This window comes from Schistocerca nitens, chromosome 2 (genome assembly GCF_023898315.1).
Source record: "Schistocerca nitens isolate TAMUIC-IGC-003100 chromosome 2, iqSchNite1.1, whole genome shotgun sequence".
Classification (NCBI taxonomy): domain Eukaryota; kingdom Metazoa; phylum Arthropoda; class Insecta; order Orthoptera; family Acrididae; genus Schistocerca; species Schistocerca nitens.
Window position 1 is genome coordinate 747,321,881 of NC_064615.1, and position 144,179 is coordinate 747,466,059.

Sequence of the window (144,179 nt, forward strand, 5' to 3'; positions counted from 1 at the left end):
TCACTATTTCGTCTCTCAAAACTGCCCATTATTCTTCTACTGTATTTCTTTCCCCCATTCTTGTGAATCGTTCCCTAATGCTCTCCGTGAAGCTCTCTACAAACTCTGGTTCTTTCAGTTTATCTAGATCCCATCTCCTCAAATTCCCACCTTTTTGCAGTTTCTTCAGTTTTAATCTACATTTCATTACCAATAGATTATGGTCAGAGTCCACATCTGCTCCTGGAAATGTCTTACAATTTAAAACCTGGTTCCTAAATCTCTGCCTTACCATTATATAATCTATCTGAGACCTTCCAATATCTCCAGGCTTCTTCCATGTATACAGCCTTCTTTTGTGATTCTTGAACCAAGTGTTCGCTATGATTAAGTTATGCTCTGTGCAAAATTCTACCAGGCTGCTCCCTTTTTCAATCCTTACTACCATTCCATATTCACCTACCACGTTTTCTTCTCTTCCTTTTCCTACTATCGTGTTCCAGTCACCCATGACTATTAAATTTTCGTCTCCCTTCACTATCTGAATAATTTCTTTTATCTCATCATACATTTTATCAATCTCTTTGTCGGAACTAGTTGGCATATAAACTTGTACTACTGTAGTAGGCGTGGGCTTCGTATCTACCTTGGCCACAATAATGAGTCCTGTACTTACTGTTATTAATTACTTAACAGATAGATTTCTGTTTGTCACTTTCTTGTTTGAAAATTATGTTACTTGCTAGCTTTTTTGTTTTTTTCTGTTACTTACTAGATTACTCACTAGATTATAGCACTATGTTTTGTTTCCATATTCAACTTTCTAAGTTCGCTATAAATGCACATAACTTTACATAACTTTTATTTTTAGTAAAATTTTCTCGCTCTTCCAATCGGCCCCAATCGCTTCCCAAGAGCTTTCGACAGAGTTCTCGTCAGACATTGTCAAGTGGTCAATGACTGCTGTATCGCCGTGGCTAGCTGTAGCTTTGACACACTGTATTCGAATGACCAGCGTCAACTATTTCCGAAAACTATAATAATGCATTTTATTAGCAAAGGTCCAAGCGATACCCTTTATTAGCTTTACATTAAGGAAACTGCTAAAAACAAAAGTAAATGATGCGAGCAGTATACAGTTATTGCAGACAACTTCGTATTTTATCCTTCATTCTCCTAATAGGAGAGAATTAGCATTTCACTCCAAAGATAAATAATGGACAAAGACATACATTTATGTATGTCTGTGATCTATGTACAAAGTCAAAAGTCAAAGAGTACATATAAAGTTCGTGATGCAGCCGAAGTTGTGTATGTTCTTTGATAATTTGAAGTTTTAAGCGGGTACTAGTTCTAGTGTTTAACTAGATGTTAGATATCAATTGTTCCTCATTGGGGGTGAACTGATTACAGTCGCGTAAACGAATTAACACCGCTTGAAACCGTTTTCAAGCTAAACAAAGTTGCGTCATGGTATCTATGAAAAATTTTCCGAATCCTGCACCTGCTGGCCATGTGACAGTTTGTGAGGTCGATGGAAAATTACAAACTATGACAATTGAAAATGCAAATTTTTCGATATTTAGCAACACCGTAAGTTGAAAATGTAAATTTGCAAATATTACACTTGTCCTGCTGAAAATGCATTGCAGTAAAACAATTTTTTTTTTTGTTACCGAAAAATCTATATTGTGAAGTAAGTCGCTGTCGTGCTTAATCATAACGAGTTTTGAAGGCTGAAATAACGTTGCACTCGTATTGACCGAACATAAACTCGTAGTTTAACTAAGATCTGTTCTGATAAGGACATATAAAAAAATTCGGCGTTGTGTATGCAACAAGTATTTTAGGAAAAGTACGGCGTCGACGATTCACTACTTTGGCATTCATAATTCATTTATGAAAAACTGCCGACATCATATGGTTTAGAAGAAAATTTACACTGGTAACAGAGAAACATTGGTAATTCATGTCCATGCAAATTTGAAAGAAACACGTCTTATCATGTGTATGTACTGATTGTCCTTAGAACGTTGTGGGAATTACGTTAATAAAAGGATTGAAATCGTGGTAATGGAACTTTTGCCGTGGTTAATTCTCAAATCTGAGTAGTTGTTTCTCACTGATATTAAACCCTGAACTTCCTTGTATGACTGTCATTGCCTACAAGATGATTCATGCTTGAAATGACATGACATGGATTTCCAGATAACGACCTTACACCGTATATGAATTGAAAGTAAATAGCGCCACAAAATTAAACTTTGGTAAACTGGAGAGGTGATCTCCCATGACAACGTAGTGCGTTGTAGTTAATTTTAACTGTACTAGTAGTTAAATTTCGGTACAAAATTTTATATAATGCAAATTTAGTAGTTATGTCATGGATGCATCAACGAATATGAAATGTGAAGCAGATTTGGTCAGAATTCTACCACAAACGTTATTAATTTTTTACTTGTTTTCGTTGTGAATACTAATAAAAAATAGTAAAAGCAACTGGTCTTCCTTAAACTGTTTTTGTTGTGTGCCTATATTGTATTAATCATTCAGGTTATGTTCCATTTTAACACACTACAGTATGTATTTGCTTTGTTGCATGATTTGCAATCACACAATAGCAGCAAAATTGTTCAGACTATAAATTAAATTGACAGTAAGTATTTCCATGTTCTTTTTTCCCTTACTAGCAGCCATGTACATCTCCTGTCATGGTTGCAAGAAATGTGACAGTTCATGGAATGCTTTGAATAACTTCTTATTCGCTTATAAAATTTTTGTGTGATACAGTGACAAACAGGAATTTAATGAAAAAAATTGTAATGGCAACGTGTAGTTTAATTTTTCTCCTAAAGTCAAAATTCTATTTTGTTCAGTTTTTCTCTCACAGTGTTTGTAGCTATGATAGTTCACCATCATATACATCTCATGTTGCGTGATAAATAGGCCTAATGATGGCAGAGCCATGATATGAAGTCTAGTAAAAGATTATGTTCATATAATGAGCCCTTTGTTCCATGTTGTGTCTTATCCACAGTTTCTTTTGTAATATATACACTTTGGTTGCTTTCTTCAGTGCCCCTCTTAATTTATTGCCCTGTGCTATACTGCCATATGAATCAGGGCATAATAAATGGCTAAGCACAAGAATATTAACACAGATTTACAGTATAATTTGACTATAGGCCTACGCACTGTTACTAATATTGTGCGCGCTTTCCAAAAGAAGGCTTCTGCTGAGAGCTAAATGTGCAACAGTGTTTTCATTGTGCCTGTCTGCAACTCAGTGTGTCATTTTTACAATGAGTAGCACTCTATCCTTTTTCTAATATTGTAGACTGCATTCATAATTCAATTATTTTTCTGGTTCAAGCTTCAACTTATAACTAAATCAAAAAGTGACTGCTGTCACTGATTTTCTTACTCTTCTTAAACATTTTTGTGTTTATTTTTGTCACCCATAAGCTGGATTATTTCTTCAGTTATCCACAGTTCTTGTAGTTACAGTAGTTGCTCCAGTATAAATTATATTGCCCATTGTTACATTTAACTCTTTTTTTTTTTCCAACTTCTTACTTTGATTTTGCTTTTTCTCTTTGCTCTTATGGACTGGTGCTTACTTTTCACTGTAATGTGATTATGATGTGAGCATATGTCTGTATTTGTATATGCTTTACAAATCAGTATACAATTCCTCAACCATTCAGCCAGTCAAGTGTTTATTATCCCATGACCCTTAAAAATAAGTCGTATCCTTCGTCCCATTTTACTCCAGTAGTCTCTAATGCTGTCCCTAACACTGTTTCAGTTTCTTCAGAATTTTCAGTTCCTAATTTTATGCTTTGATTCGTAGAGCATTAAGTCTTCTGTTCCATTCTGATAATTCTCTCTCCCTTCATTAGGAAACCTGAGTGGAGGATTAATAACACTTTTTCTACATTATACTAACACTGATCTTGAATATCTGAGTGCCTGGTCTCCAACTAGTGTGTCCTGGTCTTTGTAAGGCATGTTTGAATCCCAGCACAAATTGGGCAGCTCCATCCAAGTAATTTCTACCATATTGGTGTTTGCTATACCAGTCTGCCAGTCTGATTCAAATTTTACTTAACTCTCGATATGTGGACCACTTAGGCCTGGCCTAGAAATAAATAACCCAATTAAAAGAGAAGTGTTTCAGTTGAAGAGCAGTTTGATATTTCAAGAACAACAGAGCAGAAACTACAAATTTTTGTGCTTTCAGGACATGACGGTATACAAAAAAATTAAAAGATATATATTTTCAGGTTATTTACAAAACCTTATCCCTTTCGGAATACTCTCCATTACAAATAATACAATTGTCCCACCAGTGTTTCCACTGGTCGAATCATTTTATGTAGTCATCTTTAGAAATGGCTGGCAGATCCTCGGTCTCCTTTCTTTGCTTCTTCAGGGTTGTCAAATTGGTGTCCTTTCACACCTCCTTTTCGTGCAAGGAAAGAAAATTCGAGAAAAAAAGTCACACACCAAGTTAGACAAGTTAAGGGGGGTAGGGCACTGGAAACATGCCATTTTTAGCCAAAAACTACCTAACAGAGATAGGTGTGTGTGTGTGTGTGTGTGTGTGTGTGTGTGTGTGTGTGTGTGTGTGTGTGAATTTTTTCAATATTTTCGTTGATTCGGGCAGTTGATGGACATCCAGAATGAGGTTTGTCATCAGTCAACATGTTGCCATTTTTAAATCGAACAAACCGCACTACACTTGAGGTTTTCCCATACTGTTTTCTTGGTAAGCTTTTACGACATTAAAACAGATTCAGCATCACTTTTACAAACTAGAACATAAAATTCCACAGCTGCACATTGTTCACTTAAACTTGCCATCATAGAAAACAAAACAGTGCTAGCAAAATCAATCACTGCAGATGAACAGAACAAGCCAGGCCAACAACACAGGTAGCATTGAACTGGCAATAAGTTGTGCTACACGGGCCTAGCACGAGAAATGTGAACTACAAAAGTTCTGCCCACTGCAATGTTATTCTCTTTGTTTTGGTACCCCCTTGTATTTTGCCAAATAACTGCCTATTTTAGTATCAGTTGGACTAGCTTTGGTGGGGAAATTTGTGGCAGTTGTCTGAAAGTCAAAATTGCCTTGGATAATTTCCTAGAGTCTAAAAAGACAAACTTACACAAAAATGAAAATAATGGTGGTATCTCATTGACAGAGACATTGAACGGTACCCATTTTATACAGTGAAAGTTCCTTTGCAGTGACTTACAGTTTTTCGGAGTTTCTGTATCAAATCTTTCATTTTATGTGCTACAAGCTATTGTTCAAGTATAGAAATTTTCACGTCCCTTGCCACTGTTACGCAAAGACAGTTTGATTTACTCCTATACAAGGACAGTGTCATATTTTTGTGTGTGTCAGTACTGTGCTTTGTGTACAGCTAGTGATGAGTGAAATTGAAAAGATACACCACAAACTCATATTTCACCAGTATGGACTTTAACTTGTCTAATTTCTTCTGTATGTTGTGCCATAATATTAACAATTCTTTTCTCATTTTAAAATGTATTTCTTTATAGGTTGCATCATATCCAACAATAGTAGTGAACAGGGACTTGCTCCGCCCTTCTGTAACTTCTCATGAAGATATAAATGCTGTCTTTCTGCCTGTTCGTGAAGGTTTAGTGAAGAGAATATTAAATGTGTGGTATGTATTTCTGCATTGAAATTTTTTACACACACACACACACACACACACACACACACACACACACACACACACACACACACACACACACACACACTTGCTTCATTGTGACAACTAGCTAGGAAGTGCAACTTGGCTAGGGTGAGAGATAGTACCAGGTGAGGTTGGCAAGGGGAGAAACGAGGCAGAGAGCAGGATAGAGGGTTGAAGGGAGGGTGGCTGATGACTCCGAGGGAGAGATAGCAGGTGCACGGGTTAGGAATATGGCACAGACACCCCACCAGGTGAGCTCGTACAGTGCACAGTGATGTAGAGTAATGGGTTGTGGGAGGGAGACTGTGGGGAAGAGGGTGTGGCATTGGATGGTGCCAGTGATAGAGGAACTGCTGCTGGGTCTGGCACCAGAGAGGCAAGACGTTGCAGTGGCTCAGACTCATGGCTTGGTGCTGGTTCTGGAAGATGTTGGGGTCTGATATCAGTTCAGACTGGGGGTGTGGGCATCCTGTGTATCATCCAGATCCTTATCCATAGGGGGGGGGGGGGATGGATGATGGAGAACCAGGAATGCCAGGTTCTCACAGCATGGGATGTGATCTTGGAGCCCAACTGAACATCTGTTGTTGTTGGTCACCAGGACCAGTTGGAGTCCTTGATGAACTGTGATGAATCCATGTATACAGCGAGGAGTACATCCAAATGTGCACACCCAGATAGGGATGGCCACCTTAAAATGTGTGGCTGCCTCTTCTTCGTGTACCAATGGAGGCTGCAATAGATCTAACAAGGCATGATGAGGGAAGGCATGCAAAAGTTCTGCCCAGCTTCAATCACAGATCAGTGTAAGCAGTATGTGGATAAAAAGGAAAGCAGTGCATAATCGATAGATGGGGATGCAGGGTCATTCCATTACCACAGTGCATGATACGGTGACCATATCAGAATTTAGTCATTTTTGGTAAATGGATACGTATATGTCGTGATAATAAAACTGTCAAATAGCGCAGTTCTAACTTTAACCATTTTTAATAAATTGGGGGTTAAAGGCTCAAGGGCATGTACCCGGTATTAGCCAGGCACCAATTCCCCTATTTTCAGAGATCTACTACTTAGTAATGAGTTAACATACAGACCTTAATTTTTAATGCATCTAGTATGTAGGCCTCTAAGTTGAAGTAGTGTATAAAAAGTAGGATACATCATATAGAATTTTTTTATGAAAATGTTGAAAAACACACTTTTCCATACTGTACTTTAAATTTGTGATTCTCTTAAAAAATCATAACTTCGTACAGGAAAATAGTACACACAGTGCACAGTAACATTTTAGGTCTAGTATTAACTGTAAATAATAATGAAATGTGTTCAGCATTACAATTAATGGTTCTTACTTTCACTTAAAGATGACTCCATTGGAAAAAAAAGTCAAATTTGACAAACTCCGAAGTCCTGTGGGGGTTATGTAGACAACTGAATCTCATCTCGATTTTTTGCTAAAATGTTTACATACCTGGTATCAATCTTAGATACACAAAAGAATATCCTAAGTCACTTTATTTATGGGCAAAGAATAAAATGAAAATGCCACTTAGGTGTACCACCCACATTCAACACTACAGGGAACTGTTAAATAAAAACCATGTGTATTCCTTGAAAAGCTGTTTTTAAAATATTGTGGTGGACTTGAAAGTCAGAACTGTAAACAGGTGAGAGCTGAAAACAGTTACCAACCCGTTTTCTTAATGTACAAGGTGTACAACTTTGCTTCTGCTGTTTTTTCCTCAACATTTGAGGCTTTAATGAAACAAATTGTTTACACATGTATCATTCAAAGTATTTTCCATCGCTGGACACTACTTTCTCCCATCTTCCAGGCAGTGTATGAATCCTGTGCCGAAAAAATTGTTCATCTTTTGAAGCGATTCACGAATCGATCCAATTCGTGACTTCTTCATGAGATCGGAAGTGTTGGTCAGCCAGGCCATGTGCCATTGATCTAAATAGTTGATAGTCAGAGGGAGCAATGTCTGGAGAATATGGCGGGTGGTGTAGGACTTCCCATTTTGGTGTTTCCAAGTATGTTTTGACCTCTTTTGCAATGTGGGGTCGAGCACTGTCGTGCTGCAAAATCACTTCGTCGTGCCTCTTGCTGTAGTGCGGCCGTTTGTCTTTTAATGCTCTGCTCAGACGCATTAATTGCGTTTGATAACGACCACCTGTGATTGTTTCACTTGGTTTTAAAATCTCATAGTGCACGATGCTGAGCTGGTCCCATCAAATGCAGAGCATGATCTTAGAGCCTTGAAAATTCGGTTTGGCCGTCGACATGGAAGCATGGCCGGGATATACCCATGATTTTTTGTGTTAAGGGTTATCGTAATGAACCCATTTTTCGTCCCCAGTCACAGTGTGATGCAGAAATCCCTTCCCTTTTTGCCTATGAAGCAACTGTTCACAAAAAGACAAATACCGTTCAATGTCTCTTGGTTTCAGCTCACACGGGACCCAAGTTCCTTCTTTCTGAATCGTGCCCATAACCTTGAGACATTTTGAAGTGGCTTGCTGTGTCACTCCCATTAATCTTGCCAATTCTTGAGTTTGACGCTAAGTCTTCATTCAGCAATGTCTCCAATTCTGCATCTTCGAAAACATTCTCTCTTCTACCACTATGCCAGTCTACGATATTAAAATCACTGTTCTTGAAGTGTTGGAACCACTCGCAACACGTTCTTTCACTAATAATGTCCTTACTATATGTACTTGAGAGCATTCGATTAGACACAGTTGCTGTTTCTTTCATATTGAAACGAAACAGTAACACCTCCCGCAAATGACGAGAATTAGGCTTGTAAACTGACATTTTCAATCAAGAACAACTTTATGGTGCAGAAAGAAATTGACTGATGTTTGGATGAGGTTATGGTGACCGAAGTCTGGGATCTGTTTCTTTCGACTGCTACTACCATTGTCACCACCTATCGGCAAATGGCGGAAGCAAAGTTGTACACCTTGTATATGTTCCATTTCACTCTTCAGTGTCTTTTCAGTGTAAAGCATTACGTGAGATAGCTTGGATGAACAAATGTGCTGACATATCCTTACTCCAATACTGTAAATTAAAAAGACAAATTCAGTGAAATAAACAAAAAGGGGCAAGGCAATAATGAGACACACAAATAATTTTTTATACGTACTTACTGATGCACATAGCCATAAAAACTCTGCAAGGAACAGTCTCATAAACAAATTCAAATATGAAGGAGAAAATTGCATTTTTAAATCTCTTCCACCTTACCATATAACGTTGTATTCCTTGAGATATTGATCCAAAAACTGAGTAGGTTCTCTCAGATGTGAGAGATACAATCTTTCATGCCACTTATTGTCAAGTTTATATAACCGTGCACTGTGACTTTGTAATGATGGAACATTCATCTTACATATAACACTGAAGAAGGGGACCCAAACATCATCCTTCCCACTGTACCATGGAAGGGATTGTGATTCAGCAGGAGACATGTAATTAATTTAATGATCTTTAAATTCATGTGCCAACTGGGAAATGTGTCATATGTACCAGATTTTGCCGTATTTGAAATTCTTATACTTCCTCCTTTCGTATCTATCCCAACAAAGCATTTTCACAAACAGCTATAGCAGCAGTAGTCCCATTTGCTTTTGTTGAAAGTCTGTTCATTAGAAAGGTGTTAACAGTTGTGATTATAAGTACATGGTGAGATCATGTTCTGCACTATTCCTGTGTTCCAAGAGACATTCATATGACTTGATCCCCTGCAAAGAAACAAAGAACATATAACAACCTGTATTTCGTAGGGTGACAACGTGAGCAGTGTAACTGAGAGTGGCGGCGCAGTGGCTAGCACACTGGACTTGCATTCAGGAGGACGATGGCTCTATCCTGCATCCGGCCATCCTGATTTAGGTTTTCTGTGATTTCCCAAAATTGGTCCAGTCAAATGTCGGGATGGTTCCTTTGAAAGGGGACGGCCAACTTCCTTCCCCGTCCTTCGCTAATCCGATGAGATGGAGACCTCGCTGTCTGGTCTCCTCCCCCAAACAATTCAATCCTGAGCAGTGTAAAACATTTCTCTGGTGTAATGGAGCTCCTCACAGTGTGAAAGTTCAACTCACAGTGAACAGATTCATGTTTTAATATTTGCTCCACCTTCATGGAAGTCAGAGTAGCAGCTACATTTGGTGTCACAGAACACATGGTATGTGTAGCAAAAAAGTTAAAGCCCTTAGTGGTCTAATTGTTTCTCCAGAATGCAGGAGTGGTCAAAAGATATTACCCGGGAGCTATGAAACAAGACGTAGAGGTGTTTTATGAAAATGACAGTTTCTCAAGACTTTGTGCATGAAGGAAAGATTGTTTCCACCATGATACATGACAAGGATGATGACACCAGGAAAGACTTATTTTATTTCATCTTAAAGAATTGTTCTCAAAATACTGTACATTAATAAGTTCTTTGTTTCTTTGTAGGGGATCAAATCATATGAAGGTTTCTTGGAACCGAAGACATGAGCACACCATGCATTCTAGTCACTGCTATTAACCCTTTCTAATGCAGACACTGTTGCTGTGGCAAGTTGTGAAAAATGCTTTGCTGCAACAGCTGCAAGTTGGGCAATATGTGGCTTTCAAATGCAACGAAAACTGATACACAGTACAATTTTTGCAGTTATGGTTCAAATAGCTCTGAGCACTATGGGACTTAACTTCTGAGGTCATCAGTCCCCTAGAACTTAGAACTACTTAAACCTAACTAACCTAAGGACACCACACACATCCATGCCTGAGGCAGGATTCGAACCTGCAACCGTAGCGGTCGCGCGGTTACAGACTGTAGCGCCTAGAACTGCTCGGTCACACCGGCCGGCTTTTGCAGTTATCACATAAATTTAAAGATGATGTTAATATTTGCATTAACTGTATATCTTCTGCTGAATGACTCTTTCTTCTATGGCACAGTAGGAAATGTACTGTTTAGGTCCCCTTCCCCAATTTCATATGTAAGGTGGTTGCCCCATCATTACAAAGCCACAGTGCATGATTGTATAAACTTGCCAACAAGTAGCTTGAAAAGGTTGTATCTCTTACATATGAATGAATGTATTTTGTTTTTGGATCAAGATGTCAAAAAATTTTATTTTTATTTATTTTTAACCAATAGTGTTGAATGTGGACAGTATGTGTAAGTGGCATTTTCATTTTATTCTTTGCCAATGAATAAAGTGAGTTAGGATATTCTTCTTTGCACATAAGATTGCTACCAGATATGTCACCGTTTTTTTCCGATTGAGTCATCTTAAAATAAGGTAAGAACTACTAAGTGCAATGCCAAATGCTTTTTATTATTATTTATACTTAATACTAGGACTAAAGAGCTGCAGTGCACAATCTGATGTTTATAGGTCAAGTCTTTACTAAATAGCTAATCTGTGAATATAGGGAAATTGATGCCTGATTAATGACGAGGTATGCACCCTTGAGCCTTCAAGCCCAAATTCAACAAGAACGATATTAGGTACAACAATGCTGTTTGGAAATTTTACTGTTAAGACATGTAGGTATCCATGTACCAAATATGAAAAAATTCTGAGATGGTAACTTAGGGTCCACCAAAATATCGGATAGTTCACATGGTATTTGTTTTTCCAAGTGTGTTTTAAGTTTGTCCATGCCATTAGAGGCAGGCTGAAATGGAGGTGCAGTAATATGCTTGAACCTGTTGTGGTGCAAAACTGTTGAAAACTGGGAGATGAAAACTTGTGCATTATCAGTGACAAGATCTTGCAGGGCTCCTTCAGTAGGTGCGGGGAGGGAGGGGAGGGGGAAGTGGCCAGAGCCTTAATGGTATTCTCCAACATAGACATTAGTGTTTTGATGACATTATGGAAAATGACAACACACACCTATAAAAAATCAGCCACATGGCCCCATGGAATGGACCCGCAAAACACATGCACCTTACCCATCGCTGACTAGATGTAGGGCTCAGGTGATAGGCTGAGAGCAATGGTGGCTGATGCATCTAATAAGCTTAACAGTGTTGAGCCACACACAAAATGTGCTCATCAACCAGTGGCCAGTACACACGTCATTGGGCCAGATTCCTTATTCTGTGAATGCCCCGGTGGGACTGATGCAGGAGTCACAATACACTGACATGAAGAACATTTGGAATTCCCTTTTGACACTAAATATTAAACTTGATTCAATAACAGGGCACCTTTGAAAAGCTGAAGGTCTCTCAAAGGAAGGGTCTTGGCCAGCCGGTTCATATGAACTGGCAAACCAGTCTCGAGAGTGGATCCTCACATGTGACTACTGCAGCACCTCTGGAATGTTTGGGAACCATCCCACCAACTTTTCCTGATGGGAACCGAAAGGGAAACGTTTCAACACGTTTGCATTTGTATTCTGGGCCAATGTACAATAGTTAATGGAATACTGATATTTTGATAAGGAAAGAGTCCAGTGTTGTAACCTTCCAGGTGTCCATTTAGGCAGCTTTGACTTAGTGCCAAATATGGGCAACAACAACTTATGATCTGTGGTCAGGTGAAGTTGGTTGCCAACCAAAGATAATTGCCAATGCCTCCTTGTCAAGCGGGGAATAATTTCCTTGTACCATTGTGAGTGTCTTAGATGTAAGTGCAACAGGCTGTTCCGAACCACTGAGGTACCTGTGTGATAGAATGGTCCTGCCACTGTATGGTGACACACCCGTAATTAACACGAGGGGTAAGAAATGCTTGGTGACAGTCATGCCGACCACTGAAACTGGACCCCCTTGAGTCAGTGAATGGGGTATCAATGCAATTTGGGGGATAGATCATGTATAGTATGTAATCTTGTCCATAAAAACCATCACATTCCTTAGTTTTTTGTGTAGGAATGTGGAAATCAGGTGCCGCATTCCCTGATGTCAGTTTAATGTCATCCCAGCTAAAGATACATCCTATGTACTTAATGGAAGTCTGAAAGAAGTATTTCAACAATTTAGATTTTAACCTGGGTTGCAAAAGGATAAAAAATACTAAGCAGAGATTTGACCTCTATAACCACTACATCATCCACATAATTGACACATTGTGGAATATTGGCAATAGCTTGTTCTAAAAATTTCTGAAAGATAGGTGTTGCACTAGCAATCTGAAAGGTAATCTGCTGTATTGCTAGAGGCCATAAGGAATATTTAATATCAGAATGACTTTGGAACCTTATCCAAAGGAAATTTAAACTAACCTTCCAGAAGATCAGTTTTGAAAATAATTCGTCTGGATGCTGAAAGGGATATGAGTCCACAATTGAGTGAGCATATGCCATATTTTGGACATCTCCACAATGACTAAAAGTGATTTTTATCTGCTATAAGGGATTTGGGACAGCACTTATAACTCCTCTTTGCAATACATTTCTACATTAACCTCATCCCACAAGTTTAAAGGTGACGTAATGCTGGTAAAAAAATAAAATAAAATAAAAAAAAGACAATTGGATGTCATTTCCAGTCCTGAAGAAAAAAAGGGGACATATTGGAGACACAATTGATCTGTTTCTGTACATGGAACGATGTTCTGAATTACGTATACAAAGTTTTGGATGGAAAATGCATCAAGGCCAAAAATAGTTTCTGCTGAGGGGTCAGCTACTACAAAGAAAGGAAGGATTCTGTTTACTTGGTTATACGTTAATTCCAGAACTATCTGTCATTGTCTTGGAATTTCATGATGAGGGTGAGTCCACAGCTAAGATGCTACTGATCATAAATGAGACCACCTTAATTGGACTTATGTGGCTGATTAAAATTGAGACTAAGGCCCTTGTATTGAGAAGGAATAAAGTGGGGAATACAGTGAACTATTGCTGACAGCGTAAGACACTGCGCTGCTCTCTTTGGCTGTGTTGTTTATTTACATCAGTGCACTCTGCTGCTGACTGATCGGCTGGCTCTGACAGATGTTGTTATACGAGGTGTGGCTAGAAAAAAACCGGACTAGTACTGGTGAAACAATAAAACGAATGCAATAAGGCTGAAAGTCACGTGGCCTGTCACGTGACTCTCGCTTCGCCTACTGCTCGAGTTTCATCTGCCTCCTGCACTCAGTCTGCCCGTGGCGTCTGTTTTAAGTAGTTGATGTTTTGTCTGTGCGTCGGAAAATGTTGAGTGTACAGAAAGAACAGCGTGTTAACATCAAATTTTGTTTCAAACTAGGAAAATTTGCAAGTGAAACGTTTGTAATGTTACAACAAGTGTACGGCGATGATTGTTTATCGCGAACACAAGTGTTTGAGTGGTTTAAACGATTTAAAGATGGCCGCGAAGACACCAGTGATGACACTCGCACTGGCAGACCATTGTCAGCAAATACTGATGCAAACATTGAAAAAATCGGTAAACTTGTTCGACAAGATCGCCGTTTAACAATCAGAGCAGTGTCTGAGTTAACAGGAGTTTCCAGGATGTCAGAACAAATCATTATTCGGCGTTCCTTCTGTTCAGTTGTGAGACACTTTGGAACAATTTTTGAACACACTTGTTCATGTTGAAACTTTCATGAAGAATCTGCCTAACACTTTCCTTGTCAACTCCTGTTAACTCAGACACTGCTCTGATTGTTAAACGGCGATCTTGTCGAACAAGTTTACCGATTTTTTCAATGTTTGCATCAGTTTTTGCTGACAATGGTCTGCCAGTGCGAGTGTCATCACTGGTGTCTTCGCGGCCATCTTTAAATCGTTTAAACCACTCAAACACTTGTGTTCGCGATAAACAATCATCGCCGTACACTTGTTGTAACATTACAAACGTTTCACTTGCAGATTTTCCTAGTTTGAAACAAAATTTGATGTTAACACGCTGTTCTTTCTGTACACTCAACATTTTCCGACGCACAGACAAAACGTCAACTACTTAAAACAGACGCCACGGGCAGACTGAGTGCAGGAGGCAGATGAAACTCGAGCAGTAGGCGGAGCGAGAGTCACATGACAGGCCACGCGACTTTCAGCCTTATTGCATTCGTTTTATTGTTTCACCAGTACTAGTCCGGTTTTTTTCTAGCCACACATCGTAGTGTGGGCAGGAATGTTAAGCAGGTGCAGAGCAACAGTCAGAACAACTGGGAAAGCTGTGAAAATTTTGCTATAGCCAGTTGGAAAAACTGATATGTTACTGGAATATCACCAAATAAGGAAAAGATAGGTTTCTACTCGCTGTATAGATGACATGCTATAATTACTAGTTTTCAGTTACACAGAACTGGGATGGAGTAACAACTGGTCATGGCTGTTTTTCTGCATGTTGTGGTGTGTGCCAGGCACACTTGATCAGATTCGCACAAATGATCTAGTTTAACAGTACTGTTCGCTGATAAACCTGAAATGACAAAGGGCTATCAGTAATTATATTATCCAATAATTTTCTGAAAAATGCACTACGCTGTTGAAAAATTTCTTTGTTGTTGGGAAGACTTACATTTAGTTCAATGTGGAATCCAAATTAAATCAACAGTGTTTTTGTCCGGGCGTTATGTCCAGGCCAAAAGTCCAACAAAAGCAATGAATTATTTTCTGCACCTGGTAAGAAGACATTTCAGATGTAGTATTGAAAAGTGTTTTTCTTCATTTTTCAATGTTTTGCTACATTGATTACAAGATTTTTGTAACTGAACAGTCTTTTTTTAAGTTTTGGCTCTAATTTGTCTTGAGTTTCCTTAAGACAGACTCAAAGCTTAAGAAAAAACTGATACTTAACACTGGCATTGTTTTATACGAATGTGTCATATCATTCATTGACTGCACAAGTGAGTCTGCCCTTTTTTGCACTTGAAATGAATGATAATCTGCAGTTTGCACTTGGTTCTTGCATGAAATCTGACTGACTGGTTTTATACTCAGCATTTTGGGGGATAGCAAGAAACAATGAATTTGTCTGTAGTAGTACCTGTTAATGACATCTCATCTACACATAAGTAAACTCCATAATTTTGCCACTTCCTTTTCTTTATAATTCTTTGAATCTGTTTGACCAAGTTGAAGAAGCATGGAAGTCAGTAATGTTCATCTCACTTGCAATTCAGATGGCCTAGTCTAGTAGATCTCCCTCGGTAACTGTGCATAGACTGTCATAAGCGATTCTAAATCTTTCGAATAGTTTTTCCTTCACACTTTTGCAAGTTTCATTTTGGACCATATTTCGTACTGCATGTAAATCTTTCTCTCATTTATACACTTCATGTTCAGAGCTTACAGAATGAAACTGGCTTTGCTGACAACTTAATTTTAAACTTCTTTCCCTCCTTCATTTAACGAAAAAATTTACAGCCTTCCTTTGTCACTGAAAACTATAACTCTCCATGTTTTCTTTGGGATAGGAAGGTACTCCTCTGTCAGCGTCCCTGCACTCTCACTGAATGGAGCAGTTTGTACAGACTCCGACGAAATTGCCAACAGCTTGGCAGAGCATTTTGCTCTTAGTTCCGCTTCTTCCAATTACCCACTAGCCTTCCGCTCCATTAAAGAGCGGATGAAACGTCGGAACCTTTCGTTTCGCACCCTCCACCGAGAATCTTACAATGCTACATTCAGTGAGTGGGAATTTCGCAGTGCCCTAGCCGCTTGCCCTGATACCACTCCTGGGCCAGATGGCATCCACTGGCATCCACTGTCAGCTGCTGAAACACCTTTCAGTGGACTGCCAGCGACGGCTCCTCGACCTTTACAACCGCATTTGGGTCGAGGGTGAGTTTCCGTCGCAATGGCGGGAAAGTATTGTTATCCCCATTCTGAAACCTGGGAAGAACCCTTTGGAGGTGGACAGCTACCGTCCCATTAGCCTCACCAACGTTCTTTGCAAGTTGCTTGAACGGATGGTGAGCCGGCGGTTGAACTGGGTACTGGAGTCACGGGGCCTTCTGGCTCCATCTCAGTGTGGGTTCCATAAAGGCCGCTCCGCCGCCGACAATCTGGTGAGCTTGGAGTCGGCCATCCGTACTGCCTTTGCCCGCCGTCAGCACCTGGTCGCTGTCTTTTTCGAAATGCGGAAGGCGTACGATACGACATGGCGCCATCACATCCTTTCTACGCTTCATGGATGGGGTCTTCGGGGCCCTCTGCCGATCTTTATCCGCAATTTTCTGTCGTATCGTACCTTCCGCGTGCAAGTCGCAGCCTCATATAGTTCCTCCCACGTCCAGGAGAACGGTGTGCCACAGGGTTCTGTCCTCAGTGTCTGCCTGTTTTTAATCGCCATAAACGGGCTCGCTGCAGTGGTGGGAAATTCTGTCTCCGCTTCCCTGTATGCTGACGACTTCTGCCTTTACTACAGCTCTACTGGCATTGCCACTGTTGAACGTCAGCTACAGGGCGCTATCCTCAAGGCGCAGTCTTGGGCTGTAGCGCATGGTTTTCAGTTTTCGGCTGCCAAGACCTGCGTCATGCATTTCTGCCGGCGCCGACCAGTCCATCCTGAGCCGCGGCTTTATCTTGCCGACGAACTCCTTGCTGTGGTGGAGACCCACAGGTTTTTGGGTGTAGTTTTCGATGCCCGGCTGACTTGGCTGCCTCATATTCGGCAGCTTAAACAGGCGTGTTGGCGGCATCTAAATGCTCTAAGATGCTCGAGCCACACCCGCTGGGGCGCCGACCGATCTACCCTGTTACGGCTCTACCAGGCGTTAATCCAGTCCCGTCTGGATTATGGGGGCCTGGCTTATGGCTCCGCATCCCCATCTGCGTTGCGGGTGCTGGACCCAATTCTCCACAGCGGGATACGCGTTGCTACTGGTGCTTTCCGCACCAGCCCTGTGGACAGCATACTAGTGGAGGCAGGTGTCACTCCACTGCGGTTACGACGCCAACAATTACTGGCTGCTTATGCTGCCCATGTTTTTAGCTCGCCCGGGCATCCAAATTACCGTGTCCTGTTCTCGCAGTCAGCCGTCCATCTGCCAGAACATCGGCCCCGGTCGGGTTGTCCGATCGCCGTACGCGTCAAAGAACTTCTCTCCGGGCTTGGGTTTTTCCCTGTTCCACCTCCTTTCCGGGCACCTCTGCATACACCCCCGTGGTGTGTGCCTCACACTTGCCTTCGGCTCGACTTGGCACAGGGCCCGAAGGACTCAGTCCCTCCAGAGGCCTTCCGCCGCCGCTTTTATTCCATCCTGGCCACGTATCAGGGCTCTGGCATTGTTTACACTGACGGCTCGATGGTTGCTGGTTGAGTCGCTTATGCGCTAACTCTAGGGGACCATTCCGAACAACGTTCCTTGCCGGCTGGCTGCAGCGTTTACACTGCTGAACTGGTCGCCGTCTTTCGAGCCCTAGAGTATATCCGCTCCTACTCAGGTGGGTCCTTCGTTATCTGTAGCGGTTCCCTGAGCAGTTTACGAGCTCTCGACCAGTGTTTCCCTCGTTCTCGTCTGGTGATGGCTATCCAAGAGTCCCTGCATACTCTTGCCTGTTGCGGCCGCTCTGTGGTCTTTGTGTGGACCCCCGGTCATGTCGGTATCCCGGGCAATGAACATGTTGACCGCCTTGCGAAAGAGGCCACGAGTAAACCATCTCTGGATGTTGTCCTCCCAGAGACTGATTTGCGGGCAGTCCTCCGCCGAAAAGTTTTTGCACTTTGGGATGCTGAATGGTGCGATCGGATCACGCCCAATAAACTCCGTGTCATTAAGGAGTCGACGACTGTGTGGCGGTCATCCATGCGAGCCAATCGCAGGGACTCAGTCGTCCTTTGTCGGCTCCGCATTGGCCACTCCCGGCTGACACACAGTTATTTACTGCGCCGGGAGGACCCTCCTCTGTGTCACTGCGGGGCGGCTTTGACAGTGGCCCACATTTCGTTGGCCTGCCCCCTTTTAGCTGTAGTCAGGCAGACATTTGCGCTGCCTGATACGCTCCCTGCCCTTTTATCTGATGACCCTGTTATGGTTGGCTTAGTTTTACGTTTTCTTCGGGCAGGGGTTTTTTATCGTTTACTCTGAGTGTTTGTTATGTTCTTTTGTGTTGATTCTGGCCATTGGCCTACGATTTTAATCTGAGTTTTTAATGCATTTCTCGGTGGTTGGCTTTTCCTTTTTTGTTTCTATGGTCGGCCAGCCACTGTCACACTCTGTGTGATTTTAGTTTGTCTTGTCTGGTCTTTGTCTCAGTCTCTCTTGTTCTGTGTTGTCTGTGATCTATTCTATCACTCGTTTTTATTCTCTGTGGGTGTTTTTAGTATTTGGAAAAAGGGACCGATGACCATCGCAGTCTGGTCCCTTTAATCCCACAAACCAACCAAACCTAGGAAGGTACTGTGTTTTTTCCATGGATTTTTAGTAGTACAACAATCATCATTGGAACCACAATTTATGAAATCATTAGAGATGTCCTCTTTCTTCTTATGTTTGCACAATTCCTAATGAAATGTCGACATCATTCGAACTAATGTCCAAGAAATTAACTAACAACTCATATGTAAGTCTGCAGGAGAAGTAGATGATTTCAGTTGCAAACCACATTCTTCTTATTCTAACTTCATGGGGTTGAAAACTGTAATTGGATATCATGGTATTGTGAAACTCTGAAACCGGCACAAAGATAGATGTTATTAGGAAGCATATACGAATAAATTAATTCAGTTTTACCTCCATTTTTAACACTTAACGATACTGCAAAGACAACTACTAATTATTATGAATGATAAATGAGTTGCAGATATAAGCAAAAAGTAACTGTGAATAACTGTGTCTGTGAAACTATCAATGAAAACTGAATTCTCTTGAGAAATTGCTATTGTGAGCTGTGTTATTTGCTTACTGTGTTGCACATGTGCTGTCTGCTACAGTTAAAGTGAGGGGTATACATTTCTCCATCCACATGGTGACTTATTATTTTGGCAGCTTTCAACACTTTTTAAAAAGTTTATCTTAGCAGCTAAAATTTTGATATAGTGTTTCTTTTTATGTATTCTTCATGTATAAAAAGCTTCAGAAGAGGCTTTTACTAGTCATATTGGCTCATTCCCTTGTTAATACATACAACATACTAGTCAAAGATTGCTTGTCACTGCAGATGTGTCATCCATGGGTGCACAGACATGTTTAACTACACCTCTATGAATAAGAGAGTAAGAGATATATCAGTAACCAGCAGTCAATTTTACACATTATTAGGTTGGGGATTTTCTCTGCCCGGGGACTGGGTGTTTGTGTTGTCCTCATCATTTCATCGTCGTCGTCATCATTCATGACAGTGACTAGATTGGACTGTGTAAAAATTGGGAATTTGTATGGCCGCTGATGACCGCGTAGTTGAGTGCATCCCCAAAACTGATCATCATCATCATCATTTAGACATTATTAAGGTACTGGTGAGAATCCTATATGCAAGATCAGTTGCATAACACTCCCAAAATAGAATTTCCAGTTTATCGCAGTTTGAATTTTGACTAACAAACCGCAAAATGCAATCAGTGCATGGAAAGATACACAAAACAGTTTTGGTATTTTTTACAAACTAGTCTAAAGCACTGACATGCGGTTTTCATAGTATAGTTTTAGAAATACTCAATTATTATGGTCGTAGGAATGTGGTACGGAATGGTTTTATAAGCAGTTCTGGAGGAGTGTATACTCAGAGTGAGAAGAAGTTGCTGTTGGTCAGCCAAGCTCATTTTCATTATTGTTACCAAGGAGAAGTAAGTGACACATTGTAGAAAATTGGGAGTTGATTCTGTGTTCTTTCTGAAGCTAGCAAAATATGTTTTGTTTAATTTGGTATCACAAAAGATGTGGACTTCCTTTAAAAGTAATATGTGAGGAAATATGGATAAATAAAATCCACTTGATAAATTATTTGTGTGAGCGTATTGAAAAGTACTTAAAGTAAAAATTAGATACAGACCTTAAATTCTAACGTGGTGAGGTCAGAAATTTGCTTAATTTTCTGTTGTTATCCGTTAATGTCTTAATTATGGCATCATAATTTGAAACAACTCATTATAAAGAATGTAATTTATTCCAGAATGAATTTTTCACTCTGCAACAGTGTGTGCACCATTATGAAACTACCTGGCAGATGAAAACTGTGTGTCGGACTGAGACTTTTGTGAAGTTTGGAAGGTAGGAGATGAGGTACTGGTGGAAATAAAGTTTCAAGGATCAGTTGTGAGTCGTGCTTTGGGTAGCTCAGTTGCAAGAGCCCTTGCCCATGAAAGACAGAGGTCCCGAGTTTGAGTCTTGGTGTGGCACACAATTTTAATCTTGCCAGGTAGCTTTGTGCAATTTATTAATTGCTTAGTCTCATCGAATAAGGGTTTTATATTGTGTCTAGCCTCTAACATCTTGTAAGCAGGAATTTTTAAACAGCTGCTCATAGCAACAACAGCTCTACGGTAAATTTACTCACTTATGAGATTTAATGTGACCAGTCAGTCAAACTGTCAACATCTCTATCACTAGAAAGAGTAACAACCTACTCTGTATCTCAGTCAGTGTTAACATGAAACAAATAAAAGTGAACTGTGTAGATATAAAAATCATTTACAACTTAGCCACTGATCTAAAGGATCTTAGGTAGTAAAAAAATTTAAAAAATTGAATAATATCTTTAGTTTCTTCTGTTCCTTAAAAGAATGTTCTATAGGTAATCCTTTAGTGCAAAAAGTTTCAAAACTGGATGAATAAAAAAATAAAGAAAATTTAAGATGGTAGTTTTAATGCTTCAGATATGCTACATAGTCTCCCCCTGCTTGAGTACAATGCACAGAACATTCATACAAGCATATGAAATGGTCAGAAAAGTTTGTCTTTGGGATGTTGTTCTATTTGCTTCTCACATTGGCTTGAATATAAGTTTCGTTGTCAGATGACCATCCTGTGAATATCTCCATTTTGTCACTTTGTGGAAGGTTCATATTGATAATCATCTGTAATCATTTTCTTCAGAAAAGAATTGTCCGTGTTTTGCATTTCAATTAAGTTTTGGCAGATATCAACACATTATTGTTTTTCGTTCAGGTGTCAAAGTGTGTAGGACATGCTTTGCATGTAGTATTCTATTCTTAAAAACATTATGGAGAATATTTTTAACACTTGATTTAGAGATGTTGCTCCATTGCAATTTGTGTCACAACAACTGCCACACTAAAACCACATGTCCACTGCTTAACACTCCCTGCTCGCAACTGACTGATCAAATGCACATCTGTTGTTTACAGTTATTAGTTCTAGCTGCTACCATGGTTACTGCCCTGACGTCACTTATAAGCCAGGAATAAACCAGTCTAAACTCTTTGGATGGACAGTGTATACACTGATCAGATAAAATATTGTGACCACCTGCTTGATAGTGTTTTTCTACCTTTCAATGCAATACAGCAACAATTCTACATGGCATGAGTGTGACAAATCCTTGCCATGTTTCTGGAGATATGTGGCACCAGATGTCTAAGCACAGTTGTTGCAACTCGTATAAATTAGAAGCTGGTGATTTTTTTGACACTGAGCTGGTGCCCAATGGCACCTCCAGATCCAGATGTGTTCCATTGGGTTCAGATCAGGCAAATTTGGTGGCCAAGACATAAACATGTGTTCAGTATCGTGCTCCTCAAACTACTGCATCACAATCCTGGCCTTGAGATACATATGTTTATCGTGCTGGAAGTAGTAAATAGAATGGAGGAAATGCGCTGTCTTGACACATGTTAACACTGTTAATATAGGGCAGGTGGCTGTCCTGTAAACTTCAAACAACTCTCTCGACAGAGACTCATGTTGGATGATTTTATTTAATTGGGTAAGTCTGTTGAAATTCTCAGTGGTGTTTTTGTTTACAGTGTTGTATATGAACACTGAATATACAAATCTTGTGGTAATAAAGTAACTTAGATCTTCTAGTTACATTTAAAAGAGAAGAATAAAAAAAAAAAAAAACACATTTCATTCCAACCTGCAGATGGAATTACAGAGAAAGTAAAGTGTCAGATCCCAAATAGAATTTTTGAAATGGCTGAGAGAAATTCTGTAAAAGGCAGATATCTAACTCAATTGTTTTGTGTAAAATTCTCATTTCACAGAGGAACCTGTAAAGAAAGCAGACTTGTTTATCATCAACGGTAAGCAGGTTGAAATTCCAAGAGAAAAATTGTTTCTAAAAGCAGGAGCTCTTTCTCATTTATATCTCAGTTTTCCAAGAAAGCCTACTGAAAATATTACAGAAAGAAAATCTCCAGCAAAGTGTAAAAGAGATCATGTCACAGAGTATGTGATACACAGAAGCTGCGATGTCTGCCAGTATTTCTTCTGCCCAAGAAAGTGTACAAGTTGAACTTGTACTGGATGCAGTAATAATTAAAAAGCATCATTGAGATGTAACAAATTAAAAGTTTTGTGGTTACAAAATAAACAGAGAATAGCCTGTTCCAAAATAACTTACAGTAAAAGTAGCTCTTAGAAGGAAAGTGTAAAATTCTTCAGAGAATTAAAAACTATAAGACTCTACCACACACACACACACACACACACACACACACACACACACACACACACACAGACAGACAGACAGACAGACAGACAGACACACACACAGAGAGAGAGAGAGAGAGAGAGAGAGAGAGAGAGAGAGAGAGAGAGAGAGAGAGACGAGGCGAGGCGGGTTTCTACATCCAGGTGTATTCTGTTCCCAAACGCAAAGTAGGTTAGGTGAGCCGAGACACTGCTGCGTGTGGTTTTTATTTTCCTACCAATGTGACATGACCTTCCGGTAGGGAGGAGAAGCATATGTGGGCATGTTTAATTGGGAGTGTATGAGATAGCACGCTTGGCTGCCTCGCGGTTAGGCACTTGATGGAATCATTCATAAGGGATTATTAATATTCTTGTGTCAGAAACATACATGAAAATTGGGCGTACCCTGGGCTTCAAAAAATAATGGCTAATCCTGTCACATGAGAAACATACATATTCTTAGGGGATGTGAATGGTTTAGTGTAGACACCTTACTCTTTTTTCCTAAAGCACATTGTACAAAAATGCAGACACCCACAGAACAGTAATGAAATTTATAGTCATCCTGCCAATAAAATGAACACCTTTGTTTTAGAGAGAACTTAGAGTAATTATTAAAAGTAGTTTATATACCTAAATAACTGTAGAAAAAGAATTCAGCTGTTTTCTGATGAGAAAATTTAATCAGGCTTCACTTGCCTGTAATTTCACATTATGTGATCTCTGATCACCCATTGCGTCAGTTTGTACATGTTCCTGTAATTTTTGTTGATATCATATGTAAGCCACATGTTGACGTTAGTAAGACTGTTTTAGCAAAAGAACTGAGAGTTTTGGAACTGGAAAATAGAATTAAGAAAATGCTGCGTGTTCCGCGTATTGCCACAGAAACTCAAACCAATACACAACTGTCACTGAAGATTTTTGAAAGCAACTCAGCAAAGGAATGTTTGGTTTTCCATCTGGCATGTTATGTGGTTCATCAAGAGAAGAATTGCAACATGCCCTTTTAAAGTGAGAATTCATCTGATATGTCACTCTTAACTATGTCTATCAGAGATCATGGCTCGACTGCAGGAAATATATTACTCATGTAATCACTGAAAAGCATGTCCGATAATCTTATGCAGAAGAAAATGTCATATTAAAACGTGTATCAACAGTTCATAAAAGTCTAAACAATTTGGAACACATTAATGTTGAAAATTTCGCCATAGTATGTTGTGAAGATCATGTGATGGGCATTGTTACTTAGCTGATTTTCATTATATTAAATGCCGTCATTCTGCCTTTGATTACTTCTGCAGGTCCCATGGAAGCCCAAGCAAAATTTATTTATTTATTTTACTATTTTATTTATCCGCCCACAGACAATAAATATGTTATGGATGTTGCTCCCAATAGCATAATACTGCCCGACCGGGCTGCGTCCATGGCATAGTTTGTGTTCAGAGCAATAATTTGCCTGGATGGTGGCATATCTGTATGTGACCATTGACTTGGTGCATTAAGGAATGTGATTCTTCCTACCAGGCAACGCGTTTCCATTGATCCCTCGTCCATATTGATCATCCCATGGCCATTTCAGTCACAATTCATGGTCTAACTGGGTCAGCATGGGAACACTCATGGGTTGTCTCCAGAGAGGCCCCATGTTCATTAATGTGCACTGAACAGTGTGCTCCAAAACACTTGTGCCTCCACCAGAGCATTGTACTTAGTCTTCAGATTGGTCATAGATTGCTACCTATCCTGCTTTACAGAGTAGACAAGCCAGCAAGCTTCACATTCTGTGATGAGATGTGGATGTCCAACACCTTGTTACCTACTTGTTATTTCACCATCCTTCCGCCCCTTGCTATTAGATACACTCAACAGTAGCACATGAACAACAGGCCAGCATCACTATTTTTGAGATGCTTGTTCCCAGGTGCCAGACCAACAGAATAAGCAGGACTAGAAATCGCCTTAAAAAAAAAAAAGCACAAATTATTTATGTAGTACAGACATTTATGTATGTGGAAGTAAAAAGAAGGGAAAAAAACAGAGCTGTCAGAGTAAGTTTACAAGATGGACCCCACATTTCACTCAAGAGATGTTTATAATAGAAAATCAATCAATATAAATACAAATATTCATAACTAAAAGACAGCAATATGGCCAAAATGCACGTATGACTAAGAAATATTAAATATAAAATCAGTAAAAAAAATAAGGTATCACGAAAATGGAAAGAAAAGTATTAGATGAACGCCGAGAAAAATTGAAAGGCAGGCGTAACTGCACATTTAAGCAATAGTTGAAGACAAGACAAAATACTGAAAGAAAATTAAGAAGGAAAAGAGAAAGAAACTGAATTGGTGATAGTCTTGCAGGAACTGTAAAGGTAACTGACAAGGGAACATCATCAAATGGGCCTCATATTTTAAGGAGGAAAAAAAAAGCACACTTGCAAGACATCAGTTCCAGCAATTGATCTCTCACAAAAATGTAGACCATATTTCTGATAGTACCCACTAATTACTTGAAAATACAACTTGTAAATTGCTGTGTGCAACAGTTGTTAATGCTCGAATGCGAAGTACTGTACACTGGAGTGACAACCAGAGCTCTCCTATTTGTGAGAAGAGAAGGGGTAGCAGTGGTCATGTCAGCCCATTGTGTTTTGAAATCCTGGTCAAAAACACATTTTTATGCAAAAAATAGTAAGTAAAATGAGTATGTAATATGACAACCTGACCCACATATATGTTCAATTTTATTTTAACAATGTTCTCGTACTGATATTCTGTAATTATATATGTACCTAAAATCAAAATGAATAAACCTAAGCAATTGAAGGATTATTATGAAATGAAGTTAATGGTTTTTTGATTTACAATTTAATCTTGGCAGTTACATTGAAGAACAGCCCATCTTCTACAAATGCACTTCGCTTTAACAGCACTAGTTTGAAAATTCAAAGAAAATAATCCACAAAGGGATATTAATAATTAAATGTCACAATGCCACTGTTTTTATGACATGTTCATTTACACTGCATTTGTGTATTTATTGCAACATAAAAATGATCAAAGCAAGGAGATCTTTGGCACCAACTAAAGGTTAGAAGCTGTGCACTTGGGCATAATGAACAAAGCATGCTACGAATCTCAAAACGGTATTTCATAAACTTCTTATTCGCTCCACTGCACAGTACTTCACATTCAGGCATTAAGCAGCTGCAGTGGGACAGAGCGAGTGACAATTAGTGTATGTGTGTGTTTAAATGCTGTACATGCAGAATATCATAACTGCATTTAACCAGAATCATGGCCCAAATTTTCACATTGGATTAATTATTTAGGCTGACATTTTGAAGTGTTTCTTCTCTTAAAATATGAGGACAAATTTGTGAAGTTTCCTCATGAGAGATCCAGATTTGGTCTTAAATGGTGTATAATGAAAGGTGGTGCTATATTGTATTTTTGTATTTTTAGAGCAAAAATATGGCAAATATTTCTAAGAATAAATTTGAAAATTACTCACGCATAGTTGCATATCTTTTTATGCAGTAAATGATATATTGGCATCATAACAAATTAACACATTATCACATTATTATATATTATTAGTAGTACAGGCTATTGAATGTTTCCTGAACTAAACTTAACTAAGCAAAGACTTCATCTCTTTGTTTATTATTTGACCATCTCTCCTACATTATTGTTTACACATTTACCTCAGACTTAACAGTCTGGAGGAACATCATTTGTCATAATTTCCATTCCTTATGTTACGATATCTCTGTGTGGAGTGTCTTTGTTGACCATAGGTTCTCTCTCTTATTTGCTACGTATTCCCTCCCTCCTTCCAACTGTTTCCTCACTCCTCCATTCTAACTAAGTTTCTACTGGACTACTACTTTTTCCCTACTGCGAACTGATAAAGGAAATAAACTGTGGATTTGAGATCCCTGGTTAATGAAAATCATAGGCAGCCATATGCTGATTATTTTTGTCTAGTGTTTATTGTGGTCCCATAAATAGGGAAGTGCATCCTTGATGAAAAGGGAAACAGAATTAAACAAGAGGGAGAAAGACAAGAAAATCAAATGATACAATTTTTTAATGTTAATCATTTCGGAATCAGAATGATATTGAGTGCTTACAGTATTCATGCACTGCAATTAATCTGTTCCATATTCGTTACAGGTATGAACATGGACTATTGGAGGCATTAAATTTGATGGCAGACCAAAATGATCCAAACATACACCCCACGGTTCGGTATGCAGCATCAAGTATGCTGAAACTTTCTGATATTATAATTCGCCTCAGAAATCGTTTTCACCCACGGCTGACTGTGAGTTTACCTGAATAGTGTGGTCCTTTTATTAACTTCAGCACAGGCGTGTAATGTTGTTATAAATGTTAAGAAAACTGACTGGAGTTTAAAATGTAGAATTCATTTTTTGTTAAGTCACAACAAAAGGTTTGTTCTGGATTACTGTAGGCAATGCTATTATGTAATTCTTTTCAGACATTAACTTCATAACTTGTATTTGAGCCATTGTTGATCTGTTTTGGTTATGTTATTACAAAAAACTGCACTTAATCACAGTAATGTTAAAAAATGTGGCAGACTTATTGAATCTCATTTGAATGAAGAAGAATAAGAAAGAAAAGGATCTTGGTGTGTAATTAATACATGATTATCTGATTTGTTTATTAATAGCGTAGTATTTAGTTTGTTAGTCACTTTTGTTCTTTTTCTGTCTTTAATGTGCAGGAGAGTGGAACAAATCTAATTGCTGCTGTTTCTCAGACAAGAGACTGGAGTCGCAGTCCAGTCAGGTGTCTTGCATGGCACCCACACTGCACAAAACTAGCGGTTGCAGTTCGTGATGATTCAGTACATATTTACACTGCAGGTTCAAAGCATAAGCCTTTCCTCAAATATAAGAATCAAAAGAATATTTCATCTCTGGCATGGAGGTAATTTTGTGTCCATTGGCTGCTTCTTGTTCTTGTACTTGCTATTAAAACCTCTCTCTTAATTTTTAAAAACTCATGTCATCAAAGTAAAAAAAAAGTTTGTTTAAATGTTCTATATTAACAAATATTTTCTTTTACTATCCAGACTTGCTGAAAGTGTGTTAAGAAAGAGAATATTTGTTTCTACTAGACTTAAACCATTAAAACTCCCAAAAGATGATATGACTAAAATTATTGCCATAAGATGTTTCTAAGGTATTGGTACCAATTGTAATTCAGAAGTGTAGATGTCTTACATTGAGTTGTAAAATATTTTGCACTTGATGTAATATGAACTTTGATTGACTAATTTATTTTTAATTTTGTTTTCGAGCCAAGGCAAAGTTGTAAAATTGTCTAGTGTATATCTACCAGTCATCTTTATTTTTATAGATAGAATTAGTTAGTTCAGTGTGTAAGATGGAAATCAATATAGCTTGGGGAGCTTATAATAATGCCATTTTTCTGTTTCATGTGAGAAATTTTAAAGAAATGTAACTTCATATTACTACTTTACATTCACCGAGCCATACTTTCTGTCTTTGGTCCATGCTCATTTAGGTAGCACTTTGCTTCCGTTGGAGCAGTCCTTGTACTTTTCCTTCTACTTATTGCTTCTTGCTTGCTGCTGCCACAATTTTCACATAGTTTTGTGTTGACAGTCTGGAGTGTCCTGAGACACTATAGAATGTACTCTGAGAGATCTGCTTCCTGCAAGATCTCCACAGACTGAAAAGATGATTGACATTCTGCTCATCTGTTTCAGTGTTTTACATTGAAGTGCCACGGAAACTGGTATAGGCATTCGTCTTCAAATACAGAAATATGTAAATAGGCAGAATACAGTGCTGTGGTCAGCAACACCTATATAAGACAAGTGTCTGGTGCAGGTATTATATTGGTTACTGCTTCTACAATGGCAGGTTATCAAGATTTAAAGGAGTTTTTAATGTGGTGTTATAGTCAGCGCACGAGCGACGGGACGTAGCATCTTCGAGGTAGTGATGAAGTGGGGATTTTCCCACATGAACATTTGAAACATTTCACGAGTCTACCCTGAAAATCAGGAATTTGGTAAAACATCAAATCCGTAACACTGTTGCAGCTGGAGAAAGATCATGCAAGAACAGGACCAACAATGATTGAAGATAATTGTTCAACTTGGCAGAAGTGCAACCCTTCTGCATATTGTTGCAGATTTCAATGGTGGGCCATCAGCAAGTGTCAGCATGTGAATCATTCAATGAAACATTACTGATATGGGCTTTCAGAGCCAAAGGCCCTATCTTGTACCCTTCTTGATCGCATGACACAAAGCTTTATGCCTTGCCTGGTCTGTCGACACCAACATTGGACTGTTGATGACTGGAAACATTTTGCCTGGCCAGGCGAGTCTATTTTCAAATTGTACTGAGTGGATGGACGTGTACGGATATGGAGACAACCGCATGAATCTGTGGACCGTCCATGTCAGCAGGGTACTGTTCAAGCTGGTGGAGGTTCTGTAATGGTGTGGGGCGTGTGCAGTTGGAGTGATATGGGACCCATGACACATCTAGATACGACTCTGACATGTGACATGTACGTAAGCATCTTGTCTGATCACCTGCACCTATTCATGTCTATTGTGCATCCCGACGGACTTGTGGGCAATACCAGCACGACAATGCGACAGCCTACATGTCCAGAGTTGCTACAGAGTGGCTCCAGGAACACTCTTCTGAGTTTAAACACCTCCAGCACTACTTCAGACACTAGGCGAGTCCGTGACATGTTGTATTGTGGCACTTCTGGGTGCTCGCGGAGCCCTACACGATATGAGGCAATTCTGTGTAACTTAAATTCTCCATGTGGTAACTGTTGACCATACAAATCAAATCTCAAATTGTTTTTATTTCAATTTTAATTGAATGTTTCAGCTTAAAAGTACACAAGTTATTTTATTACTGGTTTTACTGATCACCAAGTAATTATCGTATTATCTTTTTCAAAAGATGGTGTTGTAAGATGCTAGCAAACTAATTTGCTTAAATACACAATCGTACATCCAGTGGACACTACTTTTACACTTTTCAGGGGACTTTAAAAAATTATTCATGTTGAAGGAAAATGCAAATTGTGGGAATTATATTTTTTAAGCAAGTGCACAGGTATTACAATTCATTAACACATTGGTAGTTCATACTTTTTAGTGAAAAATCCAAAATTATAGTGTGCTTCAGTTTCCTCTGGTGTCTTTTTTTTTATTTTTATTTTTGTCTAGTTTCCTAGTTGACACTTGTATTCAAAAGTTTTGATGTGCAAATGAAAAATTTAATCAGATGTGCAAAAGTGATTGCAAGGCCTGGACCTAAATTATGTTATGTGCTTGTATACGGCTTCAAACTGTATTGGCCTGCTGTAAGTACACTCCTGGAAATGGAAAAAAGAACACATTGACACCGGTGTGTCAGACCCACCATACTTGCTCCGGACACTGCGAGAGGGCTGTACAAGCAATGATCACACGCATGGCACAGCGGACACACCAGGAACCGCGGTGTTGGCCGTCGAATGGCGCTAGCTGCGCAGCATTTGTGCACCGCTGCCGTCAGTGTCAGCCAGTTTGCCGTGGCATATGGAGCTCCATCGCAGTCTTTAACACTGGTAGCATGCCGCGACAGCGTGGACGTGAACCGTATGTGCAGTTGACGGACTTTGAGCGAGGGCGTATAGTGGGCATGCGGGAAGCCGGGTGGACGTACCGCCGAATTGCTCAACACGTGGGGCGTGAGGTCTCCACAGTACATCGATGTTGTCGCCAATGGTCGGTGGAAGGTGCACGTGCCCGTCGACCTGGGACCGGACCGCAGCGACGCACGGATGCACGCAAAGACCGTAGGATCCTACGCAGTGCCGTAGGGGACCGCACCGCCACTTCCCAGCAAATTAGGGACACTGTTGCTCCTGGGGTATCGGCGAGGACCATTCGCAACCGTCTCCATGAAGCTGGGCTACGGTCCCGCACACCGTTAGGCCGTCTTCCGCTCACGCCCCAACATCGTGCAGCCCGCCTCCAGTGGTGTCGCGACAGGCGTGAATGGAGGGACGAATGGAGACGTGTCGTCTTCAGCGATGAGAGTCGCTTCTGCCTTGGTGCCAATGATGGTCGTATGCGTGTTTGGCGCCGTACAGGTGAGCGCCACAGTCAGGACTGCATACGACCGAGGCACACAGGGCCAACACCCGGCATCATGGTGTGGGGAGCGATCTCCTACACTGGCCGTACACCACTGGTGATCGTCGAGGGGACACTGAATAGTGCATGGTACATCCAAACCGTCATCGAACCCATCGTTATACCATTCCTAGACCGGCAAGGGAACTTGCTGTTCCAACAGGACAATGCACGTCCGCATGTATCCCGTGCCACCCAACGTGCTCTAGAAGGTGTAAGTCAACTACCCTGGCCAGCAAGATCTCCGGATCTGTCCCCCATTGAGCATGTTTGGGACTGGATGAAGCGTCGTCTCACGCGGTCTGCACGTCCAGCACGAACGCTGGTCCAACTGAGGCGCCAGGTGGAAATGGCATGGCAAGCCGTTCCACAGGACTACATCCAGCATCTCTACGATCGTCTCCATGGGAGAATAGCAGCCTGCATTGCTGCGAAAGGTGGATATACACTGTAGTAGTGCCGACATTGTGCATGCTCTGTTGCCTGTGTCTATGTGCCTGTGGTTCTGTCAGTGTGATCATGTGATGTATCTGACCCCAGGAATGTGTCAATAAAGTTTCCCCTTCCTGGGACAATGAATTCACGGTGTTCTTATATCAATTTCCAGGAGTGTATATCTGTTGTTGTTGTCTTCAGTCCTGAGACTGGTTTGATGCAGCTCTCCATGCTATTCTATCCTGTGCAAGCTTCTTCATCTCCCAGTACCTACTGCAACCTACATCCTTCTGAATCTGCTTAGTGTATTCATCTCTTGGTCTCCCTCTAGGATTTTTACCCTCCACGGTGCCCTCCAATGCTAAATTTGTGATCCCTCGATGCCTCAAAACATGTCCTACCAACCGATCCCTTTTTCTAGTCAAGTTGTGCCACAAACTTCTCTTCTCCCCAATCCTATTCAATACCTCCTCATTAGTTACGTGATCTACCCACCTTATCTTCAGCATTCTTCTGTAGCTCCACATTTTGAAAGCTTCTATTCTCTTCTTGTCCAAACTAGTTATCGTCCATGTTTCACTTCCATACATGGCTACACTCCATACAAATACTTTCAGAAACGACTTCCTGACACTTAAATCTATGACAAATCATAAAACTTGATTTATCAATGGCAAAAAATGGGTTTTTAAGAAAACTGTGAAGTACTGGAGAGCAGTCAACGATGGTTGGTGTTGATGATTATATGAGATGGCAGACCCAGTGACAGAATTACATTCTCTAAATGTCATAATGAAGTTAAATGTATGTGGATGTGTGGCAATATAATGAAATATAATTCTGTAAGACATGATAAGGAGCAGAATGTGCTTTTAAATTTTAGTTGTGTGGTTAGATCCAATCCTAACCAACACATTAGAAATCAGAATGTATCCTGAAGGAAGTGCCAAAAGTGTGTAACAATTGTGACTGTATTTAAGTTGTTTCAGCTTTGCTATTATCTCCCAGCCTAACCACTACTTCGGAAATCGCTATATATTCCCAAAAAACTGTTCTCCATTCATCACTTTGACATCTTCGTGCAAACCAAAGTTTATACAGTTATCTTTTTTTTTTTTTTACGAAATAGTATGCCAACGATTCCATATAGTTCATACTCTTTTTGCTAGAGGCACCGCAGTTGGAGCGCTAACATAGCTCCGATTTTTCAGTGACAACTTTTCTTCTGCTCGAGCTAATACTGAAGTTTTAGCCCCACCCAACGCTTCGTTTGATAATGTGACTATGAACAAGAATACACACAGTATAGTTGTTATTAGGTGTGTAGTGTTAGGAGACAAACCACTAGTGGCACAAGTTGTTCCAACGTTTGGCTTTTGCCAGAGAAGTAGGGAGAACAGAGCAGAACAATTAATTGCAGAATGTTTGTAGAAATTGCTTGAAAGCCAAATTATATCTCAATTACACCCCATCCCTCTCCAGTAAAGTTACTTCATTAAGTGTAAGTGGTGGGAAATTTATGATTATGATAATCATTCTGAGCATAGAGATCGAGGAACCAATAATACGTATTGTAAACAGTCAGAACGCATTAAATCCAGGAATATAATAGCAGGTTTATATTTTTCTTGAATCTATTACATAATAACTTGTCTGCTGAAGAGACACTAAAGTGTAAACATTTCTGATCTCTAGTTGTTGGACCTGAAAGCAACAGTTGATTACAGCAGCCTTCAGTTCCAAGAAGCAGAGCTCAGATATGTTTACAATTTGAGTGCCCATCCATTCTTAACAAACCTTGCCCTTTGATTGCTTTCCCCATTGAGGTTTCAACTGAGAGTGATACATCCATCTTCTGAGTGTAATGTGTCTCTTTTTTTCTGATTTCAACGTATTCAGCTGTCTCGTATACAATCGAATGATCACGTGTTATGTCCCCTCAACATCTGTGAGTGGTTTCTTTCCGCCAGTGCCATGCTATTTGAGAACCAGATTAACAAATTTATTTAGGCTTTCCCCAAGGTGTCATTTGAAGAACTCTGCCTCATTGTACAAATTTAGTTTGAGAATCACCAAACTTTTGATCTTGTGTAGTAGTTGTGAAGTGCACATGAAAGCTATTTAATTTGGAATTGGATGCTGCCCACAAAACAAAGCAATTAGTGGTAATTGACAATGCTGTAGTGCACAGGGAAGCCAGTCTTTGATTGAGGACTATGTATCATAAAATTTCACTGGTATAATTATTAACTTTTAAAATCATTTTTAATTTATTTCTAGAGTGTCAGCGATAAGTTAGTGGAATGTGAGTGAGTTGACATTTTGATTTTTCTTGTGTGATATAATTGAGCTCTGATTTGATTTTATAGACCCTTATCTGCATCGGAACTTGCTGTCGGATGTGAAGCTGGTGTTTATGTCTGGCACATAGACCCTAATTCTGTTGTTACAAGGTTATCTGCAAATTGTGCTACCTTTCTAGAAAGACCAAACCATTCGCCTATTACTAGTGTTGCCTGGAGCCCACAGGTGAGAAAAAGTAATTTGAGAGGTTAACATCATATATCCTTTCCTGTTGTAGTTTGTTCATTTGCCAAAACTGTTTTTGTGCTAACATAACATGTAGTCTCCCCCCTTTCCATGAACCACAGACCTTGCCGAGATGGAATGACTTCCCTGCTTTGGTGATACATTTAGCCATACTGTAGATGCAACCACAATGGAGAGATATCTATGAAAAGGCTAGACAAACCAGGTTTCTGAGGGGGATCCTTCGTAGTAGTTGAAAAGGACAACAGTCTGGATGATTGAGTTATCTGGCCCTGTTATATTGCTGTGCTGGTTCTGCAAACAGTTGAAAGCAAGGGAAAACTACAACCATTATTTTTCCTGAGTACTTGCAAATCTACTGCATGGTTAAATACCACATCTGTGTATAATAGTCCCCCATTCAGATCTCTGGGAGGATGTCATCACCAGAAAAAAAGAACACTGGCATTCTATTGGAGTGTGGAATGTTAGAGAATTTAAAAAGGGAAATGGGTAGGTTGAAGGTAGATATATTGAGAATTAGTGAAGTTCAGTGTCAGGATGAACAGGATTTAGGTGAACACTGTCGCTAAGGAAGTGTTTTAAGAGACCAAAACAGCTAAGATTATCAGTTTCCTATTCACTCACAGTACAGATGCAGCGCACGCTAATATGTCTGCGAATAGAATAAATTCTGTGTGCATGTGTGAAAAAGAGTTCTAAATGTTTGCGTAGCGTGTATCTGAGGCGGAGCATGAGAACAAGTCCAGTATTACCTAGTAGGGTATGGGAAACTGCATGGAAACCAAATCCAGACTGATCGGCACACTGACCCTCTTTGTTAGTCCATTGGGCAGATTTGATCTGGGCCCGTCATATCTCTCCTTCCCAGAAGCAGTCACATTAACATGCTTGGTTACATGGGCATTTGTCAGTTGAGTATGGGTTACTGAATACAAAATCAGATAGGGGTAATGCAGGAATAGGTCTAATAATGAATAAGGAAGTAGGAAAGCATGTAAGCTGCTATGAATAGCATAGTGAATGCATTATCTTAACCAAGATAGATATGAAGCCAATACCTACAATAGTAATATAAGTTTATATGCCGACTACAAGTGTGTGCTGAAAATAATGTCTCGGAACGTTTTTTGTGTGAAAACTCTTATGTTTAAATAAAACAAATATTATTAACGTTCTACATCTTTATTCATCATGTATACATATTTGCAGCCTCTTCTGCTAGAGGGCTCTGATTTGTAGTGCGTAATGTGGCAGCGTGCAACGTAACTAGAAAGGGGACCAAAAAATTCACACAGTCTTTGATAGTTAACATCTTTAGAACAAAATGACATATCATTGCAATTTTACACTGTAGTATAGTCCACAGTGTTCTCAACAGATCTTGGTGTGCACTTTCCAGTAAATAACAGTGCAGCAACAAATGTTGTAAGATTGTCATTTGAGCAGTGTGAGGCCGTACTGGAAGTACGATAACTTGATGGAGATCCACAGCAATGGTGTAATGTGTACAGAACTCAGCCACCAACACATACAACAATTTATCATATCCAGGCCAAATTTGAAGTCAACGATACTGTTCAGGATGTGCGTAAGGAGAGGTCCGGCCAACCAAAAACATCAACAAATCCAGCCTCCAGCACAGCTTTGTTGCAACATTTTATTAGGTCACCTCAAAAATCTGTGAATCAGGGTGCACGTGAAAGTGAGGTGAGCCAATCAAGCTTACGAAAACTGCTTAGTGGAAAGTGTACATTCCAAGATTGGTGGACACTATGAATGAGGACGACCCTGATCAAAGGATGGAGCTAGTGGTTTGAAGGCATGCTCCGCAAGGATAAACAGTTTGCAGACATGGTTATCTGGTCTGACGAAGAGCAGTTCGAGCTGAATGGTACTGTAACCCACCACAACTGCATGTACTGGGCTCCTGAAAATCTTCACATTCTCGTGGATAAACGTGTTAATCTACTGGGTGTTAATGTGTGATGTGGTCTGTCATTGTGCAGTTTGACTGACCCTTTCTTCTCTGAAGGTGCCGTAACTGGTGAGGTGTGTTTTCATTTGCTGCAAACATTGATTTTTCCTGCCATCTGAAAGGTGTTTGAAATTGGAAGATTCTACCTACAACAGGATGACACTCCACCTCAATACTACAAAGATGTCAGAGCCTACTTGAATGAAATTCTACCTGGAGTATGAACAGGTTGAAGAGGAGCTGTTGAGTACCCACCACAGTCTCCAGAACTTACACCTCTTGGCTTCTACCTGTGGGGGACCATGAAAAATGAAGTCTATCACCAGAAGCCAGCTACACTGAACAAGCTACGAGAAACCATCAAGGCATCCTGTGTGGCTATCACACTAGCAACACTGACAACCATAGTTGGTCACTAATACTATGGCATCGACATTGTTTGGCTGCTAATGGGGGTCACTTTGAACACACAAAATAACTTCCCTCCTCCCTGCCCCCCTTGTGAGAATTGTAACATATGCCATTTTGTTGCATTAATATTAACTATCAAGTAGTATCTACATTTTTTCGGACACACCTGTATGTCGATGCGTGAGAACTGGAATCGAGTTTTGAATTCGAAGAGTTTGTCCACACATGGAGTGCCCTGTCCTTCAGTATGAGACTGCAAGACTACATGCAAGTGCTGCGACATCTACAATAATCTGACGTCATGTGCTCTTATGTAAGAAATGAAACACCTATGGCCATCCTTTTGATGTCATTTATTGTATGGCTACCAGTTTCAGTGCTTCAGTGCACCACCTTCTTGCGTTAGGTGATGGAAAGAGGGTTAACACCATCCATATATAAGATATATCAGAGGCCAACATCTACAAATGGTTTTTGCAGGTTACCTGTAACCATAATGTTCTCTCTCTAACCATCAGTCATCAACTCAGAGACAAAATTTTGGTTACAGGTTATCTGTGAAAACCAGTTATAAAGATGCTGCCCTTTGATAAATCATATATACAGATGCTGTTAACCCTCGGCATCAGCTAAGGCCTGGATATGGTGCACTGAAGCACTGAAACTGTTAGCCCCACAATAAATGACATCAAAAGGATGGCTGTTTTTTTGTGTAAGTGAACAGCTGAAGTCCCTCTGATCTTCAATCACAAATATGGACTTACAAATACAGAATGTTTTCTGTGTCATCAGTGATCCTCCATTGAGTCCCAACTTTACCTCATCCAATTTTCATCTGCTTCAAAAACTTAAGAACACATTCGAGGACTTCACTTGATAGTGATGAAATGCTATAAGCTGAGGTGAGGTTGTGGCTCCATCAACAATATCAAACATTCTACTGTGGTAGTACAAAGAAAATGATTTCTTGTAGGACTTGCTGTGTTGAGAAATAAATAAGTAGATAGAGAAAATATAGATGTAGAATGCTAATAATGTTTCCTTTATTTTAAATGCTTTGAGTTTTCACATAAAAAGTTTGGAGGCATTACCTTTCAGCATGCCCACATAGCTCCACAAATGTTGAAAAAAAAAAAAAAAAGATAAAAGAATTTATTCAGATAGTTAAGGAAGATAAAATTTTTTATAGTGATGGGTGACTGGAATTCAATAATAGGGAAAGGAAGGGAAGGAAGAATTGTAGATTAGTGTAGACTGAGAGTAAGGAATGAACAAGGAACCTACCTGACAGAATTTTGCACAGAGCATAAGTTAATCTTTGCTAACACTTAGTGTAAGAGTCATGAAATAAGGTTGTAAACATGGAAGAGACTCTGTAAAGTGACAGATCGGTTATATAATAATGAGGCAGAGATTTAAAAACCACATTTTAATCTGGAAGACTACTCTAGTTATAGATATGGACCCTTACTATAATTTTTTTGTTTTGAACCGCAGATCAAAACTGAAAAAATAGCAAAAAGATAGGAAATTAAGGAGATTTGTCCTGGATAAACTGAAAGAACGAGAGGTTGTTGAAAGTTTCAGAGAAGCATTCGGCAATGTTACACTGAAATAGTGGAAAGGAATGCAGTTGAAGATGATTAAGTAGCTTTGAGAGTTAAAATAGTGAAGGCAGTAGAGAATCAAGTAGGTAAAAAGACAAAGCCTAGTAGGAATCAGCAGATATCACAGAAGATATTGAAGTTAATTGATTAAAGGAGAAAATATAAAAATCCAGCAAATGAAGCAGGCAGAAGAGAATACAGGCATTTCAAGAATAAGATTGACACAATGTGCAGGAATGCCTGCAAGACATGTGAAAGGCTACGGCTTGTACAATAGGGGAAATATAGATGCAGCATTTAGGAAAATTTGAGAGTTTGGGAGAAAAGAGGAACAGCTGTATGTATATCAGGAGCTCAGATGGAAAACCAGTACAAGGTAAAGAAGTATAGTTGAGAGGTGGGAGGAATACATAGAGCAGCTATACAAGGGAAATGAGTGTGAAGGAAATATTATACAAAGAGAAAAAGACGTGGATGAAGATGAGATGGGAGATATTATATGGCGAGAAGAATTTTACAGAGCAATGAAAGGCCTAATTCGAAACAAGGCCCATGGAGTAGATGACATTCCCTCAGAACTATTGATATGCTTGGGAGAGCCAGCCATTGAAAAAATTGTTGTACTTGGTATGAAGATATCTGAGACAGGCAAAATACCTTCAGTCTTCAAGAAGAATGTAGTAAGTACATGTCGAAAGAAAGTAGGTGCTGAGATGTGTGAATATTGCCAGACTATCAGCTGAATGAGTCATGGCTGCAAAAATTATTCACAGAAGAATGGAAAAACTAGTAGAAGTGTACCTCAGGGAAGAGCATTTTGGTTTCTGGGTAAATATACGAACACGCGAGGCAATACGGACCCCATGACTTACCCTACAAAATACGTTAAAGAAAGCAAACCTATATTTATAGCATTTGTAGATTTAGAAAAAGCTGCTTACAGTGTTTGCTAAAACCCTCTCATCAAAATTCTGAAGATGGCTGGGATAAAACACAGGAAAAGAAAGGTTATTTATACCTTGAACTGAAACCAGATGGCAGTTATAAGAGTTGAAGAGCATGAAAGGAAAGTAGCAGTTAAGAAGGAAGTGAGACGGGTTGTATCCTATCACCAGTGTTATTCAGTCTGTATATTGAGCAAGCAATAAATGAAAGCAGAGGGAAAAAATTGAAATAAATCAAAATACAGCAAGAAGAAATATAAACTTTCACATTTGCTAAAAGTAGTTGATGAGTTTTGTTATTTGAGCAGCAAAATACCTCATGAGGTATAATTACGGGAACATGAACGATAAGCAGCTCACACAAAAAGAGAATAGAAGCTTTCGAAATGTGATGCTGCAGAAGAATGCTGAGGATTAGATGGGTAGATTGTATAACTGAAGATGAGGAACTGAATAGAACTGGGAAAAAATGAAATTTGAGGCACAACCTGACCAAGAAAAAATATCAGCTGATAAGAAACAATCTGAGACATCAAGGAATCGCCAGTTTAGTATTGGAGGGAAGTGTATATGTGGTGGGGGAAGTGTAGAGGGAGATCAGGAGATGAATAAAGTAAGCAGGTTCAAATGCATGTAGGTTGAAGTAGTTATTCAGAGATGAGGCGGCTTGCACAAGATAGAACAGTGTGAAGAGCTGTATTATACCAGTCATCATACTGAAGATAACTGCAAAAAAAAGGGGGGGGGGGGGGTGAGAGAGAGAGAGAGAGAGAGAGAGAGAGAGAGAGAGAGAGAGTAGCATCATGTTACTAACCTTCATTTATGAATGCTTTTAAGACACACAAATTTCTGTGAAATAGCGGTATAGGATACCATTTTCAGAATCCACTTTTAGTGCATTTTATGAAAAATTGAGATTGTACTTCTTGCAAATAATTCACATTTTCCTAAAATATTTTTTTAAAAAAAATAGGCTGAGCAAAAACCTATTGTTCACCATTTTGAACCTAGGCAAGTACTTTTTCTTTTATTTGTATTCTTTTTCTGAATCATCATCGTAATGTAATTATTTGTAGTTTGTTCTCTTGTGTTCTGTAGATAACAAATAGCATAAATAACCTATAAGCAAAAATAACATGAATGTTAATGAAAAATAAGTTTATTGTGTGTGAAGAATTACATGAGTTAATGCTATATCATATGTTACTCCGAGGTAAGCAAAATTGAAAACAGTCTTTAACAAGGCCACCTGCATACATACTGAGAAAACCAGTCATTGAAGCAGTCTTGGACTTGAAAATGATTTCAGTCCATTTTATGGACAACCTCACAGTACAGCAACTGGAACTTAGCCTGAAATAAAGATTCAAAATAATTGCCTATTTATGGATAATCAGGAATACACTTTTGCAACAAGGATTGCAACACCCAGGACATTAAAAGCCACCATGTGTGTCCACATCTGTTGCAACAACTCAGTGCAGGCCATTAAACACTGTGGGTGGAGCAGAAAGATGAACATAATGTGGCCGAAACACAATGCTCCGTCATAGTTTCATTTGTGCTGTTGTGCTTTTTGTTCTTCTTCTTCTTCCAATTCACATTTTTTTCTTTTAAATTAATTAAGGATTCCTAATTGTTGAATTGTGACTTCTTATGTGATTGATTGCCAAGATTTCCAGTGCAGAATATGGTGAAAACTGCTGTATAGGTAGATCTTAAGCCCTCTACTTAATACAATTTCTGTATCATTCTTTTACATTGTTAATACTGACAAATCTGAAGGATTTCTGGAAGTTACCATGAAAAACTGAGAATAGGAACATGCATCAGGAACCGATATCTTAATAATGCTATCGAATGTCGAAATTATATCAACTGGTGATGTATCATTGTTCAAACTCAGATTTGCTTCTGAATGAATGTCCTAGTGGTAGGTAATTTTCCCTATAACATGAACAATGTATTATTGTTGGATAATGTTTCCAGACATGGGTTCATATCGTCATTTTGTTCCTTAAGATATTCTCTACAACTACTCAAAATTTATTGGAATTGATTTGTTATATCTTGTATATGTAGCATGATATCAGTTATTAATAAATGGCTTTATGGTTTCATACTCAGATGTTCCTGTACCATCCTGTATGTTTCTGTATAATGCGGTGTACTTAATATTATCGTACAAAATGATCCCAAGATAAGTGAAAATACTACCACTACTCTTGCCCATTGTACTCTTTATCACCACCACCACCGTCACCACTACAACTATGACTACTACTACCACTCTTATCACAATGTAACTCATATCTGGCGAATAAACAGAAAACCATACATCATGTTTGATTTACTTTACGGCTCTTCTTGTTAAATGCAGATATTACCACTCACAATGGTTTGCAGAGTATGCATGTAGATGTTTTAAACCTTGAACTTTTTTTTTTTTTTTTTTTGCCAGGGAGACATTTTGGTGACTGCTTCTGCTGCAGATACTGTGATGTATGCTTGGGATCTTGCTATGGAATCATACTCAGCCATAAGGAAAACACACGGTGGTGGTGTGAGCTTTATAGCATGGTCTCCTGAAAAGGTCTTTTCAGCAACCACTGGTGTCGTTTTCAGGTACTTATTGACAATGTTTCATTTTAGGAACTGTCTTGTTGTACTTGTTTGTTAAAACATTAAGACACATCTTTGTTCTGGATGAAGTCGGAACTTGAGGGATAATTATATCATTAAATAAATGAATGTTCTCACACTACTTACCAGCTCTTCAGATGTGTTGAGATACCCACAAAAATTGTATTGATTGGTGTAGCCTTTCAACCCAACCTAGAGGAATTTGGGGTCCTGCACCATTTTTGTTGTCTGAATTGTATGTACTAGTACAGAGTGAGCAACACAAAGCAGAACCCACAATGAATTATGTTACTAGTGTTTGTTGTTGCTGATAGTCAGATGATTGTGTGTCAGTGCAGTATATGCTTCACTGCAGTGCAGTGCTGTGAGTGGAGTTTAGCATATGTAAAATGCCTTATTCAGTCCAGGAGAGAATAGCTTTATTTGAGGCTTGTATTTATTTCCAGTTGGTTGAAGAAACACATCAGATGTTCATAGAAAAATTTCCAGGTGCTAATATCCTAGTGGAGAGTAGCCTACACAATTTAGTTAAAAAGTGGCATGCGGAATGAAATAAGTACTCCACAGGCTGTTGCCAATATTGAAAAGAGAATTACTGCCAGCCCAAAAATAAAATAAAACTAGTGTTCAAAGAATTTTGTGCACCATTAACTGATGGTGATGAATTCTCATGAGATATCAAGCATCCACTTGAAAATAAGAAAATTGGTGTTTGGTATAGTGGGACCAACATATTTTAACTAGACTGTCAGAATACAGGTTTATGTAACAAGTTTCAGAGAATTTTTTGTGGAATTAACTGATAGTGAAGCAGAATACAGCTTCTTTCAACAATATGGAGCAATGTGTCTCACTTCAAATGTCTCACTGAATCACATTTGTGCAGCTTTTACAAATGAGGCTTGTCAGCAGTGGACGGTGGCATCAACATTCCTCAGACCTGTCTCCTTCCGTTTTTTTCATTTGTGGCTATTGAAAGGAGAGAATTTATACATCTAATCCTCACAGTGTTGACAAACTGAAGAACAACATTCAATGGAAAATGAATGAAATTGGAAACTACGTTTTGCATCAGACAACTCTGTATATTATCAGTCAAACACAAAAACGTGTCGCTGCCCAGGGTGATCATTTTGGACATATTTTGTAACAATAATGTTAAATAAATGCAACATTTATGTTACATTGAATCCATAAAATTTCATACCAATGTAATCTACTGATTTTACAGTGATTTCGTTATAGGTTCAGTTTTATGTTGATCACCAGCCTCAGAGCTTCGACATCAAATTGCTCTATTACTGTTGGGGCCTCAATGCTGAATGATAGAAAGAGTCAACAATGGAGTGGCAAATACAGAAACATTCTTGATGATAGTTACAATAATATGAAATTTTCCTTTTATCTTCCTGAGCAGCAGCTAGATGATCACCCATTTGTGCACATTAGTAGCAGGGCTGTCAGAAAAATAAAAGAAAGACAGATAAGATATCTGTGTAATATTCTCTTTTATGTATGTGTGATGTGTTACTGTTGCACCTTCAGACGTGTTTATCTAGGGCAAAAATTGCTGAAAAACTGACTGTCCCTTGCTTAAATAACAAGATTATTGCTTAAAAGCAAACTGTTTTTGTGCAGTCATTCTTTAAGGAAATCAGTGTATAGTAAAACAGTGTAGTGTATTTCAATGAAAGCATGCAGAAAATGTCTTACTTCCGTGCAAGGCTACCCTCCAGAAAATAGTTCGTAACACTTAAATTTGTATTTGATTATAAAAATTTTTTCTTTTTGAGAAAAACTTTTCTTGCTGTTGCCAGTTTGCATTCTATACTGTCTTTACTATGGCCATTGTCAGTTACTTTACTGCCCAAATAGCTGAACTCATTGCCCACTTTTTGTGTTACATTTTGTAATCTAGTTCTGTCGATATCATCTGCTTTAATTTGACTGCATTCCATTACTCTCATTTTTACTTTTGTTGAAAATACAGCAATCATATCTTTTCAAGACATTATCCATTTCATTCAACTGTTCTTGCAAATCATTTACAGTCTATGACAAAATTACAATGTCATTGGAAAACTGCAGAGTTTTTTCTACCTTTTCTCTGAACTTTCATTCTTCTTCCAAATCTCTCCTTGGTGCACTTTACTGCTTGCTCAATTTACAGATCAAATACTGTCAGTGAGAGGCTACAACCTGTCTCATTCTCTTCTCAACCACTGCTTCCCTTTCATGCCCTTTAACTCCTTTAATTATAGTCTGGTCACTGTCCAAATTATAGAAAACCTTTCACTCCCTGTGTATGTTACTGTTGCTACCTCCAGAATTTCAAAGTGTGTTTCCCAGTCAGTATTGTCAAAAGCCTTCAGTAAATCAACAAATTCTATAAATATAGGTTTGCTTTCTTCAGTGTATCTTGTAAGGTAAGTCGTAGGTCAGAACTGCCTTGTGTTTTTACATTTCTCCAGAACCCAAACTAGTCTTCAATAGGCTCAGCTTATACCACTTTTTCCATTCTCTGTAAATAATTCTAGTCAGTATTTTGGAGTAATGATGTATTAAACTGATGGTTCTGTAATATTCACATCTATTAGCACATGCCCCCCCCCAACTTCCCCCCCCCCCTCCCTCCCATGAACCATCCATGGACCATGGACCGTGCCGTTGGTGGGGAGGCTTGCATGCCTCAGCGATACAGATGGCCGTACCGTAGGTGTAACCACAACAGAGGGGTATCTGTTGAGAGGCCAGACAAACGTGTGGTTCCTGAAGAGGGGCAGCAGCCTTTTGAGTAGTTTCAGGGTCAACAGTCTGGATGATAGACTTATCTGGCCTTGTAACACCAACCAAAACGGCCTTGCTGTGCTGGTACTGCGAACGGCTAGAAGCAAGGGGAAACTACAGCCTTAATTTTTCCCGAGGGCATGCAGCTTTACTGTATGGTTAAATGATGACGACGTCCTCTTGGGTAAAATATTCTGGAGCTAAAATAGTCCCCCATTCGGATCTCCAGGCAGGGACCACTCAAGAGGACATTGTTATCAGGAGAAAGAAAACTGGCGTTCTATGGATCGGAGTGTGGCTGTCAGATCCCTTACTCGGGCAGGTAGGTTAGAAAATTTAAAAAGGGAAATGGCTAAGTTAAAGTTAGATATAGTGAGAATTAGTGAAGTTCGGTGGCAAGAGGAACAAGACTTTTGGCCAGGCGAATACAGGGTTATAAAATCAAAATCAAATACGGGTAATGCAGGAGTAGGTTTAATAAGGAATAAAAAAATAGGGTTGCGGGTAAGCTACTACAAACAGTATAGTGAACGAATTATTGTGGCCATGATAGACATGAAGCCCACGCCTACTGCAGTAGTACAAGTTTATATGCCAACTAACTCTGCAGATGACGAAGAAATTGATGAAATGTATGATAAGATAAAAGAAATTATTCAGGTAATGAAGGGAGACGAAAATTTAACGGTCATGGGTGACTGGAATTCGAGAGTAGGAAAAGGGAGAGAAGGAAACATAGTAGGTGAATATGGATTGGGGCTAAGAAATGAAAGAGGAAGCCAACTGGTAGAATTTTGCACAGAGCACAACTTAATCATAGCTAACACTTGGTTCCAGAACCATAAAGAAAGTTGTATACATGAAAGAAGCCTGGAGATACTGACAAGTTTCAGATAGATTATGTAATGGTATGACAGAGATTTAGGAACCAGGTTTTAAATTGTAAGACTTTTCCAGGGGCAGATGTGGACACTGACCACAATCTGTTGGTTATGAACTGTAGATTAAAACTGAAGAAACCACAAAAAGGTGAGAATTTAAGGAGATGGGAGCTGTATAAACTGACTAAACCAAAGGTTGTGCAGAGTATCAGGGAGAGCATATGGGAACAATTGACAGGAATGGGGGAAAGAAATACAGCAGAAATAGAATGGGTAGCTCTGAGGGATGAAGTAGTGAAGGCAGCAGAGGATCAAGTAGGTAAAAAGATGAGGGCTAGTAGAAATCCTTGGGTAACAGAAGAAATATTGAATTTAATTGATGAAAGAAGAAAATATAAAAATGCATTAAATGAAGCAGGCAAAAAGGAATACAAATGTCTCAAAAATGAGATCGACAGGAAGTGCAAAATGGCTAACCAGGGATGGCTAGAGGACAAATATAAGGCTGTAGAGTTTTATCTCACTGGGGGTAAGATATATACTGCCTACAGGAAAATTACACAGACCTTTGGAGAAAGGGAACCACTTGCATGAATATCAAGAGCTCAGATGGAAACCCAGTTCTAAGCAACGAAGGGAAAGCAGAAAGGTGGAAGGAGTATATAGAGGGTCTATACTAGGGCGATGTACTTGAGGACAATATTATGAAAATAGAAGAGGATGTAGATGAAGGTGAAATGGGAGATATGATACTGTGTGAAGAGTTTGACAGAGCACCTAAAGACCTGAGTCGAAACAAGGCCCCGGGAGTAGACAACATTCCATTAGAAATACTGACAGCTTTGGGAGAGCCAGTCCTGACAAAACTCTACCATCTGGTGAGCAAGATGTATGAGACAGGTGAATTAACCTCAGACTTCAAGAAGAATATAATAATTCCAATCCCAAAGAAACCAGGTGTTGACAGATGTGAAAATTACCGAACTATCAGTTTAATAAGTCGCAGCTGCAAAATACTAACACGAATTCTTTACAGACGAATGGAAAAACTGGTAGAAGCCGACCTTGGAGAAGATCAGTTTGGATTCCGTAGAAATGTTGGGAGCGAAAGGCTATTTACAATTTGTACAGAAACAATATGGCAGTTATAAGAGTTGAGGGGCATGAAAGGGAAGCAGTGGTTGGGAAGGGAGTGAGACAGGGTTGTAGCCTCTCCCCGATGTTATTCAGTCTGTATACTGAGCAAGCAGTAAAGGAAACAAAAGAAAAATTTGGAGTAGGTATTAAAATCCATGGAGTAGAAATAAAAACTTTGAGATTCGCCGATGAAATTGTAATTCTGTCAGAGACAGCAAAGGACTTGGAAGAGCAGTTGAACGGAATGGACAGTGTCTTGAAATGAGGATATAAAATGAACATCAACAAAAGCAAAACGAGAATAATGGAATGTAGTCGAATTAAACCGGGTGATGCTGAGGGAATTAGATTAGGAAATGAGACGCTTATAGTAGTAAATGAGTTTTGCTATTTGGGGAGCAAAATAACTGATGATGGTCGAAGTAGAGAGGATATAAAATGTAGACTGGCGATGGCAAGGAAAGCGTTCCTGAAGAAGAGAGATTTGTTAACATCGAGTATAGATTTAAGTGTCAGGCAGTCGTTTCTGAAAGTATTTGTATGGAGTGTAGCCATCTATGGAAGTGAAACATGGACGATAAATAGTTTGGACAAGAAAAGAATAGAAGCTTTCAAAATGTGGTGCTACAGAAGAATGCTGAAGATTAGATGGGTAGATCACATAACTAATGAGGAGGTATTGAATAGAATTGGGGAAAAGAGGAGTTTGTGGCACAAATTGACAAGAAGATGGTACCGGTTGGTAGGACATGTTCTGAGGCATCAGGGGATCACAAAGTTAGCATTGGAGGCAGCGTGGAGGGTAAAAATCGTAGAGGGTGACCAAGAGATGAATACACTAAGCAGATTCAGAAGGATGTAGGTTGCAGTAAGTACTGGGAGATGAAGAAGCTTGGCACAGTGTAGAGTAGCATGGAAAGCGGCATCAAACCAGTCTCAGGACTGAAGACCACAGCAGCAGCAGCAACAACAACAACAACACCTGCCTACTTTGGAGCTGGAAATATTACATTCTTCTTAAAGTTTAATGGTATTTCGCCTATCTTGCACACCAGTTGGAATAGTTTTGCCATGACTGGCTCTGCCAAAGATGTGAGTAGTTCTGAGGGATTGTTGTCTACTACATGGACCATGTTTTGTCTTAGGTCTGTCAGTCTCCTCCTCCTCCTCGTCCTCCTCTTCTTATTCTTCCATTTCAAGGAGAGGTTGTTGGCCTGTTCCAAAAGCAAAAGGACTTGATAAAACTGTTGTCTCCATCTCTTCATTTGTCATTGCATATTTCATTTTGCAGTGTGGCTGTAATGATTTGCTTGCCATTGCAGGTGTTCAGGTCCCATCTTTTTGATGTGAGTGTACCTTTTTTTCTGCTTTTGTCATTTTGATGTCTAGTTGCTGTCATAAATCTTCACTCCACACTCTGCCTCTTAATGTTAGTTCAAGAAGTGATCTGAAAAACTTAATTTTAGCTGCTGCAATTCTTCTCTTTTATTAGACTCCAGTTTTCACTGCCATTCAGAATAGCAGGCTTAGCCACTACTTTGTGTAGCTTTAATGTTAGGTCTTTTCTCATAGTTCTGCCAAGATACCTCCATAAGAAGTCATTTATAGCATTGTATTTAAGTATTTTTAATCACATTTGAATCAGTTTAATATATTTATTTCTCTGGCTTGAGATATTTAAACAAATTTACATGTTCTATTATTTTTATTGTTACTTTTGCTCTCCTTATGTGTTTCCCTTCCATTGCCATTACTCTTTTTTTTTTGCCGACCTAGCCATTCAATAGGTTTGTGTAAGATGTTGTTCAATTTAAACACATTTTCTTGTAAAGGGCTTTAGAAGAAAATGTGTTTAAATTAAATAACATTTTACACACTTACCAAATGGTTAATCTGTAACTAAAATAAAAGTATTGGCAACGAAAAGGAAACACATAAGAAGAGCAAAATATTGATCAACAGTAACATAACTAAACAGGTAAATTCATTTAAATGTGTCTTTATGCTCTGGCAAATTCTTCTCGCAATATCATACTTCCCATCTCATCACTTTAGGCCCTTACCCTTTCTATAATACTGCAGTCATTCATTTCCTTTGTATAGCCTCTCTGTGTATTTCTTCCACCGTTTCCTTCTTTGCTTCATACTGGTTTTCCATCTGAGCTCTTTATAATCACACAGCTACTTCTCTTTTCTCCAAAGGTATCTTTAATTTTTCTATAGGTGGTATCGATCTTTCCCCAAGTTATTTATTTTTCTTTAGCTTTGCATTTGTTCTCTTGCAGTTTTGCTACCGTCAGTCACTATCTCATCTCTGAAAGCTACCAATTCTTCTTTTACTGTATTGCCTACCCCCGCTTCAGCCAGACATTTAATGATGGCCCCCTTTGAACCTCCTAACAACCTCTGGTTCTTTCAACTTGTCCTGTCTTCATTCTCCTTAACTACCTATCTTTCTGCAATTTCTTAACTTTTGCGTAACTAATGTGTGTTGTACGCTTCATTGTATAAACTACTTTAAAACATAAACCTCTGAACCAATGTTTAGGTTGTAATACAACGGCCTTCCTCATGGCAAGACTGGTTTTACGGGAGGAAAGATAACCCTATTTATCACAAACAATTGGTGTCAATATGTCATATTTGTCGAACTTTATTGAACCTAGTATATAATATCAATATAATAGAGGGAAACATTCCACGTGGGAAAAATATATCTAAAAACAAAGATGATGTGACTTACCGAACGAAAGCGCTGGCAGGTCGATAGACACACAAACACAAACAAACACAAACACACACACAAAATTCAAGCTTTCGCAACAAACTGTTGCCTCATCAGGAAAGAGGGGAAGGAGAGGGAAAGACGAAAGGATGTGGGTTTTAAGGGAGAGGGTAAGGAGTCATTCCAATCCCGGGAGCGGAAAGACTTACCTTAGGGGGAAAAAGGGACGGGTATACACTCGCACACACACACATATCCATCCACACATATACAGACACAAGCCAGGGTTGCAGCCAGAGATGGGAACTTTAAGTGTGAGGCCTTTGGGGGTAATGCCAAATGTCAGACAAGCCTGAGAAAATAGAATATGGGAGCGTATGGGAGCGTGTTTTTTTTCATCTCATGTTACACTTTCCACCTTCTAATACCATGTCACCCTCACAACACCCCCACAACGACCCCATTCAGTTTTATTTACATTCCCTCCGCAAACATGCCTTCGCCCTAGCCAGATTACGCTCCCATATTCTATTTTCTCAGGCTTGTCCGACATTTGGCATTACCCCCAAAGGCCTCACACTTAAAGTTCCCATCTCTGGCTGCAACCCTTGGCTTGTGTCTGTTTATGTGTGGATGGATATGTGTGTGTGTGCGAGTGTATACCCGTCCCTTTTTCCCCCTAAGGTAAGTCTTTCCGGTCCCGGGATTGGAATGACTCCTTACCCTCTCCCTTAAAACCCACATCCTTTCGTCTTTCCCTCTCCTTCCCCTCTTTCCTGATGAGGCAACAGTTTGTTGCGAAAGCTTGAATTTTGTGTGTGTGTTTGTGTTTGTTTGTGTGTCTATCGACCTGCCAGCGCTTTCGTTCGGTAAGTCACATCATCTTTGTTTCTAGTATATAATATGCTAGTCATGGCGAGAGAGACTGGGTAGGAGCTATTTGTGGATGACTGGCAAGAGTCTGTCGGACTGTCTGTCGGACTGTCTGTCGGACTGTCTGTCGGACTGTCTGTCGGACTGTCTGTCGGACTGTCTGTCGGACTGTCTGTCGGACTGTCTGTCGGACTGTCTGTCGGACTGTCTGTCGGACTGTCTGTCGGACTGTCTGTCGGACTGTCTGTCGGACTGTCTGTCGGACTGTCTGTCGGACTGTCTGTCGGACTGTCTGTCGGACTGTCTGTCGGACTGTCTGTCGGACTGTCTGTCGGACTGTCTGTCGGACTGTCTGTCGGACTGTCTGTCGGACTGTCTGTCGGACTGTCTGTCGGACTGTCTGTCGGACTGTCTGTCGGACTGTCTGTCGGACTGTCTGTCGGACTGTCTGTCGGACTGTCTGTCGGACTGTCTGTCGGACTGTCTGTCGGACTGTCTGTCGGACTGTCTGTCGGACTGTCTGTCGGACTGTCTGTCGGACTGTCTGTCGGACTGTCTGTCGGACTGTCTGTCGGACTGTCTGTCGGACTGTCTGTCGGACTGTCTGTCGGACTGTCTGTCGGACTGTCTGTCGGACTGTCTGTCGGACTGTCTGTCGGACTGTCTGTCGGACTGTCTGTCGGACTGTCTGTCGGACTGTCTGTCGGACTGTCTGTCGGACTGTCTGTCGGACTGTCTGTCGGACTGTCTGTCGTAGTGTCTGTCGTAGTGTCTGTCGGACTGTCTGTCGGACTGTCGCCAATTGTCAACAAGCCAGTTAGTTCATGAATAGCCACCTTCCTGTCCTCTCCTGCTTGCCATGACTAGCCTGTTGTATTCTAGGATCAGTGAAGTTTCACAAATCTGACATGTTGACACAGATTGATTGTGATAAATAGGGTTACCTTTCCTCCTGTAAAACCAGTCTTGTCATAAGGAAGGCCATTGTAATACATCTGAAACATATTTTGCACAGTGACACAGAAGAATTTTAATCATTCCTCAGTTTTGATCTGCACTACATAATGAATAAATCATGATCAAACTGCTCATATGCCCCTGAAAATGTTTTGCTATTTAAAATCTGTTTTTGAAAGCCTCCCCGCCCCACTTCGAGACCCATGTTTTGTGGATGGAAGAGCTTACATGGGGTTATCTTTGCTCACTTCATTTGCTTCTATTCCATCCTTTGTTGCTGTCTCAGAGTGCTACATTTATCTCTGTTTCACAGTATGTATCTCTCTTTACTTTTTTCCTTTCATATCCTTCCTTACACATATATGATTTATCACCCACTTGCAACATTCTCAACTATGCTGCATACGTTAGCTACAACACCTTGGTGTAATTTTGTGACTGCATGAATTGCACAGTGTAAGTCTGCCTGTCACAGCAGTTGGTAGATTTCAATGTAATGTGTCTTCATTAAACTTCGCACTCTCATCGTACAACGTTCTCCGATTGGTTCTGACACACTGTTGTGCATCTCATCACTGTAAATACAGGGTGGCACAATGTGAACACATGGATTTGAACTTTATGCTAGAAGTGGAGAGTAGTAGTCAGTTACCTTTGGAGCTGTTATTTTTTCGGTTAGAGCATCCAGTTTCAGTAACAATGGCACAATGGACCGTTTAGCATCGTGTTCTCACTGCTGAACATCATTTCAAAAGTAATGAATCCATTATCACTGTTCAACAGCTTTTCTGTACACATTTCAATGTTGTGCGTAGTTGTTTGATACCTGATCACAATGCTATATTCTGTTGTCCTACTTCTTTTCACACAACTGGATCCATTATGAAGAAAAAGTCGACTGGTCGTCCTAGTACGGCACGAATTCTAGAAAGTGTCAGCAGAATAAGACTGTCTCTTCTTCAAAGTCTTGCTGTACTCAGTGTTTTGGCATATCCCGTCACTTGTTTTAGTGCATCTTGAACTGTGAGTTACAATCCCATCTCTATAATTTATGATTATGCAGGAACTTCACGAACATGATTTTGACTAACAGAGACTGTTTTGTGATTATATCTTTATGTTCTGCTGCTAACAATGTTTTGTTAATGATAAGCAATGAAGCTCACATTCCCTTGAATTGTTTTGTAAACAAGCTGATGGCACAATGGTTAGCAGACTGGACTTGCATTCAGGATGACGATAATTCAAACCTACATTCGGTCATCCTGATCTAGATTTTCCGTGATTTTCCTAAATCACTTCAGGTAAATGCCGGGACACTTCCTTTAAAAGGGCAAGGCCGACTTCCTCCTCTATCCTTCCCTATCCGATGTGACCGATAACCTTACTGTTTGGTACCCTCCCCCAAACCAACCAACCAACCTTTAACAAGCAAAACTATCATCATTGGGCAACAGACAACATGAAAGAATTGCATCATAAGTCACGGTACAATGTGACCATGTGCTGTGAAGTTTCCAAAGTGGGGATCGAGTATCATTAGGCCTTATTTTCTTTATTGATGTATTTATTTATTTATTTTGAAGAAGATGGCACTAGTGTTACAGTAAATCCTGAACTTTTTGTCGCAGTGCTATGCAATTTTTTGTGACCACAACGTGAGCCTTTGGGGATTAACATGTGGTTGCAAGATGGAGTCACAGCTCATACAGCTAATCCATCCATGGCAGTTGTTCGAGAATTTTTTTTTCTCAACACTTGATCCCGAGAATTGTTTTCTCAACACTTGATCCCGAGAATTGTTTTCTCAACACTTGATCTCGAGAATTGTTTTCTCAACACTTGATCTCACATTTCGGCAATCTCCAGTGGCCTGAATGATTATCAGATCCATCAATTTGCCACTTCTTCTTATGGGGTCATTTGAAATGTGAAGTTGATTGCTGCAAACCTCATTCACTCAACAATCTGAAGGTTGCAAAAAATGAAGAAATTGCTGCTGTTTCACAGGATACTTAGAAAACAGATAGGCAGAACTTTAAAGAAAGACTTAATGTGTATGCATGATGGAACACCATCTTTTTCATGTTATCTTTAAAAAATAATTGGAATTCTTAAAATGGGTAACTGACAGGTTGTACTGGTGTAAATACATTTTATATATGATCAAATCATAGTACTTTGAAATTCATGTGTTCTTTTTGTGCCACCCTGTATGTCACATAATTTTCCTGTGTGATCGATCACATCTCATTCTTTGCAAGCTTAGTCTCTGCACATACAAGCTCAAAATATTTTCATAAAAAGAAATTACAACTATAGCGATTCTTTTGCATTACTAACCAAAAGAATAGTTATTATTTTTACCATTATCCAATATCTTTCCTTCTCAAATAGTTTTGGACAAGTCTTCTGCTCGACAGCAGCTCGCAACACCCCCCCCCCCCCCCCCGCCCGCCCCCTGCTCTCTCTCTCTCTCTCTCTCTCTCTCTCTCTCTCTCTCTCTCTCTCTCTCTGTCTGTCTGTCTGTCTGTGTGTGTGTGTGTGTGTGTGTGTGTGTGTGTGTGTGTGTGTGTGTGTGTGTGTGTTGGGGAGGGGGGGGAGTAATGTAAGTTCATATGTTGAGCTGCAGTGTCTCAGTTCTTATGCTTTCCATTCCTCAACAGTTCAGCTATACAACTTTTTCGAACATTTCATTGTGTGTAGGATTGTAATTTTCCTTCTAATAATTGGCATCGTTTAACTTGTTTCTAAAATTTAATACACGTAACAGCCAACATTATTTGCTGTTAATTTGAAACAGTAGATTATGGATCAGGAAAAGAACATGTGGCTCAGTAGCCTGGTACAAGTCTTGCAGTTGGGTTTGACTGGCATATCCCTAACTTACCTTAGGAATCGTATCGGGCACTGGGGAAAAGCGATATACAGTTAAGTGCATTGGTGCTAGGAGTAGGTACATAGGTGTTACAGCTGACAACTTTTTCATTAATGATTCTTAAAATTTATGATAGAACACAAACAGAAAATTGATATTTATTTTCTGTAGTATTCTTTTCCATTACTTCAATATATTTTCATACATTATAGATTAGATATTGCATATAGTATTTATATTGTCTACAATTTTCTGGTAATGTATCTTCCTGTTATTGGTTACAGAGTATGGGAAACCAACACATGGACATCTGAGCAGTGGACTCTGCCATTTGGACATGTTAAAACAGCTTGCTGGAGTCCTTGTGGATCTGTTTTGTTGTTTGCAACATCTCATGAGACTGTCATATATTCTTTATCATTCACAAGAGCTGTGACAGTCTTCTTGGCTGATGCAGAGAAAGCTAGTAGAACAGCCATACCTGTTGCTGATGTTACACCTAGTGAGACAGACACTACTGGTGATAGGTGAGTTTGTGTGTGTGTGTGTGTGTGTGTGTGTGTGTGTGTGTGTGTGTGTGTGTGATGCATGCAGCAATAATTCCTTTCTGGAACGGGTAAGAGACAGAATCACATCCTGTTAAACAACATACTGTAATTTTTACACTTGTCACCCAGATTATTACAGGATGGCTAGCAATCTTTGAAAACCAGGAATTAGCTGTGAATCTTACATAGCCTTGAAAAACCAGGAAACAAAACCAGGAAATTCAAGTGAAGTCCTGGAATTTAAAACTGTTATATAAATTTAAAACTGTTATATAAAAAAATAATAAAGTCAATATTTTCTTATCAACATGTAGCAAGCGCCTGACACTATTACGGCACTTGTGGGGGAAGCGAATGTGCAGGTGGACATTATATTATGTCAAGCTAGATACTATGAAGAAATATTTGCAGCTTCCGCAAACTGAAGTAAGCTCTACATGCTTCGTAGCTTCTGCTGTGATTGCTAGATGGCAGTAGTGGTACGTGCAGAAAAATTCTTCAGTTTTGAAACTTTTTTTAATTGCTTTGAAACTTTTTTAATTGCGTTTTGTTTGGTGGATATTAGATAACATTCAAGTTGTCTCTGTTTCAAGCATTTTGTGTTCTTTAGAGTTGATTGTATTTCAGAGTGTACAGTGGGTAGGAGAAAAGTTGGGAGCAAATGATTTACAAAGCCCTTGATGAGTCTGCAGATGATGGAAAGGAAAGATTTGATGATGATTCAGATTACATGTCATCTGAAAATAGCAGTAGTTCTAGAATATTTGAAGACAAGTTGCTGCATACGTTTATCATATTATTTTCACTGAATCATAGAATACGAGACAAGTCAATGTAAAGTTGGACTGCATATCTCTCAATGTATCAATTTGTATCATATTGTACTCTACGAACGCTAAATTTTGCATTGAACTTATGTTTTGTGTGTTTCTGTAGATGTAAATGTGCTGTAAACTAAATTAAACATAAAGATTGCGTATTTGTATACGTATTTCAGTACTAGAACTTCTTTTCAGTTTTTTTTCTGCAAAAATTACTGTAAATTTAAATTTCATCTGTGTAATCAGGTATAACAGTAGCTGTACTGAAACATGTTTATTTAAAGTAAAAAGTACAATAAATCCAAAAATGTTGCAAAATTCCAACAACATATTAGTACACACAAGTTGTAACTTTGGATAAATCACATATTTTAGCCAGTCCACAGGTAACAGTAGCTACCTACGAGATCAGCACCATATGGATTAGGGAGAGACAGTCATTATTACTGTGAACTCGTGAGATGTAAAAGAAAATATTGTAAGTGGCAGGCTAATAAGTGGAAAGTTTTATACAATGTTTCATAGACTTCGACAGTATCCAAATAATTTTTTTCAATATTTTCGAATGAGTGATGAAAATTTTTATCAATTACTTTGCGTGTTAACCTTATTAACATATGTTTCATTCAGCTCACTGGAAAGGTGTACTCAATGGACAATTATGGAATGGACATCAGTGTGTTCTGCAAGAGTAGCACTATGTTTCAAATTTAATTTTGGGTGCAGCAACAAATCATTAAGGGGACATAAGGACAGTTCACGGAAATGCTGTTTCTGATGAAGCAGGAAACTTTTTTGGTACAGGATTTAGAGGAACACACAATGCAAATGAAATCTTAAGAATACATCACATTTTCTTCCACTCCAAACCAGAATTGTTAGTTTTCTAATACGAGATAATTTCAGTGAAATATAATGCGACATGTCTGCTCACTAAGTGGTCACCCATGCAGTATTGTTATGAGAAACGGGTCTCAAGCTTTGTAATTAAGCAGTTTTTAATTTTTCTAATGTTCTTTCACTCAGGCGAAATATATTCTCAGGCACACTTTACTCATAAAAAATTCAGAGAATGAAGTGCATTCTTTGTTTTATTAATGTGACCTACTCTGCTGACAGTTGGCAACCAAATGGGATTGGAGAATGCATGGAAAGTGGCAGTTTGGTCACATGGTGTGCTGCTATCAAATCCTAGCAATGCTGTGACAGTTTTGTCTTTTGCTTGTTAGTGATCAAAAGTGTCACCCGATTCTCACATCGTAACATGCAAGCATCTCCATGTATACCCGCAGAATGGACAAGAGTAGCTGACAGAAATCACTGTGTGCACTAATCTTAAGTGTTAAAACAGTAGCAAAAAACTTTCTTCTGTGTTTTTGTTGCTTTTCACAACACAACTTCGAAAGTTGACAAAATATAGTCAACTGTGATGTCAATAATAGGGCATACAGCAGGGATGGGGCATATTTATCTTAAAATTACCTGTTTCTGGTTATTCAGTGTACCTGACTCTGATGTCTAAAGGGCCATTGTCAAATAATTTAAGAGAGTTCATGATTTTAAAAAGGGCCAATGTCCTCTTAATTCCTTTAATTTTGAAGTTGAAAATTCTAGAAATTTATTATTTAAAAATAAGCTTTAGTTAAGGTGATTTACTATAATGATAGTAACAAATAGCCCAAAATATACTGTTAATAGTTGTCAGAAAATGACAGAAAATATTCAGAAGCTTATAACTTAAAACTAAGATTCTTGACATTGGCCCTTTTAGATGGTTTCCCATCCACTTATGAGTCGTGGCTACAGTTTCTCTTGAGGTTTCAAACCTCTAGTGTTATTCATTATTGCTGTACGTTCAGCATCAGAGAACTGCAAACACACTTTAATCATTCCTTATTGCTTCAGTAGTCCTCTTCTTTCTCTCAGTGGTTCTTGTGGACAATTCTCTTCAACTTTCATCTACTCTTCTCATTACTAAATTGTGATCTGCATCAATATCCTCTCTTTGGTATCTGATTTTGGAATCCCTGTCTCTGTATATAATCCAGTTGGAATCGTCCTGTCTCCAGGCCTCTTCCTATTATACCACATCGTCTTGTGATTCTTGAACAATGTATTCACAATTACCAGCTGAAATTTATAGCAGAACCCAATTAGTTTTTCTTCTTCTTGATTCCTATTACCAAATGCATATTCTATCTTACTCTTGCTTCTTTTCCTTCTCCTACTACTGCATTCCAGTCACCCAAGAGTAATAGATTTTCACACCCCTTTACATTCTACATTCCACATTTGATGTACTCACATGTTCTATATATATATCTCTTGTTTGTGTCATTGGCATGTATACCTAAACAATTGTTGTTGACATTGGTTTACTGTTGAATCTGACAAAAATAATCTCATTCACAGTTAACTTACTCTTCATGCAGCCTTCCTATTCATGATAAATCCTGCTACTGTTACATCATTTTCTGGTGCTGCTGATATTACCGTATATGTGTGTGACCAGAAATCATTACCTTCTTTCCATTTCATTCAGTGAGATTCCTGCCCCCCCCCCCCCCCCCTCTTCCCCCTTCCCACAACCATCCCTATATCTAAACTAAGTGTTTGCATTTCCCTCTCCAGAACTTCTAGCTTTCCTACTATATTCAGACTTCCAGCATTCCATGCTCAGATTTGTTTGCTATTTAACCTTTTTCTCATGGTCACATCAGCTTTGGCATACCTCTCCTGGAGATTTGAATGAGGGAATAATATGGAATATTTTTCCAAGGAAGATGCTCATGACACTGTCCATTTATAGGCTGCTTGTCATGTGGTTACATGTTGTGTGTATTTAGAGGTGCATCCACACAATGCCTTTTTCTGTTGGGTTTTGGGCATGCGCATAAATTTCCAACAGCACAACTACTCGTGTGCATTTGTGCATGTGGAATTTCTTGGAAATGGAGACCGTGTGTTAAGTGCATTGCTTCCTGCCTTTGATGGAAACCTTTGTGCATCTTAGCAGATGACACGCAGCTGGGGCCCATGTGTGTTTCATTGTGTTGTGTGTTGAGGTTATGTTGTGAAGCTTTTTATATGCAATAATGACTGTTGACTCCAAAAGAATCATGCTTAAATTTATAGAAATGTTTTAATTAATGCTGCTACTAAAAATTATTGCCCTGAGCATCAAGTATGAGATAAAAGGTCTCCACTCATATTATTACAAAGAACAAGATACCATAAGTTTCGAAGTAGGGAAACAGAGAAGAATAGGACAGAAATATAAGAAAAGTGTTTATCAGAATTGTGGGTGAATATTCGTGCTACGGTGACTTAATAGCACAACAACTGAGGAGCATGACATCTCAACAATAGAAATGAGGGGGTGCGTGTAGCTCCTCAACAAACTGCTGAAAATAGAAATGAAGGATGTTGATCGTGCAAAAAATACAAAATAAGAAAACACAAACTCCATTCTAGTGGATTTTGGCATCTGTGAAATTGCTAAACTTGTTGAGTCCAAGGATGTCAATCCACACATAATCTTTCATGATTAAAGTTGTGTAAACGTTTTTTTTATAAAATGTGATACAAATGATGCATTGGAAGTTAATTAATCTTCATATAATGACTATGAAGCTCCCTTAAATATTTATCAGTTTCAGTAACAATCACTGAAATGGTTTGTTTTCAGATGTGAACTAAATAGTTCAAACTGATATATAAGTCACCAGTTACTAGCTAACAAAATGTTATTGCCTGCATTATAGCAGCAGTTTCCCGTGCATAAAATATAGAATTTTGCTGTGATCTGCCCCTGAAATTTGAAAACAAAATGTAGTCGTCACTTTGTATTTCTCGTACCTCTGTTATTTAGACACTACTTTACCTACAGTCACTTTTATGCTTTCTTTTTCTGCCACCTTTTCTTCACAGTAACTGCAGCACAAGCTCCCAATGAAAGAAGAGGATCCATAGCCGGCTGTTTTCACAATGGGGCAAAGTGTGGACACAAAAACGGCCATGCAACCATGTGTTCTTTCCACAAATTTTTGTGCATGCCCTTTTATTTTCATGTGTCTGCAATTGTGCATGAGGAAAGAGACATCATATGGACATACCTTAACACTTTTTCTGTTGTATGAATGTATACACGTCCTGCTACAGATGTGTATATGTGCACCACTTTGATTTTCTTACTGTGCTATGGACGGCAGCCTCTCCACTGCTGTGGATGAGTTGCTTCCATATCTCAGAATCTCTTCTTTATCATATGTGCAAGGACGTGAATGGGCACATCATATGCAACCATCCTTCAGATGTAGGATTGAATAACTCAAATGTAATGTGTTCTTACCTCTGCAAGCCCTTTAAAATTTGGTGTAATGTTTTACTTAATTTGATGCAATGCAGTTTCTATGACTGATAATGAAAATAAATTCCGTTATTTTATGAGTGAAGCTACCAGACTGCTAGATGTACAAAAATCATATTTTTTTCTCCTAGTAGTTCTCAAAAAATCGGATGATAAGTATTTCACATCAGCCAGAATGCCATCTCTCAGCATAGGCACCAGCCTTTGGCAACCAGTACAGCCATAACAAAAACTGCCTCAGCACGGAATGCAAAGAGCACCTCTGTAGCAGCGAAAGGGTCAGTGCAGTAATTTGCATTGCCGTCTGCATCCTTGTGCTGTTGGTCATTGTTGATTCTTCTGCATTTTGTAGGACAAGAGGGTGTCCCAAACCTCTATTCACTATTCAGCTCTCTTGTTGCTGGCAGAACAGGGTGACAGCTTACATTGGAAATATTTGGGCATCATTTCTGATGATCTATGTTCAAATTTTAAGTAGTGAGCAGGATAGAACATGGGACCTAGAACATTTTGATTACTAGTCAGAGAAGCTACCCCTAGACTTTGGATTTCATGATAGCAGAAATATTTTCAAGTATGTCATACTTTACAGAATTTTACTCGTGTGGTATGTAACAAATGTCCTTTTAATCTACATCTACATGTACATCTATACTCTGCAAACAACTGTGAGGTGCACGGCAGAGGGTACATCCCATTGTACCAGTTTTTAGTGTTTCTTCCTGTTCCATTCATGTATGGAGCACAGGGAGAATGATTGATTGAATGCCTCTGTGTGTGCAGTAATTATTCTACACTTATCCTCGTGATCCCTGTGTAAGCGATACACATAGTCTTTCTCAGGATAAGAGTCTGCCATTTCAGTTCCTTCAGTATCTCTGTGACATTCTCCCATGGATTAAACAAACCTTTGACCATTAGTGCTGCCCTTCTCTGTATACATTCAATATCCCCCTTAGTCCTATCTGGTACAGGTCCCACACACATGAGCAACATTTTAGGATTGGTCGCACGAGTGATTTGTAAGCAATGTCTTTTGTAGACTGATTGCACTTCCCTAGTATTCTACCAGTAAACTGAAGTCTATCACCTACTTTACCCACAACTGAACCTATGTGACCATTCCATTTCATACGCTTACGAAGTATTACACCCAGGTATTTGTATGAGTTGGCCGATTCCAACAGTGTCTCATTGATATTATAGTTATAGAATATTATGTATGGTTTTTTTTTTAAGTACACTGTTTTACATTTCTGAACATTTAGTGCAAGTTGTCAATCTCTGCACCATGTTGAAATCTTGTCAAGATCTGACTGGATATTTATGCAGCTTCTCTCAGATAGTACTTTATTATAGATAATGGCAACATCTACAAAAAGCCTGATTTTACTACTGATGATGTCTGTAATGTCATTAATATACAACATGAACAGCAAGGATTCCAACACACTTCCCTGGGCCCCACCCAAAGTTACTTCTATATCTGACGACAACTCTTCATCCAAGATAACATGCTGTGTTGTCCCTACCAAAATGTCCTTAATCCAGTCACAAATTTCACTTGATACCCCATACGATCATGTTTTTGACAATAAGCATAGGTGTGGTACTGAGCCAAATATTTTTCGAAATCAAGAAATTGCCGTGAACCAAAACTTTCAGTATGTCATTTGAGAAAAGTACGAGTTGGGTTTTGCATGATCGATATTTTCGAAAACCATGCTGGTTGGCATTGAGGAGGTCATTGTGTTCAAGATACCTCATTATATTTGAGATCAGAATATGTTCTAAGATGTTACAAAAAATCGATGTCAGGGATATTAGATAGTAGTTTTGTGGATCACTTCTACTACTATTCTTGTAGATGGGTGTGACCTGTCCCTTTTTTTTAAGAACTGGGCAGTTTTTTATTTGAGGGATCAATGATAGATTATAGTTAAGAGGGGCTAACTCGGCTGCAAATTCAGTCTAGAATCTGACAGGGATTCCATGTGGGCCTGGAGCTTTGTTCAATTTTAACAATTTTAGCTGTTTCTGAACACCACTAACACTAATACTTACTTCATTCATCTTTTCAGCGATATGAGGATTAAATTAGGGCAGTTCTCTTGAGTATTTCTTTGTAAAGGAACACTTGAAAATGGAATTAAGCATTTTAGCTTTTGATTTGTTATCCTCAATTTGAGTTCCTGTCTCATTCGCTAGGGACTAACTTTGGTACCACTAACAGCCTTTACAAACGACCAGAATTTCTTTGGATTTTCTCAAATGTCATTTGGCAATAATCTGCTACAGTAGTTGTTGAAGGCTCCATGCGTTTCTCTCTTGACAGCCAAATTAGTTTCATTCAGCATCTTTGTATCTATAGCCCTACATTTTGTTCTACATCTGTTACGCAGTAATCTCTGTTTCTTGAGAAGTTTCTTTACAGTGACTGCATACCCATTATGAACTGTTCTACTGGGTACTTGTCTATGCAGTGCATGGCCAACTATTCTTTTAAACTTGAGCCAGATTTCCTCTACATGCTCATGACGTGTGCTGAAAGTTTCAAGCTCCTTATTGAGAAATGACACTATTGACTTTTTATGTAGTTTGCTGAACATATATATCTTTCTGCTTGTTTTAGTTGTACTTCATAGTTTGGTAATCATTGTTGCTACAACCATGTAATGGTCACTGATATCAGTTCCAGAGTGGACATCTCTCAAAGAGGTCAGGTCTATTGGTTGCCATTAGATCCTATATATCCATCATGAGTGGGGTTTCTATCTGTTCAAGGTAGTTTTCAGAGAAGGCATTTAGTAAAGTTTCACATGATGTCTCATTGCGCCCACTGCTAACAGAACTGTAATTTTCCCAAGTAATTGTTGGATGGTTAAAGTCTCCACCGATGATGACAGTATGACTGGGAAACTGATGTACAAGTGAATTAGGTTTTCTCTGAAGTTTTCAGTTCCTTCAGGAGATGAGGACATTGTTATCAGGAGAAAGAAAACTGGCATTCTACAGATCGGAGCATGGAATGTCGGACCCCTTAATCAGGCAGGTAGGTCAGAAAATTTAGAAAGGGAAATGGATAGGTTAAATTTAGATGTAGTGGGAATTAGTGAAGTCTGGTAGCAGGAGGAACAAGACTTTCGGTCAGGTGAATACAGGGTTATAAATACTAAATCAAATATGGGTAATGCAGGTATAGGTTTACTAATGAACAAAAAAAAAAAAAAAATAATAATAGGAGTGTGGGTAAGCTACTACAAACAACATAGTGAACACATTATTGTGGCCAAAATAAAGATGAAGCCCACGCCTACTACAGTAGTACAAGTTTATATGCCATCTAGCCCTGCAGATGATGAAGAAATTGATGAAATGTATGATGAGATAAAAGAAATTTTCCAGGTAGTGTAGGGAGACGAAAATTTAATAGTCATGGGTGACTGGAATTCGAGAGCAGGGAAAGGGAGAGAAGGAAACATAGTAGGTGAATATGGATGGGGGATAAGAAATGAAAGAGAAAGACGTCTGGTAGAATTTTGCACAGAGCATAACTTAATCATAGCTAACACTTGGTTCAAGAATCATAAACGAAGGTTGTATACATGGAAGGATCCTGGAGATACTGGAAGGTTTCAGATAGATTATATAATGTTAAGACAGAGATTTATGAACCAGGTTTTAAATTGTAAGACATTTCAAGGGGCAGATGTGGACTCTGACCACAATCTGTGGTTATGAACTGTAGATTAAAACTGCAAAAAGGTGGGAATTTAAGGAGATAGGACCTGGATAAACTGACTAAAACAGAGGTTGTACAGAGTTTCCGGGAGAGCATAAGGGAACAATTGACAGGAATGGGGGAAAGAAATACAGTAGAAGAAGAATGGGTAGCTATGAGGGATGAAGTAGTGAAGGCAGCAGAGGATCAAGTAGGTAAAAAGATGAGGGCTAGTAGAAATTCTTGGGTAACAGAAGAAATTTTGAATTGAATTGATGAAAGGAGAAAATATGAGAATGCAGTAAATGAAGCAGGCAAAAAGGAATACAAATGTCCCAAAAATGAGATCGACAGGAAGTGCAAAATGGCTAACCAGGGATGGCTAGAGGACAAATATAAGGCTGTAGAGTTTTATCTCACTGGGGGTAAGATATATACTGCCTACAGGAAAATTACACAGACCTTTGGAGAAAGAGAACCACTTGCATGAATATCAAGAGCTCAGATGGAAACCCAGTTCTAAGCAACGAAGGGAAAGCAGAAAGGTGGAAGGAGTATATAGAGGGTCTATACTAGGGCGATGTACTTGAGGACAATATTATGAAAATAGAAGAGGATGTAGATGAAGGTGAAATGGGAGATATGATACTGCGTAAAGAGTTTGACAGAGCACCTAAAGACCTGAGTCGAAACAAGGCCCCGGGAGTAGACAACATTCCATTAGAACTACTGACGGCCTTGGGAGAGCCAGTCCTGACAAAACTCTACCATCTGGTGAGCAAGATGTATGAGACAGGCGAAATAACCTTAGACTTCAAGAAGAATATAATAATTCCAGTCCCAAAGAAAGCAGGTGTTGACAGATGTGAAAATTACCGAACTATCAGTTTAATAAGTCGCAGCTGCAAAATACTAACACAAATTCTTTACAGACGAATGGAAAAACTGGTAGAAGCCGACCTCAGGGAAGATCAGTTTGGATTCCGTAGAAATATTGGAACACGTGAGGCAATACTGACCTTAAGACTTATCTTAGAAAATAGATTAAGGAAAGGCGAACCTACATTTCTAGCATTTGTGGACTTAGAAAAAGCTTTCGACAATTTTGACTGGAATACTCTCTTTCAAATTCTAAAGGTGGCAGGGGTAAAGTACAGGGAGCGAAAGGCTATTTACAATTTGTACAGAAACCAGATGGCAGACATAAGAGTCGAGGGGCACGAAAGGGAAGCAGTGGTTGGGAAGGGAGTGAGAAAGGGTTGTTTTTATGTTATTCAATCTGTATATTGAGCAAGCAGTAAAGGAAACAAAAGAAAAATTTGGAGTAGGTATTAAAATCCATGGAGAAGAAATGAAAACTGAGATTCGCTGATGACATTGTAATTCTGTCAGAGACAGCAAGGGACTTGGAAGAACAGTTGAACGGAATGGACAGTGTCTTGAGAGGAGGATATAAGATGAACATCAACAAAAGCAAAACGAGGATAATGGAATGTAGTCGAATTAAACCAGGTGATGCTGAGGGAATTAGATTAGGAAATGAGACTCTTAAAGTAGTAAATGAGTTTTGCTATTTGGGGCAAAATAACTGATGATGGTTGAAGTAGAGAGGATATAAAATGTTGACTGGCAGTGGCAAGGAAAGCGTTTCTGAAGAAGAGACATTTGTTAACATCGAGTATAGATTTAAGTGTCAGGAAGTTATTTCTGAAAGTATTTGTATGGAGTGTTGCCACGTATGGAAGTGAAACATGGACGATAAATAGTTTGGACAAGAAGAGAACAGAAGCTTTCGAAATGTGGTGCTACAGAAGAATGCTGAAGATTAGATGCGTAGATCACATAACTAATGAGGAGATATTGAATAGAATTGGGGAGAAGAGGAGTTTCTGGCACAACTTGACAAGAAGAAGGTACTGGTTGGTAGGACATGTTCTGAGGCATCAAGGGTTCACAAATGTAGCATTAGAGGCAGCGTGGAGGGTAAAAATCATAGAGGGAGTCAAAGAGATGAATACACTGAGCAGATTCAGAAGGATGTAGGTTGCAGTAAGTACTGGGAGATGAAGAAGCTTGCACAGGATAGAGTAGCATGGAGATCTGCGTCAAACCAGTCTCAGGACTGAAGACCACAACAACAACAGCAGCAACAGCAGCAGCAGATGAGAGGTAGCGATAGAAGGGTCAGATTATTGTTTTATGGCCACCCCTGATACTGAGTCTTGCCCAAACAATCTCACATGCAGCTTCAATTTCTGTCTCAGTGTATTTGAGTTTTTTGTCTACTGTGAGAAATACACTGCCTCCATTTTCCATTTGCCTACCCTTTCAATATATATTTCAGTTTTCCCCAAAAATCTCATTGCTCATTTCAACCAGCTTTCTGTACCTAGTATTATGTGAACTTCACTGCTTTTCACGAGCACCTCAAACTCTGGCACTGTGTTGCAAATTATTTGGTAGTTTACCATTAGGATTTTAATACTCTCACCTGTGGGAGGCATTTCTTCCAATCTTACATTGATGCTTCTGGGTTTCCTACAGCTGTTACATGGATTGAATGGAGAGTTGGCTAATCTAAAAATTCCTTCTGTGTGCACCACGTACAGTCAGCTACCTGAGTAGCAGCTTCTGATGTGTAGTACGCACTGGACCTTTTAGGGGGGGACCCTAGAGTTCTCAACCCTATGGCACAACTCCAGGGAGTCGCAGCCTAGCTTGTCACAGAACTTTTGAAGTCTCTGGTTCAGTCCTTCTACTCGACCGAGAACCAAAAGGCCACAATCAGTTCTGGGGAAAATGCTTCAAATTGTGAACTTCATTGAAACTCCACTCGCAAGGCTGGTCTTGTCAACCTTCTCTGCCAGTCACTGGAATGACCCAGGAAGGACTTCAGAGGTCAGACGACAGACCTAATTTGTTCCAATATGTGCCACAGTTTTCAGTTGGTTACACCCTGTTCCCTCAGTGGCTGCCGGAATAGCCTCTTCACTATGTTGAATGAGGCCCCCAGGCATACACACTGAGTGCACCTGGTATCCTTTCCTGTCCCTTTCTGCCAATTCCCTAAGGGGCACAACCATTCGCCGTGTGTTCAGTTTGATAATGATTAATAGACCCCTACCCTGCCTCCTCCTGACACCGTACAAAACTGGTTTCCCAAAAGCAGGTGTAGTGAGTCCCACTGGGCCAGTTTTTGTGAAAGGCAGCACCTCCAACTTTGTTGGTTAATGGGATCGGTACAATGCCCTGAGTCCTCCCAGGTCCCCATCCATCCCTGGAGAGGATGCCTAGATCTACCTTTGACAAGACACACACAGTCAAGTGGAAGGGTAATGACAGACCCTGTACTATTTGCAGAAGAGACAGGATCCACAGGAGAGGATAGTATTTGTACCCCTCATGCAGGTATCACACATACACTACTCTCAGGATCTCTACAAACACACTGACTTGTAGCATCTGACAATTGTTTGACAGTAGTCGGGGTGACTTCCAGCTGCTTATGAATGTCAGCCAACTCGTCCCGTGTTTGAGAACAGCATTCACAGTGGGGCTGCATTTTGGCTGATGCAATGTATTACAAGGAAGTGATCGAAGGACTTAAAATTAAACCTGCTGATTATCTTTTAAGCTGTTGAACTAAAAGTTGCTAATTCCCTATAAGAATTGAAGCAGATACACAAAAGGACATTTCTATTAAGGCAACACAAAAACCTGTGGTAAAAATTGTGTTTACTAAAACATTTTGATGTTAATTATAGTTGTTGACAAACTCAAAAACAGAGTTAACTTGAAATAAATGCAGATAATATATAGAGCTACCCTTCTTTAACAGAAAACTAGATGCAACACAAAATGTTAGTTAAAAAATCTGCTACAGTAATTAATGTGTGACTGTCTGATCATGAGCGTGAATTCCACACACAAAGGTGTCTGTACCAGATTAGACTTATAGAGGAAATAGACAAAATTTGAAGAAGAGCAGCATGTTTTGTTACAGGTTCATTTAAAAAGTGTGAAAGTGTCATGGAGACGCTCAGGCAACACCAGTGCCAGAGGCTGTGTGTCCTCCTGCAGCTCTGTGTTTCTTGCTATTAAAGTTCCGAGAATTTACATTCCCAGAAGAGTCAGCAAATAAATTGCATCCTCCTACTACATATATTTCAAGAGAAGATCTTAGAGGTAAAATAAGAGATTAAAGCTATATATGCATCTGACATTTGGCAACAACCCAAAAGTCATGAAAGTTTCATTGTGCCCAATGTGTGAAAAATACTTTGTGAACACTATAAAATAAAAGGATGATTTAATCTTATCCATAATAGCCAGTGCAGCAAATTGATATCATTCAAGAAATTTATCATGGCTGTGAACCCTGTAGCAGACAGTCTTAGACAGTAACTGACGGTAAGAGTGAAGATAGATTCCCAACACTATAGGTGAAAGGGCAGATAAAATAAATAACAAAGTGTCATAATAGTACGCCAAAAAATTGTACAAGTGTCACAGTGAAAAATTGTCCTGTAATCTGAAGAACTGTTTTTTGAGAATTTTACAGGCATGTGTGATTAAAATCAATGTCAGTGATGAAGGCAAATGTTGTTGTATGCAAAATACTGTGTCATTTAGTGCTTCAGTGCAATTTTCCTGCATTTTAAAAGCAAGGAAACTCATTGTAATTGGTTTAAGAGTGATACATGTTGTAGAGATTTTTTGAAAAAACATGTGGTTATTTAATTTTCGGTGTTTGATCAACAATAGAATTATTCAATGTGTGGATGTTATATGATATTTTTTTTTTTTTTTAACTTCCTGGTGCACACTTAACACTTCTTTTTTTTCCTGCTACTGTGACTAAAGGATTGGAGGACTACCAGTGTCAATTGTGTGGGATGGTCATGGCCAATATGTAGCAGTACTATTCAAGGAAAGCAGGCACATTGCTGTCTTCAAAAGTAAACTGAAACCAGTTTTTCAGCTGACACCATGGTATGTACATTTTTCCTTCAAGGTTAAACACAAATGCATTGGCAGTAATTGATTTTCAATATCTTTGCTGGAGCATTCGTCTTTCCTTTCCCTGTTTTATTTTTTTAGCATGTGCAGTTTAGTATTAAATCTGGTAGGTAATTATGTGAATGTGCCCATCAAACAGATCTTAACTCATTTTCTCCAATTAAAACTCTGTCTTTAATCCTTCTCCTATCAGTTCTATAACCTATTTACATTGCTGTTTTATGTATTTGCTTTGCTAGCATAACTTTTGATTTCCTTTGTGTCTTCTTCAGGAAATGTTTAATAGTATATAATGTTGTAACATTTTTCTACTTGGATACAAATGGCAAACATGTTTCAAGATTCTTGAGGCAAGAGTTAACATACAAAGTGAGTTGCGAGAGTACATCAAGATGCATGCATTTGCTGTTACATTAAGTATTACTTATCAATTATTTCACCTCTGGCCAATTTTGTTTGTGTGAAATGTGCCGAGTTGCACCATAGTTTAGAAGTCCATGTTGAACTGTACGCCAACTTATAAGTGGCAGTGGAAGTCACTTTGGAAGTCAAAGGAAGGGAACAGCAGACTATCTCCAACAGGACCATGCCTAATAAAGCTCTTTTTTTTGGGGGGGGGGGCTGCTTATGATTGCTGTAATCTGATGCTGGTCTGTAGATCCATTGCCTGGAAGACAAGAGTCCAAAAAAATGTCAGGATCATTATCTTGTGTCCTGGAAATTACAATGGCATGACTATAAAATTCTCATATCAGTGAAGTAGCAGAGCCCAGGACTTTTCAGAAGTAGGTTGCAATTATACATGTCCAGGAAAGATGAACTGGACAACACATCATAGACCCAGTTCACAGTGGGACCATAGTAACTTCACGGAGCATGAGGGACTTGGACCACATTTTAAGAGATTCCAAATTTCCTATGACTGTCAAGTACTGTTCCTTATATTTACTCAGTGAGCAAAGTCTGCTGCAGTCCCTACTAACTGTGTACCACAGATCACTGTTGAAATCATTATACTGTAATCAAATCATGAATACTCCTTTTATAATCAAATCGCAATAACTTGTCAAGATTCTCAACTTTTTAATTGTGAATCCATCATCTGCACACTATCCCACAAAGACTGATTTGCCCAGCTCACTGTAGTTTGTATGGCACCTATGTTTAATACCAGAGAATACTGCTTCCATTTTTCATTTGAATACATAAATTCAGTGGGGGGGGGGGGGGGGAGAGACTTAGTACCTTGAATAAAACACTTGAAGACATGTATATATGTACACTTAAGTTTTTTGATAAAAATTGGATCATCTTATTTTAGTATAATAGTAATTTCAGATTCGTAAAGTATCCGGAGGCTACAGGTGTCTTAGGTTTCTTTGAGACCTTCACACAGCTAGCAATGTGTAATAATCGCTGACTTCTTCCTCCCCACCCCCCACCCCACCCCACCCCACCCCGCCACCCTCTATTTCTCTCGTAAATTTTGCAGTTAAAATGTTCCTAATTGCAAAGGAAGAATAATCGTGTTACTGCTATCTTATGGGTTTCCTTTAATTTACATCTGTGATCGCAAACTTTTTGTTAACAAATCACCAGTTTCGGTTTGTAATGACCATCATCAGATCTGTTTTATAAAAACAAAGTCCTAATGTACTGCAGCCATAGGGGCATTGTCAAATGTTAAATGCAAAATCACACCAGCATCGTCAGATATATATAAATAACATCATATGCACGAGTCATGTTGTCAGCAGCACTACTGGTTAAATGCAAAATCAGCACCAGCATCGTCAAATATATATAAATAACATCATACACACTGGTTTTGAACAGTAGTGCTACTGACAACATGACCCATGCATATGATGTTTTTTATATATATTTGATGATGCTGGTGCTGATTTTGCATTTAACATTTGACGATGCCACTATGGCTGCAGTACATTAGGACTTTGTTTTTATAAAACAGATCTGATGATGGTCATTATAGACCGAAACCGGTAATTTGTTAACAAGAAGTTCGTAACCATAGATGTAAATTAAAGGAAACTTGTTGTATATATGGGTCACTGTTTTATTCACGACAATATCGCAGCTTGTTATTGCTATCTGTCTACATATAAATTAACAGTACTACATTAATAATTTCCTATTTTCATGTAGAATGGAATATACAGGATGTAACTAAATTCTCTTTGTAGATTTTGGGAACTTGCAGTGGGAACCAAGTTTAGTACTGGAACTCATGTCTGGAAAAGTACTGTTTTCTTGCTAGATGTAAAATATCACAACACATGTTGCTCTCTTGACTCCTGCTGCTTGTCATCTGGATCCACTAACAGGTAGGGCTTGATGTAGTGATGATCAATGTCAACAGAGATATGGTTACTCTGTACCATGTTTTGGTACACACAATCACAAGTTCCTGGTCTTCCAACATCTACCACAGCCATAACCCGAGCCGTCCTTCAATGCCACAGGGGACTCATAAATCAAGGATTTTATGCGATAACGTGGGTAGTAGTCTAGTGGGTTCAAGCTCGGAGAACATCCATGCCAAGCAATTGGAGCATTGTGACCTATTCACTGTTGCCCATATTGTTGGTCCACGTGATGTAAGACTACATGTGAAAAAACGAGGTTGTGTGCCATCGTACTGGAACCATGTATTTTGTCACACACATGCACTGACACATCTTCCAAAAGCCCATGCAGCACGTTGTTATGGAATTGCAAGTGCGTAGCACCCATGAGATGTGGTGGGATATGGTATGGCGCAATCACACGTCCATCTAGGAACTGCCCAAATGTTCAGACTGTATTGTTCCCAAGAGAGCACACAGCGTGCAGGTTTTCATCAGTCCACACATGACTGTTGTGGGAAATGAGAACTCTTCCCTGCTGAACTTGGCTTCAACTGTGAAAAGTAATCACTATGGGAAGTCGGGCTTCATCCAAGTGATTTCATGACACAAAATCCTGTGGCTGCAATGCCTGTACCTTCAAGGTGGGAGGGGGGGGGGGGGGGGGTTAAGCTGCTGCTCATGCAAATCACATTTTCATGATACACATTCAGTCTACCTGCAATGTTTGTGGTACTCGTCATTGTGTTCTCTTCTACTGCATGGGATGCAGCATCTTTAAATTCAGTGTTTGGAGCCAACGTGGAGCACCACAGTCGACCCTGCTGATGGTGAATGTACCGGTCTCTGAGGCCCACTGGTACACTGTAACAAAGAGGGAATGCAAAGGTATCTGATGGTGTGTAAAATGTTCCACATACAATTTGATGAGAAACCTTTCCATTGCACCAAGCTTCACCATACAATAACATCTAGTCGGTGTATTATGAAAACATGTAGTTCACTGTTATCACCAGAAACACACTAAAAATGAAATGTATGTACAGCTTACATTCTGTATTGTAGTCACTGATTACTAAAATGTACAGTTGTTAATTATGAACAAAGACCTCAGCCGCAACAGCAGGTACAGACCTCTACCAGCAGATCACAAACTCTGAATGGTATGTAAACAAACATGTAGTGGGTGTGGGGCATCAGGTCATTGGTGAATGACATATATAATACCCTAGTCAGTTGCAACGAAAATGCAGAAGTTTTGAACATGTGTTGTGGCATATTGTGTGTAGTGGGAAAATTGTGCTTTTCCAGATATGAGTTCCTAAGCTAAACTTAATCATTTTGGTCCTCACTACAGATCCTTATCATCTGTAAAGAGAATTTAGTTATACCCAGCGTTTGCACCTTTTTTGTGATGAATTAGAGTATCTCTTGCTTGAAATACTACTTCTTAATATATTTTCTGTTGAGCACTATCTGCTGATTCTTTGTTTATATACTCAATAAGAACTATTAGGTAAACTACATTCCAGATGGGACATAAAACGATAAGCCTTGACTTCATTTTTGGGACCATAACGAAAATAGCATTTAATCTTGTTTCCTTGTATAAGAGTCAGTCAGTGAGACAATTGAAAACAAAGTAACTAATATTTCAAAAGTAATCACTATAACTGTTAATGCATTTATGCCACTGTGAGACAAGATGGTCAATGCCTTCATGGAAAAATGTTTGTGGTTGCCTACAGAACCCTGATTGTACCCAGAAATGCATCTCTTCATCCGAAGCAAATTGACACCCGTGATCTCTCTCTTCAGGGCTAGAAATTATATGGGGAGAGATTGGGACTGTATGGAGGATGTGTAAGGGCTTTCCACTGAAACTTTTGACAACATGGGAGCAGTCATGAAGTTGAGTAAGAGTAGAAAGGGTATAGTTATCAAATGTAGCAGGAAATAACTCTCCCTCCCTCCCTCCTTCCCTCCCTCCCTCCTCCCCCCTTCCCCCGACCAATCTGCCTGCCTGCCTATCTACCTATTACGCTTATTAACTATAGGGAAGGTGTTCGTTAGCTAAAGCTATTACGAAGTATAAGACTACAACAGTTAGAGGATCAAAATATTTATTAAGTAAAAGGAAGCAAAATATTTCTGCTTTAGTGAGATGTGCTGGATATATTATACGAAACGCTTTTGTATGCACAGGATGAAACACTATAGTGCTGAATCCTCAGATAATAATGACAGTGTTTTTAAAAGGTTTATTTACGTTTATACAGTTCATTAGATGTGCCAGTACTTGGTATTAGAAATGCACCTGCAATCAAGTTCTGTGATCAACTAACATGTAATGTGCCAGCTGTAGACATGAGTTTTGAGATGTCTGACTCGTCCTCATTTCTTCGTTTAGAGAAGGCAACCGTAAATCTTCCACAAAAATTATGTTCGAAATGGATAAGGAATTGTTCGAATTTGTTACTTCTTGATATCACTATGGGCCACCAGCCATAGAAGTATGTGTCTCTGCAACTCGGAAACAGGACTGACACACAAAAAATGTAGTCTTCACTATGATACAGCTTCTTAAAATAGTGGCTTCAATTCCGTCATGCAAAGCCTTTTATCTAAAATTTAAAAAACCTGGAGTCTTCTTAATGTGGGTCACATAAAACCAGTATAGTCCCAAAAGCTGCAGTTTCTGGAAAACAAAATGCCTTCACTATTATATTAATCATTAAATGTTCTCTCTGGTATCAATAACTGTTTATTTCATGTGGCTCTAGATTATCATAAGTGGACGATTCATCTTCTGAATTTAAAATAAATGTCTTCAATTAATGTGAGTGTTCCTGTAATACAGTTCTGCTTATCTTCAGTCACAACTTAAATATGAACCATAGTCAGAGATATTAATACTCATAGAAGTTCATCCATACGTAATGTAATTGCATTGATTAAAATGACCACTTCACACAGTGTACCTAGTAATTACTGAAAAGTCTTTCGAGATTACATAGCTATCAATGAAGTCTATGAATATAATAGAAGGAAACATTCCACTTGGGAAAAATATATCTAAAAACAAAGATGATGTGACTTACCAAACGAAAGCACTGCCAGGTTGATAGACACACAAAATTCAAGCTTTTGCAATCAACGGTTGCTTCATCAGGAAAGAGGGAAGGAGAGGGAAAGACGAAAGGATGTGGGTTTTAAGGGAGAGGGTAAGGAGTCATTCCAACCACGGGAGCGGAAAGACTTACCTTAGGGGGAAAAAAGGACAGGTAGGCACACACACACACACACACACACACAAGCAGACATTTGTAAAGGCAAAGAGTTTGGGCAGAGATGTCAGTGGAGGCGGAAGTACAGAGGCAAAGATGTTGTTGAAAGACAGGTGAGGAATGAGCGGCAGCAAATTCAAATTAGCGGAGATTGAGGCCTGGCGGAACGAGAAGAGAGGATATACTGAATGGCAAGTTCCCATCTCCGGAGTTCTGACAGGTTGGTGTTAGTGGGAAGTATCCAGATAACCTGGACGGTGTAACACTGTGCCAAGATGTGCTGGCCGTGCACCAAGGCATGTTTAGCCACAGGGTGATCCTCATTACCAACAAATACTGTCTGCCTGTGTCCATTCATGCGAATGGACAGTTTGTTGCTGGTCATTCCCACATAGAAAGCTTCACAGTGTAGGCAGGTCAGTTGGTAAATCACGTGGGTGCTTTCACACGTGGCTCTGCCTTTGATCGTGTACACCTTCTGGGTTACAGGACTGGAGTAGGTGGTGGTGGGAGGGTGCATGGGACCGGTTTTACACCAGGGGCGGTTACAAGGGTAGGAGCCAGAGGGTAGGTAAGGTGGTTTGGGGATTTCATAGGGATGAACTAAGAGGTTACGGAGGTTAGGTGGACAGCAGAAGGACACTCTTGGTGGAGTGGGGAGGATTTCATGAAGGATGGATCTCATTTCAGGGCAGGATTTGAGGAAGTCGTATCCATGCTGGAGAGCCACGAAGACCTAGGCTGTAGGGAAGGGACCGTTTGATGTGGAATGGGTGGCAGCTGTCATAATGGAGGTACTGTTGCTTGTTGGTGGGTTTGATGTGGGCGGACGTGTGAAGCTGGTCATTGGACAGATGGAGTCATCGTCAAGGAAAGTGGCATGGGATTTGGAGTAGGACCAGGTGAATCTGATGGAACCAAAGGAGTTGAGGTTGGAGAGGAAATTCTGGAGTTCTTCTTCACTGTGAGTCCAGATCATAAAGATGTCATCAATAAATCTGTACCAAACTTTGGGTTGGCAGGCCTGGGTAACCAAGAAGGCTTCCTCTAAGCGACCCATGAATAGGTTGGCGTACGAGGGGGCCATCCTGGTACCCATGGCTGTTCCCTTTAATTGTTGGTATGTCTGGCCTTCGAAAGTGAAGAAGTTGTGGGTCAGGATGAAGCTGGCTAAGGTAATAAGGAAAGAGGTTTTAGGTAGGGTGGCAGGTGATCGGCGTGAAAGGAAGTGCCCCATCGCAGCAAGGCCCTGGACGTGCGGAATATTTGTGTATAAGGAAGTGGCATCAATGGTTACAAGGATGGTTTCCGGGGGTAACAGATTGGGTAAGGATTCCAGGCGTTCGAGAAAGTGGTTGGTGTATTTGATGAAGGATGTGAGGCTGCATGTAATGGGTTGAAGGTGTTGATCTATGTAGGCAGAGATACATTCTGTAGGGGCTTGGTAACCAGCTACAATGTGGCGGCCAGGATGATTGGGTTTGTGAATTTTAGGTAGAAGGTAGGGGTGCGGGGTGTTGGTGGGGTCAGGAGGTTGATGGCGTCAGGTGAAAGGTTTTGTAGGGGGCCTAAGGTTCTGAGGATTCCTTGAAGCTCTGCCTGGACATCAGGAATGGGATTACCTTGGCAAACTTTGTATGTCGTGTTGTCTGAAAGCTGACACAGTCCCTCAGCCACATACTCCCGATGATCAAGTACCACGGTCGTGGAACCCTTGTCCGCCTGAAGAATGATGATGGATCAGTCAGCCTTCAGATCACGGATAGCCTGGGCTTCAGCAGTAGTGATGTTGGGAGTAGGATTAAGGTTTTTTAAGGAGGATTGAGAGGCAAGGCTGGAAGTCAGAAATTCCTGGAAGGTTTGGAGAGGGTGATTTTGAGGAAGAGGAGATGGGTCCCACTGTGACGGAGGAAGGAACTGTTCCAGGCAGAGTTCAATTTGGAAAGTGTCTTGGGGAGTTGGATCATTTTTCTTCGTGGCAAAGCCCTGAAATGAGATCCATCCTTCATGAAATCCTCCCCACTCCACCAAGAGTGTCTTTCCGCCGTCCACCTAACCTTCGTAACCTCTTAGTTCATCCCTATGAAATCCCCAAACCACCTTACCTACCCTCTGGCTCCTACCCTTGTAACCGCCCCCGGTGTAAAACCGGTCCCATGCACCCTCCCACCACCACCTACTCCAGTCCTGTAACCCAGAAGGTGTACATGATCAAAGGCAGAGCCACGTGTGAAAGCACCCACGTGATTTACCAACTGACCTGCCTACACTGTGAAGCTTTCTATGTGGGAATGACCAGCAACAAACTGTCCATTCGCATGAATGGACACAGGCAGACAGTATTTGTTGGTAATGAGGATCACCCTGTGGCTAAACATGCCTTGGTGCACGGCCAGCACATCTTGGCACAGTGTTACACCGTCCGGGTTATCTGGATACTTCCCACTAACACCAACCTGCCAGAACTCCGGAGATGGGAACTTGCCCTTCAGTATATCCTCTCTTCTCGTTATCCACCAGGCCTCAACCTCCTCTAATTTCAAGTTTCTGCCACTCATACCTCACCTGTCTTTCAACAACATCTTTGCCTCTGTACTTCCGCCTCAACTGACATCTCTGCCCAAACTCTTTGCCTTTACAAATGTGTGTGTGTGTGTGTGTGTGTGTGTGTGTGTGTGTGTGTGTGTGTGTGTGCGTGTGTGTGTGTGCGTGCGTGCGTGCGTGCGTGCGTGCGCGCGCACGCGCGAGTGTATACCTGTCCTTTTTTCCCCCTAAGGTAAGTCTTTCCGCTCCCGGGATTGGAATGACTCCTTACCCTCTCCGTTAAAACCCACATCCTTTCATCTTTCCCTCTCCTTCCCTCTTTCCTGATGAAGCAACTGTTGGTTGCAAAAGCTTGAATTTTGTGTGTATGTTTGTGTTTGTTTGTGTGTGTATCAACCTGGCAGCGCTTTCGTTTGGTAAGTCACATCATCTTTGTTTTTAGATATATCAATGAAGTCTGTTATTTGTAATATTGAGTTAACACTTCCCAGAAATACTGATTCATAATGTAATTGCAAGAGGACACATTGTGAACAGACTCGTGAAATTGCAGTGTCACGAGTTATTTCAATCTTCTTAATTGTTTCACCATATAATTCACAGTTTAAGCATAGTGTATGATTCCACATTACAGTTAAAAACTCATCACCTTCATTTTCAAATATACTCTTTCTAGTCAGAGATGATATTACTACAGTGTGTAAACTTTTAGATGGCAGACCTCTCCCCAGTCCTGAATCGGTAGAAGTCGGTAAACGTCGGGAGGCTTCGGTAGGCTGCCAACATTACGTAGCTGACTGTGTTGTACAAGGTAGCCATTGTCGTCTGCTTCGTTCTTGTTTTGCGCTGTACTTTTCTGCATGTTTTTATTGTGCAGTTGTGCTAAACATTATCAAAATGAGTGAAGAGGCAGTTGCTGGCCCATCTCGGGAGTCGCCAACAACCCCTACCGGTAGGCCTACGGTTAGAAGGAAACCAGTAGTTTCATTGCAATCGGATGAATGGTTTGTGAGCGCATAGTAGACAAACATACATACATTCACTTTTATATATATAGATTTTAATGTACACGACGATTTCAGTTTTGTTTACGATCAACATTCAAAGCGAGTTTTACTTCTAAGCCTTTCATCTGCTTTCGTGTAAGCATGGCGTGCAATTTGTAGTGCCAGCACTGCAACTGGTAGGCGTGCCTTGTCTCCCCCCTTCCCCAACGGCTCCTCTCCCCTTCCCTTGCCAGCCAATGCTTGCTTCCTCCTCTCCCCGCACTCCCCTCACAACTCTGCCGTCTTACAGTTAACACACTGTATGTGTATCAATCACTGTATCCCATTTTTATATTGATGACATACATTCTACTTTTCTGAATCTCGAATTATCTTCTATATTGAATTAACTTCCAGTGAATTAGAAAAGTTAACCTCTACTGAATATCCATTTTCAAATTGCTGAACTTTCCAGTTTAGGTCCTGATAACTTCATAATACTCTTCAGAAATCATTTGAAGTGCTTTACTTCATTAACAGTATAAAGTGACACAGACTGAATGAAACACACACATTTTTATATTAACAGTCTGAACTTCTCTACAAAGTGGTTGCAACATCATTTATTTCAACATTTTAACAATGTAATAAAAATGTCGGCAAATCTTCCAAGGCATCCTCCCATCAGCTGGATTTCAAAAGGACTGTCACTGGCAGGGTCATGATAGCAGCACACCTTCGGAATATCTTGCCACCCCCATAGTTGTCACAAGAAACAAAACAAAACAAATACACTTTTATTAGGTAAAACATGAAAACAGCTACAACTGCAACTAACATTAATAACCTACCTGATAGTGCACAGTGGAAATAACCACTTAGGGTTTCACGGCTCTTTTTGAAACACTACATACTGTTTAGTGCATGTATGGCATATATTTTATTCAACGTAATGTGAGGTACATTCCATACTACTTTGGGGGAGGGGGGAACAGAATAGATTTATTGAATTGTCAGATAACATATATTAGGAGATGGATACTTAATGAAGGTATAAAAAAGACAAAACAGATTCAAATTGGAAAAAAAAAGAAAAATCATTGTTGACAGATGTGCATGATCTTAGATGAAAAGGTATGCAGTTTACAGTTAATTCTACTTTTAGAAATAATTTTTATTGCTGATATCAGTTTCATTGTGTTGCACATATCAAAGGAAAGTATCTTCATAGATATTTTTCTTCCTTTTTATAAAATTTTATCATGTATGAAATGATGATGGTTGTTATTCTTTTACAGTAAACTATTTGTGCATCAGGAAAAAATGCTTAACACTTACTGTTGTGTTACTTTTTATCCAGATCCTTCAAAAATATGTCACTGAAACCTTGAAATAATTTTCTCTCTTTTCAGTTGCTTCATCAGTGGAATTTCTGATGAAATGCCAAATGCTATATGTTTCCAAAACAACTATGAGGAAGGTGCTTTACTGACAATTGTAAGTACTTGCACCATTTCATTTGAAGTTAACTTAGATATATAGTCATGTTGTTACAGATTCTGATGTGTAATGAAATCTGCCTCCCCTCAACCTTCAGATTGATGCTCAGTATCTCCTCACATGGTGGTAATGCAAAATACACCCTTCATATGAGAGGTGTTGGAAGTAAAAGGTACAGAACACGACTATAGGTATAATTGAAGTCTTCATTCAAAAGTAATGACCAGAGGCCTGAACACAAGTATCCCACTGTTTCACAAGTCAAAAGATTCCCAGTTCCTAGAGTCATTGTGGCCGTTACAGGAGCCAGTCCTCCACTGTATCCTTCAGTTCATCTTCATCCAAGTTGAAGCACTTACCTTTGGGATGCATGGAAGTTGGAAGACAGTCCAGGCCCTTTGCCTTTGATGGACTTTTGTAGGCTACAGAATATGTCACAGTATATGTCACTGTTAATGGTTTTTCTGTCCTTGAGGAAATTGACGAGTATCGGACCTTGGATGTCGAAAAAGTTTGTGAATATCACCTTGCCTGCTGGTGGTACAGCTTTGAACTTTTTAGGGGGAGGTGATGACACTACATTCATGTCTCTGGATGTCACTACATTATTCCAATGAGGCATATGCAAATTTCAACCAGTTTGGTTGTTACAACATTTCGTACCTTTTCATTTGAACACTCCTTATATTTTCAAATGTGTAAAACAATCAATTCTGAATAAAGAGTTAATTCTCTTTTTACCAATCCATTGTTGTAATTAAGACACACTTTTCACAAAGTATAGCAAATAAAAGGGTTTTGCATTGAAGAATTAAACATGTGATGTATGTCTTTAGTAACGGCTACATTTATTTTGCCGTGCTTATCAGGTGTAAGATATTCATTGACTTCTGATGTATATAGTGATTTGCTCTTCAGAAAATATTTTCTAGCAAATTATTAAGTCTTGGCATTATAACCTCCTCACATCCATACACCTATAGAAATGTGGCTCTGTGCGACTCTCTTCTAAGATTCATAAAATTTATCTGGTTATTACAATTACATGCGTATTTGAAGCATGTTTAATGACAAAGTTTTTAAATTGTTCCATTATCATCAATTTTAAGCAACAATTAATAATGTGGTTTTGTTTCACAGGCATGGTCAACAGGACGAATTCAATACTTCCCATTTATCAACTCAAGTGCAGGAACCAAGGATGCAATGAATGTAACACATTTTTCAGGACATCTTGATTCTACATCGTTCCATACTCCAACAATTCACAACCTTTCAACATTCCGTAATGCTTCATTTGCCTCTTTTTGATTGAGATTTTAAATCAGTTAATAAACTGGGAAGTTATTTATTTACACCTTTGTTGGAGGTGGTGCGCAGTGAAATTTGTTGACCAATGCAAGTTTTCCAAAACCTGTGCTTGGACAATTTGGCATAGATATGTAATTGTTTTACTTGTACTTCTACACCACTCTTGCACATTATTTCAGTTTTGTACATTACTGCTTAATTTCTTGTAACAGAGAGAGCCAGTTTATCAAGCCAGTATTGGAGAATTGACTTCTTTCAGATAACAGAAAGTCTGAAAAATTGTACAGAATTCATATTTTAATTTGTGGGTATCTCAAGTTACTTTGATATACCATTCATAAATAAAAGAAATATTACAAATGGAACAGAAAGAATCCCCACTCATCCAAAGTATTTCACTGTAATGAAAAATTCTCAGAGTGTGGAAATAAATTTTATTAAATTACAGGTTGGAAGAGCTTGGGACACTAGAGGATTACTAGTGAGAGATCATAGCTCACTGTGTTTGCTTTGTGACCACGTTGGAAAAAGAAATAGATTGCTATTAAAGTAGGTTTCAGAGGATAGTGAATTTCTTAAAGGTAATTGAAAAAAACTTGAGTTTTACTGTTGAAAGAAATATTAGGCCAACATAAATGATTTTTGTACCTACTTAAGCATGAACATTGTATAAATCTACAAAATTAATAATCCTTTCTTGGATTACAACCATTAACTAATGATTGTATTTGAACAATTTAAGGAGTATAAAATTTTACCATAATTTGTAAAGAAATGTAATACTGTTGGCAGTTGTGCTACATTTATAGTAGAGTTGTATTACAATCCAAATGATGACTTTTTAAAAATGTTTATTCACCAGACAATGTACTTTGGTTACTTTATACACAGTTACTTTGGTTGGCTCTGTATTCATCCTGTAATGTAGAGCAGGGTTATTTGGTCAGTTGACTAAACAATTTTAAAAACAGCAAAATCAGAGTAGACTTCAGTCACAACTATTTTGTGCTTCATGAAAATGAATTTCCATGTAGAACTTTTTTTCCATATGAAGCACAAAGAAACAATATTGTGACATCTATTCACTACTGATGTGAAAGAAAAATTGGTTTCTGGTTAAGCTATGCTCATGCAAAAGTCTTTGCAAACTTCCTCTTTCATGTAAAATATCAATTGTGAAATGCCAAATTGAATGTAACTTTTATCAGATGTTCTTAAAGGAAACAATCAAGTTCAGTGTCATTTTGTATCACGAGAGAAGACCAATATTTTGTTGTAAATATATTCTTGAAATCATTTTTATTATACTGAATTTTGTAGTCTCTAAAACAACATGTCCTCTTCAGACTGCTGCTACCATGTCTTCATTAAACAAAACAGCATATAAGTATGTGCAAGTCGCATGCATGTATCAAACTGTAGCCTAGTCAAGAAGATGTAGCCTTTGCTAGTTTCATTCTGTCTGTACCACAAAATAGTTGTTCTGAGCATTACATGCAGTTGATGAGATGTAATGTACATGCAGCACTGTAGAGCATCTAGGAAAGTTTAGGCTTTTGGGTATGGAAAGCAAAATGTCAAAGCTGGTTGAGTGAAAAGCTTTGCTGAAGTGTATAATACTCACCTCTTGTATTATTTTAGCTAGTTTCTGGGTTTCCATCACTATCAGTATAGTGATCGTGGATGAACTTTAACAAGAGACTAGTGCTCACACAGTAAGTTATTCATGAGTAACTTTTCAGCAAGTCGATCTTTGTATTTTAAAGCCCAGGATAGTGATGAAAGAACACAAATAGTTCAGTAGCCTGAACATTCATTGGCAGATTTCTTCGGTGGTAATGACCTTATTTTATTGCTTTTAGGAGGACCCTGTGGTCAGGGAGCAGTAAAATATGTATTGTATTTTAAGACCAACAGCAAGAAGGCGGTAAACATAACAATTTCCACTGCTGCAATGCCCTGCAACTGCTGAAGAAATGTGTGTGTGTGTTAGATTTCTCACCTTGTTGATAGGCATTGGAGTTGTGAATAAACAACTGGTTTTCACGTTTATGCTTTCATCGCCAAGGAAGGTCATGACTGAGGTGGAGTCCTTGTTTAGTTCATTGGTTAGGATGAGAGTGAAGTTCTATTATAGATTTTGTTTTGCCTGTTTCCAGATCACTTACAATTACAAATTACTATTGGACAATGATTTTATGACAATTCTCAGCTGCCATTTGAGGTTATATTAGTTTTGCTTTTCTCACAGACCAGCTAATGGTTGTGGGTCTGATGTGGGTGGAATATGCTGGTTGGGTGGCATTGGTGTGTGTTATATCTGTAACATACTTCAGGTTATCTGTGAGCCAGTCATGCTGCAAACCCTTACTAACACACTTGAATGATGAGGCCGATGATAAAAGAGTTTAAACTGTCAACAAAAAATTTTTCCTTTTTCAATTGCAGCCCATATCTTTACTAGGGTGATCCCCCATCTGTGTCTGCTCCATTTATATACTTTCGTTACTGCATCACGTGTCCGCAATGCCACCAGGTGCATCCAACGTTATGGTGGGCAGTGGTCATAATGTTTTGGCTTATCAGTATATTTTTCAAGTATAAATTGGTCTAGATTTTTATTTAACAAAGTGAGACTAATAATTGCCTTTAACAGTGTATGTACTTCTCTGATACAGCTCTGGTTAATTATGCTGAGGACAATAAACAAATGACAGCTTTTCCATTCTGTTTCATATAACTAACTCAGGGCCTTAAATTCAATTAACTACTCCCATTATTGTTATTGCTATTATTATTATTATTATTATTATTATTACTATTATTATTATCATTATTATTATTATTAGTAGTAGTAGTAGTAGTAGTAGTATAGTGGTGGTGGTGGTGGTGGTGGTGGTTGCTGTTGCTGATGTTGTTTTTATTTATTTACAAGTCAAGTTCTGTAGGAGCAAATCTCCAAGGTCATGAAATTACAGTATAGAAGTAATAATAGATAAATATTCATGAACCTGAAAAAAGTCAATCCATAACTTTAAGTAAATGCAATCAGCAATACAATAAGAATCAGCTTAATTTTTCAAGGAACTCCTCGACAGAATAGGAGTGGCCCATGAGGAAACTCTTCAATTTTTATTTGAAAGTGCGTGGATTACTGCTGAGATTTTTTAATTCAAGTGGTAGCTTATTGAAAATGGATGCAGCAGTATACGAGGTGTGTCTAGAAAAAAACCGGACTAGTACTGGTGAAACAATAAAACGAATGCAATAAGGCTGAAAGTCACGTGGCCTGTCACGTGACTCTCGCTCCGCCTACTGCTCGAGTTTCATCTGCCTCCTGCACTCAGTCTGCCCGTGGCGTCTGTTTTAAGTAGTTGACGTTTTGTCTGTGCGTCGGAAAATGTTGAGTGTACAGAAAGAACAGCGTGTTAACATCAAATTTTGTTTCAAACTAGGAAAATCTGCAAGTGAAACGTTTGTAATGTTATAACAAGAGTACGGCGATGATTGTTTATCGCGAACACAAGTGTTTGAGTGGTTTAAATGATTTAAAGATGGCCGCGAAGACACCAGTGATGACACTCGCACTGGCAGACCATTGTCAGCAAAAACTGATGCAAACATTGAAAAAATCGGTAAACTTGTTCGACAAGATCGCCGTTTAGCAATCTGCTCTGCTCTTGCAGATTTTCCTAGTTTGAAACAAAATTTGATGTTAACACGCTGTTCTTTCTGCACACTCAACATTTTCCGACGCACAGACAAAACGTCAACTACTTAAAACAGACGCCACGGGCAGACTGAGTGCAGGAGGCAGATGAAACTCGAGCAGTAGGCGGAGCGAGAGTCACGTGACAGGCCACGCGACTTTCAGCCTTATTGCATTCGTTTTATTGTTTCACCAGTACTAGTCCGGTTTTTTTCTAGCCACACCTCGTACTGCACACCTTTTTGCACAAGAGTTAAGGAAGTCCTATCCAAATGCAGGTTTGATTTCTGCCAAGTACTAACTGAGTGAAAGCTGCTTATTCTTCGGAATAAGCTAATATTGTTAACAGGAAATGACAATAAGGAGTATATACATTCAGAGGCCAGTGTCAAAATACCCAGACTCGTGGACAGGGGTCGACAAGAGGTTCGTGAACTTACACCACTTATTGTCCAAACTGCCCGTTTCTGAGCCAAAAATATCCTTTTAGAATGGGAAGAGTTACCCCAAAATATAATACCATACGACATAAGTGAATGAAAATAAGCAAAGTAGACTAATTTTCATGTTCGATAGCTCACTTCTGATACCGTTCGGATAGTAAAAATGGTAGTATGGTCAATCTATACCAGATGGTCCAAGAAAAAAAAATTGGTTGCTTGACCATCTCAGAAAAATTTTGTATTTGCTGGGTGAATTCCCCAATGTTGAGTAGTCACAAAATTTTTTTAAAAAAAATTTATTGGTTGTTATTTTGAAATGGCAGCCAGATGTTAAAAAATGCATTTTTGACTTGTGTTTGTCATTTTTTTCCATAATTTCCAGTTGAATCTCAAAGTTGAAAATATACTGAAGTTTGATATCATAAAGGTCCATTAACTGTGAAATGTTCAGATTTTTATGTGGTCCCCCAACAAAGATATTGCAGGCCACAAAATGGAAAAATGAAAAAAATCCATTTTTTAAAATAGTGTATTTTTTAAGTGTAAGCTGCTCTCCATTGATACTCATAAAAAGTAACTATACTATACAGTGTAATAGCAGAAAAAATATTGAAGCTGATAAAGTAATCTTTCTTTAGAACACTACAGTTCAAAAATTGAGTTTTTTTAATTTGTGGCTGATAACTTTCTACTGTTAAAATATATTAAAGTATACATTCAGCTAAGTGATGATGATGATAATTTGTAGCCCAGAGCGTGTTGAACTAAATGCATTTTATCTCGAAGGCTTAGGACAATCCGCTACTGAGTAATTGTAAAAAATGTAGATGCTTGCAAATACGAAAAATGCATGCAGCCTGGAACAAATATGGCCGCCATTTCAAAATAATAAACAATAATTTTTTAAAAAATATTTTTGTGACTACTTAACATTGGGGTATTCACCTAGCAAATATAAATTTTTTCTGAGATGGTCAAGCAACCAATGCTGGACCACTTGGCATGGATTGACCCATTATTAAATCTTCGAACAGATCCTGAGTGTGCTTTCCACGACAGCTACTGTCTATCTGAACACCTAGAAATTTGAACTGTTCAGTTTCAGTAATCAATTGCGTGTTCTGTGAAATTAAAACATCAGGTTTTGTTGAATTGTGTGTTAGAAACTGTAAAAACTGAGTCTTACTGTGATTTAGTGTTAGTTTATTTTCTGCAAGCCATGAACTTAAGTCATGTACTGCACCATTTGAAACCGAGCCATTGTTGCACACAACATCCTTTACTACCAAGATAGTGTCATCAGCAAACAGAAATATTTTAGACTACTCGTAATACTAGAGGGCATATCATTTATATAAAAAAGGAACAGGAGTTACCCCATCACTGATCCTTGGGGAACACCACACCCGACAGTACCCCACTCAGAACCCACATCAGAGCCGTTATCAACTTCGTGAATAATGGCCTTTTGCTACCTGTTGCTAAAGTAAGAGGTGAACCAATTGTGAGCTACTCTGTAATGGTCCAACATCTGGAGCAATATTTTGTGATCAGCACAATCAAATGCCTTAGTTAAATCAAAAAATACGCAAAGCGTTCGAAACTGTTTGCTTAGCCCATCCAGTACCTCACAGAGGAAAGTAAATAAAGCATTTTCAGTTGTTAAACGACTTCTAAAGCTGAACTGTACATTTGATAGCAAATTGTGTGATATAAAATGATCAATTATCCTTACATACACAGCCTTTTCAATAGCTTTTGCAAACACTGATGGCATAGAATTAGGTCTAAAATTGTATACATTATCCCTTTCTCCCTTTTTATAAAGCAGCTTTACACTGAGTACTTAAATCGCTCAGGAAATTGACCGTCCCTAAAGGAAAAATTACAAATATGGCTAAATACAGGGTTAACATGTGTAGCACAGTACTTTGATATTCTGCTAGACACTCCATCATAACCATGAGAGTCCTTAGTCTTCAGTGATTTAATTATTGACTCAATCTCCCCCTTGTCCGTATCACAGAGGAGAATTTCAGACACCAATCTCAGATAGGCATTTGCCAAGAAAGTTACATGATTTTCTGTAGTTTTATTTAATTCACCAGAAATACTCAAAATGATTGTTAAATACTGTACATATATCTGATTTATAAGTAACAGAAATATTTTTACTGCGAACTGACTTTATATCGTCGACCTTGTGCTGCTGACCAGACACTTCCTTCACAACTGACCATATGGTTTTAATTTTATTCTGTGAATTAGCTATTTTATTTGCATACCACATACTCTTTGCCTTCGTAATAACATTTTTAAGCACCTTACAATACTGCTTGTAATGGGCTACTGTAGCTTGATTGTGACTACTTCTAACAGATATAATTCCCACTTTCTTCTACGTGATATCCCATTAGTCAGCCACCTGGGCTGCCTATTACTGCTAGTATCCTGTTTAGATTGTTCTAATGGAAAGCAACTCTAAAAGAGCATGAGAATTGTGTTAAGGAAAATGTTGTTGGCACTATAAACATCCTGCCACTCATGTTCCTTGACAAGGTTTAAAAAACTCAATTGATGTTGGATTAACTTTCCTACATACTTTGCAAATAAAAATGATATTGGTTTGAGTACAGAACCCTTTAATGTTAAAATTTGTGCATCATGGTCTGAAGGCAATTCACACTTTAGCCTACAGAATGCTCATCTAGTAATGAAGAATGAATAAAAATATTGTCTATGGCTGTTCTCCTGTACCCTAGTTGGAAAAAACATATCTGCATCAGTACATATAAATTTAGGAGGCCTAGCAACATCGTTTTTCTTGCACAATCATATACAAAATTATTATTGACAACATACACCTAATTTCTCATACTTCCTATAAAGTGAATCAAGAACCCTCTCTAGCTTGAGCAGAAATTCTCTGAAGTCGGAGTTAGGGGTCCTATAAATAACAACAATTAGAAGTATAGTTTCACTAAATTCAACTGCCCCTGCACAACATTCAAATATCTGTTCAGTGCAGTGTTATGATACGTCTATGGACTCAAATGGAATACTGTTTTTATGTACATAGCCACTCTCCCACCCCGCAAGGAACTCCTTGAGAAACAGCCATCTATAATCCGTAAACTAAACTGAAAAGATTTTTTTTTTTTTAACAAAACTGCAGTGGTCCCCTTTTTCCTTGTGCATCATGGGTTTTTTTCCCCTCTCTTCAATCTTTTCGTTAATTTGTTTATATACATTTCGTTATTATGATGTAAGTACCTTTACTAACGACACGACTTTTGTTATTTATCATTAGAGCTACACAGTGAAACATTAAATGTTCATCACAAATAATTAATCTTGTAATATACCACAATTAAGTCAATGCTTTAAGCATTTACCTTATGATACTAACATGAACAAACAATTATAAAAGGAAAGATCGTCTATGGTTAAGCCGACATTCAAGCAGTTCATAAGATTTATTAGTTCACCTCGCAATTTGAATAGATTGTTGTACGGAACTACCGTCTATATTGTTATTTTTATTTTCTTTCTTTCGCTTTGTTTTTCTAATTATATAAAACTCTAATATATTGTTACATGCAGAGACAAGAATTACGTCTTTTGATCGTTGGAGACCGATAAAATTATTTAGAATACAGTTACGGTAGTTGATATGATAACGTCACGTTTTGATGAAACTGAAGAGCGGGAACTAAAAGTAATCAATAACTAAACTAATCCACTTAAAGAAGCAGTTAGTGGCCTTTCCTGAACGGCCATTGCACACAGTTGGGCTTTGAAAACACACTACACACTGTTTGTGACATAGATTTGCGTGAAGGAGTAGCAGAAGGGGGTGCCTTGCGTTTCTTTAAGCACAGAGACTGTACTCCATGTCACTGTCAAAGAAGAAAGTCGCTTCACACAAGGGGCAAGATCAGCGAGCAAGTGCCATATTAAAACGGAGGACGCAACACAAGTTAACATGAACGCCGTGAATGTGGTCGGCCGGCCCGCTATTTGCTAGCTGGCTGTCAGGCGTGTTTGTTTTGTCTATCTACGAGCAGGTGTTACCTCAAAACCGTGTGCAGTACTTTCGTAGGAATCTCGAAAGTCTAGAATTTGCAAAACCTGTTGCAAGGAGGGGTCTGGGTATTTAAGAATCTGTCACTGTAGTATTTGTCACAGTCACATTTGAATCTATACAATCTTGTAAGGCTTAATCAGTCACCCACTGAAAGTACAGGGGATAGGCAAAATTAAGTGAACAGGGTTTGACAGTCAACAATACAGCTAAGGCACGTGTTGTACTGGACCATGCGTGTTCACTACGGACTAGGCATCAGTGCAGGTTGTTTGCCAGTAGTGCACAGTTCATATTGCTTTCTGAGGCCGAGGTCGACGTGCAATGAAAGACCTAACAAGAGTTCCAAAGAGGGTGGATTATGGCGGCCTTATTAGCTGGAGCATCAGAAACCAAGAGCCAACTTACTGAGTGTTTCAGGAGTCATGACAGCCTACACAGAAGATGGAAAGACGTCATGGTGTAAACGTAATAGTGGGCGCAAATCGAAACTAAATGACAGAGATCGTCGTACGCTAACAATAATTGTCAAAATAGTACAAACTAACGGTGGCTAAAGTGATTGCAGAGGTCAGTAACCATCTTAGAGACCCTGCACCTATTGATTCTGTTCGCCGAGAACTCCATAAAGTCAATATTCATGGACGAGCTGCAATACCGAAACCATTAGTGACAACAACCAATGCTAATAAGTGTAAAACATGGTGTAAGGAGCATAAATCCTGAAAGACTGATCAGTGGGAACACGTCTATGGTGTGACAAGTCAAGGTTTTCGTTATTTCAATATCGGGCTGGGTTTACGTCTGCAGAACACCAAAAGAAGCCTACAATCCTGATTGCTTGATTCCAGTGGCTACGTATGAAGGTGGAAATGTGATGGTGGGCGCAGCCATTTCACGGTATTCTGCTGGTCCTGTCATTACTCTCACAGGCCGTGTTACAGCCAGCGGTTATGTGAACATTTTAGGTGATCAGGTGCACCCTATGATTCAAATGTTGTACCCCAACAATGCTACCATATTTCAGGATAATAATGCCCCCGTTCAAATAGCCAGGACAGTACAACAGAGGTAAAAGCAGAATGCAACTGAACTGCAGCGTCTTCCCTGGCCAGCGCAGTCTGTGGACTTGAACATTATTGAATCCTTCTGGGCGGTATTGGAGTGCAGACTCCGGAGCAGATTTCCACATCCTTCATCACTACAGGAATTAGAAGACGTACTGATCGAAGAATGGCATAACGCTCACAGGAGACTATACGATCATTATATGCCAGTATTCCAAGAAGAATCACAGCTGCATCATGGGCAAATGGGTGTCCAACCCATATTAATAAACCATTCCCAGGTAAGTACAGCTGTTTGCATTATTTTGCCTATCCCCTGTATGTCTATCCTTGTTGCTTATGCAAAGTAAAGAATATGTAACAGGCAGCTGCCACTTGTACCTTACCCTCATAATAATTGGTGAGCACCCATAATAGTTACTCATATTTTACATATTCTGGGCGCGAAGTTGGGAAATGTTTGGCGCGCAATCTATAAACAGTCACTCTTATCATGACCGAGAAATATAAATGTCAGTCAGTACCATGTGTATGATGTGCTGGGATGTGTGGGTTGAACTGCATGAGGTATCAATTCCAGTCTTACTTCGCCTCGTCAAAAGCACAGAATGGCAGTGAGGGTGGTAGTCATTGGTTCCGGTGTCGTTTACGAACCTGTCTGCACCGTCACTAAGCGATTCAGCACTTCAAGCAGGTGCGCCATTTGTTGTGATCCAGATCAAATGCAGGCAGCGCAGCAGGCGATTTCTGCATGGCAATAGTGCATAAACAGGCGGAAAACTATACAAAACAGCACAGGAAGAAAGTGGGTGCAAAAGCAGCACCCTGGGAACATACAACGTAAATAGCACAAGCAAAGCAAATACAGAGAACACAGCATACAAGGTCCCAATAGAAAAGAAAGCAACCAAAAGGACGACACTAAAGTAAAAAGTGAACAAGACTTGAAGACTGCCACACGTGGAAACGAAAACATCCCTATGCCGTTTATTGTGTACTACTTCGTACGCAATGGTTAAGGGAACGTGAGCTACAGAGTGGTGTAGCGGAGTGATGCATAAATATGGGAAACAGAAGTTTATTTAACTGGTAGCTTTTTCCAAATATTGTGAGGCAACAAAGTGATGGGCAATCGAATGTAATGAGATTAAATCAGTACCACGAGATTCAAAGGCCAAGTCAGAACATTTTTCAAGCAAATTCAAAGTGATTGCTTTGTTTCACATGGTTGGAGAGACAGCTTTTACATTCACGCAACAGTCATTACAGTGAGTTTATATTTATCACTACTTAAATGGTAAATCTTCTGTTCTCTAGTTGTTAATGGCATTATTAAATAATTCAGAAAATAAGGAACATTTCACCGGCCATGGTGGCCTGAGACTCTATCGAGATAGGAGACCATGATAAACTGTGAGGGGTCCTATACCAGCACTCTTATGTTATTGACGAATTGACGCCAATAGACCTCCATTTCAGCATAAATTTAACTGGAAATCATAATTTCACGGCTTTGAATTGGTAAGTGGCTCGCACATGTAGCAGACTAAATATGTGTCTAAATGCTAAAAGGTAAAATCAGCTAGCTTTGCTCTAAGAATAACATTTGTTATTCACCGAGGACCGCCCAGAGAAATATTAATGGAATGGTTGTGATAACACAGCAGCAGCCTGATCCTACAGCGAAAATAATGCAGGCTATGTAATGTTCTCTGCGTATGGCAGATCAGCCACAGTCGTTCGTCTGCACGTTGTGCGCACCTGATGTTTCCATGCCGCAGTCTGATGAAACTGTCTACTAACCAACTATCGTAACTGCAGATGGGAATAATTCATCAGTTCATAATCGACTAGAAGGATTAAAAAGCTCGTCTGTTTATCTGGGAGCGGGGGAGAGCTAACTGCTTCTTTAAGTGGATTAGTTTAGTTATTGATTACTTTTAGTTCCCGCTCTTCGGTTTTCAAAACGTCACATTATCATAGCAACTATCGTAATTGTATTGTAAATAATGTTATCGGTCTGCAGCGATCAAAAGACGTAATTTTTGTCTGTGCACGTAACAATACATTTGAATGTTTCGTGTATAATTAGAAAAACAAAGCGAAAGAAAGAAAATAAAAATAATATAGACGGTAGTTCCGTACAACAATCTATTCAAATTGCGAGGTGAACTAATAAATCTTATGAAATGCTTGAATGTTGTTTTAACCATAGACGATCATTCCTTCTATAATTGTTCATGTTAGTAGCATAAGGTAAATGCTTAAAGCATTGACTTAACTGTGGTATATTACAAGATTAATTATTCGTGATGAGCATTTAGTTTCACCGTGTAGCTTTCAATGATAAATAACAAAAGCCGTGTCGTTAGTAAAGGTACGTATATCATAATGACGAAATGTCTATTAACAAATTAACGAAAAGATTGAAAAAAAAAACATTTTGCACCAGATCCTGAAGAAAAAAGGGAACCTTTGCAGTTTTGTTAAAAAAAAATCTTTCCAGTTGAGTTTAACATTCCTCAGTCGTTGCTGTGTTCTATTCTCACATTCTGACAATCATTCCGAGTGGCTGTGAGCAAGACGTAACTGGCAAGAATACCGTAAGTTGTTCGTAAACAACCTTACCGTGTGTTGCTCAAATATTATTGCTATACAGCCTCAGGTCGCTCTGATGATACCTTTACTGGTTTCGACTTCTTAGTAAATAATCATCGCCAATCTGTTTAAAAAGAAATAAAAAATAGGTACAGTTAAATATTAGGAAACCAAATTACCAAGTCAAACTAACGTCTACGCACAAGTGCACAAACTGCAAAACCATACCTAGAACAGGCGCTCACAGTGTAAGTATTTCCGGGCTCTGACTGTTAGAACTAAAATCCACAGGTAACTACATAACGGCAAGTTCGTAACTTTTAACTGGGAAATACAAGATTAAAAATTTCAAATGAAATTGGTTGTGAAATACCGATGTAACCTTTTATATGCATGTTTTTTTTTACTAATTTTCTTTTTGAGAACGGTAAGTTACAAATTTATCAGTAGATTTGTATATGATTCTTATTTTGACAGTCTTTAACTCAGGTGGCTACAGTACAGACATACAAAAACATATGATTCATATAATAATTTACGTTTCTCCAATTATTTACATTATAGGTCTACTGGTTCAAATGGCTCTGAGCACTATGGGACTTAACTGCTGAGGTCATCAGTCTCCTAGAACTTAGAACTACTTAAACCTAACTAACCTAAAGACATCACACACATCCATGCCCGAGGCAGGATTCGAACCTGTGACCGTAGCGGTCTCGCGGTTCCGGACTGTAGCGCCTAGAACCGCACAGCCACTTCGGCCGGCTATAGGTCTACTCCTTTACACTGTAAGTTGTTTGCATGAATAAGAAAATTTTGGAATGTCGTCATACTCCTACTATCTGGTACATCCTTTTGTGTCGGTTATTGTGGGAGTCGTCATGAACATAAACAAGGAAGGAGGATGTTGCGATGCCCGGTGGCAGGAATCCAAAATGATCTGTACATAACAGTTGTAGATTAATGGAACTCTTTATTTCAAAAAAGAAAGAAACATAACGTAATATAACTTCTTTGATGTGCTTCTGTTCCTCCTAGTTGCAGTTACTTATACACACTATTACCCGTCACAGAACGCAGGCTAAGTATCATCCTCCTATTGCTCAGTACTGATGCTCTCAAAGTTACCAAACGAATTGCGCCGACCAGCGATGGGCAGGTGGTTAAGTCAGCGTTGACAGGTGGAGCTGAACTCTTGTCTTCCTGGGATTGTGGCGCTGCCCACTCTTCCGATTGGCGTACGAATCAGCGCCTTCTTCATGCCATTTAATGGTGCTGCGCTGGTCGCTGTGCAGTCGATGCTTTAGGACTGCACACACTCTGTGGCAGGCACTTCACTAGCTGAACACCTGAGTACCAAGAACATTCTTCTACAACTACCATTCTGAGTGTATACTTTGCAGCTAGTCTTTACTTTTTGAATCATATGAAAAGACATCTGCATTTTTTTCAGAATCTTAATTTGTTGTCTTTTATTCATGAAACCATTGTTTTGTATATGTACATCGGTGGGAATATCAATATTTTCTTATTTTAGAAGGCCAGTATCGTACTCATGGACTTTTTTGGCGATACAAAAATTCTGTTTGTGTGATTGCTACCATACTGGAATTTCGAAGATGTTTATTGGCGTAATGTGCAGGCTGTTTCACAATAAATATTACAGTGCTTAATTTACAGAATAAATTCTCTAACAATAATCCACAAAAAATTATTGTGTTAACTTCTTTTTCATCTGTAAATATATTTACTTGATCCTCCTTTTCTTTACTACCAGTAGTAAATACTTACAACAATTTTCTTAGATTTATAATTAAGTCATTCTATAAATGTGTTGTTAGTTGAAATAAATAGACTTCCTTCGCGTGTTTTCGGATTTGTTTCTACATAAGAAAGCAATTACATGTGCTATTTCCTTTTAAAGCAATTTCTGGCATTTGACTGCAAATTACTATTCGTTTATTTCACGTAGTCGTGATTTCTTCTTAGTAGCCATTCTCAATTACAAGCTGAAATGCCACAAAAGTCTAAATGCCATGTCATCGTCAAAATTTGATTATCTATGGTCATTTAATTTTCCCACAAAGGGTGTAAGCTGGCACCATATAAAACCTCTCTTCAGCCACAGGTTACCAAAATTGAAAAGATAGTTTAAAATATATAAAAATGGATGACAATAAGTGATGATTTTTTAATGAACACAGTGAGGAACAATATGTTCGTTTTTTTTTTACAGAAAAGCAGATAGTGGACAACACTGAACATTTTTAAAATTTTTATAGATTATTTCATATTACATTTATAAAATTAAATCACTTATGGTAATGTGAATGATGTTATAGTGTGTTGGTGATATTGGTGATGCATGAGAATAGTCGTAGTTATGATGAAGGAGGGATGATTAGAGTGACTATGGGGCCTTGTGGAACCGCAGGAATCGACTGAAAATCAGTTAGGTGGCGGAAGTGGGAAGGACAAAAATGGATGGGACATGTGGTGTGAAGCGTTAGGGATGGAAAGAGGGAACGGATTCCATTATGGGAATAGGTTGTACAAGACATGAATGTGCATGGAAGCAGGGTATCTGGATTGGTGATTAGTGGGTGAGAAGTTAGGTGCCAGGATTGTGTTTCTCAATTAATCTACCACATCTGAAGATGCTCTAGGAAGAAAAGGAATATTTGGGAAGTGAATGAGTTGGTCCAGGATGTGACGCAGGAAAGGTAGGTGGAGTGCATGTCTTTCCAAAATGTTGGCAGAGGTGAGAATGGGGCGAATGAGGGATTTATAGATGAGGATAATGGTAGAATGGCATAGACCCCCAGGTGCAGCTTTAGTAGTGTTACTCAGTTTCGGACGTTGTGTTGGATGATATCGAAATGTGCATTGCATGTTAATTTTCTATCGAGAGTTTAGTCGTAAATACTGAGTCAGTCAGAGGGAAGGTTTTGTTGTACATAGAGTGATGGAAATCTGGACACTGGAAATGATGAGTGCTGTGACCAAAGACTGGTGGCTTGGCTTTACTGTCGATTTACTTATAGTTGCCACTATTACACACTCATCTAGAAAATTTAAGTGGGGTTGGAGGGATTTATGGAAGAGTTGAAGGCTGTGGTGATTGGCCAGGTATGCAGTGTCGACAGGTTGTTGTAGGAAGTAGGTGGGAGTGGCGGTTTGGGAATGTCTGGAATATCCAGGATGTAAAGAAGGGGTGAGAGGACAGAGCCTTGAGGCACACCTGCAGTAGGGTGTAATATGCAGGAACAGGTGTTGATTGATAGGGACATATGTTGTGGGTGGTGAAGGAAGGATGCTATGAGATGGACATATTCAACTAGGAATGTGTAGGTATGTTGCCTGAAGAACAGTCCAGAATGCCATACTCAAAAGCTTTTTGGATATCAAAGGAGACAAATATGGCGAATTTCCGTTTATTGAGTTGATGGGAGTTAAGGTTGGTACTGTATAAAAGTTGCTCATTGATGAAATGGTTTGGACAAAACCCACATTGGATGTTGGGGATGGGTAGATTGCAAGGTGCTGACAGATATACAATGGATAAGAACGGTTTAGAGAATTTTGCTATAAACTGAGTCTGGTAGGTCGATAGGCCTGTGGGGTTGGTTTATCAGTTTCTGTGAATAGGAGAACTTTGGACTTCCCCCACTGCTCTGGGTAATAGCCTGTGTAGCGGATGATATCATAAAGGGTGGCAGGGGTTTCCTGATACGCTATGGAACATTTCTTGAGGTAGTGATAGGTAATTGTGTTGTGACTGTTAAAAGTATACCTGGGTGTGAGAAGTAGTATTCTGGGATTTATATGATAGTTATTTATCACTGAACTCTACTACTACAATGAAAGAGCTGGGGGGGGGGGGGGATAACTAGAGACAAAACTGATCAAAATAAGCGCAAAAGACGTTCCTTAGCGTGGGTACCAATGGATCCATGCGTATGAAAACTGAATAAGAGCAGAGTATGAGGACAAAGTCAAAAGCGGCTCAAAACTAAGTGAATTTCACATGCAATAAGTAGGAATATATGCAAAGAACTTACAGGGAAACAAGAAAGCGCTAATGCTTTCAAGTTTACTAATATCTTAATTTAAAGGCATCGTGACTTAATTTAATTTTGTATTCACTAGGAGCACACATCTTTACAGATCAAAGGCTGGAGCACGACTCCCCAACACAAAATCAACCTCTGCAAATGTTCAGAACTGTGGCTGATTTTTCTTGGGAGAGGGAGGTAGAGCCTGCTCCATTGGCTAATGAGGATCAGCAGTAAAGCCGCTAGAGTTACTTGCTAGTTTAGTAGGCAACTTGAATGAGACGAGAAGGCCTGTGATACACTAAAGTTGGTTTAGGGAGACCGCTTTGTGACACCAAAAAATACGTGACATGCGAAGGTCTAAACGTTGGTACTGCTACTTGGAAGGATAAGGAAAGGGACTTCTTTGGCTTCTATATAACATTAAAAACCACTCTTCCATGCTTTCAAACTAAACAGTCAAGGCCGGAAAGGGAAACCATTATGGCTACATGAGAGAGACTACTGCATTTTAGAGAAAATAAAACAAAATACCTTGCTCCTATCATCCCTCAAGTAACAGTGTGATTTGAAAGTAGCAAATTAAGAGCAACAATATTTTCCCATCACAAGATTTTAGAAAATTAAATAAATTATGAAAGGAGTCCAGTGCATCTGGTGATTTAAGTTATTACATGTACTTGGTCGTAAATGAAATAGTACAGACAAGCCATGCAACAACATGGTTTTGTTCTGAACATTTCTTGAATGTCGGCGATGTCCATTTTGTGAACTGTAATACATACATCCAATAGAAAGTTGGTCCCTGCAACTCTCAGATACTTATATTCTGTCATCCTCCTGATGCACATGGTGAGTCATTAGCAGCTACTATTTTTCCTGTCATGAGAGTCAACACAACACTTTCAAATAAGCCTTTTAAAGATTGAACTTGTGACATCACACTCAAGGGATTTCTTGTGATCTTGAAAATCTCGCAAGGAAACTTGATGGTATTTATGACAACATCTTTCCTATGACCTAAATGCAGGATTATAAATTGCTGTATGAGAATGCAGTTGGCTGCTATATTTGTGAGCAGCAATTAGATAAAGAACTAGGAACCCCACTTTGGGATCATTGCCATCCAGCTGAGATATATTGCTGTGCTGTAGACAATGCATGCAACTTGAATCACCATTTTCCAGGTCACATGCTAGTTTTCATCCACAACTTAAGTGGATATAATGCTCACTTTCTAGAAGAGCCCTTGGCTGTTACTGGTTGAGCAGAGATCAGGTTAGTGTCCTGCCTGACACGACTGAGAGATACATTTCGTTTTCGAAGAGAATCACCAAGAAAGTTACACCGAGGTTCATTGACTCGCTGAGATTCATGTAGGTACCACTACAGAAACTCGTTGAAATGATGCATCGGGAGGCCTACATCCCACTCAAGCTGCCTTTCCTGATGATGCAAAGTTTTACTCCATATCAAAGAAGGGGGTTCTCCAATACCAATATCTGGATGCATGGCAAAAATACAACAAAATAACACTTTCTGACATAACCACATTCTCTATCACATTTTCAGGCACTGCCATATCAGATATGAAGTGTGGAGTATGGGCATGCAATGGTGTATGGCAGGAGTTTAACATCACTAATTAAAGACATATGCTAAACTTTATATGGACTTGGATGTGCGCTTATTTGCAGATATTTTCGAACGATTCCGGATTGTATGCTTGGACAAATATGAGCTAGATCTTGCCTGCTGGTACACCACACCAGAGCTTTTATGGGACGTTATGTTGAAAATGACACATATCAACATGGAACTCTTAACAGTGAAAATAGGGCTTTCATGATGTTTACATCCTAGAAAGATTTTTACAACTGTATAATAATGCAATTTCCACAAAACTATGGAAAATGTCAGAGAACATCGCGAAATTCACTTAGTTACCTGTTGAAGGGGGAGTTATGGTACAACAGATTATATCATCCAGCCAAATTTTAAACAGCCACAATCTGCAGAAAAGATTTCTTTGCTCAGGAGATGGCTAAGGTTTCGGTTAAGTGCTCAAAACCTGTTGATACTGGTGTGTGTACGAGTATATTGCACCATCCAAATTCCACATGTACTGGTTTCATTGTGAATTTACAAAACCTCATTTTGCAAATCCAAAATTACTTTATGTGGATACTCACAGCTGCCTTCACTGTGTGAAGGGTTGTGACCCTTATGAAGTAATAAACATAAGTACGGACTAAGGACGTGCAGCGTGTGGCATCAATGTCCCTCACAGTTGAAGGCCACTTGAAGTGCCTCCATAGCAGCGTTAGTGGTGATATGGTCCCTGCCCCACAGATGTTATGGCAGTTCAGTATTCAATTGCACAGGCATGAGGATCACACTGTCTTGCAGATGAGAACTGGCCTGTCTTGGCATGATAACTGATGAGTCATTCTGATGGGATCAGAAGCCTACTATTCATTTGGCTGATAGAGTATATGCCTCCCTCTCTCTCTCTCTCTCTCTCTCTCTCTCTCTCTCTCTCTCTCTCTCTCTCTCTGTGTGTGTGTGTGTGTGTGTGTGTGTGTGAGAGAGAGAGAGAGAGAGAGAGAGAGAGAGAGGGGGGGGGGGAGGGGGGAGAGAGAAAGTACTTCGTTTTTCTTCGCACTAAGTGTGTGAGTTATGCCATTTTCTGCACACCATTTGTGTGAGATGGAAATTCACTGCTGCTGACCATACGAAAGAGATCACACTCAGTGTTACATCTTACAAGGGGGAAGCTGTAAATAAATGTTCCATGCCAAAGTGTAGCTAAAAATTGTACAAGCCTGTCAACCGTGCCAAATATAATCCAAGTTGCTAGAAGAATAAAAATCCACCACCACTTCATAAACTGTGAAAGCTGTTTGAAAATGTAACTTAGAATATGCAGTTACCATACACCTCTGAATGAATAGTACCTTTAGTAGGACTGAGGCAATATCTCAAGTCAAGGCCAATAAGCTGGAATTCTACACTGTTATAAAAACAGGCAACAGGTCTGAGCTGGACTGAGACATTGTAGAGTCAGAGCCTGTATTTGAACTCTGGGCCAGTATGTCCGAATATCTCAAGACCAGGTCAGTATGACAGAATTTCAAACTTGTATAGAAAACACAATGCATCCGAGCTGGAATATGAAGTCATTGAGTTATGCCAATATTCTCAGATGCCATCTTGTATTCCAGGTCAGCCATCTTGGAATCTGATGTAATTTAAGTCTAGTGCTCTTACTCCAAGTCTTGGACTGTGACATGATAGACCCTGTCTCAGTACCCCAGGTCAACTTGCATGAGAAAGCACCATATTGGATTTTCGCCAATTTATACTTACGACCACAGCCCTGCTTCCTTCCCAGGAAACGAACTAGCTTAATTGGGTTATTTTTGAATTTTCCACCAAAATTTGAATTTCCCATCTTTTCTACATAGGGCAATTGGCCTTTGTCAGAGGGGGGAGGGGTAGGGTGTAGGGAAATCCTGTAACTCATCAATAACATGATCGGTGACACACTATACGCTTGTTCTCACGTAGACTAGCTACTCAGGGTCTGGTGTAATCCATATGCATGGTGATGCTGCAGAAATTAGTTAAGCTGGAGTGGCTTCTCAAAGTCTGTCCACGGGGCTCTAACACATGGAATGATGCCACAGAGTTATTGCTGCTAGTGAGAGGTACTTATTGGATAGGAGTGAGGCATGGCTGCAGCCAATGACCATGGCTTGTGGCCAGAATTTGGCGCTCCACGTTTTACTGCAGTTCATCTCACTGCAATAAGGTATCAAATGAAGGGGTACAGAATTGACCTGGGGATAAAAGAGCATTGTGGCAAATGTGACTAAATGAGGGATAGGTCGATGAGACACAACCCTGAAACTTTAAGGAGTAGCAAATTTGGTAACTGATTGAGAGCAAGGCATGAATACAGTTAGCAGATATTGATGGATAGACAAGTGTGCAAAACAGCATACATTGTTGTTAATAACACTATATGTATTGTATAGTTTTTGCTATTCCAACTAAAATGGTGATTGTAGATTATGTTAAGTTCTGATTAATGTATGCTCCTTCTTCACTTTCACAAGCAGAGAGTTTGTAGTTTGCATGTGACAAAATATCATTGCTTCATGACAAATGCATAAACATATTGTCTAGAGCAGGACTTCCCAACCTGTGGTCTGCGGACCCCTTAGGGATCCGTCGGCTCTTTCTAGGGGTCCGCGGCCACCTTTCACCAAATCGTTTAAAATAATGAGTAAAATTATTGAATAAAAATGTGAAAATCAAATTCATCACTATTGTTTTTGATTTTCGTGTGAAAAAAAAACGTGTACTTTTACTTCAGGTCGTATCCCCAAGCAGCCTTTGCGGTTCCTAAGTGAGAACGTATACACAGTTTAGTGCCGGAGAATGCGGCTTCTTTGATCGACTGTTTAGCAACAATACGGGGGTCGTTTGTGCGCCGGCTCACGGCGCTAGATGCCCTGAAACCTTTTACGCATGCGCAGAGCGAGCTTTGTCGACCAATCATAGCGGTTGGCACGTATGCGGCCCCAGGCATCATTAAATGTTAAACTTGCCTTGTCAGTACACTACCTGTTTCATGAGCCGATTTTTGACCAGTTTATTACTTCTAACATGTCAGGATCATTGAAGAAGGCTGCAGTTTCTCCATCGCCTTCACAACAAGGGAAGTTTCCAGTAGAAATGAATGAGGAGGGAGGACGACCAGAGGAAGACTTTAAATACATTTGAAAATTTTTCTTCGGATTTCACGAAGAACCACACACACACACACACGACTGTTAAGAAATATGCATGCTCCTTACACAACAGTAGCCAAATAGTGGAAGTGAACAGACCATAAGCGACAGCTTGTCAACAGCGAACAGTTTGGATGTGTCATTGACTGCTCTTGGAGGAAGAAAGCTCCATTGTGTGAAATTTCAATTACCAAGTAATTTTAATCAGGCTATGGTGTGTTGAACAAAGGGAGTAAAACCACTAGTACTTGTCTGGATACAGTGGGAATTCAAATTGGATCGTTAATTTCAAGTTGTTTTCATTCATTTCTAAACCAAAAACTATTGATACTTCGAGAGGGGGGGGGGGGTCATTGGGAACATGGCACCTGCATTAAGAAGCTTTCAGTTCCCATGGGTTTCGCTCTGAAATTTGAAGTTACTGTGCTCTTGAGTGACTAGGGGTCCGCCATGGATTTTCGACTGAAGAAGGGGTCTGCCAGCTGAAAAGGTTGGGAAGCCCTGGTCTAGAGTGTTTTCATTGAAATTTAGTATATATTAATAACCTATCCGGTACTTTATTTTAGTCCAACACTATGCATTGAACATAGTTTATCAGTAACAACAACAGATACTTTATGTAGTCCAGTTACAACCATGCAAAAAACATAAAGTAGAATATTATGTGAAGTGATTACAGCAAGACTGTTAGATGGAGAGAAAAAAACAACACACTGTATATATGCATCATGGCACCATCTGCCACCCTCTGTAGACCGCACAGGAGGCTACCTGCAGCTCTGCGAAGTGACGCAGCCATCAGCTGTCAAACCACGCACAGATGCCTGCACGCATGAGGTGGCGACATCCCATTCATACTTGATACCTGAAAATTCCTCTCGAAATACGTGTTCACCTAGGCACCATTGCTAATGCGACCAGGCGGGGACGCAGGCACTCAAGGGGCGTGCACCGTCACAGCCACGAGCCGCTGCTGGCTGCTCATGCCTCTATTTTCAGGCATACAGCCAGTGTTATACTGATGTTGCAGAACTCCAAGGCATGCTCACGCTGGTATCATACATGAGACACCTCCGGGCAGCACATGTCTTTACCGTTGATGAAAGAGTAACACAGGGCACATTGTTCGTAGCGCGACAGGAGAGACACACCTAACAGTGCTTAACTGCAAACAGCGCAGAATAACATCGAATGCACTCTTCCCAGCGGTCCTAACGTGATACCCCAGTCCATCACGTGTTACCCTTCCTGCTTTCAACACACACTAACGTTCCCACCGCTATGTAGAGGCTCCTATAGCCCAGCACAAAGGATGTGAATGAATCGAGCATTATGATTGGCTCTTATCAAATTTACCCGCAGTATTACTGATGCCATCAGTATCGAAGCACCATCCACCTTTTCCCTTTTCTGCAGACAGGACTTTCAGTAGTAAAATTATTTTGCACAGATCACTAAACTGCATTGACAGTTAAACCCGCAAAGTTGTCTACAGATCATTAAATACATACAAGACTCACAAGAATATTGAAAGCCAGGAACATATTTGCCACTGTAACTACAATTAAATATTACGATTACTGCTACAGTTTGACACCGATCGATGTACAGTCAATGTCTCGACTTGACGGCTGTGCTTATGGAAGGAATCTCAATATCTATAGTGCACATAATTTTCCATGTAAAAAATCTCTCTCATACCCTCGCGGACAGTCATCCTCTCCAGTCATGCCAAAACATAAACCACAGCAACTTTACAATGCAATATGTACACATTTTACACAACATAAGCTAAAGTAACTTTACAATGCAATATATACTCATTTTACACAAACAGTGCATTTATCTTTTATATCTGTACAGCACCCGAAAAAATTATGGCATGCTTACACTCACAATGGCTATATTTCACGATGCTCCTCAGTCATAGGGAAGCACTGTCTGCCTTTTCTTACTTTCTACAGACGTGACATTCAGCGGCAATAAACTATTTTACACTCATCGCCATATTGCACCGACAACAAAACTCGCCAAGTGCCATACTTATCTTCAAATAAGGAAAGACTCTTACTCAATTACACTGCTCTCCCACTGAGGATAGGAGCTTGAATATTAGAGCGTGAAACCGGGTAGAAAATCATCCCTTTTACATCAGAAAACTGTCAGTGGATCTAAATCGCTCTCAGAACTGTTACGCAAAGACTGGCTCGTTCCCTCCCCTCGGTACAAACACGTTACTGTTTCTGGCCCGAATCTGCCTGCTTGTTCGCGTTTCTACACTCATCTCCAGACTCTGGGATTACAAGAACATATCTAATTTTGCATGATTCGAACACAGCTGTATGCTACCGATCGCTCACGCAACATAATTCCGAAGATGTAGACTCGGAATTATTTCTATACAAACCCGAAAATTTAGCTAGGTGGAGTGCGCTCTAGACCACTGAGTAACTATAAACAAACAGACGAAAAATGATATTTCCACCTGCAAATACTGATCTCAGTGATGTAACAGATTCGAAATCATCCCTACAAATTACAAGGTCAACTAAGGTGTTTTTCATGTCTAGAGAACCGGCAAACGTGTCTTCCACATGCTAGACGAACACCCCACAATCTATCCTCTCTCAACTAAATAATGGTGCGAAATGAGTAGAAGCATTCAACCGAACAATTTACAAATCATTCATCCTAAGAAATCATACACATATATATATTTCATCCTGTTAATTACAACTAAATATTATGATCACAGTTTCAGTTGAACGACGTTTGATAACGAGCAAAGTATCAGAAATACACCCTGTTGATGGCTATGGTTCTGGAAATAGAAATATCAGTACCATTCTTATGACCTGACATACTCTTCCGTATGCTATCACAGTATTGGATGTCAAATACACACCTTCCTTATCAATGGACATAGTGATTTCCTTCGCATATGTCAGAACACAAAAAAGCACAGCTGCCAACACCTAGCCCAAATGCACTGATTGGGAGGTGTAATATAGCACTGTACTCGACTGCATCCAGTCACCTCCATATTTAGAGAGCGTTTACTCTGTTTTCTGTATTTCTGTGTATATGCATGCCTCGTGGAAGGCTCCCAGGACCCGCAGTAGATGTGAGTTAATGTCCGAATGTGGATCGACCATACATTATATCCAGAGCAGTATTGAGATGTGGATCCACAATATGATGCACATGGGATAGGGTTTGAAGGTGGAGCCACCATGCATAATGTACAAAGTGGTATGGGGATGCTGATCCACAATATGCCACATCTGAGTTAGCGTTCGAGTGTGGATCGGCCCTGGACAATAAATTCGGACCAATGTTCGGAGGTGGATCCACCACATATCACATCTGCTATAAGGTTCATAGGAGGACCAACCACGTGTTATGTCTGGACATGCATGCGGTCCACCAGCGGAGGGGACTGGGTCCTGGAAGCTGTCCGTGAGGCACGCATATACACAGACATACAGAAAACAGAGCAAACGCTCTCCACATGTGGAGGCGACTGGATACAGTCGAGTACAGTGCTATATTACTCCTCCCAATCAGTGCATTTGGGCTAGGTGTTGGCAGCTGTGCTACATTTACAAGCATTTTTACAACACAGAACGAGAGGTTATGTCATGATCGCATGGATAGATCTGACATAAAATCGATGGAATTGCGAAAAATGACGAGGGAATAAGTATAAATTGACTGAATATACATCGAAATATGGGGAAATTGAAGAATACTTCCGTATCTTCTGGTTCACGCGGAACAATTTGTACATGGGAACAAGTATGTGGCAGCAAGAAGAATCCGAGAAAACGTCGCCATCGAAACGAAAGGAATCAGGGAGGCAGTCAGTTTTTCTCTGTCAAGGCAGCATTATACTGTATGTCTATTGAGGTACCAGGGATACAAGCGAATTGACTTCTGTATTTGATGATTTTGAGGAAGACAGAGAACCGTCTGCCTCTAAACTTACTTGCATCTGCGTTAAAGGATAACAGAGAGTGGAGGGGGTGATCGATTGAGATGGAGCTGTAATGAAGTACGATTTAATCGTTGACTGATGATGTATTCTAGTTGCTGGAGGTCAATTTTTCCACTGTTCTATCAGGATGCATCAGTCACGTGTCATAGCCTGAGTTCTACTCTTATACAGCCACGTGTTCTGTATGTGGTTTAAAGCGCTGTCTACTTGCGATCGTTAACGGTAAACCTGTCGGTCATCAGAGGACTTCCATCTCATGTGTGATGAGACGTGCCGCATTCCTCTAAACAAACTTTGATTTATGTGATGTACTCCATTCCCCCTTTCACATCTTGGGTGTAAAATCGAGACTTCAGCGTCATAACTAAGTTAGCGATAGGTGTTTGTGAGGCAGTGCAGTCGCCATGTAAACATTTGCCTAACAGGTGTGCTGTTTACAGAGTTAGTGATGGAATGACTTGTAATTTTCGCATGTTGGACGCTGCTGCTATGCGTTTATCTGTTTCCTTGTAAGAGGTATTCGCCGTTACTAACGATCATTTTATATAGGGGTATAGTATAATTTCCGAACTGTGATTGGATGTGAACAGTGGGTGCTATACATGTCCAGAAAGCTGTATTGTACTCGTATCACACAGAGCCAATGTTTTAAGGAAGTAGTTTTTATCCTTTTACGGCTCGATAACATAGTTTATTATAGAGAATCCGGGAAGAAGGTTGTACAAGGTGTCATTCAGAAGTTTCAAGACGGATTCATTTCTGAGTAGGGGAGCCCTACATGTTTCAGGTAATTTCTATCACAAGACAGATACGACCATGCAATGCACAATTCATCCCCTTCTTCAAGATTCTGGACAATAATATATGCCAGTTTAGCAGCAATATCTTTCGGAATAGTAATATAACTGGTCCCTGTCAACCCAATTACTAGACTGAAGACAGGTGAGTACACATCAATGTGGAGTAGGCTGGGTGCCTTACTGTATCCCTTTTCCTGCATTCTGTAGTTGTATAATGTAGCCTCCAGCCTGGTAATACCGTGTTCTTTAGTCGAGGAGGACATAAAAGTTTCTCAGATACATGTCTGGACACTTCACAAAATCTATAAAGTGATTACCGGTATCTTTGTTCCCTCCTGGGCTTGTGACTTGACACATAAATTTGTTATACTTCTTTACTGTACAGATGGAGCTCATCCATGTTAAACAGTCTATTCTAACTACCTTACGGTTATTTATAACAACATTGGTATTACCTTGGCAGTCTCCTTGCACACAAAAGTTTTGGCTTGATATTTCTTAGCTGTACACCTCCGTTTTATTAAAAATTCCAGAAAAAGACTGGATTTATACCCAGCTCCATGAGGTAATAATTGTCTACACGAAGTTGCTGCAAGTTCCCAGGCAGCTCTCCCATAGCACTACCAATTTATTGTCAACCAATTGCACTTTATATGATATAGTCACAGGATTTTTATATTTCCTCAAAATGGTTTTCGGTTCTTCCTTGACTTTTTTTCCAATCTTCCTCTTCCACTGCAGTATTGCTCCCCTGTAGTGGAGATAAAGGCTTTGCCTTTATGCCATGGTTCACAGAAATGAACTTGGAGAATTTACCATATGAATAGCTGCTAAATGCACCACACATACCTTTCTATAACATTATGGATCAATGCTTGTTTAATCGTTCATGGCAGTCCACTTTATTACAGATTTCAACCACTATAATGTTGTCACTAGCAGACACCACATAACAGCCTTCTAAATTTAGAAGGCATGACCTGAAGATCATGTGACCAGTAGTGCCACCGACTCGGATTTTAGAGCATAAAAGAAGGCTCAATAGTCTAAGCTGATCAGTATTTTGCTATAGTGGAAAGTGTCAACATGGATTCCTCCAAAGTATTAACACACTACAGCTGTTAGGGAAGAAGAGGAGGTCAACCAACGAATGATTTGGCTTGTGTTTCCTACTGAAGAAGCTGGATTGTATTGTTCCTGAAATTGTTAACATAAACATTACAAATTTGAGGAAATATGAGTATCCTATGGTTATACAATTTAAAGTGGAGAGCTAACTGGGATATCGCGGCAGTTTACTGGGATTTTGCGCCAGTTTTGTGTACACAATTATTGTCTTATGAACCTAGATATAAAGCAAGATTTTTCTGGGATTTTAATAAGACGGAGATGAATGAGTACTTATTATCAAGACTGCGACGAACAAGAGGACTGCCAAGGAAATACCAATGTGATTGTAAATAACTGTAAGTAATTTGGAATAGACTCTCTAATACGGATGAACTCCAGTTGTAGAGTAAACGACGTAGAGGGTGGTGAGAAACAGTCTGAAAATCTTATAAGATTGTTACAGGATAGGTTGTGCAGAGAAATAATTGTTAACAAAAAAATTCGATACCTTGCAATGTTTCCAAGTTAATCAGCATTGAAATTAGCCGATCATACAATTGTATGTGCAAATTCGAGCTGCTCACCGGAGGTGGCGTCGCCAAATGTGTTCTTCATTTGGTTTCATAAAACCAAACAAGAAAGCAATACAAAAATTGGACATGGGACACTAACTGTATTTGACAGGTCGCTTGGAACTGCACACACAACACCCAGATTGGCTGACGTAAATGCTAATTAACTCCAAAATGGCGCAACGTAGCGATTTTTTTCTTAACAATTATTTCTCAGTACAGCCTGCCCTGCAACACCCTTACAAGTTTTTCAGACTGTTTCTGACCACTCTGTATAAAAAATTTATATATATCAGATCACAAGCCCAGGAGAGAACGAAGATATTGGTAATCACTTTATGCATTTTTAAAGTATCCAGACTTGTGTCTACAAGGAACTTTTACGTTATTCTTGACTGAAGAACGTGGTACTGTATGGCTGTAGGCTACAATATACTGCACAGGTAAATAATGGATCGTATGTTTGACTCTGTGGAGGGATGTATAAGTGCTTTAAACAATAACAAACAGTTATAACAAACACCCTCCCCCCACGTCAACCCCATTTTCACTAATCTGTTCTTTCATCAGTTCTGGGTTGCTTCTTACAGAATGATTATGAAAGGAAATAAAATGGTTGGTAGGTGTAAACCAGTTTACACATAGAAAATAAACCATGTGTACCGTAAGGCAGTTAGGTGGATGAAAGGAAGGGAAAGTCACCACAATGCCACAAGTTAAATCATAATACTTGAAAACAATTATTCAAACCAATGATACAGGAAACAGTCGCCAGCAGTGTGTAACCTTAATTGATTTTTGGAAACGTTCAGGACACTCATGAGTTATGTGCAAATACCCTTAGCTATAAAAAGTTCTCATTTGTTCCAGAAAATCTCTCGAAATGCGAATAACAAAAGTATTTGACCAAAATAGAGCCAGTAACTATCACATTCCCAAAAAAGAGTACACATGCGAAATATTACACCTATTGTGGACAAATCACTGATACATTTACTAATTCAAACTATAAAAGATCATTGCTCAAGTCATGTGAACAGGCAGTTAATCGTTGGTTCTCCCCATGGCTACCACAACAACATAGCTAGCACATACTTTTACAAATAGCAGCTATGTAAATATGTTCAAGTAAGTGTAATTTCTCTTAATAGGATAAGAAGCACTAACTTCACCTTTACCAGCTCTTGTCAATTACATCATTATCAATGTGTTTTTGAAATATCATTTGTGTTAAAACTTGGATAATGATTGTAACATGTGTCTGTGTAAAAGCAGAATTAGCTTCATATCGATTCATACCAATATCTTGTCACTATATCCTCTGTAAAACAAAAAAAACTTGCACTTACTTGAAGTACACACTTGGCTATCCTCCAAGGTTTGCTTATTTAAATAGGACTCTTTGAGCATTTTGAAGCAACAGATTAGTAATATATAGTAACATTTGTTCTTTTAAATGTTCATGTAAAACTGAAATAATTCTGCAGAGGATACTACTGTAATTGACATTCATTTTACATAGAAAATATTTATTACAATTGCTGATTTTTGATCATAAGAGAAAGGAGTCAGAAACATAAACTGTTCTGAATGTTCCTTTTCAATTAAAATTTGAACAAGTTCAACTTTATTAGAAATGAAGAATAATTCATTTACGACAGTAAAGCTGCATTCCGAAACCATATCTCATTCTTTGTGTGGCTACTGTCTTGAAGTGTGGTGTACAAAAATCTTCACAACCTCCATTTGACTTAATCAAAACCGCAAAGAATATTTACCAGCTCACACAAGGAGAAGCCACACTTTCAGTACCATCCCATCGTTGTGACATAAATTATAAACATGCTGTACAGCAAATAGTTTTTAAACATTGACATTTCACAGTGTCGCCTTTAAACAGCAATAACTCATCGAAATATTCGCACTTAAGTCAGCCGATATTTCACTCCACATTATTTCATAACATATAGCCCAATCTCAAGCTTGCCACTCATTCTCTTGTAAGATGGGGAATAACCACTCATGTGCCAAAACCCAACTTCAATTGTTCTTCACTTTCTTGCCAAGTGTATATAAACAAAGTACTAATACATTTAATGAATTAGATTCCAAAACTCACTTTCTCATATTGAAAATGTGTTGTACACATAGCTAGACAATTAATAATGTTTCTCCCAAACACAGTTACCTTACAACAGCACAAAACACATTAAATACCATTAACACTAATATAGCTTATCCATAAATCCCTGACAAGGATATAAGTTCTTGTTATGGTTCTTAATACGTAGTGACACCTAGTGGTGGTTAGCAGTAAATAAATTTTCGCTTGTATTATTTCGCTTCCACATGTCATAAATGTGCACCTCTTGTCATTTGCACTTCTGTTACTCATTCGCATTTGCATGTTACACAATGCAGATCATGGATGGTTCAGTCATGCATTTTCAGAACGTAATGTGATGTGATCCATTGGGATATTACATATGACCCCCCTCCCATTTGTTGTGAGTTTTTCCTGATTTGGACGAAACACTGTATAAATTGTTGAGCTCATACTATAAGTTTCAGGGGTGAGACATAACCAAAATACACTATGTTATGGCCTTCATTTTTATAATTTCTTTCAAAAAGGAAAGACGACTTCCTCCTTAAACACCTGTTGTGTCAGAACAAACACCATATTATTTTAACTCCAAAAGTGCTTAAAGAGAATACATAAGAAAATCGATAATTTCAAAATCATCAAAATTCTTTAGCTTGATTCAAAAACTTAATTTCCAAATACGTTGCCTTTCGTACATGGAATAAATCATTTTTAAACATACGAAATTACACATGTTACAATATAAAATTTTATCCACAAGGACTGGACCATTTTTCCAAAACGCTATTATCTAAAAGCAATCCTATTTGTTTATGGTCTTTGCTTGGGACATGTGTTCAGAATTTAGTAAATACATGTTGCATAAAAATATGGATTAGACCTCAAAACAAAGTATATCACTGTCTATTTAAATTCTAGATCTACATCTACATCCATACTCCGCAAGCCACCTGACGGTGTGTGGCGGAGGGCACTCTGAGTACCTTTATCGGTTCTCCCTTCTATTCCAGTCTCGTATTGTTCATGGAAAGAAAGATTGTCAGTATGCCTCTGTGTGGGCTCTAATCTCTCTGATTTTATCCTCATGGTCTCTTCGCGAGATATGCGTAGGAGGGAGCAATATATTGCTTGACTCCTTGGTGAAGGCATGTTCTCGAAACTGCAACAAAAGCTTATACCAAGCTACTGAATGTCTCTCTTGCAGAGTCTTCATCTCCGTAACACTTTCGCGATTACTAAATGATCCTGTAACGAAGTGCGCTGCTCTCTGGTGGATCTTCTCTATCTCTTCTATCAACCCTATCTGGTACAGATCCCACACCGGTGAGCAGTATTCAAACAGTGGGCGAACAAGTGTACTATAATCTACTTCCTTTGTTCTCGGACTGCATTTCCTTAGAATTATTCCAATGAATTTCAGTCTGGCATCTGCTTTACCGACGATTAATTTTATATGATCATTCCATTTTAAATCACTCCTAATGCCTACACCCAGATAATTTCTGGAATTAACTGCTTTCAAGAGCTCAGATGGCAACCCAGTTCTAAGCAAAGAAGGGAAAGCAGAAAGGTGGAAGGAGTATATAGAGGGTTTATACAAGGGCAATGTACTTGAGGACAATATTATGGAAATGGAAGAGGATGTAGATGAATACGAAATGGGAGATATTATACTGCGTGAAGAGTTTGACAGAGCACTGAAAGACCTGAGTCGAAACAAGGCCCTGGGAGTAGACAACATTCCATTAGAACTACTGATGGCCTTGGGAGAGCCAGTCATGACAAAACTCTACCATCTGGTGAGCAAGATGTATGAGACAGGCGAAATAGCCTCAGACTTCAAGAAGAATATAATAATTCCAATCCCAAAGAAAGCAGGTGTTGACAGATGTGAAAATTACCGAACAATCAGTTTTATAAGTCACAGCTGCAAAATACTAACGCGAATTCTTTACAGACGAATGGAAAAACTGGTAGAAGCGGACCTCGGGGAAGATCAGTTTGGATTCCGTAGAAATGTTGGAACACGTGAGGCAATACTAACCTTACGACTTATCTTAGAAGAAAGATTAAGAAAAGGCAAACCTACGTTTCTAGCATTTGTAGATTTAGAGAAAGCTTTTGACAATGTTAACTGGAGTACTCTCTTTCAAATTCTAAAGGTGGCAGGGGTAAAATACAGGGAGCGAAAGGCTATTTACAATTTGTACACAAACCAGATGGCAGTTATAAGAGTCGCGGGGCATGAAAGGGAAGCAGTGGTTGGGAAAGGAGTGAGATTGATTATCAGAGTAGCTCATCAGAAGATTATCTTGGGAATTTGTCACCGTATAGAGTAGGGTAAACATAGTCATGTGTAGGGACTGTGGTTGTTGTGAGCGGACGCAAGGAGAATTGGCCACTCTTCGGGGGCAGGTGGAGGCTTTGTCTGTTAGGCTCATCGAGCTCGAGGCGCAGGCGTCGGCTCGTAGTGGCGTTGGGGCAACTGTGGTGAGACCTATGCCTACTTCGGTGGCCTTGGAATCACATGGAACCCCTGATGTCGCTGCGTCTTCCGGCAGTGAGCATCTTACCGGTCAGCCATCACTCCAGGGTGAATGGCGGACAGTGGTGGGCTCGCGCGTGCCTGGCCGAAAGGCGAAGGTGGGATCTGGCCGCGTGGCGGCTGCCTTACCCCTTTCCAACAGGTACGGGGTGCTTCCTAGTGGTGATGACATCGTTTCCGAGCCACCACAGGATGCCTCGCCTGTTGGGCCAGTGGCCGATTCTCCGGCAAGGTCCCGACAGTCACAGAGGGCGGGCCTATTAGTTATAGGGAGCTCCAACGTTAGGCGGGTTATGGAGCCCCTCAGGAAAATAGCGGGTAGGTCGGGGAAGAATGCCAGTGTGCACTCGGTGTGCTTGCCGGGGGGTCTCGTCCGTAATATGGAGGAGGCCCTTCCGGCAGCTATTGAACGCACTGGGTGTGACCGGCTGCAGATAGTAGCACATGTCGGAACGAATGACGCCTGCCGCTTGGGTTCTGAGGCCATCCTTGGTTCCTTCCGGCGGCTGGCTGATTTGGTGAAGACAACCAGCATCGCACGCGGAGTGCAAGCTGAGCTTAATATCTGCAGCATAGTGCCCAGAGTCGATCGCGGTCCTCTGGTTTGGAGCCGTGTGGAGGGTCTAAACCAGAGGCTCAGACGACTCTGCGACTATAATGGTTGCAAATTCATCGACCTCCGTTATTGGGTGGAGAACTGTAGGGCCCCCCTAGACAGGTCAGGCGTGCACTACACACCGGAAGCAGCTACTAGGGTAGCAGAGTACGTGTGGCGTGCACACGGGGGTTTTTTTAGGTTAGAGGGACCCCCCCCCCCCCCTTGGGCGAAACGATAAAATACCTGACGGCTTACCAGAGAGAACATCAGCATCGTTGATAAAGAACGTCCGTCCTCAGAGACCAAAAACAGGAAAAGTTAACGTAATATTGGTAAACTGCAGGAGTATCCAGGGCAAGGTTCCTGAATTAGTATCGCTTATTGAAGGAAATAGTGCGCATATAGTATTAGGAACGGAAAGTTGGTTAAAACCGGAAGTGAACAGTAACGAAATCCTAGACACAGAATGGAATATATACCGCAAGGATAGGATAAACGCCAATGGTGGAGGAGTATTTATAGCAGTAAAGAATTCAATAATATCCAGTGAAGTTATTAGCGAATGCGAATGTGAAATAATCTGGGTTAAGTTAAGTATCAAAGGTGGGTCAGATATGATAGTCGGATGCTTCTATAGACCACCTGCATCAGCAACCGTAGTAGTTGAGCGCCTCAGAGAGAACCTGCAGAACGTCGTGAAGAAGTTTTGTGATCATACTATTGTAATAGGGGGAGACTTCAATCTACCAGGTATAGAATGGGATAGTCACACAATCAGAACTGGAGCCAGGGACAGAGACTCTTGTGACATTATCCTGACTGCCTTGTCCGAGAATTACTTCGAGCAGATAGTTAGAGAACCAACTCGTGAAGCTAACGTTTTAGACCTCATAGCAACAAATAGACCGGAACTTTTCGACTCCGTGAATGTAGAAGAGGGTATCAGTGATCATAAGTCAGTGGTTGCATCAATGACTACAAGTGTAATAAGAAATGCCAAGAAAGGAAGGAAAATATATTTGCTTAACAAGAGTGATAGGGCACAAATCGCAGAATATCTGAGTGACCACCATCAAACGTTCATTTCTGAGGAAGAGGATGTGGAACAAAAATGGAAAAAATTCAGAAACATCGTCCAGTACGCCTTAGATAAGTTCGTACCGACTAAGGTCCAAAGCGAGGGGAAAGATCCACCGTGGTATAACAATCATGTACGAAAGTTACTACGGAAACAAAGAAAGCTTCATCATAGGTTTAAGAGTAGTCGAATCATAGCTGATAAGGAAAAGCTGAACGAAGCGAAAAAGAGCGTAAAGAGAGCAATGAGAGAAGCATTCAACGAATTCGAACATAAAACATTGGCAAACAATCTAAACAAGAACCCTAAAAAGTTTTGGTCATATGTAAAATCGGTAAGCGGATCTAAATCCCCTATTCAGTCACTCGTTGACCACGATGGCGCCGAAACAGAGGACGACCGAAGAAAGGCAGAAATACTGAATTCAGTGTTCCGAAACTGTTTCACTGCGGAAAATCGTAACACGGTCCCTGACTTCAGCCGTCGCACGGACGCCAAAATGGAAAATATTGAAATAAACGATATCGGAATTGAAAAACAACTGCTATCACTTAGTAGCGGAAAAGCATCCGGACCAGACGAGATACCTGTAAGATTCTACAGTGATTATGCTAAAGAACTTGCCCCCTTTCTATCAGCAATTTATCGTAGATCTCTGGAAGAACGTAAAGTACCTAGCGACTGGAAGAAAGCGCAGGTCGTTCCCATTTTCAAGAAGGGTCATAAATCAGATGCGAATAATTATAGGCCTATTTCGCTTACGTCAATCTGTTGTAGAATAATGGAACATGTTTTATGTTCTCGTATTATGACGTTCTTAGATAATACAAATCTCCTTCATCATAACCAACATGGATTCCGCAAACAGAGATCATGTGAAACTCAGCTCGCCCTATTTGTCCAAGAAATTCACAGTGCCGTAGACACTGGCGAGCAGATTGATGCCGTATTCCTGGACTTCAGGAAGGCATTTGATACGGTTCCGCACTTACGTTTAGTGAAAAAAATACGAGCTTACGGAATATCGGACCAGGTTTGTGATTGGATTCAGGATTTCCTAGAAGAAAGAACACAACATGTCATTCTTAACGGTTCAAAATCTGCAGATGTAGAGGTAATTTCGGGAGTACCGCAAGGAAGCGTGATAGGACCTTTATTGTTTACAATATACATAAATGACTTAGTTGACAACATCGGTAGCTCCGAGAGGCTATTTGCAGATGACACGGTTGTCTACAAGAAAGTAGCAACATCAGAAGACTCGTACGTACTCCAGGAAGACCTGCAGAGGATTAATGAATGGTGCGACAGCTGGCAGCTTTCCCTAAACGTAGATAAATGTAATATAATGCGCATACATAGGGGCAGAAATCCATTCCAGTACGATTATGCCATAGGTGGTAAATCATTGGAAGCGGTAACGACCGTAAAATACTTAGGAGTTACTATCCGGAGCGATCTGAAGTGGAATGATCACATAAAACAAATAGTGGGAAAAGCAGGCGCCAGGTTGAGATTCATAGGAAGAATTCTAAGAAAATGTGACTCATCGACGAAAGAAGTAGCTTACAAAACGCTTGTTCGTCCGACTCTTGAGTATTGCTCATCAGTATGGGACCCTTACCAGGTTGGATTAATAGAAGAGATAGACATGATCCAGCGAAAAGCAGCGCGATTCGTCATGGGGACATTTAGTCAGCGCGAGAGCGTTACGGAGATGCTGAACAAGCTCCAGTGGCGGACACTTCAAGAAAGGCGTTACGCAATACGGAGAGGTTTATTATCGAAATTATGAGAGAGCACATTCCGGGAAGAGATGGGCAACATATTACTACCGCCCACATATATCTCGCGTAATGATCACAACGAAAAGATCCGAGAAATTAGAGCAAATACGGAGACTTACAAGCAGTCGTTCTTCCCACGCACAATTCGTGAATGGAACAGGGAAGGGGGGATCAGATAGTGGTACAATAAGTACCCTCCGCCACACACCGTAAGGTGGCTCGCGGAGTATAGATGTAGATGTAGATGTAGACAGGGTTGTAGCCTCTCCCCGATGTTATTCAATCTGTATATTGAGCAAGCAGTGAAGGAAATAAAAGAAAAATTCGGAGTAGGTATTAAAATTCATGGAGAAGAAGTAAAAACTTTGAGGTTCGCCGATGACATTGTAATTCTGTCAGAGACAGCAAAGGACTTGGAAGAGCAGTTGAACGGAATGGGCAGTGTCTTGAAAGGTGGATATAAGATGAACATCAACAAAAGCAAAACGAGGATAATGGAATGTAGTCAAATTAAGTCGGGTGATGCTGAGGGAATTAGATTAGGAAATGAGACGCTTAAAGTAGTAAAGGAGTTTTGCTATTTAGGGAGTAAAATAACTGATGATGGTCGAAGTAGAGAGGATATAAAATGTAGACTGGCAATGGCAAGGAAAGCGTTTCTGAAGAAGAGAAATTTGTTAACATCGAGTATAGTCTTAAATGTCAGGAAGTCATTTCTGAAAGTATTTGTATGGAGTGTAGCCATGTATGGAAGTGAAACATGGACGATAACTAGTTTGGACAAGAAGAGAATAGAAGCTTTCGAAATGTGGTGCTACAGAAGAATGCTGAAGGTAAGGTGGGTAGATCACGTAACTAATGAGGAGGTATTGAATAGGATTGGGGAGTAGAGAAGTTTGTGGCACAACTTGACTAGAAGAAGGGATCGGTTGGTAGGACATGTTTTGAGGCATCAAGGGATCACCAGTTTAGTACTGGAGGGCACCGTGGAGGGTAAAAATCATAGAGGGAGACCAAGAAATGAATACACTAAGCAGATTCAGAAGGATGTAGGTTGCAGTAGGTACTGGGAGATGAAGAAGCTTGCACAGGATAGAGTAGCATGGAGAGCTGCATCAAACCAGTCTCAGGACTGAGGACCACAACAACAACAACTGCTTCCAGTTGCTGACCTGCTATATTGTAGCTAAATGATAAAGGATTTTTCTTTCTATGTATTTGCAGCACATTACACTTGTCTACATTGAAATTCAATTGCCATTCCCTACACCATGAGTCAGTTCGTTGCAGATACTCCTGCATTGACTGACCAATGTGAGTTTTTGGGTAAACACATACCTATTCTTTTTTTATTGTATTTTTAACATTTAAATACCCAAATTTACTAACAATTTATTGACATTTCACTTTTATTATTCTTATCATTTTTATCATTAGCCTCTGTTTACCAGGACCATTCATAATAAAGTCATATGTGCCTGGGTCTGATACCCAACTTTTATAATTATTATTATTTTATAATAATTTTATAATTAATTATTATTATTAATATTTTATAATTATTTACTTCATTCACCATATTATTCATTTCACCTAATCTGGGCTTACAAAAGCTCAAGTCAACAATATTTCTGGTACTAAATTTCATTTTAGGTTCCAGATACACAATGAAATGTGCATTTGGATGTACTACTTCGATGGTTTGGACACTTCATAAAACCTGTCACAAATTTTAAATAAAGTGGATATTTCAGAATTTATTTCTTTAGATTTTTCATGAGTTGCTAAGACAAAGTCACCTATTTTTGTACTTCCAAAACTTTCATATCACAATGTTACCTGAGTATTTTTTTTCATTCAAATCCAAATCCATTCTATGGTGAAACAGAATGATTTCCTCTACAGGTGATTGTGTTTTTCTAGCAATCATGATTTTTTGTGGTATAAAATTAAGGCTATCATGAGTTACACTATTTAATACATGTTCAATATCTTTTATAACTTTAATTCATTCAGTACGATTTTTGTTGCAACACATCCTACACAACCAACCCATTTCTCACATGTAGCACTCAAATGGATTGCTAGCTGCATGGTATGGTGAAATGTAAACAGTGTTAATTCCAGTTGGATTCCTTCCCTATATTCCATATTTTTCACAGATTGTGAATCACTCTCGATACAATGCTTCCCAATTTCCCATGTTTAAGAAAGTAATATTTTTTGTACAATCAAACAGCGCTCTTCCTATGGCTTTCCTTGTAGCATGCAATCTTACAAACTTCAAGTACCATAAAGATAAAACTAAAATCTCCTTTGGTATTTGTCAGTGGCCATACAAATCAACAGCTATAAATTCCATTAACTGGTTTAGTTTAACACTTTACATGGGTAGTCTACTGATCTGTTTACTAGTTGGAGCCAAGGACAGTTTTGGGACAACATTTCAGGAATTCTGATGTCAGCGTCGCTATTTTCTTATCTATGCTGACACAGAAGTGCCATGTTACAGCTGACACAACTATGCATGTCATAAATGAAGTCAGTGTTTACATAATGTCAAGGATGAAGAGGAGGTCCAACATCCATGGTGCTAAGTCATATGTGCTTGCTATATTTTGTTGATATTAGCAATTCCTGGAATTTTGTCTATATATGCCAAGTCTACAGAGGTGGGAGAGCCACCCTTCCCCCCCCCCCTACGCTCATGCCCCCTCCCTCATGCACCCACACCCTGCTCTGAGCATTACTGCTCAATTAATAGCAGACAAGTTCAGCCAAGCAATGTTTCTTTATAATAATTTGATTGTATGTGTGTCATCATTTGCTGTCCAGCATTAAGTGCTGCTAGCACAACGAGTGGCTAGTAAGAAGAAGGCTATCAGTAAGCATTTTGTCATTCCATCTTTAATTATTATTATTATTATTATTATGTGTGTGTGTATTTCGTTATACTTAGGTTTTTGACGTTACTGTGACAGATAAGGGTGTGTGAGCATTACACATGCATGGTTCCAATTGCTGTCCACAAAATGTCTTGCTGACCCAGTGTCCTCCAGCTATGCAACAGCACAGCTACTGCAGCAGCAGCAGCCACGTGTACCTTATCCAATGCTGGACAAGGACAATGAACTGTTCCCACTTGAACCCCAGGAGCAGTACCCACTCTCCACAGGATGTCTTTTGGATCTGCTGTTGTCCAATTACACCATGGTATAAGCATAGCAGTCAAGTCTCACAAAAGTACTGTTATTCACCAACACATACAATGCGACTGCCATTGCCTGTAAACATGTGAATGTAGGACTGGCACCTCACAATATGAAGTAGTTATATAAGCAGAAAATAAGCAATGTGTCAGTGCTAAAGTACAATATCCATGGCATGAGTAAGACTACCTGTATGTTGTGGTGGTATATATGCAGTGTCTCTCCTAAGAGTCATCAGGTGCATTTTCTCTGGTATTTCAGCAGATATTTGCTCTTTATTTTTTACAATGTGTAGCTTGAGTCAGGCCAAGCAAATGTGGCTCACCATGTCTTTCATGCGATGCTCACTACCAATGGAAAGTCTCAGTTTATTTCCCATGACAAACAAAATGATTTTTAATGTGGAATTTTACATGCCAGTTTGACAGTATGGTCCCAAATTAATATACTGCGATGTCCCTTTTATCGATGTGTTTTAACAGGGACAGTAAAACACGAAGAATAACCAGTACTGCAGCAGTGATAGCTCTGTCCTGTCCTGTGGTGACTGCTACTGCCATGCAAAAGTACTGCTCAGTCGCTCCTGGAGTAGTGATTATCTTTTTGGTTTACTGTTCCTGTTAATACACATAGATAAAACGATTAATATACTAGACTACTTTCGGACCATTATATGGAACAGGAACGTAAAATTCCACTTTAAAAATAATTCTGTTTGTAATGGGAAGCAAACAGATGCTTCCTGTCGATGCTGGGCATCATATGAAAGATGAGAAGAACAACTACACATTGCAAAAACGAAAGTGCAAACATCTGCCAAAACACCAGTGAAATTGCGTCTAACAACCCAAAGGAGAGACCCTTGATATAAAATGGAAGATGAAAGATTAGTACTATGCACCGCATACTCCTATTCATGACCAAATGTTTGGGCATAAAGTGTGCATAGTTGATATGTATGGAGAGGCAACGCTTGACTTAACCTTGTTAGGACCAGACGAAACTGCTTTCATCTGGCTATAGCTGTGGGTTCTTTGATTGGTCTGGGAGAAGACTCATGAAACTAGAACACATGAAATATTAGGTCACTTTATTACATAAATAAATTTACTTAACTTTGACGCAATTCTTTGGCACAGGATAGTTGTATAATTTACAACTGTCATTGACCAGCTAAGTGTCACCTTTATATATTTGTCAACAAATTTTTCCCTTGCACTACAAAAAGCAACACTTACAAAAGTACAATATCCCCACCGTGTGCTGAAGATGCCTCGATGGCCATTACTTCTGACTCCTCCATCTCCACTCCTACCACATCAGGTGGAAATTCTAAGATAAGGCAGCAGCTATTGTCTTCATCACTTCCACCATCGACACTACAGCAGCTCCTGACGTCACCACCCACACTGAAAACAATATGTGAATGTGGTGTAAATGTCTCAAACCTTTTTTTGTGCATTCTACCACTCCTCCTACACTGTATGCAGGATATACATTAGTAACACTTGGATAGCTCCCTTCAGGCTATATTTACAGAACAGTACTGAGTTCTAGGTACACTAGCTATAATACTTTGTATGTCATCCAAGGCTTTTTCTGTATAGAAAACAAAGCTGTAACAAGACTGCCACAATGTCTATAGAGAGCTGAAATACCAAATATTTTTTTGGTAAATGACCTAAGTATCTCTCTCTTTTTTTCCCTCCATCATACGTTCGACCCAATGTCGTACTTGTCTTCACATGTATCAATGAGGATAAATAGTGTATTTGTTGCATTGTGCAAATCAGTAAAGAATACAGTAAATTGCAGCAGCAGGTGGAGTGCCTTGCATATTACCAAATTAAAGACAGAAATCAATTTGTTATCAAAATATGTGAATACTGAGCTAGATAGGAGGATGTTTTGCCTGAAAGCAGCTCAAACAAGCATGTAGCAGTTATTACTCAAAGTATGTACACAAAGAATTGTATCTTCGACTAGTCTGTTTTGGACCCTCTGCAAACCAGCGATCTCATAACATCACATTTGCACACACTGCATTGCTATATATCTCGTAATTTTTACAGTCTTTTATTATTTAATTGGAGAAGTCTCATTGTGATGTTATTGCAGAAATTAGGTTAAATTACAGTGTATTAAAATAGGAGGTGAATGCCTTGCATATTGCTAAATTGTGGAGAGATGGTCGACTGGCTTGTGGTGATTGCACCATCTGTGGTCGTGTGTGCTTACCATTGCAGACAGCTGAAACCAGAAGAGATGCCAAGTAGCAACGGTAAATAGCCTGATGGAGAAGCCACCTCTGATTGCTGTAAAAAGCAGTTGTGTATCTTAGGCTCACAGGAATTGTTATTGGAATATATGGAAATAATTCTCTCTGTCTCATTAGGCGCTTTAACCACTAGAAGCTGACAGTCACAAACATCAATGCAGGTTCCACTGTTCTACAGTAATATACATTATATGTGTAATTTTCACATTAAAATAAATATTAAACTTCATTGTTCAACACAAAGGTTTATTTTAATCATGTTCATTTTTAATATAATGAAGCATTATATTTCTGTCAAATGAGAAATCTCACAATTGACGATCGCATCGCCAATGTTCCAACAATTTCACTTGCAACTCAGAGTCAGTGGGTTATGTTTGTCAAGACACATTTTCAGTCAGAGCACAGGAGTGAAGGGCACCACTCGTTCTCAGTATTATAGATGTCATATTCCAGTAACAAGTCCTTAACGCACTACACCTTCTCCATGCTCTTCACAAAGACACATGACTGTTGAAGTAACTGAGCATATACAGTTCAGCAGCATCTCCAATAGTACGCCAGCTGAATTAATACCGTGCTTGCGGTGATTCTCCATTAACCATTTTGCAGAACTTATCTCCAACTCATAGTAGGGTGTTGGCAATTAAAATCCAGAATGCGAGATGCTTTGCAACATATCAGTCATCTGCAGTGTAGATTTCTTGACAATCAAGGAACACATCAGACATCACTACACTTATGACTTCAATTTCAAGACTAACACTGATGCTGTAATCAGCACTCGGACTAAGACTGATGTGATTTATATTTGGAAAAGTGGATATATCTAGATTCTATGCAGAAGTGATCCAATAGGAACTGTAGCTGGGTAAACACCTCTTGTTTCCTAGTGGATTATAAAATCAGTGGGGCATATTCCCTCACCACAGTCTGTGAGTTGTGAGTATTGTAGAAAAGATTACATTCCACACAATATACTTCAAATTTAGCTTGTATGTGTTTAACATGTGTTTAATATATGTTTAATGTAGGTGATAGATGTAAAGTAAACTAGTTCTATTACTATAGCCTAACTATGTTTATTTAAATAGCAACAACAACATTATTTACTACATGTTTCCTGTACTCTGTAATTACTTGTATGGGGTAGTATAAATTATAATGCAGCCTCCAACAGAGATGAATAGGAGTACAGGTAGCAGCTATGTCAGCTCTTCACTAATAGCAGTACTGAAACTACACATAGTGTGTGTTTAAACCGCAAGTGTGTGTGTGTGTGTGTGTGTGTGTGTGTGTGTGTGTGTGTGTGTAAAACTAAACTAAACTCCACCTGAACAGGCCATGAAAGTGCAACAATACCGACCAGCCACTGTGTCATCCTCAACCCACAGCCATCATCATTTTGGGATATGGAGGGGAATGTGGTCAGCACACTGCTCTCCTGCCAATATGCCAGTTTTTATGAGACTGGAGCCACTAATTCTCAATCAAATAGCTCCTCAGTTTCCCTCACAAGGGCTGAGTGCTCCCCACTTGCCAACAGCTCCCAGCAGACTGGATAGTCACCCATCCAAGTGCTAGCCCAACCTGACAGTGTATAACTTTGGTGATCTGATGGGAACTGGTGTTACCACTGAGGCAAGGCTGTCGGCATGTGCATGTGTGTGAGTGTGTGTGTATTTACCACTAATAACTCAGAAGTATATAAGTATGCATATTAATTGCTGATACATGGGTTTGTTGGTAAGCAGTAAAGCTGAGTGGGAGGAAATAACAACAATTGTTTATTTAAAATCATTGTGTTGCGGTACAGTATTTCAAAAACATCTGTCTTCTACAGGCCTTACATTCATCCTGTATTGCATCGAATACTGCATTGGAATACCATCTGTAAATTCAGCCTCCACTTATTTTATAGTTATAGATTCAACACTTACACACTTCGGTACAGGCATTGACGCATTGCTCTACTTGCTTTATATTTAGACTGCTGTTGTGCAAATAATCAGAAAAGTCGGTCATAGTATGCCTCTCTTACTGGGTGCCAACTACACAATATATCTGTAGCAATTGCTAATGCACTTTATAGACCACAGGTTTGTGGTATTCTCGCGAATGTGAGAAATATTTCGATCCTTTCATTAATTCAGTTTTAGAAGAAGTTCTTGGTCAAGAGACGGTAAAGCACATGTTATAAAAACGGAAGCAGCGAACCAATATTTGATATCGATAGCGCTCATGTGATGCAGCAGTAGAATACATGAATAGCCTCTCATGCTGTAGCTTACAGCGGTCATAAGGAAGGAAAATTCCAGAATAGCAAAATATGGATGGCATTATGCACTAACTCCGTGACCAGCCACACCCAGGACAGCTTCATCGAACGTTCTAGCATGCCAGTGTGCAACGGGAGCTGTATAAGTAGGACATGACTGTGCTATTGCAGGGAGAGGGGTACGAGCAACGAGCATATGATGCCATCTCCATGACGCTCATCAGTCTGAGCTGGACTTAGTTTATTTCATCAGCCTCAACTAAAGTAGGACCCGTATTTGACTTAGAGAACGTCGAGTTAGTTCATCATAGATCAGAACTTGTGACTAGGACAATGTTCCTGGGGTACTTCCAAGCAATGAACTCACATCGGCAATTAAATACGTCTACCCTGTTTCCTGAGTAGCCCTACTGAGTTACGCCCTACTGGAGAATCAGCAGATAGCACATCACCAGTAAACTCATCGAATTTTATTGTCTGAGGTAAGCATTTCTGTCACTCATCGAGCTGTCTTTATCACTCCCTCTCAGGACACAACAGAGGGCATGTAAAAGTGTTGTCAAATGTGGGGTATGTACTTTATTCAGTGTTTAGATAGGAGATTCGGACTACAGGAATAGGTATAGGGAGAATAAGGGATATCAGTAGAATTCAGACCTGATCCAAGTCTGGATGCATGCCTTGCCAGTTTTGAGGAGGAAATAGAGGGCGTCGCGCCTTACCACCCCCATCAGCATGAGGCTCAGCATACCAGAGGGCACCACGCCACTGCCATGAGAACAAGGCTCACTGAACCAGAGGGCGTTGCACCATGCCACTACTGTGAGCATGAGGCTCACCATACCAGAGGGTGCCATACCACGTCGCCAGCATGAGAATGAGGCTCATCTTACCTGAGGACATCACACCGCACCACCATCACGAGTACGAGGTTCACCATACCAGAGGGCGTCGCACCACACTGCTGCCACGATGAACGTGAGGCTCAGCATATCTGAGGACAGCGCACTGCACCAGCACTGTGGGCGCATAGCTCACTTCAGCCGCACATTTAACAGCTCGCCAAGTCTTCAAAGTCAGTATACGTGGCATCTGACGCCAATTTCCACAGTATGTCAGCTTCCAATGGAGATAGGTAGTACCTTAACTATAGTGAGCCTACTAAACTAGGCTAAATTCTATGAAGACAAAGAACAACTTTCAGAGTTTTTGGACAACTGCGAGAGCACTTATAGCTTAGTGGAATCTAAAGCTAAGAAAGTGTTTCTAAAATATATCATTAGTCAAATAACGAGCTCTACCCGTGTAAGTTAGTCAGACATCATACTGAAAGCTGGTCGGCTGTGAAAGCAATACTGTTACAGAATAACGAGAAGAAGCGAAATCTTGATTATTACATGTGTACTATGTTCGGTAGTTGGCTGGGAAAGGAAGGAAGTGTCATTCAGTAGGAATCTTGGGTGGACACTAAGCAGTGTCACATTAGGGGGACCATGAGGAGAGTCATGGAGGAAGAAGAAATGTCCAGCAGCAACGCATTAATTGGAAAGTTAGGAAGGGTTATGTTTATCTAAAGTTTATACGATGAACGAATCAAGACAGTGCTATAAGCTGTTGTGACCGTAGAAAATTTTAATTTTTATTCTTTCTTTTGTGACCATAATAAGAGTCCAGGCTCCATAGGCAAACAACCTGCCGACATTAAGATATAGTCCACCAGGACGTCGGGACAAGATAAGCGGCGGAGGCTGCCAAGTATGGCTTGTTGATCAAATAACTTAGTGTTTGACTTCCTGCCAGAGGAAGCAGCACGAATCAAACTTGCGCAATGGAAGACGCAAACACCAGGGCGATAATACAAGAGAGAGTGTCAGTCACGTGCGGAAAAGACTCGTGTGGAACCAAATTAAGTTGCGTGCAGCTATAAACGAAAGTGTCGTGTGGAACCGAAGGCATTCTTGCGCAAGCCGACCAGTTAGAAACGAGAGTGTCGTGTGGAACCATAGGCATTCTTGCGCAATCTGATCACTTAGAATTGAAAGGGTCGTGTGAAACAAATTAACTCGTGTGCACCCTAGTACATAAGAAACGAAATAAAAGGCCAGGCAGCGGAATAGCTAGAAGCAGAGATTCAGATGCAGATTCAGAGCCAGTTCCGGCGGTTTGGAGATTCTGCAGCGAGACGCCAGTGGGGCTGAGTAGGCCCATAGCAGCCGATACAGCTGATAAAGACTTCAGAGAAATACCAGGTGGAGACTGAGCACTGGCAAGGACGAAAGACCGACTCAAAATGCTTTAATTGTGGTAGAGGAGGCCATCTAGCGTGAGAGTGTGGACGGAAGTATACCGTCCACATGGTAGATACTGTTAAGGAAATTCCACCTAAGTCCGAGCATATAAGCGATTACCTATCAAGAAATTGGATGTTCATGAATTTGGGGGAAACGGTTCAAGTATCGTTGTACTCCTCCCATAAGATGGACGCAATGCAGTGTCACCTGGAACATTCGTCCCTGCACTAAAGCAAAACCCGTAACTTGCTTCACGTGTCACTGGCCTCGTCGCTACGCTTAAGATCGTCAACAAAGAAGGCGGGCCAACATATGCAAGAAAAAAGCACCGGGCAGCGATCGACAGTCGTAATGACGCAGTCCCGTTATGCCACATCAGGTATCATAAAGACCGCCAACAGTACCAGAACTACAGAGTAGAGATGTGAAAGGGTTGAGAAAGTTATTAACTGATAGCGGAGCTCATGTCAGTTTAATGAAGACCAACGTATTGGATGATCAGGTGAAATAGGATTCCAGGAAGACAGGGACAATCAAAAGCATAATTAGTTAAGACAGAAGGGCAGATGCTAGTAATGCTGGAAACGAGAGCAGGTACCGAATGGGTTACTAAATTCCAATCCATGGGTGGTCGCATTCGTCAGTCGTTTGATGGATTGTTGGGCAGACAAATCCTTGAGGATAATAAGGTTGTTCTGAATTAAGCACGCGGAGATTTGAGGATAAGAGGTGAGTGGGTTAAATTGCAGGAAGTGCGAGAAGATGCTCACATAGCTCAACGTGCAGTCAAAAGTAATAGCAAACAGGAGGCCGAACGACCTAGTTATGCTTTCGTGAGGAAATATGATAGTATTCGAAGTACAGTAGCTGTAAGTCCCAGCGTTGCGACACTCTATAAAGGCAAACAGGCTCAGATGCGATAGCGGTCTAAGGCTCGACACTGACGGCTTGCTCCGGGACTTACGTGAGGATAAGCTCTCTGCACAGATGACCGGCCGGACCCCGCAAGCGCCATTGCAGGCTACAGTAGCCACACCCAGAACAGATAACTGAAAGATCGCAAAACGACCGAATGGAGGAAAAAAAAAAAAAAACCAGAGGGCCGGAGGCGCCTTCAACCAGAACACCCATTAGCCATTCACCTGCAGAAGTAGTGATCGGCCCATGGGAAAACAAATTTTAAAGGTACCAGTGACACGCAGACTAGGGACTGAAGCCTTTATTCCCAGGCAGGAAGTTAGAGTACGAGTGTATGAACAGGAAGCAATAGTGGCAGTTCGAGACGAAGAATCTATCCTCGTGTGATCTGCCCCACTCATATGGCACCCTCTTTTTCAGTAAGTCGTGTAGTGGCTTCGCAGTTTTACTGAAATTACTCACGAATCGCCGATAGTATCCAATTAGGCCCATAAACACTTCAATTGTGCTGTAGCCCTTGGCTCTAGGTATTTCTCTATTACCTCCAGCTTAGCAGGGTCGGGTTTTAATCCTGAAGCAGTTAGTACATGTCTCAGGAACGTAACTTCCTTTCGTCAAAACTTGCAATTATCTACTTCAAGTTCCGTCATCGCAACTGACTGAATACTTCTTCTAGGCGCACATTGTTCTCATCTAACGAGGCGGTCATTACATCATTATCGTCAGATATATGAAGATTTGTTCCCCTATATTCCGGTTAGCACAGTATTCATTAAACGCTAAAAAGTGGATGAAGCAGTTTACAGGCCCATTGGCATTTTATTGTATTCATAGTGGCCTGTTGGTAAGCTAAAAGCCGTCTTTTCGCGATCCTCCTCATCAATCAGTGCCTGAAGTACCCTTTACTTCGCCTTCCCCAACCACTGGCATCTAATTTCCTTGAGATCATAAGGAGGGAAAATTCCAGGATCTGGTGCTTGGTAAACTTATGCCATCGGGCAACATCCCTCTGTCTCAGTTTTTGGCGCTTGTTGTTGCACCTGTTGTCGCAAATGATAGAAAACAGGGTTAAAAATCAAGTAAGATATAGGCTTGGAAATTCTTGTTACCAGCGAGCCGGACGAGACCGGACGTAGCTTATGTGTAATGTTTACTCTTCTAACAACAGCGGACTATGCCGCATCACCTAAAATTGCAAGTCGACAAATGTGAATTTCTAAGGACGGAAGTTACGTTTTTGGTGCACGTTTTGACAGCGGAAGGTCTGAAACCCGATCCCACTAAAATAGCAGCAATAGAAAAGTATCCGCAACCAAGGACAACTGCTGACTTAAAAAGTTATCTGCGCATTATCGGATACTATCGCAGATTTTTGAGTAACTTTAGCAAAATTGCAAGACCCCTACACGAACTATTAAAGAAAGGAGTTTCGCATGTTTGGGCGGAAGCGCAGGAAGAGGCGTTAACCAAGCCATCGATACTGCAGTATCCAGACTTCATTAAATAGTTTTTATTAACGACTGACGCCAGTAAGTACGCGTCAAGGGAATATTTGAGTCAAGGTCCAGTGGGAAAGGATTTACCAATTGCATACATATCACGTACTCTCAACAAGGCAGAGTTGAATTACAGTACAAAAGAGCGAGAGTTGGTTGCCATAGTATGGGCAGATAAGTACTTCCGACCGTATCTCTTTGGAAGGAAGTTCAAGATACTCACGGACCATAAACCACTGATTTGGTTAGGTAGCATTACGGATCCATCGTCAAGATTAATGACGCTTCGGTTAAAGTTGGAAGAATACGATTACCAAATCATATATAAGGAAGGAAAGCAAAATCGCATGGCAGACGCGCTATCACGCATTCGGAGTGTACAAGACAGCGACAAACAAACACAGCAGGTTACAAAGAGGAGCACAAACGAGACTGATAGGCACTAAGATAAGCGAGGGGACGCCGCAACTAAGAACGCAATCAAGGACTCGAATAGCAACGAGATAACGGAGACAGAGGCGACAGCTGAGATAGCAGACCCCGAAGAGAGAGCTGACGCGACTGGGATAAGCGGAGGCAGTAACACATCCCAGATAAACAAAGATGATGTTCTGAGTGCAGAGGACAAATTTGCAATTCTAAAGCAGATGCACATATCTCTCATAGGAGGCCATCAAGGAATGGGAAGGACGTATGAACGAATAAAACAGTACTACACATGGCTGGGTGTGAAATCTGACATAGAGAAGTTCACAAGGACATGCGAAAGTTGCCAAAAGAACAAGATCACACAAGCTAAGACTAAGCAACCACTAGAGCTAACTCCCACCCCAGAATTTATATTTGAGCGCTGTGATATTGATATAGTAGGTCCATTACCCATTACCCAGTACGGGAACAAATATATTTTGACTTTTCAAGACTCTCTCACGAAGTTTGTAATAGCCGAACCAATAGCTCGGCAAGATGCTGATACAGTTGCACGAAAATTAGTGGAAAGCATTATTTTAAAATTTGGGATTCCGACGGCTCTGTTGAGCGACATGGGAAGCAATTTCATAGGCGATACCATGAAACGAGTCTGCAAATTACTGAGAATAGAGAAAATACTAACGACAGCGTTCCATCCGCAGTCCAATGGAGCGCTAGAACGAACACACCGTACCCTGACGGAGATGCTGCGACACTATGTGAACCGGGACCAGATAGATTGGGACGGATTGGTTGCATTCGCATGTTTTGTGTACAATACTACTCCTCATAGTACCACGGAATACACACCATTCGGATTGTTCTTCGGCAGGAAGTGCAATTTGCCGGGATGGCTACAAAAGAAACCAGCAAACGTAATCTACAATTATGACGATTACGTGACGGAGATTCGACGGCGAGTACAAATATTACACCAAGATGTCCGTGAGGCAACACAACTGAGCAAAGAAAGAAACAAAAATAACTACGACAAAATACAAAACCTGAGGGAATTTAGAAGGAATGATCACGTATTGCTGTATGACAAGAGCGTGCGTCGGGGACGATCGAAGAAATTAGATAGCCTGGGCGAGAGCCATTTACTGTGGTTGATGTGCAAGAACCTAACGTAATAATTAGGCTAAAAAGGAAGAAATGTATAAAAGAGCATGCTAATGAGCTGAAGGAATTTTACTGTAAGGAAATGTGAATATTCTATTAGAAGACGTGATGTAAAAGGAAGAAGGACCGCAGGCGACAAAGGAGGAGAAGAGTGACAAGTATAAATGCCAAGGATGAAGGCACTGTGGGTGACAGCAATAGCCGGGAGTACAAGTGCAAAAATTCCAGTCATCGCCGGGGATTTACTACGACAACCAAGGCAGCGTGACTTTGTACAGCACAACATGGAGAGTGGTGAGCTATTTTAACCTCAAGTAACTGCATGACAAATTTGAGGACACGCAAGAGGTTGTCAATAGAGCGGTAACACATTGCATGGGTAAGCTGAATCAGGCAAAATGAAGCACCGGAGGGTGAGAGAATGTACAGCAAATTGTGAAATAGCATGTGAGTAAAAATTCTAGATCGAAAGAGTTGGTTTATCAGTTGGCTAGGCATGAACGACCGAGGGTCAAAAGAGGAGTATTAAATTTTATAGGGAAGGCAGGTAAGGTATTGTTTGGCACATTAGATGAAGATGATGCGGCATTCTTCAAAGCCAAAATAGACGTACTCGAGGAACAGCAGAGAGAGCTGTTACGATTGCCCAAAGAACAAGAGACCATTGTGAGAGCGTCACTGACAGGGGTGAATCAAACACTTAACGCGCAAACCTAGAATACTCAGATAATTGCAGAAGGAATAAGAAAACTAAGTATGCATGTAGAGCATTATGAGAATAGCACTAACAGTAAGGTACAACATGCCTTGATTCTCTTAACTATTACGGAGCAAATAATGCAGATTACTGGTATGTTCAATGAACTCGAGAGGGAATACGCCTTATTAGTCTCTGCAATAGTGAACGCGCAGAAAGGTCTGTTAGAACCACACTTGATTAACCCCTACAAGTGGTCAAGTATTTAGAACTGAAAAAGAAGATTTAAGAGACAAAAAGTTCCCCGTTGAACTCACGAAGGACCAAGGGTATCTGTTACTTCGTATAATAGATATAGATGTAGTTCTCGCCGGCACTACGTTAAGTTATGTGTTAAATATAGCTTTAGTGGATAGTTACGTATATACGTTATATAGAATATGGCCATTACCCGTGGATTATGATCAGGTAAAAAAATTGTTCGCTTATATAGAGCCTGAGAAAAACTCATTGCTGACTGATGATGCGAAACGACAGTACGCGCTACTGTCCCGTAACCAATTACACTGTAAAACGGTCACGCTGAGAAGTCAGATTTGCAAGCAGAGGTTTGTTTTAATGTCCACCTATGACCACGAACGATGTGAAGCTCGTATGCTCCAGCCTATAACAGAAGTTCCAAAAGATTGCAATCAAAAGTATATCATATTGAATTAAAGAATCTGGACGCAGATACAAGACAATGAATGTCTGTATGTCGCACCCAAGGACGAGGGTTTAACGATATTGTGCAATGAGTTACCCCCTAATGATTTTATCATAAGAGGTACTGGTAAATTAACATTTACAAGCCAGTGCAAAGGATATGGCGCGCAAGTCATGCTACAAGCTGACCATGTAATTAGTACTAATGCAAGCAAGAATGACATAGTACCTATGTTAAGTTTAGACATAGACTGTTGTATGATAAATGAGGAAAAGCAGGAGGTCACAAAAATACCTGTATCGTTACCCTTAGAACATACTGTAAGAAACTTAGATGACCTAGAGATAGCAAGTCACAAAATAGATGAACTACAAAGCGAAATAGAATACGAGCAGTAAACGACCTTCCGAGGATGGTCACGAAGTATGTATTCCGTGTGGGGATACACAGGTTCAGAAACCCTAGTTGTAATTATTATAATATGTTGCTCATGTATCTATTGTAAGTGTTGTCGAGGGTGTGGCAGAAGATTGTGTGAACTAGGAGGAAATTGTTGTGCTAAAGTGGGTGTGACAAATACGGTGAAAACAGATAGCCGCCGGGAAAGAAGTGTCCGATACGCTCCTTCCCTCTATTCTGTACAGTGTGGAGAGGAGGAATATGGTGGAGAGTATGAATTAAAGTATACACGACGTACTCCTCTCCCCGATCGAGTGCAGTGGAGAGAGCAAAGTCAAAGGCCACGACTCACTAAAAAAATCGAACAACGCGCAACTACAGTGGAGTCGTTGGTACCCAAAACAGATAGTAGATGAAAATACAACTTAAAAATTATGTACAAGTGTAATTTGAAGTTTAATGGTAAATTATGTTGTATAATATTTTATGTAACTTTTTCCTTCTCCTTTTCTTTTGTGTTGTGTTGCAAACTGTGTGTACGAAATTTTAAAGTGATCATAAAAAAAGAGGTCTGTACTATGTGTAATATAATGTGAAACCTTGGTTATATTAGGTAAAGCTCTGGACTTTGAATTGTGTAATCCAAAACTTTGTATTGTTATGTGAACTACGAATAATGAAAAGAATGATATAGAAGTGTAGTGTGGAAGTTACCACGACAAGTATATGAGGACAACAAACAACCAAATGTCAGTTGTACTTACATTGTGCTTTCTACTTTTTTTACGACAATGTACTTGTATTAGAGTTTATGATGTGAAACCATGTTTTAAAACAAAGTCTGGCAAGTTTCACTGGCACCGCACGTGGAGATCGAAAATTTTGTAACCTCGAGAGTCCGAGCTTACAAAATTTTCCTCTAGGGGAAGGGGGGTGTCGCGAATGATGGAAACAGGGTTAAAAATCAAGTAAGATGTAGGCTTGGAAATTCTTGCTACCAGCGAGGCGAACATGACTGGACGTTGCTTATGTGTAATGTTTACTCTGCTAACAAGAGCGGACTATGCCGCATCACGAGGCTCGAGAGCCGTTACAAGCCGCAACCCTTGTACACAGTGAACATAGCGGAGTACGGCCTGTTTGTCACGTAGGCATCACGGGCCGCCGCGTGACACACTCGCACTGCTCTAGAGTACTGGAAACTTCTAGAACAAGTGGTGCAGGGTTCACTACCGCCTATAAAAAGGCTAGCCGCCTTAGTGTTGAGGGAGTATTGACAGTGATGGAGCAGCTGGTCAGTCGGTCAGATATGGTTTAACTGGGGTTATGATGCTGTGAGATTGTAGTTCAGTGCTGCATAACCACGAGGGGACTTAGACTCATTTCCATGTAGACAACACTTAGTCTGGTGCGCCCACCTCTGCTATATTGGGACATAGGGAGCTATGAGAAGTTACACTACTAAGAAGACTTTGTATATAGAACTGTTTATAAAATGGATGTGCCAGGGGTGCTTCCAGTGTACATATCCTCATGGAATGATTTATGATTGCATCCAGTGTACCATGAGATCCCAGCCGAGTTCCGTATTCTAACTCACCCTACAGTCCTCTTTTCAGTTGAGCAAGTGCACAGAAGGCAGCCCACGACCACGAGACCTCCTGCCAAGTAAGTTCTTTGATGCGCATTCTTGCAGTCCTTCCATTCCCTCTCAGAACTCCTCAGTGGGACACGGCACTGTGGGATTCCTGGTCTGTCTTTCTGCTTGTGAATAAAGACCCCGGTTCCTAGTTCGAGTGTCACTGGTACCTTTAAAATTGGTTTTTTAATGAGCAGATATTGTTTGGTACACTTGAAGAAGACAATGCAACCTCCTTTAGGGGGAAAATATATGTGTCAGAATAAGAACAGAGAGACCTGTTGCGACCGTCTAAAGAGCAAGTAACAATAGCGAGAGCGTTACTGAAAGGGGTAAATCAAACTACAAACGCGGGGGCGAAAAATGAGCAAATTGTTGCCGAAGAAATTATAAAACTGAGCATTCATGTAGACAAATACGAAAACAGTACAATTAAGAAGGTACAACGTACTATGATGCTAATAAAAATAATAGAGCAAACAGTGCAAATTACGGCTACGTTTAATGAATTGGAACGTGACTGTGATTTGCAGATTTCTGCCATAGCGAACACGCAAAATGGTCTGTTGGAACCACACTTGATATATCCTGTACAGGTTGTTAAGTATCCTGAAGTGGTTAAGTACCATTTGAAAGATAAGAAATTTCCTTTTGGACTCACGGGAAACGTATTTTTATCAGGTAATACGTTTACTTATGTGTTGCTGTATCCTTAGTTGATAGCTTTGTATATGTACCTTATATAAGGTTTGGCCCCTACCACCTGCATTTGATGAGACGAAGCGATAATTCGCTTATATAGCACCCAAAAAGGAATTTCTGGTCATAGACGAAGTGAAGTGACATTATGAGCAACTGTTCAATGAGTAACTTCTATGCTAAACAATCACCCTGAGACATTAGATATGTAAGCAGAATTCGTATTGAAGTCCACATACGATTACGAACAATGAGAAGCTCTCATGCTGCAGCCTGTAAGAGTAATTACTAAAAAAAATGGTTCAAATGGCTCTGAGTAATTACTAAAGATGACGATCATAAATACATAGTACTGAACGCTGGACACAGATACGAAACAATGAATGGTTGTATGTCGGCCCAAAAGAGGAATGCTTGATTGTAATGGGTAACGACCTACCTCCTACTGCCTACTGACCTCATTGTGCTAGACACAGGCAAGCTAAGCTTTTTAAGTAGATGCAAGGCTTATGGTACCTAAGATAAACCTAGACATAGATTGTTACCTAGTGGAGGAAGAGTAACGGGAGATATTCCAGATCTCTATAATCTTAAAGATTTACAAGAGCTCAAGATCGCTGGACATAAAACAGAGAACCTACAAAGTGAAATAGAGTACCAAAAACGTGCGACCTTGAGAGGTTGATCGAGAAGCGAGTACTCCATGTGGGGGTTAGCTGGTTCGATAATACTCTGTTTCTTAATTACGATCTGTTGGAAGTGTAGCTGACAACTTTGTAAATTTGGAGAAAGGTGTTGTACTAACGTATGTGTAGTGATTAGTAGCACTCCCATACACATTTTCCCGATTTGCACAATACGGTGAAGAGAAAGAGTTAGAGGAGTACGGTGCTAGAGCAATTCGACGTAATACTCTCCCTGGTCGAATGTTGTGGAAGGAATGAAGGCAACCACCCCAGTATACCGGAAAGTCAGGAGCTGACATGTCCACGATAGAGTCATCCAGATTGTGTCCTGATAAAAGATAAAATGATGTGTTATACTGTGTGTAATTTCGAAAGGTGTGTTTCTGTTGATTCGAATTAACTGGATATGGATATGTATATGACACCTACATCCCAAAAATAATGTGTACTGATGTGTTATACGTCATGTAATTATAAAAAGTGTGTCTATATTGTGGTACCAATGATTCCAGTAATAAGAATTTTATATTATGTGAAACTGTAACATATAGCCAAGAACGAAGTGTAGTGAGGTGTTATATGGCACATACTCATGAAAAATTGTAACTCTGTTGCTATGCGAGAATGTATTGTGCGAAAATATGTACTACTGAAAATTGTGATTTTATACGGTTCGTGTGAATGGAGCAGGGCGAAGAAATTTATTGTATGATGACTATTTTCCTTTATGGACCTGTTCTAACGCATTTTTTCATACCTAATTATGTTACATGCAAATAAAGCTATGAAACAGCCCACTTGCACTCACAGCTAGGCAACGAAAATTTTATAACCTCGGAGGCTCAAGCTTTCCTGGGAAAGGGATGTGGTGCAAATGTAAGATATATCCCGACCAGCTCATTACTTCAATTTTGTAAGAAGTTCTTGGTCAAGAGGCAGCCGAGAGGCTGTTTCAACAGCGGAAGCGGCGAACCAATATTTGATATCGATTGAGCTGATGTGACGCGCAACAGCAGCTTACGTGGATAGTCCCTCGTGCTGTAGCTTACAGACGTCGCAAGGGAGGAAACTTCCAGAATGGCCGAATATGGCACAAAGGCCGTGAACAACCGCACCAAGGGCAGCTTCACTGAATCTTCAGCAGGGCAGTGTGCAAAGGGAGTCGTATAAATAAGAGCAGTCAGCATTACTGAAGGGAGAGCAATGAGCCGGTGTTGCCATCTCCATGACGCTCGTCAGTCTGAGCTGTACTTAGTTTATTTCCCTAGCCTCGGCCAAAGCAGGTCGCATGTCGGCCTAAGAGAACGCCTAGTTCGTTCTACATTGACGGCAGCCTGTAACTAGGACTGTAGTTCCAAGCAATGAATTCACACCGGTAGTGAAACACTTCTACCCTGTTTCCTGAGTAGCACTACCGAGTTACGGACTCTGCACCACTCAAACCTTGCTTTTCAGCTGAAGTCGGGTATTCATCAGGTGTCCCACCATCAGTTAATGTCATCGAATTTCATCATTCTAAGTAAGGTCTTCTGTCATTCATCTTGCTTTCCTTCTCTCAGCCTCTCAAGACACGACAGTATCATTCAGAGATCGCGGAACCACACCAGAGTCGGGAAGGTGAATCGATACCACAAATATTAGGGATGGTTCTCTGTAATCCGCAACATCCGATGGGAGACGCTCCAGAATACACGTCCTCCCGCTCAATGTAGCAGCGCCCACACACTAAGGTCAACATGAAGTTGAGCATTCAAGAGCTCAGCCCATTTGGAGACCTCAACTAGGGCTGTAAGCATCATCGTTTAAGACAGTAGTGGCAGGCAGTTGGTAGTGGCAGAGGCCGCTGTCCATCCAGGTGCATCGCTGCAATAATGAAAACAAAAATTACTTCACTAGATTGTGCACCCTAGTACTCTCTCTCTCTCTCTCGCCCTCACACACAGAAACACACACACACTATATATATATATATATATATATATATATATATATATATATATATATATATATATATATATATATATCCTTAAGTATCTACTGAGTCTAATTCCAATATTACCTTTATAACCCAGATTAAGTTACACACACAAAACTGCTTTTTAAAGCAGTACAGCTTTGATTCCATATTTCTAGATTTCCAGAAGGCTTTTGACACCGTTTCTCAGAAGAGACTTCTAATCAAATTGAGAGCCTAAGGACGATCGCTCGAGTTGCGCAAATGGATTCGTGATTTCCTGTCGGAAAGATCAAAGTACATACTAATCGACGGAAAATCATCCAATAAAACAGAAATGATATCCGGCGTTCCCTAATGAAGTGTGTAGGCCCTTTTGCATTTCCTAATGTAAATAAACGATTTAGGTGACAATCTGAGCAGCCCTCTTAGATTGTTTGCAGATGCTGCTTTCATTTAATGCCTAGTAAATTCATCAGAAGATTAAAACCAATTGCAAAAATTATTCAGACAAGACATCTGCATACGAAACTCCAGTGCCCGTCTTGTTAAGAAGAACGATGCAATGTTTTTCTGGCATGCATGCATTCACACGCTCTGCAGTATCGTATTTATCGGTCGATACCAGGCAGTTGAAAAGTCCTCTCCTGTACGAAAATTACATAATGCTTGTTCAGGCACAGATTTTGACGCAGGAACGACGACACACGGAGGCTTTGATCTGGCTGTGAGTCGCACACGGATAACCAAAGTGGTTAAGGCTACAGCTGGCATAACGCGAGAAATCCAGGTTCGAGACCTGGTCTGCCACAAATTTTCACCGTCGTCGTTTCCTCATACAGCTGAAGATCGTTCGTATTTGAAACTGTGAATAAATTTCGTGTAAGATGTATGTATGGTGCGAAAAGATGATAATTGTCTCTACTTAAGGAAAAATGTTAGGGGATCCACACGACTACGGAACGAAGTCCCTTTAATTTCGGTTGCACGATAAGTCTCACATATTTAAAGGTTGTTCTAAAAAATGGTTCAAATGGCTCTGAGCACTATGGGACTTAACTTCTCAGGTCATCAGTCCCCTAGAACTTAGAACTACTTAAACCTAACCAACCTAAGGACATCACACACATCCGTGCCCGAGGCAGGATTCGAACCTGCGACCGTAGCGGTCGCGCGGTTCCAGACTGTAGCGCCTAGAACCGCTCGGCCACCACGGTCGGCTTTAAAGGTTGTCAATTCGATTAAATATCTAGGAATTACAATTACGAGCAGCTTAAATTGGAACGGTGACGTAGATAATTACTTGCAGGCGTTGTTCGCCAGGAAATATCATAGGCGTCAGCTGTGAACTCAGACATACTTATGTGCTTAAAATCTCTAGAAGTTCCCAGTTGTGGATTATTCTTTGAGCATTGCAACGAACGGATCATGAATATTATATCACGAGCAGGTGAGAAATATGATCCGCGCGAATCAATCTGTTCGGAAATTTGGTTGCGAATATATTGGTAAACGTATGGGATTATGCAGTGTGGTAGTAGGTCCAAATAGAAACAATGTAATGTTTGCGGAGGAAAGTATCGCGTCAGTTTTGCTACGGAAGGACTTTTGTTTAGAAAATTTATGGTCATATGCGCAGACCAAGATTTAAGAATTGTGAGTGCAGATCAAAGGTAGAGAGAGCTATCTAGCTTCAGGCGCATATCTGTGGGTAAACTGTAAAATCGCATAAATTTATCTGGTATGTTCTGGACAATGAACACACGGAATGTGGTACCAGATTTGAGCCGAAACACTGTGTTGCTTGGGTAACTCAGTTGGTGCCCACACGGTAGCTCAGCGTGTTCGGTGAGAGGGTTAACCGCCCTCTGTAATAAAAAAAAACTGAGTGAATGGATCAATAACGAACTTCACCGGGCGTCAGGGGACGTCCGCCACGAACAATTGCAACTAACTATAACGAACAAAATGAGATTAAAAAAAAAAAAGTTCGTAGAGCACTTGCCCGCGAAAGGCAAAGGTCTCGAGTTCGAGTCTCGGTCCGGCATACAGTTTTAATCTGACAGGAAGTTTCATATCAGCGCACACTCCGCTGCAGAGTGAAAATCTCATTCTACTGTGTTGTGTCATTAGGCACGTTTCGACTCACTGTAGGGTCATCATCAGATGTTGGGCAATCACTGGGATTTTATTTTGTGGAGCACGTGCGGTTGGGTTTATGGTGCTGGTGAAAACGACTGAATTAGGATAAAATCTATACGAATTATAAACAGAGTCAAATGTTTAGCCGTTAGCATGAATTCTTAAAGCCGCCCGCATCTAAGCGCTGTATCTTCACGCTAGTATAAAATCAGTTCTGACTCACCGCTATTCTCACAAGTTTTTGGATTATTTGACTTTCAAGTGATCAAAATAATAATGTGTTTTGGTATTTCTGTGTATATTTTAGGTAGACTTCACACAGATTTAGTTATTTTTACCAGTTGAACAATTCAGTTGGTTAAATGCGTGTTCTGCAAATTAAAGTTCCTTCAAAAAAGAAAAAAAAGGAGGATTGTGTGGGTTGCTATGCGATAAAGTGAGAGAACTACGAAACTGAGAGAATTAAAAAGGGGAGAGAACCTGTAACTCGACATACCTTTCTCAAAGAACACATCTTTTCTAATTGGGCCTGGAGCGTTTATTTCTTCACACAATCTACGACATTTATTATGTATTACTGAAAACTGCATGCTACCAGTATGTAATCGTACTTAACTTATTGTTGTTACTTAACTCTCGTTAAATGTCACTGCGAACAGATATGCATACGAAGAAGTTAACATACGTGAGTGATATTATAAATTATAATTTACCTGTTCTGGCGCTTTGTACCCGCATACAACCCAAATCCCGTCCACGGAGTTTCTGGAAGAGATTTCCCTTACTGCGGGATTTTTATCTTGCACTCCTTTGCAGCTTGATGCTATGGGTGAGCAGCAAACTGTTTTGTTGTGCTTTGTTGTTTAATTCTTTAATAACTTGATAATCAAATTATCACTGATTGAATTTTGAATCAATTGCTTCTTACAATGCCAAATTAGAAATGGTACACCATGTTAAGTATGTGAAGGAACAGTTATTCAAGCTGCTTGTAGCTACAGTGGTTTAGAGAGGGAGACTGCAACAGAATTGAAGGCGCAGTGTACATGATGTAGGAATGATATTTTTGACATGGGGTCAGTATTCGCCTGCATGATCACACTACTAGCGATATGAAAGCATTTGATGAATGGAGCGGTATCTAAATGGAATCCCACATCTAAACTGCTCACAGTTACAAGCACGTGTGGAGAAATACCGAGAGGAGCTACGTAAAGCCAAACACTGTACACTGTGGCAGATTTGTTTGCTGGCCAGTCTATAGTGATGATCGCTGAAACAAGACGTGGTTCAAAGGAGCAACGCTTAAATTTCAAGTTTTGCTACAAACTGCGAGAAATGACAACAGCAAAGCAGACGTTTTGGCACAAGTGTACAGAACAACATCAGTGAGTGTGAAATGTTTTTCAACTGATAACAGCATTTACAAGACGGAAAGGAAGCTGTTTTTGATGCGTACACTCGGTCCGCCACCAGCACGAATGATGAGAGAGAGGGTCAAATAAGTGTGGTATAGACTATCACGAAATCAGTAACTATCTATGAGTTGATGTCTCCCTTCTTCGTGCTGCCTCAGTTGACTGAGGAATTGAAGGTAGCAAACGTGATTTGACACGCGTGCAAACTGTCGTCAGGTGTATGAGACCTGATATTGTTATTTAGGTCCGGTAACGTACAAACAACCATTACGAGTGATGAGCACAGCTGCTTTGTCCTTGATGGCTACCGACGTTCGGCATAAATATTTCGGTTAGTTCCAAAAGAAATCATTGCCGACAGTTACAGACAGGCTTTCAGACGTCGCGAAAAGCTTACTATAGCCTTGAGAGATAATTTACAAATCAAATGCAAGTACATTGCTCGTGTCTCCCCTTTTCGTTGTGCTGTGTTGTGGTAGCCCTTATCGCCGGCCGGGGTGGCCGAGCGGTTCTAGGCGCTACAGTCTGGAACCGCGCGACCGCTACGGTCGCAGGTTCGAATCCTGCCCCGGGCAGGGATGTCCTTAGGTTAGTTAGGTTTAAGTAGTTCTAAGTTCTAGGGGACTGATGACCTCAGAAGTTAAGTCCCATAGTGCTCAGGGCCATTTGAACCATTTGGTAGCCCTTATCGAACTTTTTTAACGCGCCTTGTATAATTGCTTAATTTTTCCGTTGACTATTGGTACCTCTACAACTGATCTGCTACGGTACGTATAGATGAATCATAAAACATTGTGTGGAGTGTCACAGTCGCAGCCGCGGTCGCAATTATGAGCGTCCGTCGGCCACCTTCATTGCCGACGAGAGTATTACGAGCGTAAAACAAACCTCACCTAGAGGGCCAACAACCTGTGTATTGCAGTTGATCAAAAAATGTTATTGTTCTGCCATCAGGAGCCATCCGTGGACACACCCCATCATCCTCTTCCTCGTGTCCTACAGAGAACCCACGCTCTGGCGACGTCAGTGAAGTTTCGTGCCTGTTTACAGATGGTGGGCAATCACAGGAGCTTTATTTTGTAGAAAAATGGTACAAATGGCTCTGAGCACTATGAGACTTAACATCTGAGGTAATCAGTCCCCTAGAACTTAGAACTACTTAAACCTAACTAACCTAACGACATCACGCACATCCATGCCCGAGGCAGGATTCGAACCTGCGACCGTAGCGGTCGCGTGGTTCCAGACTGTAGCGCCTAGAACCGCTCGGCCACTCCGGCCGGCTTTATTTTATAGACCACGTGTAGTTATTCGTTGGGCTTATGTGTTGGTCACAACAACTGAATTAAGATAAAGTCTCTGCTAATCACAAACAGAGCTAAACATTTAGCATGTATTCAATTCTCACAAGTTTCTGGATCGGATGACACATAAGTGATCAAAAAATAACGATTTTTTAGTATTTCTTTGTATAGTTTCCGTTGACTTGACCCACATTTAACAATTTTTTCCAGCATCACAATCACATTCGCTAGATACATGTGTTCTAGGAATTAAAGTTTCTGTAGAAAAAGAAAAAAAAAATGTGATGGGAAAACAAAGGAAGCTTCAAAGCCGGTTAATGGGGCAAAATTTTAGAATCTCATGAAACGACAAGCTGTCGCTTCTACACAAATGAATCGAGGTTACAATGGCGGCGAGGAATGTTGTGCGATAAGGTGAGAGAACTACAAAGCTGGGAGAACTATAAAGCAAAGACCACCTGTAAATCGCCACTTCTTTTTGAAAGAATACCTCTTTTTTACTTGGAGGTTTCATTTTTCCACACAAAATGTGACGTTCATTATGTATTACTGAAAACTGCATGCTACCAGTAATTAATAACGCCTAACTTATTGTTATTACCACATTCTCATTAAAGACTAATGCGAACAGCTGTCCATATGAGGAAGGAAACCTACGTGAGTATAAATTAACAACTGCCTCTTCTGACCCTTTGTACCCGCATACAACCCAAATCCCATCCACGAAGTTTCTGGAAGATATTTCCCTTACTGGGGGATTTTTATCTTGCACTCGTTTGCAGCTTGCTGCTATGAGTGAGCAGCCAACTGTTTTGCGGTGCTTTGTCGTTTAACCCTTTAACAACCTGAGAAAGAAATTATCACAGACTGAATATTTGTCAGAAACCAGGTAATAATCAGAGAAATTTACACAAGTTACGGTTTCTTTCGCATCAATTGGCAGGAAATGTGACAGAACAAACAGGAAAATTTCGGATGAAGGTGACTGTGCAAATGCCAAATGGTAAACCATGCTTAATACCTGAAGGATCTGAGTGATTCAAGTTGCTTATTGCTACACTGTTTTAGAAGGGGGACTGCAACAGAAATGCGAGACGCAATGGATATTGTGAACGAATTAGACGAATGGAGCGGTTTCTGAATGATATCTCCCATTTAAACTGCATACACGTACAAGCGCGTGAAGGGAGACATGGAAAGGCACCGCGCAGAACCGAACACTGTACGCAGGAGCAAATTTGTTTGCTGGCCCGTCGAGCGTGATGAGTGCTGAAAAATGGCGTGGTGCAAAGTAGCAGCGCTTATGCGTCAAGTTTCGCTACAAACTGCGAGAAATGACAACAGTCAGGCAGATGATGCTGGCGCAAGTGACGAAACAGCATCCGTGACTACGAAATGTACTTCGGACTGATTACAACACTTCCGAGTTGGAAAGGAAGCTGTTATTGATGCGTACATTCGTGAGGACCCACCGGCTGGAATGATGACAGACAACATCAAATAAGTATGGTATAGACTGTCACTGAATCAGTAACTATCCATGAATTGATATCTTCCTTCCTTGTGCAGCCAAAATTGACTGAGTAACTGAAGATAATTTCTGGCATACGTGAATTGTCTCGAATGAACGAAATATATCTTGTCTGCGAACTATCGCCAGACAGTACGAGACCTGGAGTTGTTATTTAGATCCGGTACGATATATGAAAACAAACATTACGATTGACGCGCACAGCTTTCTGCCTTTCATCTCGCCCGACGTTCGTTGTAATTATTTCGATCAATTCCAAACTATAACATACGAATATTATTTAGAAAGCAAACTAAAATACCTCACTCATAACTTCCGTTTTCAATGTGTTATGGTATCACTACAGATGAATAGTAAAAGACTGTATGGTGTGTTTTTTCACAATTGTTTCGTACAGTATCACTGAAGGGTGTGCCTGGAACTGACTGGCTGACCCTTGACGTTGTACCGGGCTAGTAGTTGGGTCCTAGGTACTTTACAACCGAGAACACGCTTCAGAACCAGAGACGAACCACACTTGGTCCCGATTCTGCAACCAGTGAAGAGAGCTCGTCAACATAGAAGGTTTCTCAGTTGGTGGTGGAACGCTTTCTACACCAGAAGCTCAAAGGATGACGTTAGTTCGGCAGACAATACTTAGACAAATCCCTGTGTCACTGACGACTGGCGGCACTCCTATCGTATGGCGTTGAACAATTCATTTCACAGTCAACGTATATGTGATATTTCCGAGTGACAACTTGCAGGTTCCTAAACACCATAATGGTACAAACTAACAAAACGAACATAAACACATTTACGTCCGACGCTACATATGCTATAATTAAAACATAAGGCTTTTCTTTCAGTTCGTATACACAGTCTTATATACTCAC

General features: G+C 40.0%; 2 protein-coding genes across 5 annotated transcripts in view; one reads left to right on the top strand and one right to left on the bottom strand.

Annotated features, from left to right (window-relative positions):
* The first annotated feature begins 1,271 nt into the window (after nt 1-1,271).
* Nucleotides 1,272-82,007, top strand: LOC126234603 (aladin-like). Of its 4 annotated transcripts, none has more exons than XM_049943327.1 (10): nt 1,272-1,290; nt 5,554-5,681; nt 27,401-27,551; nt 27,978-28,183; nt 34,244-34,403; nt 41,826-41,989; nt 54,530-54,772; nt 68,568-68,696; nt 79,319-79,403; nt 80,547-82,006. In XM_049943327.1, exons 3-10 carry the CDS (start codon nt 27,435-27,437, stop codon nt 80,715-80,717), a joined length of 1,275 nt encoding a protein of 424 aa, XP_049799284.1. In that variant the 5' UTR covers nt 1,272-1,290; nt 5,554-5,681; nt 27,401-27,434; the 3' UTR covers nt 80,718-82,006. The 4 variants fall into 4 exon arrangements, with proteins under 4 accessions (XP_049799284.1, XP_049799281.1, XP_049799280.1 ...); XM_049943324.1 differs by lacking the exon at nt 1,272-1,290 and adding an exon at nt 1,300-1,572 and having other exon boundaries at nt 28,014-28,183; nt 80,547-82,007; XM_049943323.1 differs by lacking the exon at nt 1,272-1,290 and adding an exon at nt 1,300-1,572.
* A 38,396-nt stretch (nt 82,008-120,403) lies between these two features.
* Nucleotides 120,404-144,179, bottom strand: part of LOC126236975 (uncharacterized) — a 26,174-nt gene continuing 2,398 nt past the window's right edge. The window contains exon 3 of the mRNA XM_049946693.1: nt 120,404-120,684. Within this exon, the coding sequence (XP_049802650.1) occupies nt 120,510-120,684 (175 nt within the window). The 3' untranslated portion in view covers nt 120,404-120,509. The remainder of the gene's footprint in view (nt 120,685-144,179) is intronic.

Excerpts from the sequence above, each read along its gene's own strand:
- LOC126234603 (XM_049943323.1), top strand. The coding sequence starts at position 1,450 with ATGGTATCTATGAAAAATTTTCCGAATCCTGCACCTGCTGGCCATGTG. Across the intron at positions 5,682-27,400 it reads AAGAGAATATTAAATGTGTG|GTATGAACATGGACTATTGG; the intron begins GTATGTATTTCT and ends TATTCGTTACAG. Across the intron at positions 41,990-54,529 it reads ACCACTGGTGTCGTTTTCAG|AGTATGGGAAACCAACACAT; the intron begins GTACTTATTGAC and ends TATTGGTTACAG.